The sequence below is a fragment of the Globicephala melas genome, chromosome 9 (genome assembly GCF_963455315.2).
Source record: "Globicephala melas chromosome 9, mGloMel1.2, whole genome shotgun sequence".
NCBI lineage: Eukaryota > Metazoa > Chordata > Mammalia > Artiodactyla > Delphinidae > Globicephala > Globicephala melas.
The window spans coordinates 49,040,748-49,184,926 of NC_083322.1; the positions used below are offsets into that span (position 1 = coordinate 49,040,748).

General features: G+C 41.4%; 1 protein-coding gene across 4 annotated transcripts; it reads right to left on the minus strand.

Moving 5' to 3' along the window:
- Positions 1 to 39,817: 39,817 nt before the first annotated feature.
- SNX10 (sorting nexin 10) lies at positions 39,818 to 113,936 on the minus strand. Of its 4 annotated transcripts, none has more exons than XM_030857387.2 (7): positions 113,722 to 113,936; positions 65,590 to 65,636; positions 53,671 to 53,757; positions 49,770 to 49,870; positions 49,099 to 49,197; positions 42,107 to 42,319; positions 39,818 to 41,651 (listed from the first exon to the last, which is right to left on the minus strand). In XM_030857387.2, the coding sequence occupies exons 2-7, from the start codon at positions 65,611 to 65,613 to the stop codon at positions 41,570 to 41,572; spliced, it is 606 nt and encodes a 201-aa protein (XP_030713247.1). In that variant the 5' UTR covers positions 65,614 to 65,636; positions 113,722 to 113,936; the 3' UTR covers positions 39,818 to 41,569. The 4 variants fall into 4 exon arrangements, with proteins under 4 accessions (XP_030713247.1, XP_030713248.1, XP_060161465.1 ...); XM_030857388.3 differs by lacking the exon at positions 113,722 to 113,936 and adding an exon at positions 113,595 to 113,713; XM_060305482.2 differs by lacking the exon at positions 113,722 to 113,936 and adding an exon at positions 112,712 to 112,963.
- Between the last annotated feature and the right edge of the window lie 30,243 nt (positions 113,937 to 144,179).

Below are 144,179 nucleotides of genomic sequence, written 5' to 3' on the forward strand. Positions count from 1 at the left end.
TTGCTTCTAGATAGCCTCCAATACAACTTGGAAAACCCTGAGCCTAAAAATTGGGGGAATTACGCAAAGTTCATCTGGAAGTCAGCACAGACTTTAAGCAAGTCCCTCGTTCTTTGGGGCAAGATGGGCTGGGTAATAATTCTCAAGGTGTCAGCTCGGAGGAAGGTCTCTAATCAATAGGCCACAGCGTTCTTTCTGTCCTTAGACATTGTCTCAATCAAAATGCTTCCCTCTGCCACAGACAAGGACATGGATGGCATGCTTATCAAATCCGATGAAATTCATGCAGCATACGAATCCCAAGAAACAGGACACTTGACATCCAATTCTGCAATACACTTCAGAGAAACATTTTAAGCAGTGTCTGTTCAATTTTCAGTGAAGATAGGATTTAGTGGCATATAAAGAGTAATTATCAAAAGACTTATACTGCCTTTCTTCTTCATTCTCATTAGTAACCCTTTTTTGGGGTGGGGGCAAAACTGTATGCAGACTTTGAGATCATGGTACATGTCCATGGTAGTTAGTTCCAGCAAATTACAGCCAGCCATTTACTACCATCTTAAAGGAACACCCCAAGATATCACACACAGAAGATAAAGTCTTTGCAGGCAAGTTCAAGTCCTATAGCTCAAAGGCCACTGGATTTTAGAGCTGATAAAAATATTAGAAATTATCTAGGCTCATATTACAAATGAGGCACTTTAAAGCTACAGGATTCTCAGGACTTCCAAATGCCCCACTACAATTCAGAGATAAAGCCTGAATGAGAAGCCCACTCCCTCTCTATATGTCATTCCCTTGATGCTCCAGGATGCCTGACTCAATGCTTCCTTGTAAGTAGGTGGTGCCTCCCCTTCAGATCCCCTTCTTCCCAACACACTCCCTGTGAGCCATTCACACCAGCATTCCTACAAAGCTCCATCCCTTTATTGTGGCTGCCTCTGTCTACAAGTCCATCCTTGTTGGTCTCTTCCAGGATCCAGCTCAAATATCACATTTCGGGGAAACTATTTACTCCACCACAGTTAGTGGCTCATGTTCACTTTGTCCATACTATGTGAATTTTCAGACTGGTTTACATCCCGCTGTCTCTTCCACTGTGAGCTGCTGGGAGCAAGGATAAAATGTCAGCCATCTTGACAATCCAACTTCAGGTAGAACCAGGTATATGGGGACAATAAATGGCCAAATTAAAACAAGCAAGTCGACAACAACAGCGATTTAAAAAAAATTTAGGCCCGGCCCCATTCCATAATTTTGTTGAAGCCATAGAGATTAAAAAGACAACAGTTTTGCTCTCAAGGGGCTTACAATCCAATGGAGAATTCACTTATAACTTCTCACCAAATATCTGCTGAATGATGAATTAACGTGATCTAATTCCAATTCTCCCATGTTGATAAGCTATTACCAAAATTCAATCGATCTCAGTGTGTTTTGTGGAGCCATCGTTTTTTATCTTGATTAACGAGACTTCCTACCTGTGGTCCTGATTTCCTCACTTCATTGCATTTATCACAGCCCCCAGTGCTGGGCTCTCACCATAAAGCTGTACAGAGAACACCATGGGAAAATTCATTCACACACATTAGAAGTGTCTCCCATGAAAAAACTATGCGTTGACCTGGAGTGGGGAAATAGGCACACATACTGCTAGTTGCAGTATAAAGCAGTACAATCATTCTGGTTATCGACTTGGCGATATTTATCACCATTTTAAATGTACATCTCTTAGTCCCAGCATTTCCGCTGCTAAAAATTTATCCCGTGAACATGTATGCACAAATCTGCAAATGTATAAGGATATTCACTGCAGTGATGGTTGAAGTAGCATAAATTTTTTAATTGTTACATCCATATCCTGGAATTCCATGCAATCATTACAAAGGATGCAACAGATCTAAATGCACTGAGAAGGAGAGATGTTCAATATATTATTAGTTCAAAACAAGGCACTGGAGAGTTAAGGTTTGGTAATACCCCACTTGTGTAAACAAAGAATAGATACACTTATTCATATATGTATAAAAATTACTAAAAATATACAAAAAATATTAACAGAGATTGTAACAGTGGATGGTATAGAAGAAAGAAAGGGACAGGAGGACAATTTTTTTACTTGATACACTTCTGCAGTGTTTGAATTATTTTTCTATTGAATATATTTTATGATTTCTTCCATCATCTTATCACCTCCTTGTTTTATCTATTTCAGTTTAAGCAACTAGGTTTTCTCAAGACTAGGTTATTTATTCCATATTAACCCTCTCAAACTCATACACATCTCCCAAACTTATTCTCTCTAAACCACTTTTTCTACTTTAAATAAGATCTTTAGCTTATGATTAACCAGATGAAACCATCAGTACATGGACCCCCAATCCAGGTACCGAATTACAGAAAGTACTTTTGGAAAAAAAAATGCTAACTCAACTGAGTCAGTTAAAACATTAGCAATGCCACAGTGTCATGACGCAGGAGGTCAAAGGTCCATGCATCCCACACAGGGAGTCACAGCAGGGCTTAACTGGGGCAGTTCTGGTTCTGCCATTAGGACCACGCACACTCCAATCTCAGTGAAAGTACATAACACACCGCAATTATCCCCGGATCATCGGCATGGTAGACCCAAACAACTCCAGTCTACCATGTCAATGTATATTCCAGGAGTCTTTAATGCACGGATCATTGGCAAGCTGCGCCATAATAGCCCTGTAGGAGCCGTGGCCGTGTGTGGAGTCGATGCACACTGAGGGACTCCCCCAGGCCCGCATCACTGGCAGCGCATCGTGTCAATGCATACTTCGGGAGCCCTGTGTGTGCTGAGGAACAATGTACACCAAAAATACTTATGAAATAGTTGTTACAGTGCATACACAGTATTCACTCTTCTAAATGGAATGTCAGCAAATTTAGTGTGCAACAAATAACTCCTAAAAGGCACAAAGCACTCCTAGAGGCCCAACTTTGCACACAGATGGTTAGTCCAGGGAATCACGGTTAGTCCAGGGAATCATGGTTAGTCCAGGGAATCGCGGCAAGACCGTGGCGAGAGCGTGGGTCTCTCTTTACAGTGAACAAAGGGAAAGGAACAGCCAGTTCATGCAATCTAAGCCACTGCTTCTACTCTTGTGTTGTCAAGGTTTTCAATAATCTGATTACTTCCTAATTATCTGCCTGGGCATTTGATGCTTAAGATCTAAGAACCTTCTCTCTCTCCATGCCCTGTTCCAGAGTAAGGTGAGAGGGTTAGAGGGAAGGGTCTTGGGTCTTAATTAAGCCTCTAGACCAGCACTGTCCAATAGAAATATAATGTGAGCCACGTATGTCATTTTAAATGTTCTTTGTGGCCACATTTTTAAAAGGTATAAAGAAACAGACAATAGATTTTTAATAATATATCTTATTTCACCCAATATATCCAAAACATTATCATTTCAATAACCCATCAATATTTTAAAATGGTTAATGAGACAGTTTACATTCTTTTTTCCAGTCTTCGCAATCCAGCCTGTATTTCACACTTACAGCACATCTCCATTTGGATCAGCCAAATTTCAAGTGCTCGAGAGCCACGTGTCCAGTGGCTGCCCCAGGGGACCGCACAGCTGCAGAGGCCTAGGGAAACGAATCCCAGCACCTTAAACATTCACTGTGCCCCGTCAACTACCTGTCTCAAAGCAGGTGTGTGTCTAGCTTGCCGTCTCATCTCCTGACAGCGCTGCACCTGCCGAACCGCCTTTTCTCAGCCGCCTCAGCGGGTAGGTCTGTTTGGGGCCTTTGTAATCCTAAAAAGGACCACAAATAAGCCTTCAGAAAGGGAAGAGAACTTTAGGCCAAAGTGATACTGTCAGTGTCAAGTCCTCTTTCTTGGAGATGGAGCTGAAGAGGACAGCGAGGGGCTGCTGGGGGGAGGGAAAAGGAGCGGGGACGGCGCCCAGTGTGAGGGTGACGGCCTCCCTGCCACTAACCCCCCCAAACGTGCCTTCAGCCGGGCTTGCGGGGTCACGGGGGTCAGCCCAGGTGGGGTGGCTGGGGTCTGAGGCTGAGTCTTCCCAGGGGCACAAAGGGGGCGGGGGTGCAAGGAGAGGGAGAAGACAGGGAGAGCGGGAGCGGGCGCGGGTGCTTGCCGAGCCACAGACAAAGCCGGCGGCTGGCAGGGGAGACGCGGCGCCGCGCTCATCCGGGTACTCGCGGGACGCAGGGGGCGGGGGAAGGGCGAAGGCCGGGGCTCGGCAGGCCTATTTGAATATAAGGCTCTGCCACGCTCGGGGCGCTGCTGACAACTTCATTACCTCCGCGGATAAAAATGACTGCGGGCGAATGCAAACGGCGCATCCGTCTCGCCGCCTGCCTCAGCTGCAGCCGGCTTCAGGCAGGGCCCCGCGCAGCACCGCCTCCTCCGCACACCCCGTGCAGCGCCTCCCCTTCCCCCAGGGCGCTGCGCAATGCCGCCCCCTCTCCGCGCCGCCGCCGCGCCGCCGCCGCCCCGCCGGCCAGCCCGGCTAGGGACGCCACGGGGTGTGGGCGACTGGGAATTCCTAATCTACTAAGATTTGCTCGTGAATGTTAAGAAAATGCCCTGCCTCTTAACTGTCATCGAATTAACGTATGGAAATGCCAGAAAAAGAGAGTACTCTGTGCGTAGGATTCCTAATCTTGAACCCTGATAGAAGAGGTTGGACCCCACTGGTTCCCGACCACCACTCCCCTGGTGATTAAGTTGGACGAAAGCATCCCCAGCACCCCATCTTCACCCACTGAGCAAGCAGGTGAGGGGGTGTGCTACTCCCTGTTCTTCAGACCTTAGGGTCCTGCCGCCACCAGGACGTTGCTGCGTCACCGTACAGAACCCCTTCCCAAACCCCCAGCCTAGTTGAGCAGTCCATATGGGAATGGGGGCAAGTCGTGTGCAGAAGGAAAAGCTGTTTCCAGAGCCTCTCTCCTTCCTTTGGCATAGAGAAAAAGGGGAGGACCGACTCCTGGCAAGAAGTCACCTCCTGCCTTGCGAGAGACAGCTGCGGTTATTCCGTGTGGACTTCTTGTGAACTTCTGGGAAGCAGGAGCGAGGTCATTTTTATTAATAATAAAAATAGCAGCAATAACAATAATAATAAACATCTACTGAAGGTTTATTATGCACAAAACATTATGCCCACTGCTTTACCGAGATTATTTTATTTTTGCCACAATGACCCTAGTGCTCTCCTGGAAACTGGGGTTTAGCCAAGCCTTGCAAGGAGCCCAGGGTAACCCAGCTAGGAAGGCGTGAAGCACAGGTGAGAAAGCAGGCCTCCCTCCTTCCAGAGCCTGTGCTCTCAACCACTCCGCAATTTTCTAGGCTTTTCTTACAGCTCAGGCTGCTGTCCCATGCCCTCTTCCTTCTCCCCTACGTCCTCCAGCCCCCCAAGCCATTCATCCCTTGCGACTGAAGGGTGAATCCTAAATAGTATAAATCAATCAGATCAACCCCTTCTTTTGTCCAGGGCTTGGTACAGAAAAGAGCACGTGACCAGTCCTGGCCAACGCCAGGTAGGGGGGACATCTGTGGGGGGGTTCTGGGAAATGCTTCCTTGCCACATGGTATCTTAGCCCTGTGCCTATTTGGGCGGTGTTCACTACCTGGTAACCAGCAGCAAAGGTACTCTACGGAGACAGATTTGCAAGATTTAGTACGATTCATGCGAGGGCTAAAGTTTAGGAAAGTGGCTTTCTAGTCCCATCTCTACCAGCAGTGAAATCATGCTGCTTCATGATTATTCAGGACTATATTTAAGGTTGATTCCTTTTTGGAACAAGAGAAAATGTAAAGAAGTTAAATGAAAACTTGAGAACTTTCGTCATGTCTGTTCCCCACTCTGTTTCCGTTTCTTCATCAGTAAAATGACTGACGAGCTTCTGCTCCTGGGCAAAGGGAACCTCACAATTCCAACTTCTTTTACTGGGCACCAACCTCATTCAGTCTCAAGGCTCTAAGCAGCTTTTCCTCGACTCCCTTTTCCGTCAAGACATCTCTTTGCCTACACAGGCAAGGCATCCCTTCCCTCCCAGGGCATCAGACCCTCTAACTGTCCTGCATGCGCACATCCAGTTGTCTGAACTTAACTGCCTTTGAAATGTTGTTTACTGGCCTTCAAGTAGTCTCTCTGGAGAACTTGCGTCTGGTTTTGAACGTTTGGAAAACAATGGCTACTTAACCAGTCACTTACTTGTTTCCCTTGGCAATTGCTTTAAAACATAGAATCCAAATTAGAATGGAAAATTGATTTTTATTGTTTCATTAAAGTCATGCACACTTATTAAAATATGCCAAAAAACCTATGTAAAATATTAATATATACTATATGCTTTAACAATTCATCCAGAATCAATAAGTGATGACCAGCTCAAACACCTTAATGTTTCCCACCACCGAGGAAAGGAAACCCAAACTCCTTAGCAAGACATTCAGGACAACCCACAATCTGTACCTAACCAGCTCCAGCCTTATCTGTCTACCGTTATATACCCCCAAATCATACTGTTGCACTTCCTCTCCCATGACATACAGTTCAGCAGGTTGGGGGCCCACATTGTCTAGAATGCCCTTGAAGCTCACCTCCAACTTTTCCAAGTCCAGATTAAATACCACCTTTTGCAAGAAGCCTTTCCCATTCCTCACATTTAGCGACACAAAATATTGAGTTGTCTAGGATTTGTTCTCAGTAATATTTGGCATATGTTTTGTGTTTATTGACACCCAGTATTCTAGAAATAATGCACATGTCCAAATAGCAGAGGACTTAAATATTATTATGCAAACAAGTAAAATGGGTTATAAATATTATCAGCAGAATGTATATACAGCTCACTCCCAGCTTAAGGATGAGCTGTTCTCTTAAAGGCGATAAAATAAAGCTTCTTTCACCTCTCGTTTTTGACGAAATAACTTTGACATAAATAAAATAGGAAACCTGTCTCTACTAGCTTAAACAACAAGGAAAACGTAACATCTCCTGTAGGAAGTCTCAGGTAGCAGGTGCTGAGGTTGATTAATTCATGTTTAATGTTGTCAAGGACCCAGGTTCTTCTCATCTTTCCACTCCTCCATCCTCAGCTTATTGACCTTGTCCTTAGCTAGTTCTCCTCAGGGTCTCAAAATGGCTGCCATAGTTCCAGGCATCACTTGAAGAAATAGTAAAGTCCGGCCAAAAAAGTGGGCCTAGTCTTACTTTAAATTTCTCTTAAGAGTGGGGAAGTTGGGAGCAGGGCGGTGGCAGGAGTGGGAGCAGCCAGGAGCCTAGGTCGGGCAGAGGATGAGGGCAAGTGCAGGGCTCAGTGCTGCCCCAGCTCCCACACCACACTCCTGCCCACCCTGCGGCACGCAGCAGGCAGAGTCCACGAGAGTTTGCCCCTGAGCTCAGGGAAGTTTCCCACAGAAGCTCCACTCCCACGAAAGCAGTACCTGCCGGTGCCCTCCACTCCCCTGGCCACTGGCGAGAAGGTATTGTGGAGAGGGACCTTAAAGATGGTGAAAGAGTAAGACGTGGAGGTCACCTTCCTTCCCACAAATACATCAAAAATACATCTACGTGTGGAACAACTCCTACAGAACACCTACTGAAGGCTGGCAGAAGACCTCAGACTTCCCAAAAGACACTCTCAGGCGACCTACACACAGTGGGGGGGGGGGTTTAGCAAATCCTAAGCTGAACCCCAGGAGCTGTGCGAACAAAGAAGAGAAAGGGAAATCTCTCCCAGCAGCCTCAGGAGCAGCGGATTAAATCTCCACAATCAACTTGATGTACCCTGCATCTCTGGAATACCTGAATAGACAACGAATCATCCCATAATTGAGGTGGTGGACTTTGGGAGCAACTGTAGACTTGGGGTTTGCTTTCTGCATCTAATTTGTTTCTGGTTGTATGTTTATCTTAGTTTAGTATTTAGAGGTTATTATCATTGGTAGATTTGTTTATTGATTTGGTTGCTCTCGTCCTCTCTCTCTCTCCCCCTCTCTCTCTCTCTCTCTCTATATATATATATATGTTTTCTCCTTTTTCTCGTTTTGTGAGTGTGTATGAATATGCTTCATTGTGTGATTTTGTCTGTATAGCTTCGCTTTTACCATTTGTCCTAGGATTTTCTCTGTCTGGTTTTTTTTTTTTGATAGTTTTTAGTGCTTGTTTTCATTGGTGGATTTGTATTTTGGTTTGGTTGTTCTTTCTTTCCGTTTTTTAATTACTTTTTACTTTTAATAATATTTTTATTTTTTATTTTAATAGCTTTTTATTTTATTTATTTATTTATTTATTTATTTTCTCCCTTTTCTTCTGAGCTGAGTGACTGACAGGGTCTTGGTGCTCTGCCGGTGTCTGGCCTGGCCTCTGAGGTGGGAGAGCCGAGTTCAGGACATTAGTCCACCAGAGACCTCCCGGCACCACATAATATCAAATGGCGAAAGCTCTCCCAGAGATCTCCATCTCAACGCTAAGACCCAGCTCCACTGAACGACCAGCAAGCTACAGTGCTGGACACCCTATACCAAACAAGTAGCAAGACCGTAACACAAACCCACCCATTAGCAGCGAGGCTGCCTAAAATCATAAGCTCACAGACACCCCAAAACACACCACTGGACGCAGTCCTGCCCACCAGAAAGACAAGATCCAGTCTCATCCACCAGAACACAGGAACCAGTCCCCTCCACCAGGAAGGCTACACAACCCACTGAACCAACTTTCCCCACTGGAGCAGACACCAAAAACAATGGGAACCTGCAGCCTGCAAAAAGGAGCCCCCAAACACAGTTAAACAAACTGAGAAGACAGAGAAATACACAGCAAATGAGGAGCAAGGTAAAAACCCACCAGACCAAACAAATAAAGAGGAAATAGGAAGGCTACCTGAAAAAGAATTCAGAGTAATGATAGTAAGGATGATCCAAAATCTTGGAAACAGAATGGAGAAAATACAAGAAAGGTTTAACAAGGACCTAGAAGAACTAAAGAGCAAACAAATAATGATGAACAACCCAATAAATGAAATTAAAAATTCTCTGGAAGGAATCAATAGCAGAATAACTGAGGCAGAAGAACAGAAAAGTGACCTGGAAGATAAAATAGTGGAAATAACTACCACAGAGCAGAATAAAGAAAAAAGAATGAAAACAATTGAGGGCAGTCTCAGAGACCTCTGGGACAACATTAAGCACACCAACATTCAAATTATAGGGGTCCCAGAAGAACAAGAGAAAAAAAAGGGACTGAGAAAATAATTTGTAGAGATTATAGTTGAACACTTCCCTAATATGGGAAAGGAAATAGTCAATCAAGTCCAGAAAGCACAGAGAGTCCCATACAGGGTAAATCCAAGGAGAAACACACCAAGACACATATTAATCAAACTATCAAAAATTAAATACAAAGGGAAAATATTAAAAACAACAAGGGAAGAGCAACAAATAACATACAAGGGAATCCCCATAAGGTTAACAGCTGATCTTTCAGTAGAAACTCTGAAAGCCAGAAGGGAGTGGCAGGACATATTTAAAGTGATGAAAGGGAAAAACCTACAACCAAGATTACTCTACCCAGGAAGGATCTCATTCAGATTCAATGGAGAAATTAAAACCTTTACAGACAAGCAAAAGCTAAGAGAATTCAGCACCACCAAACCAGCTTTACAACAAATGGTAAAGGAACTTCTTTAGTCAGGAAACACAAGAGAAGGAGCAGACCTACAATAACAAACCCAAAACAATTAAGAAAATGGTATTAGGAACATGCATATCTATAACTACCTTAAACGTAAATGCATTAAATGCTCCAACCAAAAGACATCAACTGGCTGAATGGATACAAAAACAAGACCCGTATATATGCTGTCTAAAAGAGACCCAAGTCAGACCTAGGGACACATACAGACTGAAAGTGAGGGTATGGAAAAAGATACTCCATGCAAATGGAAATCAAAAGAAAGCTGGTATAGCAATTCTCATATCAGACAAAATGGACTTTAAAATAAAGAACATTACAAGAGACAAAGAAGGACACTATATAATGATCAAGGGATCAATCCAAGAAGAAGATATAACAATTGTAAATATTTATGCACCCAACATAGGAGCACCTCAACATATAAGGCAAATGCTAACAATCATAAAAGGTGAAATCGACAGTAACACAATAATAGTAGAGGACTTTAACACCCCACTTTCACCAATGGACAGATCATCCAAAATGAAAGTAAATAAGTAAACACAAACTTTAAATGATACATTAAGCAAGATGGACTTAAATGATATTTATAGGACACTCCAGCCAAACACAACAGAATACACTTTCTTCTCAAGTGCTCATGGAACGTTCTCCAGTATAGATCATATCTTGGGTCACAAATCAAGCCTTGGTAAATTTAAGAAAATTGAAATCGTATCAAGTATCTTTTCTGACCACAATGCAATGGGACTAGATATCAATTACAGGAAAAAATCTGTAAAAAATATGAATACATGGAGGCTAAACAATACACTACTAAATAACCAAGAGATCACTGAAGAAACCAAAGAGAAAATCAAAACATACCTAGAAACAAATGACAATGAAAACACGATGACCCAAACCTATGGGATGCAGCAAGAGCAGTTCTAAGAGGGAAGTTTATAGCAATACAATCCTACCGCAAGAACAAGAAACATCTCAGACAAACAACCTAACCTTACACCTAAAGCAATTAGAGAAAGAATAACAAAAAATCCCCAAAGTTAGCCGAAGGAAAGAAATCATAAAGATCAGATCAGAAATAAATGAAAAACAAATGAAGGAAACAATAGCAAAGATCAATAAAACGAAAAGCTGGTTCTTTGAAAAGATAAACAAAATTGACAAACCATTAGCCAGACTCATCAAGAAAAAACGGGAGACGACTCAAATCAATAGAATTAGAAATGAAAAAGGAGACGGAACAACCGACACTGCAGAAATACAAAGGATCATGAGAGATTACTATAAGCAACTATATGCCAATAAAATGGACAACCTGGAAGAAATGAACAAATTCTTAGAAAAGCACAACCTTCCGAGACTGAGCCAGGAAGAAATAGAAAATATAAACAGACCAATCACAAACACTGAATTTGAGACTGTGATTAAAAATCTTCCAACAAACAAAAGCCCAGGACCAGATGACTTCACAGGCGAATTCTATCAAACATTTAGAGAAGAGCTAACACCTATCCTTCTCAAACTCTTCCAAAATATAGCAGAGGGAGGAACACTCCCCAACTCATTCTATGAGGCCACCATCACCCTGATAACAAAACCAGACAATGATGTCACAAAAAAAGAAAACTACAGGCCAATATCACTGATGAACAGAGATGCAAAAATCCTCAACAAAATACAAGCAAACAGAATCCAAAAGCACATTAAAGGGATCATACACCATGATCAAGTGGGGTTTATCCCAGGAATGCAAGGATTCTTCAATGTATGCAAATCAAGCAATGTGATACAGCATATTAACAAAGTGAAGGATAAAAACCATATGATCATCTCAATAGATGCAGAAAAAGCTTTCAACAAAATTCAACACTGATTTATGATAAAAATTCTCCAGAAAGTAGGCATGGAGGGAACTTACCTCAACATAATAAAGACCATATATGACAAATCCACAGTCAACATCATTCTCAATGGTGAAAAACTGAAAGCATTTCCATGAAGATCAGGAACAAGACAAGGTTGCCCACTCTCACCACTATTATTCAACATAGTTTTAGAAGTTTTAGCCATAGCAATCAGAGAAGAAAAAGTAATAAAAGGAATCCAAATTGGAAAAGAAAAAGTAAAACTGTCACTGTTTGCAGATGATATGATACTATACACAGAGAATCCTAAAGATGCTACCAGAAAACTACTAGAGCTAATCAATGAATTTGGTAAAGTAACAGGATACAAAATTAATGCACAGAAATCACTTGCATTCCTATAAACTAATGATGAAAAATCTGAAATAGAAATTAAGGAAACACTCCCATTTACCACTGCAACAAAAGAATAAAATACCTAGGAATAAACCTACCTAGGGAGACAAAAGACCTGTATGCAGAAAACTATAAGACACTGATGAAAGAAATTAAAGATGATACAAACAGATGGAGAGATATACCATGTTCTTGGATTGGAAGAATCAATATTGTGAAAATGACTCTACTACCCAAAGCAATCTACAGATGCAGTGCAATCCCTATCAAACTACCAATGGCATTTTTCACAGAACTAGAGCAAAAAATTTCACAGTTTGTATGGAAACACAAAAGACCCCAAATAGCCAAAGCAATCTTGAGAAAGAAAAATGGAGCTGGAGGAATCAGGCTCCCTGACTTCAGACTATACTACAAAGCTACAGTAATCAAGACAGTATGGTACTGGCACAAAAACAGAAATATAGATCAATGGAACAGGATAGAAAGCCCAGAGGTAAACCCATGCACATATGGTCACTTTATCTTTGATAAAGTAGGCAAGAATATACACTGGAGAAAAGACAGCCTCTTCAATAAGTGGTGCTGGGAAAACTGGACAGGTACATGTAAAAGAATGAAATTAGAACATTCCCTAACACCATACACAAAAATAAACTCAAAATGGATTAAAGACCTAAATGTAAGGCCAGACACTATCAAAGTCTTAGAGGACAACATAGGCAGAACACTCTGTGACATAAATCACAGCAAGATCCTTTTGGACCCACCACCTAGAGAAATGGAAATAAAAACAAAAATAAACAAATGGAACCTAATGAAACTTAAAAGCTTTTGCACAGCAAAGGAAAATATAAACAAGACGAAAAGACAACCCTCAGAATGGGAGAAAATATTTGCAAATGAAGCTACTGACAAAGGATTAATCTCCAAAATATACAAGCAGCTCATGCAGCTCAATATCAAAAAAACAAAAAACCCAATCCAAAAATGGGCAGAAGACCTAAATAGACATTTCTCCAGAGAAGACATACAGATGGCCAAAAAACACATGAAAGGATTCTCAACATCACTAATCATTAGAGAAATGCAAATCAAAACTACAATGAGGTATCACCTCACACCAGTCAGAATGGCCATCATCAAAAAATCTACAAACAATAAATGCTGGAGAGGGTATGGAGAAAAGGGAGCCCTCTTGCACTGTTGGTGGGCATGTAAATTGATACAGCCACGACGCAGAACCATACTGAGCTTCCTTTAAAAACTAAAAATAGAACTACCATATGACTCAGCAATCCCACTACTGGGCATATACCCTGAGAAAACCATAATTCAAAAAGAGTCATGTACCACAATGTTCATTGCAGCACTATTTACAGTAGCCAGGACATGGGAGCAACCTAAGTGTCCATCAACAGATGAATGGATAAAGAAGATGTGGCACATATATACAATGGAATATATTACACAGCCATAAAAAGAAACGAAACTGAGTTATTTGCAGTGAGGTGGATGGACCTAGAGACTGTCATACAGAGTGAAGTAAGTCAGAAAGAGAAAAGCAAGTACCATATGCTAACACATATATATGGAATCAAAAAAAATGGTTCTGAAGAACCTAGGGGTAGGACAGGAATAAAGACGCAGACATAGAAAATTGACTTGGGGACACGGGAAGGGGGAAGAGTATGCTGGGACGAAGTGAGAGAGTAGCATTGACATATATACACTACCAAATATAAAATAGCTAGTGGGAATCAGCCGCATAGCACAGGGAGACCAGCTCGGTGCTTTTTGACCACCTAGTGGGGTGAGATAGGGAGGGTGGGAGGGAGATGCAAGAGGGAGGGGATATGGGGATATATGTATACATATAGCTGATTCACTTTATTATACAGCAGAAACTAACACACCATTGTAAAGCAATTATACTCCAATAAAGATGTTATAATAATAAAAAAAAAAAAGAGTGGGGAAGTTATACCAAAAGCCCCCTCGGAAGATCTTTGCTCATATTTCTTTGGCCAACTGGGTCACATGCCTATCTCTAAACTTTCACTTGCAAGGGTGATGAGATTATCATCATTGATAATTAATCAAATAAGACAGGCAATAATAAAACGAAAGCTGAATTTTAGTGTGTCTCCCAGCCACCTATTCCTGCATACAGACTATTGCAAAGCTTGTTGGCTTAAAAAAATTATCTATCTTTCTCAAGAATCTGTGCTGGGGAGACGGAAGTGATTACCAAGGAAGAAAGGAAGATTATTGGGTTGGTAACTAAAAGTGTCTCTCTGCAACTTATGATGGTTTATCATCTGAAAGTCAAAGATAGTCATATTTAGATTATTCTTGTATTGGTGTTTTCCACAAAATGTGTTCTAAAAATGGTGTATATTGATTTAGCCAATAGTAAATTGGCTGAATTCAGCTGGTAATTTTCTTAGAGGGTGGTAAAATCATTTTTACTCTTTTGCTTTGCTTTTTTCCCAAAATAACTAGCCATATAATGGACTCCACATAGGAGTTTTCCTTTTCAATAATAATGCTTGACTGAACTAAGTCATTTTTGCCCTAAATTCTCTAGTTTGCAGACATCTAAGAATTTAGATCAGGAGGATAGCAAATAATTCCTTTGACTTAGCAAATAATTTGATAACTGAATTGCTCACCATCAGAATATTACTCTTTTGAAAATCAGTAAATCACAGAAGCTTTTGAAGATTAAATTATTAAATAACCATCTCCCGCTTTCATCAGGGCAGGTAGGAAAATTGCAACATACATTCTTTGTTTTGTAGTGTCACTTCCTTATCCTAAATAGGCCTTCTAGTTCTCTTTTTTTATAAACTTATTTATTTATTTTTGACTGCCTTGGGTCTTCGTTGCCGCGCACCGGCTTTCTCTAGTTGCTGCGAGCGGGGGCTACTCTTCGTTGCATTGCGCGGGCTTCTTATTGCAATGGCTTCTCTTGTTGCAGAGCACGGGCTCTAGGCGCGCGGGCTTCAGTAGTTGTGGCAGGCAGGCTTCAGTAGTTGTGGCTCATGGGCTCTAGAGCGCAGGCTCAGTAGTTGTGGCGCACGGGCTTAGCTGCTTCGCGGCATGTGAGATCTTCCCGGACCAGGGCTCAAACCCGTGTCCCCTGCATTGGCAGACGGATTCTTAACCACTGCACCACCAGGGAAGCCCCTAGTTCTCTTTTAACTTTTATATACCTGAGGTTAAAAAAAAGTTTAAGTGGTGGCTATAGTTAGATTCGTATCATTTACTAAAATAATACATGGACTTCCTCTTGTGATTATATCTTCCATCTTCTTATAAATGTATAGCTGCCTCTATAACAATACGTAGTCAGATGATGAATGTTCATATATATATTTTTTTTTTTTTTTTTTTTTTTTTGCGGTACGCGGGCCTCTCACTGCTGTGGCCTCTCCCGTTGTGGAGCACAGGCTCCGGACGTGCAGGCCCAGCGGCCATGGCTCACGGGCCCAGCCTCTCCACGGCATGTGGGATCCTCCCGGACCGGGGCACGAACCTGCGTCCCCTGCATCGGCAGGCGGACTCTCAACCACTGCGCCACCAGGGAAGCCCGAATGTTCATATATTAATGCTACCTCTCACCCCTTTTTTCCCAAGAAGCTCATGGCACTGCTTGCACAAAATTGGATGTATTTCAACATCACCTCTGTGAATCGTAGACCATTAAAGACAGAATTACAGCCCTCTCATTTGATGAATGAAGAAAGAGTCTAAAGAATTTTCTGGAAGTTTCCAGGCTAGTTAGTGGTAGTGTGAGATCTCATTATCTTCTTTCCTGGTTGACTGCCCTTTACACCACATAATACTATTCATGATTAACCTTTAGTACAGAACTAAGTTTAACCAGGTTATCAAGTCAAATTCCTTATTATGGAGTTGGTGGCACCCACTCAGCCTAGTCCCTGCAGGGTCAGGGTTCCCATTATATCCTCAGGGGCAGAGAGCTTATCGTCTACCTCCAGCCCATCATATCCAGAGACCCCACCTAGCACTACGTACCATCAAGCACCACTCACCGGTAAGATCTCCTCAAGGTCTCCTCAAATCCCTGTTTTATTACATGTCCCAGCAGCCCAGGCAAAACCAGGGTACAAGAAGCGTACTTGATAAGGTGCTTCTCTCTTCCACGCCTGTTCAGCTAGTGAGGAAAGGGGAAAATGGAAGAATGCAGTTGATGATGCATTGCTCTCTATCTTCTCACCATCGCAGTGAATTTTAAGATTAGAATCTGACAGCTCAATCATATAAGTAGGTTTTTCGTTCTCAAATGTTAGTTGAATTTTCCCCCTTAAATAATTATCTGGATTTAGAAACCCTGGGGCCCGTATTTTTCCAATATGGAATTATTCCATTTGCATCATTTATTTAAGCCCACAACTCATTTGTTCAAATCGTATACTTCTAAACAGGAGAAAGGAAAACGCGCTCTAACCGTCTAATATCTTTAACAATTAAAGCACAACTAGAGAATGAAGCCTCTTCCTCCGCCTCTTCTTCTTTGAGCAGCAATTGCTAAAATCCACAGTAATGAGGTAGACTGTGCTAAGAATTTTCTTCACTTAACATTTCTCATTATTAATAAATTTTACACTGACAACTATAAAGTGAACACTTAGGATTTATGCACCTAACCTCATTACATATGCTACATGTACGCATTTCATTATTTACTTGACAGATTCATTCCTTGATATCATAAATAATTGAACAAGAATCAAATATTAACAATCAGATACATGTTAATTCTCCTCAGATCTGTAGAAACAAACTATATTTTTATTTTCAGTTCAACAAGCACTGATTAAAATGTCTTCATTAGGCAAATTTCATAAGAAAAGTTCTTGATCTACTTTTCGTACTTTCACTGAAAATTAAACCTGGACCAAATTATTCCAGGATTACTTCATGAAAAAAAAGGAATACAACAGTATTTCTAACAAGCCATTGGATCCATAACCTTTCTCGAGCACTGCTGTATCTTGTATACGAAACATTAATCTGTGTGTTTTAAAAGAATTTGAAAAGGAATTTTCAAATATAGCTTTTATTATAAACTAGGAACCAGCACCATATTGGTTCTTAGTAGTATATTACCAGAGCTTCTTGTCTTATGGGATGATGGGTTTAATCACACAATAATTATATAACTTGTTTAAAGAAAAATTTCTAGGCATTCTGGATAATAGTAGAACTAAATTTATTGTGGCTGAACATTTACCCTGAGATCAAAGTATAGCTGTTACTTTTTCTGCTTTAATGAGCTAGGTTTAAATTTTTTAATTCATGTATATCAACATCTTCACTGATCAAACTATTCTCACATTTTATCAGATTTGCTTTGGTAGAGCATACCATACAATTTCATCATTTAAAAAATATTAAAGATTCATAGATAGCCACATTATTCATAATACAAGATTAATGTCAGGCTGACAGGTTTTTGTAAAGATCTGACTCTTTTTTTCGAAGTGCATATACCATATCTGTGTGCAATGTACCTCTGATGTTGCATATTGATTACTCCCTTCTCTTCTCTTCTAATGCTAAAGAGAGAATATTATAGAATGATTGTCAGGGTTAGTGTGTCTCTGACCTACACATGTACTATTAATAATTTATGAGCTGACTTGAAATACAGCACCAAGAAACCAACTGAGGACCACTGCCGCTGCCTGGAATGACATATACTCGGTTTTGACAGCACGTGCACCCGGATTTTGAGGTTCTGTTGTTAAAATACGTAGAGAGACACAAGTGCTCTAAGTGCCAGAGCTAAGTGAATGGAAGGAAGCCATGCTTCTTTGTTAGAAATCTCAAGCAGCTACATTTATCTCTTTTCATCCTATCCTTTACATGTCATGAAATTTCCTTTTTAAATTACTTAATCAGATTTCCAAGTGAACTCATGGTGTCTATAAACATTAGAGAATCTACATTCAAGCAATATGGAGGTGTAGAAAGCAAAAGGTCAGGTCTTCTTACTTCCCACATTCCTTCACACTCAGAGTTTGTCTGGTGTGGATCCTTTCAGACTGTGTTCTATGCTCACACAAAGATCGTGGAGGTAGGGATAGAGTTTCCCCTACCCTCAAAAATGGTATCACACTCTACATACTGCGCTGCAATTTGCTTTTTTCACTCAACAATATATCAAAGACATTCCCCATATCAGCACATACATTTGTGGTTCAGTTTTTAAACAACAATATAGTGTTCTATTTTATAGAGGTACCATGGCTCATTTATCCATCCCTTTATTAACAGATTGTTAAGCTGTCTCAGATTTTTCACAATTAAAGAACAACGCCACATACACTGAACATACTATGCACTTGCTTAACTATGTCACTAAGACAGCGTCCTGGAAGTGGAATTGCTAGGTCAGTAACTGATTGTTTAAATCCCCTTAACCGGTCAGTTAGGCGAGAATCAATAAATATTACCATTTAGGATTTAAATATTATAACATTTCATTAATAGATGTGCTCATAATATTTAAGTGTATTTTTAAAAAACATACTTTTAAAATTTTAAGAATAGGAAGAAATTTAGGAAAAAGATTATGTAAGGTTTTAGTTACATTAATTTCATATGTGAGTAGCTTTCTGCAAAAGCAGACTAACGCCGAAGTTGTTTCTAACGGTTTAGCAATATGTCATCAAGCCACCTGTCTGTATATACTATTTTTAACATCCATGTCCAAAGCAGCCAGTCTTCATTCTAGCAGTGCTACCCATAACTAAGGATGTTTATAGAGACTGACAACTGTTAAACCACTGAATGTCTTTCAAAATATATTCAAAGAACTTTATGTTTGAAAACATTTCATCTAGGAAATCTAATTAAAAACAAGGTTATATTTATTTGAAACCACAGGTAAGTATAATTTATACAATTTTCTGCTTTTCACCTAAATTGTTTGAAGCCTTCTACAAACTTCAGTGTAATGGTTACCTAGTGTGTCTGTCAAGTTCTATTATGTGAACTAGAATATGCTTTCAGAAAGATGCCTTGCATCCGATGACAGGCACTTCCTATCTGCTAGGATTCATAAAAATTGGAACATTGATCATTCCATGTAGAGATTTTCCTTAGCAAGAAGATAAAGGGAAACCTTATTATGCTAAATGACTTACTAGTCAAAAGTAGCCAGGACACTGAAACCTAGAAACTAGTTAATGGTTTGTAACAAGTCAGAAATATAAAGATGTTCAACCAAGAAAATGACATCAAGCAGCACCGGCTACAAGACAAAAGAGCAGCCTGTCAGAATCACGCGAGAAGACTGTGGTGACAGGTAGACAATAAGATGGGATGACACCGGTTCCTCTCACCGGGGGTGTTTTCAACAGCTTTCTCTTGGGAGTTTCCATGCACTTCCTTTGTAGGAAACCTTCCCTCTAAAAATGGCAGCAGACCCCTTGGAGGTCTTGTTAAAATTCTTGTTCTGTGTTATGAAGTGTGTTGTTTAAGGCAGATGGCAGTACGCGAACAGTTCATTCTTTGTTGTATAAAGGAAAGTGGGAACAACAGTCACACCAGTAAGGTAGCTCATGGCTGACATATCCCAGTAATACTGCACAGTAGGCATCGTGAAACAGGAAATGAGTCAAAGGGGAAAATCGGTCCACAATCCCACCCAAGATGGCAGACAGCATGAATCCTAACAGAAATAATATGGTACATAATGAATATTTCATATTCAGATTGGTATCCATTATATCTGCAAACAAATTTCATGCACCAGCTGAAACCTCCACATCACCATTAGGATGAACACTCTTTTTAGTTTTAAGAGAAATTTTCTTTCATTCACTCTCCGCTACAAAACTGCAGCTATAACAGTGTACCTCTACCTACCTCATTATGGACTATAAAGGCTATGCCACGAAAGAATTGAAAGAAAGCAAGGAGCCCAACTATTGCCCAATGACTTCTTTAATACCAGTAATTTTAAGGAATCCATCTATTTTATCTAAAATAATGCATCTCTGTTTTTTACTTAACCCTGTTCTAATGTAAAGTTATATCATTTCCTATATGTCTACTTAAAGGGTTATAATACCACTAAACTATTTCCAATAGGGTAATAGCTGTTAAAACAGTCTTCTAAACTATTTCTCTCTTTTTTTATTTTATTCCCAACATATTTTAAGCTGTATGACAAAATAAACATTTCATAACCTTTTTCAGCTAAATTTTTTTTCTATTAATGTCATTTCAACCAGTGGGAGATCTATATTTTCCACACTGCAGTTCTACATCTAAAATTATTTCTGATATAGATTAGCTGTCCCTTAGTGAACCATGAAAGACAAAATCTTAGTCTCTTTAAGCCCGTCTTGTTTGATAGCATGCAAGCATTTACATGAAATATAAAGCAAATATTTGTTCTTTTCATACAAGCTGTCAGCACAAACTTGGGTTGTTTAGAAACCTGTTCGGACAAACAGAATTGGCATTTACTACATGACATGTGGTAAAAGGTCAACAGTAGGTAAAATTAAAGATTACTGAAAAAGAAATAAAGAGTTGACCTGCATTCGTGGAACCAAAGTTGATCACATTATGCCATAACTTTTATAGTAAATTGACAATTAAAACTTCCTTGTTTATTCATTTGATTGTTTAAGAAAATGTGGGGCTTGATTTTAGTTGCTTACTTACCAGATGTTAACTTTTGGTTCACTGCAGGAATAGGTATAAGAAAATTCTTATTACCCTGAAAAGTTCCCAATTAAAGTTGCTTTTCAGCTTTTTTCTCCACGGAACTTTCTAATAGCTAATAGGAATGTATTCTGGAGATTTCTTGATATTACTGCCACCTAATCAGGGCCACTGGGCCACTACCTACAATTGCCCAGCAAATCAGGCTTCTGCTTTAAGGAACTTGTGATTCCTGAGTGTGCAGGAGCAGTGGTTTACCAAAAGATGCAAATTTGCTTTCCTCCGTGCCTCTAGGATTTGCACTATAATGGCTTCCCTGGGGAGTACCTCCATCGTGGAGGCGCATTTCATTTGCTCCTAGACCTGCTCTGTTCTGGAGCCATAAGCATGGAACTTGTCCTGCTTCCTGTGGACAGCGTCCCATCTGCTGAACACACATTTTAATAAGGAAACTCTATTTCCAGGGAAATACCTATTGGTATTAACAAGAAAATAGCATCTCTACAAGATTCTCTGAAAAGAAATTGTGTCAGTGCCACTCATTCTGCTTTCAAAGACAAGTCCCTGTAATTACTTTCTCCCCTTCGTTTCCTTGTCTGGATAAAGCAACAAGATCAAGAGAATCTATCCATTTTCCCCAGATACCTTCCAAAATGTGCATCCACTTTGCAAGCTGGGATCAGAAATTTCATCATCTGTATTTGTATTAGTAATTCACTGCACAAAGAGAACAGGGGGCAGAGGAAGAGAGCAAGCATGCAAGCAAACATCAGACAGACAATTGTATATATGCAAATGCTTGCAAATTTCTGCCAGCATCTCCCTATCTATAACCAAGCAACATGGAAGCCTATTCATCCCTCAGCTTCTTCACTGCCAAATATGGTTGTGGATTTGGAGGAAGATACTCAGGAAACATTGAACTTTCAGCCACTGGGACTAAATCTAACTCAAAACCTATTATATAAAAAGCCAATGCATAAATATAATCAATGATTTTCTAGAAAGACACAAGATATGCAACCTCCTGGCTACAGAGGGCAGAAGAACAAGATGCCCTGCGAGCAGGCAAGGGAAGGGAACGGTTGCAAGCGGCTCTCCAGCCCAACTGACAGAGGACTGAAGGGTTGCCTCCTGGCTTCAGGGCGGTGCATGTGCATAAACAGCCTGGGCAAGAAGCGGCATGGGAAACCAGAAAGAGGCAGGATGCAGAAAATGCCCCAAATTCAGATTCGTAAATACAAAGTGTTCACTTTCAAATGAATATATACATGGTGTTTGAAAATGACAGCAAAAATCATCCTGTATTTTGTTTTGTCTTGAAATCAATTATTCCCAAACAATATTGGTAGTAGAAAATGTCATGACTTTCTTTATTCTTATATATTTATTTTACTCACTGCAAATCAGAAATAATGGTAATAACTCATATATACATGCTTTTCACAGACAGTAATTCCATTCATCCTCAAAATTATGCTTCGAGGTAGGGTCAGTATACCCATTTTACAGGGTAAGGAAACCTGGACGTGGAGGTTGAATCAGCTCCACTGTGAACTGAGAGTGAAAGGGGTGGCCCAAAGAAAACCAAGCGACTTGTGAGAAGAGAAGGGACAGTGGGCAGGTGAAACAATGGATGTTTACTATGTCTACTAGTTGTCCCTCAGCTACCGCCTCTGATTCATTCTGTCTGGCATTATGGTTAGATGTTTTCATGTGTATCTGCCCTAGGATTGAGAGCCCCTGAGAACTATGTATCTGGACTATGTATTTGTTATCACTGTATCTCCTGGAGGACCCAGGACAATCCTCCGAATATAGTATATAGCCCAGTAAATAGTTCTAGACATTATTGTTTCATTAAACTAGTTTAAACCAGTTCATCTTTTGCTCATTTTAAGCTCTGTGGTGCCTTGTTCTTTTTACTACATGGATATACATAAAATCTCACACACACATACACCTTTTAACACCATCAGAGACAGGATTTCAACAGCAGAAGCAAATATCCTATGTTCATAATTTACACATATATTGACTGTCCTGTAAAATCATTCCCTCAGCTAACTTTACACAGGTGAGAAAAAGCAAGCTTCTGCGGTGTCTTTCTAAATCATTTCATTTTGCTGTTCTGTTTTTGTTCAGCAAATGCTGTATTTGCTGAAAATTCAAGTGTCTACAACTCTGTGTCCTTTCACAAGGTGTTAGTATGCAGTTGTCATCATTTGGATTTTACTGTGGTGTAGAAATGTCCTTACTCTTTCCTTGGGTCATTTAATTTCCATCTCTGGCCTTTCTCAAGGACTCCCCTCAAAGACTATAATCTCAAGTACGGCCTTCTTCCCTTCTTCCTGGGTTTGCAGCTGCCCAGCTAGAGACTCTGCCCAGCCTTGCTTGTAGCTAGACGTGGCCATGTGACTGAGTTCCTACCAAGTGATGTAGCGATGTGTACAACTTCCAGATCATCTGCTTAAAGATGTCTGGGATTTGATTTCAAATAATCCAGCAAAGGAGGACATATCTGGGGGATATAATGGTACAAGTCCGACCATGTGAAGATAACTTGAAGCTGAGTGATGGGCACATGGGGATGTATTATACTACATTATCCCTACCTTTATATGGATATGTTTGGAATTTTCTATTGAAAAATAAATTCAAAGGTGCTTGCGCCAGATGTGTTGTCCCCTTTCCTTCTTACTGGCTGGAAATAGAAATGACTGGAGTGACCTTGGAAAGCACCTGTGGAGGATGGCAGAGCCACTCCACCAGACTGGGTCCCTGACTGACTTCCTGGAGCAGGGCTTACCCACCTGCCTTGGAGACTTACTGAAAGAGAAATTGATTTCTCGCTCATTTGAGCCATTGCATTGTGGGGTCTCTTTGTTACAGCTACAGAGTTCTCTACATAATCCAGCTCCCTATTTACTTACATTCTGTTTCAAAAGTCTCCTTTACTCTAACAGAAAGTAGAATCTCACCTGCCTTCCCCATTCCTTTACTTTTCTCTGGCTCTCTTATAGGTTGGCAGAGTGTTAGAACTCAATCAACCTTTACTATGGTTACATTTTTTGTTCCTCTGGAGATCAGGCAGAACCACAAGCCCCACAAACACCTAGATTGCACTAACACCAACTTAAATTAAATTGCTCACAATCCAACTCACTGTCAAAACCCTTACAAAAGTGTCACTTTTGAGTTTGAAAGTCTACTATTTAATATAGCTATTGACAAAACTTTATTCAAAAAAAGAACCCTACGTTATTACAGCAAAACTTAGTATGAAATAGTAACGTTGAAAACATTTCAACTAGACAATAAAAGGTTAAGAAAAAATTTAATTTTCTCCACACAAAATATGGTTGTATTCTAAACCACCATTTAGGCTGCATCTGACCCATCAGTGTTTTGTCTCTCCCTCTCCAGGGCTGGCACAGCCCAGCACAGGGCTTTTAGGACTTCTAAATTTCAGTGTGTGTACAGGGAAGATGCTCTCCAGTCCAGAAGAGTTTCTGCCCTTCCCTGTGGCCTCACAGCAGCCTCTTCCACACTGACCCTGACCACAGATTGGGCTTAACATGTAGCATGAGGCGTGTGGGTTAAAATAATCTTCTAAAAGGAGTCGTTAATCCTTGTAATAAATTGCCTAAGAAGGTCACAGACTCTTTCTCCAATAGTCCTTAGAAATAAGGTAGATTTTCACACAATGGCTTTTAGGGGAGGTCCTGTAAAGGTCAGAGGGTGAACTTGGTAGGTAAACCAACAAAGAGGAAAGCAAAAATGAGATGCAAACTAATGTCTGTTATTCACTAAAACTAAACAAAATGAGGAGTTTCGGGAAGTTCTCTTTGCAGGGTTAGACTGCAGGTTTCACTTTGCCCACTTTCGCTCACAGGGAAAAAAAATAATCAGCTGTGAGTATAGCTGACCTGTTCCCACCCTCTGCCCCCCAGCACACTCCACACTCCACTCCCAGCCCTCCTGCCCCCACCCTTCAGGAGAATTCTGTCTTTGCCAGACTCGTTCCTGAGCTATGGCTGCACAGGTTGGAATTAGTGTGGGCAGAAATCGAGAGGATTGGCTTTACACCAAGAGCTACTGGGAGAAGTGCAAAGAAGGTTTTAGAAAAGGAGGAGAAAGACAAGAGCCAGTGCGGGCTGGGATCTGGAAGTTTGGAAAGAGGCTACAGTTGTCAGGAGTTTGAAAAAAGCTGACAAGGAATGTGAGGTGTACATAGATAGATAGACCTATATCTATCTAGAGATAGAGAGGGAAGAGGCACTGGGGCTTTTAAGAAAGTTTTGGATGTTAATATTAGAATCCTTCAGTGTTTTTTAAGGAGAACTTAGTAAAGCTTTAAATTATTTTTCAATTGCTTTTTGAAAGCCAGACTGGGTTTCAGCTTCATGGGGTTATATGACATAGCAGCGTACATTTGGAGAACATGCTAGTCTGTCCATATAGCCAAGTATTTCAACTTAATCAACCATTTTTTGAATGTCAATCTAGTATGTACACACTGCGCTAGGAACAATGCCTTAGAAACGAGGCGACCAAATGAAATATTTCACCAAAGTATTTCATCAAATGGTCTCTTTGATCAAAGAAAAGAGGAATCTTGAGCAAAGCATTGATTGACTGCCACGTAGACCTCACAAATGGACAACTACATCACCATTTCAAGGTCTACTGCTGGAGAGAAACGGGAAATGAGGCACTGTAACAGAGGGTTCTCCTACACCCTCAGGACGACCAACATTTTCAAGTTCAAGGAGGCAGACATCTCTGAATTACCTACGACCATTCCTGAAGTTCTTCTTCTACTACTTTTGCTGGTTCTGCCACAGGAAAGGGGCTTTAAGAAGGGTCCTACGTAGAGGAGACCTTCAAGATGGCGGAGGAGTAAGACGTGGAGATCACCTTCCTCCTGACAAATACATCAGAAATAAATGTGGAACAACTCCTACAGAACACCTACTGAACGCTGGCAGAAGACCTCAGACTTCCCAAAAGGCAAGAAACTCCCCACATACCTGCATAGGGCAAAAGAAAAAAGAAAAAACAGAGACAAAAGAATAGGGACGGGACCTGCACCAGTGGGAGGGAGCTGTGAAGGAGGAAAAGTTCCCACACACTAGGAAGCCCCTTCGCGGGCAGAGACTGCAGGGGGCGGAGGGGGGAGGCTTCGGAGCCGCGGAGGAGAGCGCAGCCACAGGGGTGCGGAGGGCAAAGCACAGAGATTCCCGCACAGAGGATCGGTGCTGACCGGCACTCACAAACACGAGAGGCTTGTCTGCTCACCCGCCGGGGCGGGCGGGGCTGCGAGCTGAGGCTCGGGCTTCAGAGGTCAGATCCCAGGGAGAGGACTGGGGTTGGCTGCATGAACACAGCCTGAAGGGGCTAGTGCGCCACAGCTAGCTGGGAGGGAGTCCGGGAAAAAGTCTGGAACTGCCTAAGAGGCAAGAGACCATTGTTTTGGGGTGCACGAGGAGAGGGGATTCAGAGCACTGCCTAAACAAGCTCCAGAGACGGGCGTGAGCCGTGGCTATCAGCACGGACCCCAGAGACGGGCATGAGATGCTAAGACTGCTGCTACCGCCACCAAGAAGCCTGGGTGCGAGCACAGGTCACCATCCACACCTACCGTCCTGGGAGCCTGTGCAGCCCGCCACTGCCAGGGTCCCGTGGTCCAGGGACAACTTCCCTGGAAGAACACACGGCACGCCTCAGGCTGGTGCAACGTCACGGTGGCCTCTGCCGCCGCAGGCTCGCCCTGCATTCCGTACCCTGCCCTCCACCCAGCCTGAGTGAGCCAGAGCCCCCTAATAAACCGCTCCTTTAACCCCGTGCTGTCTGAGCGAAGAACAGACACACCTAGGTGACCTACACGCAGAGGCGGGGCCAAATGCAAAGATGAACCCCGGGAGCTGTGCGAACAAAGAAGAGAAAGGGAAATCTCTCCCAGCAGCCTCAGGAGCAGCGGATTAAATCTCCACAATCAACTTGATGTACCCTGCATCTGTGGAATACATGAATAGACAACGAATCATCCCAAAATTGAGGTGGTGGACTTCGGGAGCAATTGTAGACTTGGGGTTTGCTTTCTGCATCTAATTTGTTTCTGGTCTTATGTTTATCTTAGTTTAGTATGTAGAGTTTATCATTAGATTTGTTTATTGATTTGGTTGCGCTCTTCCTTTTTTATTTTTATATGTATAGATGTATATATATTTTTCCTTTTTCTCTTTTTGTGAGTGTGTATGTGTATGCTTCTTTGTGTGATTTTGTCTGTATGGCTTTGCTTTTACCATTTGTTCTAGGGTTCTGTCTGTCCTTTTTTTTTTTTTTTAGTATAGTTTTTAGCACTTGTTATCATTGGTGCATTTGTTTTTCAGTTTGGTTGATATTTCTTTCTTTTTTCTTTTAGTATAGGTTTTAGCACTTGTTATCATTGGTGGATTTGTTTTTTGGTTTGGTTGCTCTCTATTTTTTTTAATTTTTTTATTTTTTATTTTAATAACTTAATTTTATTTCCTTCCTTCCTTTCTTTATTGCTTTTTTTCTCACTTTTCTTCTGAGATGGGTGGCTGACAGGGTCTTTGTGCTCCGACCAGGTGTCAGGCCTGCACCTCTGAGGTGGGAGACCCGAGTTCAGGACATTGGGCCACCAGAGACCTCATGGCTCCATGTAATATCAAATGGTAAAAATCTCCCAGAGATCTCCATCTCAATGCTAAGACCCAGCTCCACTCAGCGACCAGCAAACTATAGTGCTGGACACCCTATGCCAAACAACTAGCAAAACAAACCCACCCATTAGCAGAGAGGCTGCCTAAAATCATAAGGTCACAGACACCCCAAAACACACCACCGGACACAGTCCTGCCCACCAGAAAGACAAGATCCAGTCTCATCCACCAGAACACAGGCACCAGTCCCCTCCACCAGGAAGCCTACACAGTCCACTGAAACAACCTTAGCCACTGGGGGCAGACACCAAAAACAATGGGAACTACCAACCTGCAGCCTGTGAAAAGGAGAACTCAAACACAGTAAGATAAGCAAAATGAGAAGACAGAAAAACACACAGCAGATGAAGGAGCAAGGTAAAAACCCACCAGACCTAACAAATGAAGAGGAAATAGGCAGTCTACCTGAAAAAGAATTCAGAGTAATGATAGTAAAGGTGATCCAAAATCTTGGAAACAGAATGGAGAAAATACAAGAAACGTTTAACAAGGACCTAGAAGAACTAAAGAGCAAACAAATGATGAACAACCCAATAAATGAAATTAAAAATTCTCTAGAAAGAATCAATAGCAGAATAACTAAGGCAGAAAAATAAGTGACCTGGAAGATAAAATAGTGGAAATAACTACCACAGAGCAGAATAAAGAAAAAAGAATGAAAAGAACTGAGGGCAGTCTCAGAGACCTCTGGGACAACAATAAGCGCACCAACATTCGAATTATAGGGGTCCCAGAAGAAGAAGAGAAAAAAAAAAAGGACTGAGAAACTATTTGAAGAGATTATAGTTGAACACTTCCCTAATATGGGAAAGGAAATAGTCAATCAAGTCCAGGAAGCACAGAGAGTCCCATATAGGATAAATCCAAGGAGAAACATGCCAAGACACATATTAATCAAACTACCAAAAATTAAAAACAAAGAAAAAATATTAAAAGCAGCAAGGGAAAAACAACAAATAACATGTAAGGGAATCCCCATAAGGTTAACAGCTGATCTTTCAGTAGAAACTCTGAAAGCCAGAAGGGAGTGGCAGGACATATTTAAAGTGATGAAAGGGAAAAACCTACAACCAAGATTACTCTACCCAGCAAAGATCTCATTCAGATTCCACGGAGAAACTAAAACCTTTACAGACAAGCAAAAGATAAGAGAGTTCAGCACCACCAAACCAGCTTTACAACAATGCTAAAGGAACTTCTTTAGGCAGGAAACACAAGAGAAGGAAAAGACCTACAATAACAAACCCAAAACAATTAAGAAAATGGTAATAGGAACATACATATCAATTATGACCTTAAATGTAAATGGATTAAATACTCCAACCAAAAGACATCGACTGGCTGAATGGATGCAAAAACAAGATCTGTATATATGTTGTCTACAAGAGACCCACTTCAGACATAGGGACACATACAGACTGAAAGTGAGGGGATGGAAAAAGATACTCCATGCAAATGGAAATCAAAAGAAAGCTGGAATAGCAATTCTCATATCAGACAAAATAGACTTTAAAATAAAGACTATTACCAGAGACAAAGAAGGACACTACATAATGATCAAGGGATCAATCCAAGAAGAAGACATAACAATTGTAAATATTTATGAACCCACCGAAGGAGCACCTCAATACAAGGCAAATGCTAACAATCATAAAAGGGGAAATTGACAGTAACACAATCATAGTAGAGGACTTTAACACCCCACTTTCACCAATGGACAGATCATCCAAAATGAAAATAAATAAGGAAACACAAGCTTTAAATGATACATTAAGCAGGATGGACTTAAATGATATTTATAGCACATTCCAGCCAAACAGAACAGAATACACTTTCTTCGCAAGTGCTCATGGAAAATTCTCCAGGATAGACCACATCTTGGGTCACAAATCAAGGCTTGGTAAATTTAAGAAAATTGAAATCGTATCAAGTATCTTTTCTGACCACAATGCTATGAGACTAAATATCAATTACAGGAAAAGATCTGTAAAAACTACATATACATGGAGGCTAAACAATACACTACTAAATAACCAAGAGATCACTGAAGAAATCAAAAGAGGAAATCAAACAATATGTAGAAACAAACGACAATGAAAACACAACGACCAAAAACCTATGGGATGCAGCAAGAGCAGTTCTAAGAGGGAAGTTTATAGCCATACAATCCTACCTCAAGAAACAAGAAACATCTCAAATAAACAACCTAAACTTACACCTAAAGCAGAGAAAGAAGAATTTAATAAAACCCCAAAGTTAGCACAAGGAAAGGAATCATAAAGATTACATCAGATATAAATGAAAGAGAAATGAAGGAAACAATAGCAAAGATCAATAAAACTAAAAGCTAGTTCTTTGAGAAGATAAACAAAATTGATAAACCATTAGCCAGACTCATCAAGAAAAAAAGGGAGAAGACTCAAATCAATAGAATTAAAATGAAAAAGGAGAAGTAACAACTGACACTGCAGAAATACAAAGGATCATGAGAGATTACCACAAGCAACTATATGCCAATAAAATGGACAACCTGGAAGAAATGGACAAATTCTTACAAAAGCACCACCTTCCGAGACGGAACCAGGAAGAAATAGAAAATATAAACAGACCAATCACAAGCACTGAAATTGAAACTGTGACTAAAAATCTTCCAACAAACAAAAGCCCAGGACCAGATGGCTTCACAGGCGAATTCTATCAAACATTTAGAGAAGAGCTAACACCCGTCCTTCTCAAACTCTTCCAAAATATAGCAGAGGGAGGAACACTGCCCAACTCATTCTATGAGGCCACCATCACCCTGATACCAAACCAGACAAAGATGTCACAAAGAAAGAAAACTACAGGCCAATATCACTGATGAACATAGATGCAAAAATCCTCAACAAAATACTAGCAAACAGAATCCAACAGCACATTAAACAGATCATACACCATGATCAAGTGGGGTTTACTCCAGGAATGCAAGGATTCTTCAATATACGCAAATCAATCAACATGATACACCATATTAACAAATTGAAGGAGAAAAACCATACGATCATCTCAATAGCCGCAGAGAAAGCTTTCGACAAAATTCAACACCCATTTATGATGAAAACCTTCCAGAAAGTAGGCATGGAGGGAACTTACCTCAACATAATAAAGGCCATATATGACAAACCCACAGCCAACATTGTTCTCAATGGTGAAAAACTGAAACCATTTCCTCTAAGGTCAGGAACAAGACAAGGCTGTCCACTCTCACCTCTATTATTCAACATAGTTTTGGAAGTTTTAGCCACAGCAATCAGAGAAGAAAAAGGAATCCAAATCAGAAAAGAGAAAGTAAAACTGTCACTGTTTGCAGATGACATGATACCATATATAGAGAATCCTAAAGATGCTACCAGAAAACTACTAGAGCTAATCAATGAATTTGATAGAGTAGCAGGATACAAAATTAATGCACAGAAGTCTCTTGCATTCCTATACACTAATGATGAAAACTCTGCAAGAGAAATTAAGGAAACACTCCCATTTACCACTGCAACAAAAAAGAATAAAATACCTAGGAATAAACCTACCTTAGGAGACAAAAGACCTGTATGCAGAAAACTATAAAACACTGATGAAAGAAATTAAAGACAATACTAACAGATGGAGAGATATACCATGTTCTTGGATTGGAAGAATCAACATTGTGAAAATGACTCTACTACCCAAAGCAATCTACAGATTCAGTGCAATCCCTATCAAACTACCGATGGCATTTTTCACAGATTTAGAAAAAATTTTCAATTTGTATGGAAACACAAAAGACCCCGAATAGCCAAAGCAATATTGAGAAAGAAAAACGGAGCTGGAGGAATCAGGCTCCGGACTTCAGACTATACTACAAAGCTACAGTAATCAAGACACTATGGTACTGGCACAAAAACAGAAATACAGATCAATGGAACAGGATAGAAAGCCCAGAGATAAACCCACGCACATACAGTCATCTTATTTTTGATAAAGGAAGCAAGAATATATGGTGGAGAAAAGACAGCCTCTTCAACAAGTGGTGCTGGGCAAACTGGACAGCTACATGTAAAAGAATGAAATTAGAACACTCCCTAACGCCATACACAAAAATAAGCTCAAAATGGATTAAACACCTAAATGTAAGGCCAGACACTATAAAACTCTTAGAGGAAAACACAGGCAGCACACTCTATGACATAAATCACAGCAAGATCCTTTTTACCCACCTGCTAAAGAAATGGAAATAAAAACAAAAATAAACAAATGGGACCTAATGAAACTTCAAAGCCTTTGCGCAGCAAAGGAAAACATAAACAAGATGAAAAGACAACCCTCAGAATGGGAGAAAATATTTGCAAATGAAGCAACTGACAAAGGATTAATCTCTAAAATTTACAAGCAGCTCATGAAGCTCAATATCAAAAAAAACCAAACAACCCAATCCAAAAATGGGCAGAAGACCTAAATACACATTTCTCCAATGAAGATATACAGATTGCCAACAAACACATGAAAGGATGCTCAACATCACTAATCATTAGAGAAATGCAAATCAAAACTACAATGAGGTATCACCTCACACCAGTCAGAATGGCCATCATCAAAAAATCTAGAAACAATAAATGCTGGAGAGGGTGTGGAGAAAAGGGAACCCTCTTGCACTGTTGGTGGGAATGTAAACTGATACAGCCACTATGGAGAACAGTATGGAGGTTCCTTAAAAAACTAGAAACAGAACTACCATATGACCCAGCAATCCCACTATTGGGCATATACCCTGAGAAAACCATAATTCAAAAAGAGTCATGTACCACAATGTTCATTACAGCTCTATTTACAATAGCCAGGACATGGAAGCAACCTAAGTGTCCGTCATCGGATGAATGGATAAAGAAGATGTGGCACATATATACAATGGAATATTGCTCAGCCAGAAAAAGAAACAGAATTGAGTTACTGTAGTGAGGTGGATGGTGGACCTAGAAACTGTCATACAGAGTGAAGTAAGTCATAAAGAGAAAAACAAATACTGTATGCAAAAAAAAATGATTCTGAAGAACCTAGGGGCAGGACAGGTATAAAGACGCAGAAGCAGAGAATGGACCTGAGGACATGGGGAGGGGGAAGGGTAAGCTGGGACGAAGTAAGAGAGTGGCATGGACATATATACACTACCTAATGTAAAATAGACAGCTAGTGGGAAGCAGCTGCATGGCACAGGGAGATCAGCTCCGTCCTTTGTAACCACCTAGAGGGGTGGGATAGGGAGGATGGGAGGGAGACACAAGAGGGAGGAGATATGGGGATATATGTATATGTATAGCTGATTCACTTTGTTATAAAGCAGAAACTAACACACCATTGTAAAGGCATTATACTCCAATAAAGGTGTAACAAACAAATAAATAAATAAAATTAATTAAAAAGAAAAAGGGGGGCCTACGTAGGACAGTAATTCATCCCTGACTCTAGAACGTGCTCCTTATTAAACTGTGGCTGGCGCTGGGAGGGCGGGGCGGGTCAGAGATAAAATGCAGTCCTTGCCCTCCGGGGACTACTGCCTGAAGAGAAGATGGGTGGACAACGATGCAGCACAGGGGGATGGGTGCTTCCAGAAAGGCATGTGCGAATATGAGGCAGGTCCTGCCCAGAAAACACTGCAAGTGTCCCTGCCCTGTAGAGGGTGTTGTCAGAGTGGACATCTGCACCGGGAGGCATTTCATCAGAGTCCTGAAAAGGAGAAATTAGCCAAGCAAGAAGGCATAGGAGGGGAAATGAAAAGACCCTTCCAAGTACCGGGAACACGCAGTGATTTCATCAGCACCTCACACCTGCCCTCAGGTTGTATTATTATCTTCATGTGGTAAATGAAGAAACAAACTCCAAAAGTTAAGGGACCTGCCCCAAGTCACTCATCTTTAGGCAGTGAGCCTAAGATTTAAACTTAGCACCATACTCCCTGACTCTTTACAGAACCTAGTCTAAGAAGGGGATTCCTTCTCATTTGGTGATGTCCACACATCCCTCACACCTTGGCCTCAGGAACACTTAGGATGAACACAAGTGTCCCTTAACCATTCTGGGAAGGAATCCAAAGTATTATAGATTCAAAAGATCATAAAATTTGTATTGTCTTCTTGGATACGGTTTTAAAAAACAGTATCTCACACACACACACACACACTCTCTCTCTCTCTCTCTCTCTCTCTCACTCACTCACTGTATATCAACATATGAAAGGCACTGAGAAGTCCTGCAGAAATAATGTAATAGACCATGAGAAACTCCGCCCTCTCTTTCTTCCTTCCTTCCTTCTTCCTTTCTTCCTTTCTTTCTTTCTTTTTCTTTCTTTCTTTCCTTTCTTTCTTTCCTTTCTTTCTTTCTATAACCCTTATTAATACCTTTAAAGACATTCTGTATTGTCTTCTTATTGTAGTGATGAGGAAACTGCAGTCTACAGAGGGTGGGAGCTGCCTTTGGGTATATGTTAGTGACATAGCCAGAACCCTGTTCACTAGACTTCCTTCCTGTCAACACCCTCTAAATCACACTTCAAAGTGTCCATTCCATACCTCCAATATATAAACAGTACATACAGCACATAAGCTGATAACCTTGTAATTGTCAACTTACAAATTACCCTTTTAAAAAAATACAAAGAAATCCCTAGGTGAGAGCTGAGATAGTGTATACAAATTTGAAGTGTGTTTATATACACTATTAATCGCCCTTGTCAAGGTTTATACTAGTTATCCAAGTCTTGCTGATATCAATTGTTTATCTTCACAGATTTCCCACTGAAATAATAATACCAATAACAACTACTAGCTCTTTTTTTGCTCTCAACGTGAAGGAAAACATTAATATAATGATGCAAATTTCCAGTGTTTATGCATGCGCTTAAATGGAACCAAAGCTGAAGAAATCACACCTTAACAAGATAATCACAAAACAAACCTTTGTACCAAGCACTTCATTGCTAGATCATATTCCATTATCACTAAAAAAAAAATTCTTTACTTTGGAATTTGGTTGGAATCAAGACAGCAAAAAAAGTGGGAGAGGAGATTGGAAATCCTTTCGTTTTTGCAAAGATTCACATTGTAACAATATTTCTTATATTAAAATTAAAGTTGTTTGGAAAATTTTTAAAGTAATATACAAATTTAAAAACACATTTCAAGAGCAGTCAGTATCCAACTTTGAATAGTATTTATGAATATTCTAGTATGAATAACATACTAGAAAAAGTCAACTGGGCTTTATGTCTAAAAGTTAAATATGCAGTGCTTGTATTCTGCATTAGCAGAAGGAGGCAAATGATACCCTGAAAATGTTTTAAACGTGCAACTTTGCTTATCTTCCTGTATTAATGATCCTTATGGCAGTTGTTATATTAACCTTATCACGTTGCACAGTAATTGGGGAAACCTATTGTGAAAGAAAGGAAAAGAAAAAGCATTTAGTTTAATCTTCGAACTTTTTTCCAACCTAGCATTTTTCTGATTATCAAAGAGGGTGAAAATGAAAGTTAGATTTTTAATGGATTTTCTTAAAATCTCAAAGAAGAAACTAGAGAGTTCCAAATGGGTGATTCATTAAACATCGTATTCTGTGAAAAGGACACAAATTAGATTATCGACGAACTGCTCATTATGTGAATTCTGGGTTTCATGAGGTCCACGAAGGAGCTCTGACTAGGAGACAGTCAGTGGCTCCTGAGAAAGCCAGTTTCTCCTTCAGGGCTCTGAATCACTCATTTGTGGATATGATATTCAGAAAATGCCATTTGCCCCTCATAAGACTTCTATGTCCTTCTGCATCCATTTCTGTGTGCACACAGAGGAAATTCAACGGCTCCATCTTTTAATCCCTTCTAATTTTGACAACTATACTAAACCTGACCCTGAGACCCTTCTACCTTCACCTGCTCTCAAGGTGCTTGAGAAACCAGCTAACTTTATGATTGAAATTAATGTTTTCATTCAGCTGCAGATGCTTGTGCTCAGTACACATGCCAGCAGTGTGAGCACCAGCCCCTTCCGCTCCTTCAGCCAGGTAATATGCTTTTGCCTTTTTTTTCTTACTTTTTTTTTTTTTTCCCATTATCCTTTTAATACAGAGCAGGGCTACTGATTACAAAGAGGCAGTTTGACTCCAGCAATAGGTCTTCTTCACTAATCCTCACTGTCATGGAAATTCCAGCTGCTACAAGAATAAGAGGCTCAATCCATATTTGCCAGCTCTAATATGAAATCTGTCAGAACCCAAATTAATGAGTTCCAAATTCCTTACATCACGATAACAGGTTAAGACTGGTCAATTAATTACATAAATCCTTCCCGATTCATTGTGCATTTGCAGCCCAGATTGTGTCTTACATTACTCCATGACACAAGGCCTTTTGGCTCCTGTTGTTCTGCAGAAAGGCCCCATTTAAGTGGAGGCTGCCTGCCACAGCAAAATGTTAAATGTCACACGTTAAATTTGCACTTTTCTGTAATTGCTTTTGTTAAAAAAAAAAAAATTAAACTACAGCACAGGGCTCCCAGTACACCACTATGCAGAGGGCTGGGATTGTACTGAATGGATCCCAGGGCAGGCAAGCTATCTTTTACAGTTTACACAGGTCTGAGAGTTTACAGTCTCCTTTGTACCTGGTGCCCAGTAGGCAGCGGAGCCCAGAACGTGCACGTTTGTGCAAATAAACCAAAGCTTCCCTAAGATCTGCGGCAACAAAAGCATATATTCAGAAGATTCTTCTCCTTATGAAAGGATTACAATAGGATTCTTTAGCCAGTTTCCCTTTTGTTTACCAGTAAAAGTATTAGATATATAAAACACTGTTGATCTACTCACCTTTTCAGGACCATATATTGTACAAATATATACTTGTGCAGGTCTTTGTGTAGGTTTTGCTATTTGTATTTGTAACTGGCACACACCTACAGAGGGAGAATAATTGAGGATTAAGATCTCAAAGGACTTCAAAAATTATCCGGGCCTTATCCTTCTTAAAACATCAAAATGCACCTGGAATCACAACTAGTTAGATTTAGACCTAGAACTATAGGCGTCCAGTGCCATCTCTCTTCACCACACTACATTTCCTGATGGAGTGGACTTTTTAAGTACCTAGGTACTCTGTATCCAATGGAACCTGTTCTGGTTGTGTTTCCTGCATCATCCTTTTGAGGGCTGGGTGTTCGGCGAATACACAAGCGAGCAGATGATGCTCCCAAGCACCGACGGAAAGCTGTGTGAAGCGTGGGTTCTTTCCACTTGGGAGCCCTAACACCACGCCACCACACAGACAGCTAGCCAGACCCCAGGCGGCGCGTTCTGCCGCGGACCGCCGGGCCACCGTGCTGGCCCAGCAGCGCCCCCCTCTGTCCTCCCGCAGCCTTGCATCGGGTCGCCACTGGCCGCGCGCTTTTTTCCTGGGTAAAGGAAGCTCGGCCTCTGGGCTCCAGGCCTGATGGGGTGAGGGACTTCTCCCTCCCTATACGTCCCCCACCCTCCCACATACACACATTAAACCCTGACCCAGGGCCGTTTCTGGACCCAGAGGCACGCGCTTCTTCCCCGGCGAGCAAGTCCCGACACCAAGCAGCGTCGGTCCCCTCCCTTCCCAGACAGATTAACGGGTTAACGCGACGGCGCGCCCATCCGCAGGTTTTATTTAGGGTTCTGGGGAGACTAGAGAAGAAAGGGGTCGACTAATGTGTGCGGTGCGTGCGCAGATAAAACCTTCGCAACGCGTGGGCTTGGCCCCAGCCCCGCCGCGACCCCGGGACGCTCCGGGGCCGCTCTAGGCCTGAACCACACCCGCGCCGGCGGCGCGTCGTCGCCCCTTCTCGGGCCGGGCGGCGGGGCGGAGGCCGCAGTGCCGCGCGAGCATCTGCAGAACAAAGACTCGGGTCCAGCCCTAGACTGAGAACGGCCGCCGCCGTCTCCCCGGCCCGGCCGCCCTGACCCAGCCAAGCCCGAAACCCACCCGAGCGGCGGGGGCCGGCTCCACGCGCGCTGCCAAACCAGCGGGGACCCGGAGACGACTGAACCCGGAGGCCCCAGGGGGTCATCGGTATTCAAAGCTCCCTCCTGCACCAAACCCACCACCCCAGGCCCCGCTGCATTATTTTATTTATTTTTTTCAAGCCGCCAAGCTGTCACTCTAACCCTGGGAAGGGGGCCTCGCGGTGCCCACGTTCGAGGCAGGTGGGCAGGGGAGGGAGCGCTGCAGGTCGGTGCTGTAAATCCTGTCTCTTTGCGGTTGTTGTTCCCACTCACCACCCGCTGCCCCCCTCCACCCGGGTTCCCCCCCCGTTTCTTTCCGCCGCGCAGTTGCTATGGGTTACCAGGGCGGTTGCCATGGGTTACCGGACCGAGGCCGACTGGCTCGCTACCTGCCACGCAGTCGCCGCCGCCGCCGGAGGCTGAGCGGCCAGGGCGGGAGGCAGCGGGAGCGCGCGTGTGCGGGCCGCATCGCGGGGAGTGTGCGCGAGCCGGCCGGGCGCTGCAGCCAACAGGCGGCCCGGGTGCAGCCGCGGGAGCGCCGCCGCCGGTGGGGTGGGGGGCAGAGCTATAAAGAAGGCCCAGAGGTAAGAAACAAGCAAAAACAACCGCAAGTTATGCCCGTGCTGTGCCTCTAGCGGCAAAGACAAGCGGTGTGGGGCTTTGGATGCGTCTACACTTCTCGTCGGGGGAGAAAGGGTATTTTCCTCTTTGGCATAAACCATTTGCATAGTCTCTTTAGACCAGAGTTTAAATTCCTTAGAAAACTGTAGCTTAATTTTTTTTCTCGTTTCCTATCTTTGAAAACCAGTCTTTGGAATTTTGAAGAAAGAGAAAAGGGTCACTACCAGAGTTTGCGCAGCTAAAATAGTGTCCAATGCACTGTTCATAACAATGATCTAGAAAAGTTTCCAGCAAGAGTGAAGAGCAATTGTGCCTGACTTAAAGGAACAATGGTGACTCGTTTGTGAGCTGCATATGGCAAAGAATAGAGCCAAAATCCTTTGTAAATACTTCAAACTTAAAGAAATTGTTGCTTATTTACGTCCTAAACTTTTTGAACTCCATTCTACTAAAATGTATTAATTTCTTATGACCTTTATGTGCAAAGGAAATTGTATCTATGCTTTGACTGTCAAACTGCAATAACTAATTTCAGACAGCTTTGTGTATTTGAAAATATGTGTATATATTATATATACAATAAAGGTCTATATTCCAAACAAAAGCAGAAAATTGTATTGAAATAAATTGTTCCTACACTGAAAAGATGCTGCATTGTATTCATAGGATACCAACTAAGTGATTTAAATATTAAGAGGAAAACTATTTAGAAATAGAATAAACTTTTGTTATTTTTATCTTAAAATTTTAGAGGCCTTTCATGGAAAAGGGTCTTCAATTATAGCTGAAATACTGAAAACCTTATTTGTACCACAGTAGCTCAATAATGATGACTCCTTAAGGCACCAAAAAACATAAACTGAGTTCAAAACAACATTCAGTTTACTGTTGGGATATAATGGTAATTGTGGCTAGGATAAATGAATTTGTTTAAATTCTTAAGAGCCATGAAAGAAATTTTATTTTTTTTACCAGACTATAGTAAGGTTATTGCGTATCACTTGTTTGTATTTAATTACTTAGTAAAATGTGAACTAGGCTTAAAAAGCTCCTGCAAGATATTTTATATCTTAAGGGACATACTAAAGATTAACATTTCTGTTTTTCCTTAGTAATTTTTAAAACTTGAAATTTTAACTAGAATTTAAATCACTTTCTTCCAAGTGAGACTTTAAAAGAAGCCCTAAGTAACAGGTATTGACTTTCATTGTTGACACCTTTGGGTTATATATAAAACCAGTTCTCAAACAGAACACATAAACCATCTTTATAGGTGAATAAGTGTGCCCTTTAAGAATTAGCCAGGGAAATACAGTTTTTTGTATGTAAATCATAAAGCAACCAGGATTAGAATTCTTTAAGTTTGTCACATTTAAAATAGTTTTAAATAAACATCTATGCTATTTAGTTATTTAAGTAATTGTTTTCTTTTTCTAAAGAAAGCTTTATAAAAATATGGCGGAGAAAAATAAGAGACTTGAACAAAACAAGAAAGCCATTGGGGGCTGAAGTTCATTTAAATATTTCAGCAGCAGGAAATCAGTTTAAAGAAGCCAGTGCTTAGATATCAAAACAACCAAACCAAGGCTAAACCTTAAATGTACACAACTACAGTGAATATGAAACCAAATTTTACCAAAATTATTCATTAAAAATTACTAATCATTCAAAACACACTGAATTTAGATCTAAGACAGAAGAAATATATTCTCTTGTATAAAATAAGCGATCCAACAAACTGAAGTTGATTTTTTCATGTTTAATGTGAAAATGAAGATCTCATGAAGTTTACATATCACAGTATTAGGCATTACTTAATATCAATTTTGATAGCTATAGTTACATCATCTGAAAATCACATGACGATTGGTGGCACGTTATATGCTTTTCAAAACTGCAGTAAAACAGAAATAACGTGAATGCAAATACGTATTGCCAAGGACCTAGGGATCACACTCAAATGACTGGATGGCTAACTTTACATGTTAGCGAGATAAAAAGAAACTGCTAAATCTTTTTTTCCCCCGTATTAAAATAATGAGTCTTAGATGACAAAGTAACAAGATCCAAGATACCTTAAATCAAAATATTTACGAAAAGTTCAATAATGTTTTAGAGCAAACAAAAAGGCGAAATTAAGGAGATCATTCGTATTCTAAATTTAATTTTTTCTGTTGGTTCTTAGTTACAAGCATTTCAAAGACTCTTTAAATAATACTTTTAAACTCCTAGTTAAAATAAAATGAGGTGAGGTAATATTTAATTAAAGCAACAAGTTATACCAGTTATGTAAAAATATCTTCCTGTTAATTTCAGAGATATTTTGTACCATTCAACCAGGAAGAAACTTGAACAATTATCTCAAGAAAATGCTGCTTTATCTGAAATTTGAAGTTCAATGTACTTTATCTAAGACATTTAATCTTTGGGCCACTAAAAAAAGAAAAAAAAGAAATTTAATTACTGCTTCATAAAATAAGCATTTATAGATGCTCAGGCAAATGCCTTTAAAGAAAGGACTTTTTAAAAATGAATAATTAATTCTGAAATTAGCAAGTTCATATCCTTTTCTAAATTATGGGAATATTTGTTGGCAAAATTTATTAATTTTTATAAGATCCTACTTTTAACTTAAAAAAGTAACAAGCAACTGTCACTGACACTGAAAGGTATCTAGTGATAAGAAATTGCACATTAAGTCAGAAAATAAATCATGAACCTATAATTCTAATTACACACAGATAAGGAAAACAAATGGTTTGTTTCCAGAAACCATGTGTTAAAGCTGATTTTGGACAATGAAAATGTATTTCTGAATCTATATATTGCAAATATAAGCAAAATGACTAGTGCTATTTCTGGGCTTTTTCTCTAAGATGTAAACATAATTTTAACGTCTCTCTATTCATAAGATACATTTTCCATTTACGTGTGAAATAGAATACTGGAAAGGTTAAACACTCTTAAAACATTTCAATCAACCACCCCCAAAAGTAAGTGTTTTCCCAGTGCAGGGGAGGTACCCACAGAATTCCAGCCGCCTGTCTGAGAGAGGCATTCTGGTCTGTGCCGAAAGTCTTCCTAGCGGCTAAGACCATACCTGCTGGGTTTATGCTAACACTGCCCCAGTGGTACAAGAAGGAATGCTCTATCTGGATTTCAAATGCTACCTATTTACCTATCTTTTAAAATACAATAAAGCCAACTAGGTTTTTTTAAACATATAAATCATTTCATTTGAGGGCAGGATCTTGTTTTACCAATAGCGTGCGCCTATCAAGGAGAATACTGCATTCACTGGCTTTTAGCTTTTTACAGAAGCTTAGCCAAAATAGGACAATATAAAAATACCACTAATAAACAACACAACATCTTTACGAATTTAAATACTTAATATGACAGTGAGCTTTAGTTAAGGATATATTATTAGCAAGCTTTCTGCTCTACGACTAGACACAGTTTGCTATTCCTAAAATGGTAACATTAGAATTATTTTTCAGGATTCCTGCAGAGCTGTGCTCATTTTACATCCGTGTGAACTGCTGTCATCACTACTATGTCCAACCCCGGAGGATGAACTGGAAAAGAAGAGAGGGGGAAAATAATAAAAAGAGGAAATTGGTTTTCACAACACACTCAAAGCCTGAGTAACAGAGGAGAACTTTAATTATCTCCAGTCACAGAGAGAGACAGGAAATTTGGACTTTTAATTAGCCATTTGGAGTGCAGTTGGATATTTTTTTAGCTAGATAATTTAAACGCGAATAATTCAAGTCTGACTAAATGAAAGTCACATAATCAGAATGCAGATAATTGAATTTCTACTGCATTCATTAATTCAGTGTGGAGGTGTGTGTGAAGACTACTATGATGAGCTGTCACAGCTCAATAAAATCTCAGTCAATTAATTTTTTCATTATCTTAGTATTACATCAACAAAAAAGTGGAGTGTGTGTATATATCTATACACACGCATATGTGCACAAGGTGTTATATAAATACGTATACATTAAATCAAAATGCAAGGAAATACCTTTCTGAATCATAATCTATATCATTTTCTTTTTTTCCTTCTTCTTCTTCTTCAGGGAAACGTCTGTTCATCAAGGCAAACTTGTGAATTGCTTCTTCTACGGAGTACTTAGTCTGCCCGGAAACACATGCCTCGATGTCTTCTGAATTCAGATGGCTTTGCAGGAAGAGGTGAAGGCTGCTATCTGAAAGCAGAAGTGCATTCTGTAGGACCCTACGTAAAAGAAAAAAGGAGACATGACCAGTGGACGGGGATGGACAATTATAGGGTGGGAAAGAGAAAAACATTAGAAATATGCCACTGAAGTAATTTCTCTACTATGGCAAACTTGGCATCAATTACGACTCTGCCTATTAAAGGGATGAAAGCATATGTTAACTTTTATTCGATGATTTGGAAATTTAGGTGAGTAAAAACATGAAGCTAATAGTTAAGAACATCTGTTAAAAGAATAACTTCAAGGACATTTCTTCAATTTAACCATCTGTTATGACCATGTGGATTAATTATGGAAATATTTTGCTTAGATAGTCACAGGAATTTATTCTGCTTTTAAAAAATTTACTGCCAACCAGCATGTCAATTCTGTGATCTTTATTGGCTAGGCTGTCATAAAACATCAAAACTTTCAACAACTATTAAAAACTATATTGAAAAGTCAATAGATTTCTCAGCATGTCTTACATTTTCAGACTTTACAAGGATGCTTATATACACGTTCACAAGGGCTCAGTTGAGAGGTGGCTTTTTTGAATACTTAAGATTGACTAGAAATTTCTACAAAATCTTCAGCAGCACTACGTATCTATTTTAAAATGAGTCCCTAAATAAAATTGCTCCCAGCCAATTTTACCATATATGTAATTAAAGTATGATAATTTTGTAATAAGTACATACTAGCCTTCCCACACGCAAGATCAAAGTTTACAAAGAGAATACAAATTTCAGCAGGTGCATCAGAACTGCATGGAGAATGAAAAACTGCCCTGTAGCAGAATCTGCACGTGCTCAAATTCATATTAGCGGTGAATGTGTCTTTTTCTGAAATGCACGTCAAAGAATACCCTTATATTTAAATAAAAACTGGTTTTCTCTTTTTAGCAAAGATTTTGATGTAGGATAATTTAGTCTCTATTAATAGCTCGATAATGATATAACACAGACACTAAGACCAGATATAGGGGACAAAACTGAAACACTGAAACCCAAGTATAATTCTGTCCAACATGGGATTTTTTTCATATAGAGATCTACGAAAAACAGAGTATGTATTTCATACCAAACGAAACTTACTTTATATTCTGCATTTTTTAAACAAGTAATTAGATAAGTAAATCTCTTTTGGCCATTCATATTAATTTACTTAAAATCCAAGGTCACTGGAGTATTTCCTTCTCTTCCATATAAAACAGAATTATTTCTTCAAGAAGGCAAGCGTCTAAAAATGCACAGGATCAAAACCAAAATCTAGCTGTCCTCTTTGCTTCAAATAGGCTTACAAATGTAGTTTGAGAAATACTCTTTACTGACCTACTAAAAGGAAAAGGAAAACCTTCGTGCCTTTTTAAAAGGCAAAGTCTCAAGCAAAGCAGTTAAATATTTACACTCCCTCCATGTCCTCTGCCCTGGGTGCCCTCAGAAGATGACCATATCACATGATAAAGATTAATTTACCAAGTATAAGGAGTAAAGTAATAAATCCCTTTTATTACTCTTTGAGATTTATTTTCTACCTTTATAAATGTTTACGACTCTTGTTTTGAATGCTTCAAATCAAGAGAAGATTTATATAGCAACGAGCCATTAATATTACCTTGCATTTGCTGTGAAGTTTGAACGGAGTGTTTCCTGTGTCCTTTGTCAGTGGTTTCCTGCCAGCGATGTTACAAGTAACTGTTCATAGGATTATACTTACTGCTTTGTTTCTGCTGGAAATGTATTTTCTTTATAAAATAATGGGTAATCTTTAAAACTGATTTTAGATGGTTTGAGGCATTACACCACAAAAGTAATGAGCGCTAATGCCAATGATATTGGACACAAATTCATTTTAGCTTTATTTCATGTCTAAAGCAATTCTACTGAGCCTTGAACTGGTCACACACTGTTATTAACTTGCTAGTAACCTAACACATGGGTACAGCAAACAAAAGTGATCAGAGTCGAGGTTGATCTGCACCTCAAGGCTACTGTCCTTTTTCTTGAGCTATAATTCAATTTCCAATTTTACTGTGCATTAAACTCATTTCCCAGTGTTTTCTTTTCTGCTTAATACTGCCATCTGGAGGACACACAGGTGAACAGCCAGAGGGAGCCCGGCACACCCAGCTCACAATTCTGAACTGGGAGAAGGATGTTCAGGGAACATCTGAACACCCACACAGGCCCTGAGTTCAAAAACATGTGCCAGGCACAGTTTAGGTTTTTTGAATGGCTTCTGTCTGATTGGCTAAATTTATGTCACCATACTCCATGGGTATGAGTTTTAAATAAGCAAAAATACTTTTTTATTGTATTTAGGATTTTTATTTGCAGTCCAGTATTTCATTCCAAAATTAAAAATACAAAATTTTTAGAGTGTTTTCCCATCTGGTTCAGTGAGCATAATTAGTTCATTAGTAATTAGTTCATAAGTAATATCTGGTTTAGTATATATCAGAGAGTGTTGTGACTGCCATCATAATATTAAACCTTATTTTACCTTAGTCATACTTGTGCCGCATTTTCCACCAACAAATCTAACAGCAGAAAATCAACTTCAAACTTAATATAAAGAGTATTTAGTAAAACAGTCAATAAAATGTCATCTTTATAAGCCTCCATAAAAATAAATGTATACAATTTTCAGGTCTTTATAAAAGGAACAATAAATAGCCTCTAGAATTTTAAAGGAATTTCTGAAAGGATATTTACAACACAAGTCAAAAGTTATTCCTTTCTCCATACCAACTTTTAAAACAGGTTTTTAAAGCAAAACCTGTTTTTCCTTGAGCTGAAAATCTGGTTTTCCTCAACGTGATTTTATTAGGTGTATTATATATTGGTTCAGCTGAGAATATATATAGCTATGCAAAACCTAACTAAGGATGCCCTGAGTCTACTGAACCCAATATAATGATATGTATACACATCTGTATAGCGTGTGGAAGGTTAGCAGTTTGATGTAGGAAAAAAAAATTAATTCAGCCTGTTTACCTCTTACCATGAGAAAAAAATAAAACCTACAAATCTTCATTGAAGACACTCATGATCTGTGCTGTGGTGCCCTCTATTGAACACAAAGACTTATAAAAATTGTGTGTGTGTGTGTGTGTGTGTGTGTGTGTGTGTGTGTGTGTATAAAACTAGCTGTAGTGTTTCCATGGTATCCTTTTGCAAAAAAAATTTTTTATTCAATTCCTTAATTTTTTAAGAAATACAAAACTGTAATACAAAAGTCTACATTGTAAGGTACATGTAGTTATATTAATGGGGTGGATTCAGTAAAGAAGGAAAGCTGGCTCCCATCTGTGATAGCAATCAAATGTAAAAAGTTAGTAGGAATGCCAATTTCATAGTTAGAAACTTACCAACAGAATTTATCATTTAGTCTATAACTTCTTTTTTCACAACTATTAGTAAAAGTGATTTACAATTTAAAAGTAACCGGGGGGCGGGGGGAGACCCAAAAGGGAGAGTATAGCCAAGATTGAGGAAAAATGAATATATTTGAAAAATCTCACAATCAATACTGACCAAATTTAGCTAGCATTTAAGAGTTCTAATTATAAACCTGCCAGTTCCTGGGATTAATATAGTGCCTCTACCTTTCTTATAATTTCCTTGTCTATAAAACTGAGATGAAACCTGACTCCTAACATGGTAAGTATTGAGATAAAATATGTAAAAAGCTAAACATAGCCAGTGTTCAATAAAATAGTATAAATTACTCTTATTTGATATCCTGGCAAAGAAACAACTTTCTAATTCCTCTATGAAGAGTGGCCTGGATATGTACTTTGCTATTAATTATGCATTACTTCACAAATGACCTTAAAATGGAAAAATATATATTTGTATTACAGACATACATGTATGCACAGTGACAGCAGCATTTTGGTTTCAAAGGGTTTGAACATATATAGCGCTCTTAGTTCATAACTTCAAAACTTACCTAAAAACCAAGTTTTAAAAGTACCTGCTAAAAATCTACAACACAGGCATGTTTCACATTTTAATGCTGTGGTGTTTCCCTCTCAAGTTCCGAAAGCGCTCTACAAGCAAGGTACAGGCTACTAACGGTGGCCCTACTTAATGGGTAACCATCAGGGCCTCAGAGGACAGCAAGGTGGAGTCAGGACACAGATGGCTGGCTGAGTTGCACGTCACATCCAGTTTGCCAAAGCGGGCTTAGGCTGGGGTGACAGAGGGGGTGTACCCGGGGCAAAGACATGCGAGGTTGCTATTTCTACACAAACTAGACAAAGAACATGAAGACTATGCATCAGAATCTGAGGGGCACAAAAAGGAAGGTGGCGAGGATTGGAAGGGTCACAGTAGTCAGGGCATTTAGGTCAGGACTGAATCCAACCGTGTGGTATTAGACTCCTTACTTCCTTCAGGTTCAAACCACGTGGAAGCACCAGCTTTCATTTTTAACGTGAAACTCATCACTTGGAGACTAATGTTCACAGACCATAATGGAACAAATAACATCACAAGAGAACTTGGTGTCCGTTTCATGATTTGACTTCTGCATGGTAATCCAGATCCAATTTTAATGAATCTAGCCATCCCTGGTACATAGATAGTTGCTTCCCACTAGAATGGAAGCTTCAAGAGGTCAAGGATATGTGTCCATCTTGTGCAGTCCTATATCCCCAGTACCCAGCCTGGTCCAAAGCAGTCACTTAATAAATAGGTTTGCAGAGTCCTTTCCAAGCCATCCTCTGAATGACTTAACTACCCACGAGGTCGGCAATACATATGTTACATTATTGCATTCTTTCTAGCAAACCAAAGCTCACAGGAATGAGGTGACTTTTCCAAGGTCGAAGAGTCAGAAAACACTCAGGAGCCAAGATTCACAGGAGACCTGGAACCCAGTTCCTCAAGCCCCTGACCCACGACACTTTCCATTATGACCTCTGCATCAGATTCAACCAGCTAACTGCGAAACGACACAGCACGCCCAAACAACCTAGAGTAACTAAGCACAACCTCTCTGCAGCCCAGTGACTCTCACTCTGGCATGAATCTGGTTGACCAACTGTGCAAGGAAAGGTCATGTTTAAAACAATGAAGTGATTCCTGGTCGAAAAACACATGCCCTGCACTTAACCAGCAACATAAATATAGAGACACAGACTGTCCTTTGATCTCAAATAAGGAGATTTCTCTACCAAAAACATGTAGCTCCCCAACGCTTCTGGAAACTGCAGGATCTGACTAGCTCTGTCCAGGTCTCACTGGCGATGGCCAGTCTGCAGCTTCCCTGAGCAGCATCTGGAGTGACAAGTCACTCTGCAAACTTGGCTGCGGGGACCACGTCTTAAGGGAGAGGCCATTAGCCACCTGGGTCCCATACAGACAATTAAAATTGGAGCTATCCCCAAAGGGAAAGGGCAGAAGAAATTTGACTGGGTCTTTGTCATGCCTATGATACCCCAAAGAACACCAGTGTGAGGTTTTCTGAGAACTTGGCTCGGTTAATCCATTCTTCTGGTCTCTTGTCATTTTTATTCCTCTGCCTTCTTTTTCTCTTCCGACCCTCCCTCAATTTATAATCTTGGATGTTTCTGTATGTCTCCATGACCCCCTCAAAGGAAAAGCATGATATCAATCTAATAGAAATAAATGTTAATATTCATGTGGATACTTAATACCCAAACCCTTGATGAGTGAGCCATGTGGGGAGAGGGCAGTATATTATTTCAGGCTAGCTCAAAGTTACTGTGTAGGAAACTCAAAAGGAGACGGCTTCAGATCCTGAAGCTAGTAGAAAAAGACAGTTCAGGAGGCTGGGCCCCGCCACTAACTAGTGGTCATAGGACTCATCCTATTTCCTTATCTACAAAATAGCAAAATAGCAAAATTAGCTCAAAGCTATTTCATTTAAGTGCATTAAAATAATGGCCGATACTTGGCTACCACACATTATATGTCAGTCTGTTGTGAATGCTTTACATTCGTTAACTGATTTAATCCTCTCGACAACCTTATGAAGTAGATACTATTATTACCCCATTTTATAGATGGGCAAACACAGGCACAGAGGAGGTAAAAGACTTGCCCAAGTCCCCAGCTAATAAGTAGCAGAAGCAGGATTGGAACTCAGGCAGTCTGGCCATAGGGTCTGTGTGCAAACCACTGTGTTGTCCCGTGGGATAGGTAGGTATTCCAGCATTCCAAAAAGAGGGGAATTATAGCAGTGTGAATTCAAGTCACTTTCACTGCAGTACCAACCATCACCAAGTACCCCAGAGTTAATAACCCACTGAGACTATTCAAACACCAATTAATACTCCCTTATAAACATTCTCTCCAAAGAGTATCATTAAGCTATTCATTTAGAGGAGCTCAGAAGGGTATTAGCAGCCCATCGTACAGCTGACTTCGGTCTGTTGATCCTAAATGTTGTAAATAAAGAGAATTTCTAAGAAGTGCCTTTTTAATAAGGCACATTTGTTTCCTGGAAAATTTTACTCTTGTCAGCTAAACTCCCAAGCAATTTGGCTCTGCTTTATAGCTTAAGGGAGTATATATTTATTATCTGATTCAATTAGTTTATTGTTTTCTTTCTGGAAAGTTTGGTCCCGGATATGCACTGTGTGATGTGAGCCACAAGATGGTGCTCTAATATAGGAGATGAACTACTGAGCGTCCCTCCAGAGCAGATCACTAGCATTTTAGAAACAGAAACATTCTCCCCGACTTGATCACAGGACACTCAACTCTTGCAAAGCACTGTGCTCATATCTCCCGTCTGGCTGCAAACGTTTCTGCACACTTACTTTCGGAGGAAATCTTCCAAACCCTGACGGCGTTGATCTACATGCTGGCGATTGTTCATGTTGAAAAATAGGTTTTTAGATGGAAGTTCTGGCAGTTGTCTTATGAGAAAGAAAAAAAAATGCTTTTAATCATCCAATTAAGGTGGTTTCGTTACAGAAATCCCTCAAGATGAAAGCAAACTGTGCATGATAATTATCACACAACTATTATATACATGTTATATGGTTATATTATATAATAAGGGTGTGAGAAAATCAATTAACTTAAACAAAAAAAAACATTTTTGAGGACTTCCATGGTCAATACTCATACAAGTCGGTATAATTCAAGTGATAAATTTTGAATTCAGATGCAGTAGTCAAAAAAAACTAACTAAAGCTATATATTGCGATCAAGAAGAACGCCTACGCAATCCTTCGTATTTTATATATCTTAATACATGTCAAATTTTTAATTGAAGTATAGTTGATTTACAATACTGTGTTAGTTTCAGGTGTTTTCCATTGTTTTTCAGATTGTTTTCCATTATAGGTTATTACAAGATATTGAATATAGTTCCCTGTGCTATACAGTAAACCACTGTTGTTTATTTTATATATAGCGGCATGTCAAATTTTAAAATATTGAATATAATAATAAGGTCCCTCAATATACTCTTTAAATCACTTACACCAGTAATGCATTACTTTGGAGTCTCTGCCTCAGCCACACAAATTCTCTATATCTTCTTCGTACACAGGATGTTTTCATTGTAAAACACATGCTATTGGTCTGTTTAAAGAAAACAAAAAATATAAGCCTCACTTGAGGAAAAAATGCTTTTCTTATATCTATAACTCCCTATATGCCCCCCAATATTCATCTAAAGTAGGATTTTAAAAATCAAAAATACATTTGCATTTATGCAAGACTCAAATAGTGCACATAACCCACCAATATAGCATCCATGAAGACAGCTGGGGTGACATAAATGAGCAGTGTTGTCCTGGGGCAAGGCATGACCCTGCCCTTCCCTGAGTCCTGAAGTAGCTTCCTGCTCACCTATTAGCACTCCCTTCAGAGACAAATCATAAACATTAAACAAATCCTGAAGAATAAATGACCAATAAGAGCTCAGGGTCATCCACTGCATTCAACCCCATCCATCCATCCGTGGAGAAGCCTTTGGGGATTAGAAACACCTTCTCTTGGTCCTTCACATGACATCGCAGAAGCTGTTGTGTCCTTGATATGGCCATCGCCGCAGATCACACAAATCACCCAGAATCCTGAAATCACTTTTAAACAAGAGTTCAGCATTTCCCTTCTCTACTTAGATGTGCAAGGAAGCGTGATCAAGTAAAAAGAGACATGTGGTGCACAGGACGAGTATGTGCATGGAGGACCCAAATTCTAGTCCTGGCTCTGCTATAAGGCAAGTCACTTCAACTCCAGTTCCCTGAATGGTAAAATGGGGATGAAATAGTACATCCCAATTTCACAGGGTTGTTGTTATTAGGACCGATAATATGCACATGGCAAATGTTATCTCTTAATAGTATTATTAGTTACTGGACATTGGTTTCCTTCCAGCTACCTTAAGGCAAACTTAGAAAAAGCCACCCTCAGAGTCCCTACCCAAAGCAAAACAGCAATGCTTCTCCTTTGGGTAAACACAAGGCTGGTAAATATGTGTGTTTCTCCTTTCTGTAAAACCAGAGACTGGCTTATTTGTCTGTTGGTTTTGTAAGAAGATCTCTATTCTACCTATTAATTTCAAATTTCTATTTTATAATCTTTACACTGCCAAATGGGAAATTGTTTTGCCCCCAAGATTTATATCATTTCAAAAACTGTTATCAACCTACCACTTAATAAGCACCCAGCCGCTGTTTTCCTTGGAAAGTGTCAGGGATGGTGCACATTAGTTCCTAACCGTTCCCATGAAATGTATGGCACAGTTCCTGGTATTCCTGAACTTCCTAAAATTCAGAGAACCTCAGGATGCAGAGAGGTTAAGAGACTTGCCCCCAAAAAACTTATTGGTCTAAATCCTGTCATGGACGATATGGCAGAAAAAGCACTGGATGGAGTCTGTGGCACAATACTAACGTTGTGGGACTGGTGGCGCAGTGGTTGAGAATCCGCCTGCCAGTGCAGGGGACACAGGTTCGAGCCCTGGTCCGGGAAGATCCCACATGCCGCGGAGCAACTAAGCCCGTGTGCCACAACTACTGAGCCTGTGGTCTAGAGCCCACGAGCCACAACTACTGAGCCCGCGTGCCACAACTACCAAAGCCCGCGTGCCTAGAGCCTGTGCTCTGCAACAAGAGAAGCCACCGCAATGAGAAGCCTGCACACTGCAACGAAGAGTAGGCCCCGCTCCCCGCAACCAGAGAAAGCCTGCACACAGCAACAAAGACCCAACGCAGCCATAAATAAATAAGTAAAATAAATTTATTAAAAAAATAATAATAATGTTGTGTGTGTGGATTTCAAAGCACACCAGGGCCTCCCTCTAACGTGACCCTTAGGGACTCAGGCAGCAGGCCGTTTACTCCAGAATTCGTGCCCTAACAAGGCCTGGGTGAGTATCCTCTCAGTGCTCTCTCCCCAGAGAGGACCAGGCCACTGCAGGGCCTCTTGAACCTCAGGCAGAGGTGGAGTTCAGTTCAACTGCCTTTCATTTCTCTGCTCAGAATCACTGTGCATGCAATAACTGGAGATCCATCTGGTGCTTACACCAGACAAAGGTCTATCTATAAGTCCTTCATTTGCAGGACAAGCTCAGGAGAGGATATATGAAGGACCACCCACCTTGACAGTCCACTAGTTTAAAATTCCAAGTAAATGCTACAACTTCGGAGTTGCCTGGTATCATTTCCCTTGAGGTTAATTTAAGTGCGTTAAACACCAGCTTCTCTACCTGCAAAGCTCTATGGGTACAGCATCTAAATGAGGGTAACAAGAACTCTCCAGTCTCCCCACCCATTCCTAATCGTACAACAATACGATTAGAGGTAGAAGAGGTAGAAGCCTCTTCAGGATCGGGCTACACTGAGATCACTAATTTATCAAGTTCCTCTACTAGTTGCTTGCTTCTGCTATCTATCAAGCCAAGAACATTTATTCCTTGTCAATTTATAAGCATCTCAGAGAAACACCAGAGCCGCCACCAAATAACATGTGTGGAACCCATTATTTCTGGTTTTAGATGGACATTTCTGAATTCACGTCATATTATTTATGTAGAAGAGAAGGATCTATACTTTCATTAACTTCCTGAAGATAATTAAATTTCATACCTACTAAAGTGTGTCATAAGGACCCACAAATTTTTTAGAGGGAGTCAAAAGGCAACTAAAGAATTTCATTTCGTTTTCAAATGCTTAGTCTTACACACTTGTGTTATAATTTTCCACACAGAATGCATATCTGGTGTGACCTCATGAGTAAAACGAAAACAAAATCAAAATACAAGGCGTACCCTGGCCATGGGCTTCAACACAATCATCAAAGAAAACAGTTCTGAGTTTTTACTTTATTTTCCAAGTTGGGGAACTTTGAAAGAAAAAAGGGAAGAGAGGAGAAAAAAGAGAAGTTTTGTGGGTGGTATCTGGGTACCCAATATACCAATGTAGCTATTAACAATGTGAAGATCAAAGGATGGCTAAATTTTATCTCACCTGTTCTATACAGAGTCACAGATAAAATCTGAGCCCATTTCTATGCTCTCAAGAAAAGTCTGGACTAAATTACACAAAAGAAGTGACTATCTTCATGATCAAGGGCCAATAAACTATATACATCTGTGGGCCAAATCCAGCCGCCACCTGTCTTCACTAATAAATTTTTATTGGAACACAATTACACTCATTCATTTATGTATTGTTTATGGCTACTTTCACCCTACAACAACAGAGCTGAGTAATTTTGAGAGTCTGTATGGCCCACAAAGCCAAAGATATTTACTACCTGGCCTTTTACAGAAAAAGATTGCTGACCCTCATTCAAGATAATCAGAGGAGGCGACACACCACACAACACTGTTCAAGAGATTATGATACAGTACTATTTCCAAGTAAAGTAAATCATTTCTAGTTATTTACTTATCTTAATTACTCAGAATTGAGACTAAGGCAAAATAATTCCATATATTCATTTCCTACTTTCCTGTTCTACATATAAAACACTGCACATCTCTTTTCCAGAGAACACTACGTCCTCTCAAAACCTAAGATTTATCAGGCAATATAGTCTCCAGAAATATGCTATAACAGATCATAAAGAAATACCATTAATGAGCTATAGAAACTCTTTCTGAATTTTAGATGTATTCACATCTTCATACATGAAGGCAATAAATATTAAAATATTAACAAAGGTACAATAAGGAATTAAAATAAACAACTTTAGGAACCATCGTACTACTTCATTTAAGAGACAAGCACTGATTGTAATCATTCAAATTCAGTTCTTTGAATTAGAAAATTTTTTATAAATTTCAATTATAAGTATATCATAGTATCCCATCAAATGTATGCTACCTAAAAATTACTGTGATTTCTATGGACTACTGACGGCATACTTACATGAATACATATCTCATAGTCAATATAAGAATGCCAGAAGTCCTCCTTCTGAATCCTAGGATCTCGAACCCAAACACTTACAAATTCCTGTAAAGGCATCACAAGCAAAGAAATAGGTTTCAGAATGGCAAGTAGGGCTAAGAAGGGCTGAGAGAAATGACTGTACAAGAACAAAACTGAAATAAACTTTAACCGATGTGGTTGTAATCCTTTAAAAAACAAGAAGTTAATGAATCAAGCACCACAGGAAGTCTAAAAAAACGCTGTTGCCACAAATGGAATTTTTACAATAACGCAAAACTGAGCTGGGTGCACTTTTGGATAGTTTTACAGGTTATGTGAAGACAATAAGAACAGATACTCTAAAACTGATTTTTAATTTTGCATCATGAAAAATAGGTTCACATTTTTATCCAGTTGTAAAAGTGGTCATTTCTTACTTTCTTCATTTCTCTGAATTAAAACTATAGGCCCTGCCTACTAAATCACTTGCTAGAACACAAGAAAGAGTGACAAAGGCCATGTGAAAAGCAAGCAAGGAGAGCTGAAAATGACGTTGTGTGTGCACCCCAACTTCCTGAGAATAAGCACTACTAACTTAGTAACAGAAAGATGAGCGCCTTTGACACCCTCTTCTATTTTTAAAATATACCTTCCCGTGTAGTTAATCATTTCATCTTCATAACAACCTCATGTTATAGATAAGAGTTAGAAAAGTTAAAAAAAAATACAAAGTAGATCATTTTGTTCCTCTTTAAAGATAGTAAGAACAGGAAATGGGGGTAAAATTTCAAATACAATATTTTTTTAAAGTGCCCTTCATTAAATCAGCTCAATTTTAAAATATGAAAACGTACCACAAAAAAAGTGTTATGTTTGGCACAACAATTCATTGCTAACTGAATTTCATTTTAAATATTTTAACTTTTTGTTTTGAAAAAAGACTTCAGGGCTGAAATTTTAGGCATTCCTCACTGCTTTGCTTTGGCACATCTGAAAAGCAGGCCGTCAGCACTCTACAGCAGAAGAAGAAAAAAGATCATGAGGTTTTCTGGACAGAGCACCTCCATTCTGTTATGCAGATAATAAAATGAGAATTTTTCAGGACAGAGGATTAAGAGAGAAGGAGAAAAATAGTCCACATTCCCTTAAATCGCTTTTGCCACCTATCAAGTTCGCCTTCTAAAGTAATGCTTTGCTCTTGCATTGGACACTTCTGCCCCACTGCTTGCCCTCAGTATATATACAGGGATGATGAGTTAATGTTCCAGAAAGTCTTATTTTAAAATCTTTTCATTATGTATTCTTAAAGTCATTTAGAAGACAGACAATAAAAACAAGACAACAATATAACAATACTCTAAACGTTTTGGCCATTTTTTCTTAAAAGCATATTCTAAATTATAAGAGGGACTGTAAAGACAATTGTTAGTAAGAAGCCCTCTTACATATAGCGTGATTGGGTCAGGGTAAAGTAGATCCTGCCCAGAGGTGGAAATGAAACAGAACCCAGGCACCCTGCCCTTAGTGCGTGTGTGTGCGTGTGTGTGTGTGTCTGTGTGTAACTCATTTTCCCAGAGTGCTTTTCACACATCCATAGTTCTTAGAAAGAGTGAATCAATCACCAATGAATCAATGAACAGAAGGACAAATAGGTCAGGAATAGGAGAGAAGACCAGAATCCAGGGTAGACCACATCTAACCCTCCAAATGCCCCCAGCACACTCAGGGCAAGGGAGAATGTTGACAAGGGCTGACAAGGTTATCCTACCCCCGTTAAGCCAGCCTAAGGGAGAAGGCTGCTAGTCATCAGGTCACATGTAAGCCACACTCCCTCACAGGGTGCTGGCAGTTCCACTTTTCCACTGGAGAGGCAGAAGTTCTTGAATATCCCACAGGGGAAATTAAATATTTCCAACAGCTCAATGTTCCATATTAACAGTAGAAGATATGCACCTGTTACTGAAATAGTGGGCCTCCACTCAGGCAAAACAAAAATGAAAAGACAAAGAAATGCATTTGTCAATTTTCTACAAACCTGTCATTTAAAAAAAGGTTTCTGAACTAAAATTATAAAGTCCACAATTACCACAGCATCACAGACCCCTTGAACACTCAACATATTATTAATTGAAGATGGTAGTAATGACAAATAGTTCTCAAAAAAATCAGGACTTTTTCCCCTGTATCTGTTCGCTACTGTCTAACTACTGACATCTACACTTTGAGTAACATGTCCCTTTTCATGGAAAGAGCACTGAAATTGTGGTCACAAGACCAGGGGTAAATTCTGATTCACTTACTTCCTAAATTATGAACTTATCCACTGAGCCTCCGCTTCTACATCAGGAAAATAGGAATGATGCCTGTCCGGCCCATCTCAACTGCTGGTTAGGAGGATCAAATTAAAAAATACCTGTGAGAGCACTGGGAAAATTTTCATTAAGTGCTACATGAAAGTCAACGATTATTACGTAGAAAGGAAAATGCTTATAAACCCAGAGCACAGAGGTCTTCCCATAGACCTTGGCAATAAGCAATTCAGAAAAGCTAATCCAGATGTCTACCTTTTTTTAAGTAAAAATTGATTAATTTAAGAACCTAGTTGCAAACACTTTAATACTGTCATTTCTCAGTGAAAGGCAGAGTGACCTAAAGATTTCACAGAAATTGCTTGGAGCAGGCCCCTCATGATATGTGTAAAAGGAATGAACATCCTAATGAACACTGTAGATTCTACAGTAAAGAATCTACTTTCCTCATCTTAGTGGATTGTAATTCTTGGATTGTACCATTCTTATTACTCATTATGACTAATCTTTATGTAGGAAAGATATGTTGAAAACATATTCTAAAGCCATGCTGGAAAAAGAATCCCCTAAGAACACAGCAATGCACTTTAAATGAACGCTCAACATTAACTGTGGAGCTAAGGCTGCAAACGCTTTTTCAATCCTGAAAATCTTTAACTTGGTTGAAGTGCGAAATGGCGAACTTTCTTCCTTCTCGTTCCCTTCAACGTTGCTGTTGCCCTGAGAGCCATCCCAGGCTGCTGTTCTTCACACCCTGTTAGGATTCCAGGATGACCTCATCCGAACATATGGTTTCAAGTGCTCAGCGTGAGCTGATGATTCTCTCTCCATCCCAGTCCAGGCATCTCCCCACGTATCCAGGCTTCTGCCTAGACAGCTCACTGGGAAATCCCACAAGCACAAAGAATCCACGCCCTTCCCACATCCTCCTCTTCATCTCATCCCCAGCAACCCCAGCCAGAAACCCAGAGTCCCCAGACTTCTCTATCTGACTCACTGACCACGTCCTCCAGATTCACCCTTCTTTGACCCACCCACAACTCTATTCCCTCTGTGAGTGCTTTGACCCAAGGACTGCTTGCCCAACATTAATGCATGGGCTGCTAATTGATCCCTGGGCCCGTAATTCAGCCCCCACACTAAAACAAGAATGGCTCCAAAGCACACATCTGATGGTGTCGTTTTCCTGCTGAAAATCCTACAAAACCTGCCCCATAACCTTCAAGACCAAGTTCAAACTCTGTAGTTAGCACAATATATAGCCTTTCATGATTTTTCACTCTCCTAATCTCCAAAGGCGAAGCTTACATCCCCATACACAGCATGCAATTTCACACCTGCACGCCTTTGAACATGCTGTTCTCTCTGCCTGCACTGCTGTCCTCACCCCAGTTTCTGCTTTTTCCTTCATCGCCATCATCTGGTTCTTTCTTTTATTTTCTGCTAACTCCAATCCATTTTCAAAAGGCAACTCAGTCTCTAGAAATCCTTCTGGAATTCCTCTGGAAATCCTCAGATTCACCCAGTCTGATTAATTTGACTCTACTCCAAGCCCCTACTGTCTCTGGGCAGACCTTGGGCATCCTCCCTCTTCACCGTGCCTTACTGCACTGTAATGACCTGCAGGCCTCCTCCACTAGATGCTAAGCTCCTTTAGGGTAGCTTAGGCTGTCCAGCATGACTTGAGCGCCTGGCACACCCAATGCAGTCCATTAATATCATTTAATGAATAAATGCATGTCTGCAGGAATAAATGAACTGGCTTCAGGAAAAAAAAAAAGATGAGATCAAACTTCAACTGAAATAAAAACCTCATCCACTTGGGTTCTTGGACTCCATGAATTAATGATGTTATTTAGCAGCTGGTCTAAAGTTTATCTTAATTTAACAAACCCCTTCCTCTAAGGGTGTGCCAATTAACAGCACGTGGCTACAAGAGCAATGTTTAAGGTCTATGAGAATCAACTGTTTTCAAGCACCCTAAAGAACTCCAGAAGCACCTATTTCCATAGAAATAATTGAAAATCATTCTGAGAGCACCAGTAACTTGAGTCTCCTAAGACTTGTACCAGACAACGATTTGTTTGCATAGTTGGAGTTAAAATATGTACTTGAAAGTAATAAAAGTACATTTATTTTAAAATATTCTATAATTCAGATGGGCCCCCCTCCCCCAATCTGCAATTAGTAGGAATTAGTGAAGTTTCAGGATACTTCCAGCTACGAATAGCACACCCAGGAAGCCAAGGTTCACCTGTAATCTCTTAATTAGACGCATCCCTCATGATGCTGCCCACCATCCTTCAAAGGAATGTTGACAGCCTGTCAGCCACAAAGGACAGCTCCAAGTTCCATAACTAGAATCGTATGGATTTCCTATGAAAATTGCTTCAGTAGCAGCAGTTAGTCAATTTAATAACCTTATTAAACACTTTAATGACTTCTTGGGCCTAATGATTATATCTAGTATGAAGGAAGAAATCAGGCAGAGTAGAATTAAAAATTTAAGCTAACTGATCCCTACTGTTCTCCATGTGAAAACAAACTTCTGAAGAAAGAGAACTGTACTCTTTGAAAGTCTAGTTCCTGTGTTGTCTTATAATAATCACTCTTCAATTTCAGTGTACCCCCTTCCCTCCCCAACTTCCACCCCAGTTCAACCTTTATCCATCTACCTCATCTTTTTTTCCTTAGCCCTGATATATGAGAATAAATCAACAATAAAATTAACCATACTGAACAAGGCATGTGCATGTGCCAGGCACTGTGGTAAGTGTTTTATACATGTTTTCCTTTAATCTTTACGACAATCCTAAGAGGTCAGTAATATTATCACCCCCCTTTTTACAGATAAGAAAAATAAGGCTTCTTAAGCTTAAGCAACTGGCCCAAAGTCAAATGGCCAACAGACTGAGCTAGGTTTCAAACTCTGGTCTGCCTTGCTCCAAAACCTGTGCTCTCAAACATGTTCTACTGGGTGCTTCTTTAACAATAAATAATAAATCTCCGATTTCACTATATTTCCAATTTCACCAAAGTGCATTATTTTGGAGGGGAAAAAATTATTTTCTTGCTATTAGCTAAAACATCAATTCAAACAACATGTTCTTCTGAAACTCTGTCCCACTAGCTTCTCAAAGGCCTTGTATTTCATTTTTATATCTGTAGCACCAAGCACAGTATTGGCACTCATTAGTAAGTGCTCATGAAATGTCTGAGAATTAACCAACTGATTGTAAGAAGATTCAAAACCAAAGGATGTACAGGTTCTGTATGCTGAAAACTATAAGATGCTATTGAAAGAAATCGAAGAAGTATACACTTCTTTGTATATATCTGTGTAAGTATATTCTATACTGTGTTCATGTATTGGAAGAGTCAACATAGTAAAGAGATAAATTCTCCCCAAATTGATCTATAAGTTTAATGCAATTCCTGTAAAAATCCCAGCCAGATTTTTGAAGACACAGCTGACCTTATTCTAAAATTTACATGGAAAGGAAAAGACCCTAGAATAGTCAAAATAATTCTGAAAGAGAATAAAGTGGGAGGAATCCTTCTTCCTTATGTTAAGGCTTACTATACAGCTATAGTAATCAGGATAGTGTGGTATGGGTAGAGGGGCACAGGTCAATGGAACAGAACAGAAAACCCAGAAATAGACTTATGCAAATATGCCCAACTGATTTTAGACAAGGGTGTAAAAACAAGTCAATGGAGGAGAGATAGCCTTTTCAACAAGTGGTTCTGGACCAACTGGACATCCCAGGCCAAAAGAGGAATCCTGACCTGAACTTTGCCCCTTACGTAAAAATTAACTCAAAATGGACCGTAGATTTAAATGGAAACATAAAACCATAAAACCTTTAGAAAAAAACATAGGAGAAAATCTTTGCGACCTATGATTAGAGAGAGTTCTTAGACTTGACACCGAAATGATAATCCACGTAAGGAAAGAGAGCGAAATTAGACCTCGCCAAACCTAAAAAGCTTTGCTCTGCACCTCCTGTGAAGAGGTTGAAAAGAAAAATTACAGGCTGGAAAATATCTGCAAATCACTCATCCCTCAAAGGACTTGTAGCTAGAACACATAAAGAACTCAAAACTCAACATGTAAAAAAAACAAAGAATTCAATTAGAAAATAGGCAAAACACATGAAAAGGCATTTCACCAAGGAAGACATACAGATAGCAAACAAGCACATGAAAAGATGTTCAAGATCATTACCCATTAGGGGAAATGCAAATTAACACCACAGTGATATGTCACTACATACCTATCACAGTTTCTTCTATTTTTATAGTACAGTAAACATAACTGTGTGCTGACTGTAAAAATATTTATTCTTATTACAAAAAGATGAGTACAGACAAAAGCTAACAAACAAAGAATCTCTAGGTGTTAGTATTAGTTTTTCATAGCCTTGATGAGAATCTTCTACCACAAAAATGAAAACTTGTTTCATTGTATGCTCACTTTCTCAGGCCGTTTTTATCCTATTCCAAAGTATATACCCATTTTATATGTTTATGTATTTGAACTGGAGACTCATTCATTCAATTAAAATGCATTGAGTCCTGGTTCTGAGCGAGGCACTGACATTTAACCAATGTCTTATTCACCAGGGTTCTATCCAGGGCTCCCACATAACAATCTCAAAACTAAAATTTAGCCCCTTTCACACACACTACGTTCTCTACAAATAACATGCTTGAAAGGCAGAAGGAATGTATCAAGCAACCTTCCTTTATTTCCTAATAATATTTATGACAAATAACCTAAAAGACATCCTCCAAAGAATGTTTCTTGTCACTTTATAGCTTGGAGTGTGTTTAAATGCCGTTCCCTGGCAGTTTTGAACGATGACTTTTAAGAAAGCTTTTATTACGTCGGGATATATAGCTGTGAGTGAAATTCAACTAGGCCTGCCTTTTACATGACTTATAATAATTCATGATGTTATGAGTTCTTTACACAAGCAGTGTCCAGAATTAAGGAGAGTTACCTTTTTGTATTTCATAATACATTAGTGGAAAAAACTCATCTTTTACAACAAGAAATAATTACCAACCTGTGCTAAACTACACCACAAGGACACGATCAGCAAAATCCAGAATGTGAAAACATCTATAGGTCAAAAGATGCAGCTTCTTCAACAAATAAATTGCACAAGGGGGAAAATGGGCAGAATGAGAGGTTTTAAGCAATATATTAACCAAATGCAATGGGTAGTTCCTATTTGGATCAAGATTAGAACAACCAAATATACAATTTTTTTTTCAACGTAATCAGGGAGACTTGAACACTGACTATTTGATGATATGAAGGAATTAATGTTAATTATTTAAGGTATGATAATGTGGTTTGTTTCTAAGAAGGGTCATTTGTTATAAATGCATACTAAAATATTGACAGATGAAATTACACTATGCCTAAAATTCGTTTCAGATAATTCACTGTGTGGTAGCAGGAGGGAATGGGTGGCGGTGGGGCGATAGCTTGGTCATGAATTAATAATGTGTTAACTCTTGAACCCCCAGGTACATAAGGGCTCATTATATTAGTCTCTCTACTTTGTGTATGTTTAAAATTTATAATGAAAAGTTAAAACCAGTAAAGGAAGAGAAGGAAGGGAGGAAGGGAAGAAGGGAAGAGGTCATCTCAAGGGGACTGCTTTATGAAAAGAGACACATGTGGCACTTGAAAACGAAAGTAAGTCAGAAATATGAATCTGAAAGCGTTAACCATGAGTTCAACAGGTACTGACACCGTTAACATAATGACATCCCAATACTTATCTACCTTTGAAAAATAAGATTTTTTCATTATTATAAAAATAAAATATGTATGTGGTTAAAGAAAGAGAGAGAGATCATTTCAAGTACAGATGAGAACACCCTGAAAATGAAGTCCCCCTCCTACTGGACTTCCAGTTTCTTTTCAGCCTATCTAGGACTTTTACATACTTCTTCTATTATACACATAATTGGCACATATATGTATATATATGTGTGTGTATATACATGTATATATAATTTTTAATGCAAATGGGAGCACACTGTAAATACTGTTTTGTATTGATTTATTGATTTATTCATTGCACAGTCTTTTAGAAATCTTTATGTGTGAGCACGTATAATTCAATGTTATCTGTTTTAAAACTAACTGTTTTAGAGCAGTTTTAAATATACAGAAAAATTGTTCCAAGACAGTAGAGAATTCCCATGTATCCCATACCCAGTTTTCCCTATTATTACATCACGTCACATAGGCAGGGAGGAAAGGAGGAAGGAAGAACAAATTGAGTTTTGGGGATTGGGAAAGGGTCTTGTCTTGTCACTTCCCTTCAAAGTCCCCAGCATCGCAGGACACCAGGTGGAGGTGTTGCTTATGGGATATCCTTTGATGTTACTCACTGGTCCCAGCTCAGTCAGTTTCCAATCAGAAATCAATATTAAAACCATGCTTTCCTAGAGCAAGCCCAAAATGTTACCATCAATCAGTGTAAGTGTATCTTGAACACTTAAATGTTAAGCTTAGAGCCAACACGGCCAAAACAGCAGCACATCCTTCCCATCTCTCCCTGTAGGGCCCTGTGTGGCAGGGTCCTCACGGTGCCTGGAACCGTCCTGGGCCCACTTGGTTCTGCTCCACTCAAGGTATCTCCTGCCACGGAGTTGTAGATTTACTGTCACTCAAGTGTCAATAAATGCTAATTGCCATTATATCCAATACCAAGTATGTACATTTTGAAGGAGAAAAAACTCTTATACAAAAGGTATGAATCTCTAAAGGTAGAATTCAGCCATCATGATCCAGGAGAGTTGGGGAGACACACACACACACACACACACAGAGAAAAGAGGTTTCAGCCCACCCTTCCAGTCACATCACATATGTAGGACTATCCAACTTACACCAAGCAAGCCCTGGGCAGAGACACAAACACAGTTCCTTGGAGGGGCCAGAATGTCAGACTCCATGAAAGAGTGTAAACTGCTTATTTACATATCACATAAGATGAGCTCAATGTGGCTGAAGCCAAGGGTCCTTAGCGACGCAGGAAGATCAACCTGTTCATTCCGGGTGTTAGAATATAAAGAGAACGAAAACGGCTGGCTCCACACAAGACGCCGTCTGAAACGCGTTTCCTGTCACAGCCACCTGCCTTTTCATTAGGGTTCCGGGTTCTGTCTCATTAAACAGAAGAGTTGATTCAGTTGGGTCCACCTAATTATTCTTATTAAAATATGTAACCATAATATTTTAATTGTAAATTAAAGCGGCATGCATGAATGAATCTGAATTCATTTTAATTTTACAATGGCCTGATGCCAAGGCCTTTTTACGGGGAAGATCCATCAGCACAGATACTGCTCTCGTGGGAATTCAAACCAATGTGCAAATGGAACATGTTTAGCTAACAAGGGAGCCTCTCCCTCCCTGTTCTCCTCTCTCTAGATTTATTGCGGTAATAAAGCTATTTTAACAAGAGAGACTGCAATCGACTCCCCACTCTACCCACCCCCATCTTAAAAAAAAATATTTTTACCAAACTTCTAAACTGGCACTACCAGCTTAGGTAGAACCAAGATGTCAGTCCTGGGCCATTTGCATCTTGAACAAGGATGGTAACTGGGTATCAATTCACATGTCAACCTTACGATTAATTAGCAATGTCTCCTGTGGGCACCAAGTGCAAAGGGCTTACACACACACTGCCCCCCTGGTCTAGATTCTAGAACAATCAGGGATATTGCATTCAGCCTTGATATATGCAGTTAGGTGGGACTTGAATTATTTTCCACTAAACCACCACCAGCCACTAGGATATTTAAAGGCTCAGCCAAAACCTCCTCCACTTCTAACTGGCATTAACTACAGGGTGCTGATGGGGTAGCTGCTGAGATAAAAATATCTTGATAATGGAGGCTTTAGGAAAGCTTCCCCTTGACTTCTAAGCTGAGGCCTGAAAGATAAGGAGTCGTCAGCCTGTCAAGGTGGTGTGAAGGCTGGGGACAGAGATTATTCCAGGCAGTGGGAAAAACATCTGTGAAAGCCCAGGGGCCCAGGGCACACAGAGCAATCAAGTTTCCAGAATAAGGCGTGAGAAGGGTACTGGGTGGAGGGAGAAGCGGGAGACGAGCCTGGGGAAAGAAGCAGGGTCAGATCACACAGGGCCTTGGAAATCACACTGAGGAGTGTGGACTTTGTTCTAAGAGCAACGTAAGAGAAACCAAGAAATTCTGGCCACACATAGAAAATGAATTGATATGTGATGGACAGTAGTATGTTACGGTACATCCAGAATCTGGTCTTGCTGTGCTTATTTCTTGCTGACGGAGACTCAAGTATATTTCTGGGCATTATACCCCTTTCTCAACTTAACGGTATTTTCCTTTTCAATTGAAGGACTTTCCAGTTTAAAACTGCTTAATGTTATATTATTATTATATAATTAGTTATAATAAAGGACTTGTAAGGTCAATATAATGCTTTCTTTATGCAGTTGGTTAAAGTCTGTGTCTAGTTTTTATTAACTGAAATGAACTTTAAAAATCGTGATTAAATCAGCCAAAAAAAAAAAGCTTCTCATTGGAAAAACGTCTTTGTTGCTTTCATGGGGCGCTTTCTCCCCCCAAGAACAATTTTTAAAATGTGCCTCTGGAATAGTGCCGGCTGTCAGCACAGCTCCGCTCTCAGGCCAATACAGGTGTGTAGTGAAGCATTCAGCTTACCTGAAAGGAGGTCTGTCCTCTGCCCTTGGCTTCTGGGAGGTGATCTCTAGGCCCCTGGAATGTCTTGCCTGACAAGAGTATCTTTGTTTGCCTGGGTTTGGCCACTGGACAGTCTAACAATGTGAATATGACGGAGGCTTAGGGCCACGCTGTATCAGCTGTGACCTCTGGAGGAACTAGAGACTAAAGGTATTAGCCTGATCCCAGGAGGAGCAGACAAAAAGGTCGGCCATGCAGGCAAGATGAGCCCCAATAAAAACTCTGGACACCAAAGGCACAGGGGAGCTTCCCTGTGGAAATTATCACACACCGACTCCTTGTGGAGAGAATAAGCAGTAGCTCTGCATTTGGGCCCCTTCCCAACCTGGCCCTCTGCATCTCTCCCTTCAGCTGGTTCTAACTGGTATCCTTTCCCTGTAATAAACCATAACAGTGAGTATAACTGCTCTCAGTGAGTTCTGTGAGTCTTTCTTGTGAATTATCAAAACTGAAGATGGTCTGGGGAACCTCCAAATCTGAAATTGGTATCAGAAGTGAGGGCAGTGTGGAGGCTTGCAGTTTGGCCACCTTCACAGAGGAGGTATTTCCTGAAGCAAGCACCTTGGTCCCAGTACTGTTTAACACAGGGACAAGGAAGAAGCATGCCTGGTCTTCGTACTGGGTAGGGCCAAGAAGACTGCACGGATGCTGGGGAGTGGGGGTCAGGAGGTTCAGGAGGGCAGCTGCTTTGTTCTTTCATTAGCCCCCGTCTATGACGTCCTGTGGTATCTTGACTCTCCTCTACAGATTTATGGTCAGAGAATGAAGAACTAACCTGTAGTGAGTTAAAGGACGTGGATTATCTATTTGGGGATTTCTGATGACATACCTCTTTCTGCTGTTCTGGAAACATCTTCAACACAGGACACGATCGATCTGAAAAATAAGATACCAACACTCAGTGATTTGGAACCTCCATACAGGAGCAGATATGCCTCTCAGGACCTCCCACCCAGATCCCCCCTGAGAGCCCGCCCTCCCACAGTCTCTGAAAAGTATACCTGTGCTTCTCCCCTAACCCTGTCTCCTGCTGACCCAACCAAGGGGAACATCGGTCCACCTGGGAATTGGGAGTTTAGGCTACGGCAAGGCCAAGACAGCCAGATGATGACCGGCCCTCAAACTGAAGGCCAGGCAGGGTCAGGCTGGAGTTGGAGCCTTGGGGAAATCAGAGGAGGCTGGAGATGTTGGGGAGCAGAGGGCCATGAGGGGCAGCAGGGGATGCTGGTTGGCAGTGAGGTGAAGAGAATGGAAAAGGTTCCCAGCGATCCACCACTGAGAACAGCCCTGACGGTTTCACCAGCACCCAAGCTTTCAAGGAACAAGTCACTCCTGTGACATTTAAACTACTCCAGAGTTCAGATAAGAGATGGTGTGGCCCCAAGAGGGATGAAGATGGGAAACTTGATTCTGAGCCTCCAGTCAGTGCAGTCAGTCACTCGGCTGATTCCAGGCCCTGCATGTTCCTAAGACTGTCTATTGTTCCTTAAAACCCCACTTAGCTAGTTGGACTTAACACCTACTCCCTGCCAAAAAAAAAAAAAAAAAAAATGAATCCCCTCACTATATGCACATGTACTTTACAACAGAAAGGTGGCTATGGCTGCATGGTCACGATTTGCCTTTATTTTGATAATGTAAGTCTGACCCCACTTTCCAGATGATTATTATCATCCACAAGTATTTCCTGAGTCTCTACGAACATCCCTGGCACTGTAGGGAATACGAGGAAGTACGTGGGTGCTTCCCACGTGGTGGGTGTTGGGGAGGAGAACCCAGAGCAGGCAGAGGAAAGAACTCCCGAAGGAGGTGAGCGAGCTGTGCTGCCAAGGGGAAGGAAGGTCCTTTCAGCCAGAGTGAGTGAGCGAGCAAGAGGACCCACAGGGGAATTTCAAGGTTCACGGAAAGAGGAGGAAGAGGTGTGACAGTGGCATACACAGAGGATGGGGGAAAAGCGTGATGGACAATCCAGAGATGGGGACCAGGCCGGTTCAGCTGAGGGAAAGGCTTCATGGGAGGTGGGAAGCTGCCAAAAAGGTAGGTCTGCATCCTAACCTCCGGAACCTGTGAAGGTGATCTTATTTGGAAAAGGTGTCTTTGCAGGTGGGTGGGCCCCAAATCCAATGACAAGTGTCCTTCTTATAAGAGACAGAAGAGAAGAAATCATCCACACACAGAGGAGAAGGCCATGTGAAGATGGAGGCAGAGACTGGAGTGATGCAGCCACAAGCCAAGGACACCTGGGGTCACCAGAAGCTGGAAGAACAAGAAAGCCTTCTCTCCTAGAGCCAACGGAGGCAGCACAGTCCTGCCGACACCTTGATTTCAAATTTCTGGCCTCAGGAATGGTGAAGAGAATAAATTTCTGTTGTTTTAAGCCACAAAGTTTGTGGTAATTTCTTATGGCAGCCACAGGAAACTAATACAGAGAGGCTCTCTGGGGATTAGACTAGAAAGGTAGGCTGGGGACGTAGCTGGGGAAGGGGGAATTCATTCATTCACTCACTCACTCACTCGGTATTTATGTGCCACGTGCTGGAGTAGGAGTGGGACACACAGTGGAGGGCAGAGAAGACTCAGAGCTTACGAGATGACTTCATAAATATAGTATAGAAATGACAGAAAGGAAAGGAAAGGACAGCCTCTTGAAAGAACGGAAAGACTAAATGGGGAAGTGGGGGAGTGTCGCCTGGGAAGGCTGTACTGAGAAAGTGGCACTTAAGCTGAGGCCTGAAGGGCGGTGTCATTTAGCCAGGAAGGCTACAGGAGAAAGGCATTTTAAGCAGAGGGACTGGCGTGTGCAAAGGGGCGGAGGCTGGAAGGAGGAGCAGCTCGAGAGTTCAGGTTATTGAAGGAATCCCTGCATCGGCTGAAGGCTAGGCCATGGGTGACATCCATCCTGGGATTCTGCCGAAACACTGATCGGGTGGGTCCTTGACCCCAAGCCTCCACCCTTTCCAGATCGTCCTGCCAACTCCCACCCCTCTTCCCCGCTCCTGCCCCAGCTCTTCACCCCCATTACACAGCGTGTTGTGCAAGTCCCTGTTGGCATGAACCTCACTTGCATTATAATATTTGTATCTTCTCCTTCTCCCAGTTGACTGAATGTCTCCAACAAAGCACATCTGCATTTTCTTGTGTAAACTTCACAACCATTCTGTGAGGGAGATTTGAGTGTCCTCACTTTACAGGTAAGAAAACAGAAGGCTGGAGGGAGCAGGTTGCCCCAGGTCACACAGGGAGGGAGAGAGCTCAATTAGTCCAGTGTGAACTCAAGTCAGTCTGCTTCCCAGCCCAGGTCTTCCCATTGCCTGAGGCTGCCTCCATGACTGTGTGGCTGGACAAATGGTTCACATTTGGGGTCTTTAATTTAATTCTCCCCAAGGGACTTGAGCTTTTCACCCACCCCCACCCGAGGCAGGAGGATTCAACAGTTCTCACAGGGCATTGGCCACCTGAGATGCTAGAGACCAAGTCAAACTGTACAAATAGGAAGCTGAAAGTTTAAACTGGCTCCAAAACATCACAGAGAACACACAGTCAAGCTTTAATATTTTAAAGCTGAATAGAGGGATGGGGGTGTGGTTAGAGGGGAGAAGACTTTCATTTTCCACTCCATCCACTTCCACATTGTTTGAATTTTTCCAGTGAACACAAATTAATTTTACACTTTTTCAGGTAACAATCATTTAAAAATAAACACAATAATTCTATCAGAAGTATTAAAAAAGAAATGACAGGCCCAAAATGGAGACACCTGTGCCAAAACCAAGACTTAATACCTAACCAAACTGCCATTACAACCTTCCCCAGGAATGTAATCCCAACTAGAAAATGTGAAATTTTCAAGTCAGCACCGATTAGGTCACTCTTTTGATCCCCCCAAAGGAAGATGAGGTAACTCCTTCTGTCCCCCATAGGGAGGTTACCTAAGCCAGAAATAATCTTTTTTTTGTTTATGCTTGCCTTGCCTTTGAAAACCTCTCCCTCTCTGCAGCCCTCTGGAGCTCCCCTCTACTTGCTAGATGGGATGCTGCCCAATTCATGAATCGTTCAATAATGTTAATTAGATCTTTAAATCTACTTGGTTGAATTTTTGTTATTCAACAGGAGAAATAATGACTCAAACATAAATTATGGAAGATTTTTACTTGGTTGAATTTTTGTTATTCAACAGAAGAAATAATGACTCAAACATAAATTATGGAAGATTTTTACTTCATTATGGAAGATTTTCCTATGCAGATTCAAACATAGGAAAAGATGCTAGCTTTATAACTCAATAGAAAATGTCATCAGGTACTGGACCTTGCCATGGCATTTACTGATGAGGGGAAGGAGATTAAATGATAGCACCATAGAACGGTTTGAGAGAAAAGGTTAGATGTCTATAATTTAGCAAACAGAAGCCGCTAGTCAGAAACTGCCCCCTGATAAACTATGCCCTCCTGGTGGGTTGTAAAATTTTTCATTTGTTTAGATTTCCAAATTCCCCAGGCTAGCCCCTATGCCTGTCAAAATAATGGATATGGAGAATTCTTGCCTCACTGAAAGACTTACAGGAACCAGTGTGGAGATCTGATCCAAGCTAACCTTGAAACAGAAAGTAGAACGGTAGTTGCCAGGGCTGGGAGGAAGGGGAAATGGCGAGTTCTTGTTTAATGAGCATAGGGTTTCAGTTTTGCCAGATGAAAAAGGTCTGGAGACTTGTTACACAACAATGTGAATATACTCAACACTATTGAACTGTATGCTTAAAACAGGCAAAATGGTAAATTTTATGTTTCTTACCACAATTAAAAGTAACATTTTTTTAATAAAAAGGTCAATAATCTATTTTGAATGTTTAACCTTGCTGTAAGTGCAAATAAAAATGAGATGCCATATTTCTGTCTATCAAATTAGAATGTTTCTTCAATGAAATCCATTGCTGGCAAGCATCACAGGAAATGAGACTGAATGCTGCTGGTAGGAATGTGAGCTATTTCAATATTTCTCAAAGACAATTTGGCCATATGTTTCAAAAGCATTTTTTGTTTATTTATTTATTTTGCAGTACGCGGGCCTCTCACTGTTGTGGCCTCTCCCGTTGCGGAGCACAGGCTCCGGATGCGCAGGCTCAGCGGCCATGGCTCACGGGCCCAGCCACTCCGTGGCATGTGGGATCTTCCCGGACCGGGGCACGAACCCGTGTGCCCTGCATCGGCAGGCAGACTCTCAGCCACTGCGCCACCAGGGAAGCCCCGAAAGCATTTTTAAATTACTTATGTTCTTTGACTCAATTATTCCACATCTGGAATCTCAATGTAAAAAAACTGGTCAGACATGTGCAAATAATTTTTATATGAATGTTCACAATGCAGTATTTTTCATTTAAAAAATCAAATAAAATAGAAACCTAAATGTCCATAAGTAGTACACTAGGAAAAGTGAATTATGGTAGGGCTGCATAAGAGACCACCTCATAGCCATTCCAAATTATGTTACAGAAGAATACTAAATGATAGGGACTGTTCAAGAAGTATTAAGTGATCTTTTTACATATGTTTTTATTTCTTTACTTATTTATTTAAGAACCGAAGCCTACATGTGACAAGTCAACAGTGGTCATTTCTGTTTTATTTCCTTCTTTTCTGTATTTTTCCAGAAGTTTACAATGCGTTTGTTAAAGTAATAAAACCATGATGATATCACTTATATTCAGAATCTTAAAAGATGATACAAACGAACTTATTTACAAAACAGAAATAGACTCACAGACATAGAAAGCAAACTTACAGTTACCAAAGCGGGGGGAGGGATAAATTGGGAATTTGGTATTAACAGATACACACTACTATATATGAAATAGGTAGACAACAAGGATACTGTATAGCACAGGAAACTATATCAATATCTTGTAATAACCTATAATGGAAAAGAATCTGAAAATGTGTGTGTGTGTGTGTGTGTGTATGTGTGTGTGTGTGTGTGTGTATATATATGACTGAATCACTTTGTACACCTGAAACATTGTAAATCAACTACATCCCAATAAGAAAGTGGGAAAAGAAAAAGGAAACTATATATATATGGTTTTTTGCCATATGGCTCGGCATGCAGGATCTTAGTTCCCCAACCAGGCCTACAGCAGTGGAAGCACCAAGTCCTAACCACTGGACCACCAGGGAACTCCCAGAAAACCATATATTTTTAAAAAGATAGTAAACAATGTATTCAATTACTTTTATTATTCCCCCCTCCAAAAAAAACAAACAATAGTTAATTTCACTTTCAGTGTTTGTTTCATTTCCTCCTAAATGTTCAGCAATTTTTCTACTTAAATTTAAAAAATCACGGGCTTCTTACTTTCATCTGTACAAGGATATGACATCAGTGGGGTTATTTAAAATTCAAAGTTTAATTTAGTGCCAGTTTTCCCCAGACCTGCTCTCGGTCCTACCTATGTCCTTTGCAGGTCTGTAGTGGGGATAGGGGCGGGGCAGGGGGGGCTGGTATAGCCCTCCCAAATCTCCCCTAGGGGGAAGTTCTTGGCCAGGGTCTTGCTGGAGGGGTAGTTCTACAGGTAGCCCTGTTTTCTAGCACCTGGGGGCCCACCTCGGACACAGGAACCAGCATCAGTGATGGGCATCAGACTCCAGGGAGGCCCATGCACAGGTTAGCCAGGTGCCTGAGGCATGGCCTGGCATGGAAAGCAGGGATGGCTGGGCACCAGCTCCCTCCCAGCATTTAGACTAGGAAGCACCAAGACTAGGCAGTTCTCTGGGTCCTGAAGCTAGGAAATGATGATGAGAAAAGGGAGAGATAACGACGTCTTAACTGGAGTTCTAAGGGACCAGAGCTTATACTTAAACAGAAGCCATGACGTAAATAAAAGATCTCTTGAGATACTAAAGAAACTGGCCACCAGAAAAGTTGAATTACAGAAGCCCGCTTCAGCTGCTGATGTCCGCAGGGCTGCCTGGTGCCAGCGCCGTAACCCAGAGTTCTTACTTCCCCAGTGGCTTAAGTGCCCAGAGTCTCCTGGGTCCCCATGCACAGTGTCCTTACAATAAGCAACCCCGTACTCGAGGTAGCTTGAGGGAGATCCCAATTTGTGCAATCAAAAGAGCTCAACCAAAAAGAAAAAGAAAAAAGAGCTACACCAAAACATGAGAATGGATTGAAGTGGGGCAGCCATGCACTTTTGAGGAGGGCCGGCAAGGTGTGCAGAACCACGTGTAAATCAGGCCCAAGCTGTTCTTCCTCAGTCTGATCTTAGAACTTTAAAAAGGCAAAACCAAAATGGAAAAAAAAAAGCAGAAATCTGAAATTCAGTTAATGTTGGAAAGACAAATAAAATTACCATTAAAATTTTCCAGCATTTATCACACATACACAAAAATATATTAAAGAGGGTTAGCAGTCTAAAACAATACTGGTTCATAACACATAAAATAATGAAACCACTAACTTGCTAATCTCTATGATATAATCTCTACAATGGGTTCCATTTATGGTCATGAATATGATGCTAGGACAAATTTAGGGTTTGAAATCCAGAGACAAGAAAAAGAAAAAAAAAAGTGTACGTGTGTGTGTGTGTATATATATATATATATATATATATATATATATATATATATATAATTTTAGCATCACAACCATTTTGGTGGCATTTAGGAAAAATGCTACCTTAGATTTACAGATGCTCCGGACACAGGCAAGTGCATGTTGGGCCTGACTTCCACCTCCCTTCATACACACGCTAAGGAGAGCCACTGAGGGGAGAGCAAAACACAACTAGGATAAACAGAGGAAGGAAAAAAACCATAAACAGCAGATGTAAGAGAGAGGAGCAGACCGCTAGAGCAGACAGGCAGGTAACAACGGACTTTCTAACTTGTGCTGTGACATCCTCTTTCCTCACAAGAACCTTAACCTCCCAGATCAAATCCAAAAATATTTTTCACACTTCCCAAACGGTCTCCTTCCTTTTTTTATGCTACTAAGTTTCTCCTATTACTGATGCGTCTGGGCTACTCATTTTCCCCTTTTAGAAAAGCAGACAAGTCTCAGAAGTTGGGGGAGGGGTATTAGTAACTTAAATATTAATGTGAATTAGTCCAATCGGATTGCATTCCTATTAACCAAGAGTGATCAATCTTCAGCTACTCACTCTCCTCCCCCACCACACAAAACCATCGGCTTTTGGGGTTATGGAGTTCTTTGCAGTCTGATGTATCCCTCAGTGCCCTGCCACAGGACCATGAAAGACCTAAACACACAGCCTCCTAAAGAATGACAGAAAATGCCCTGCTCCTCTCTCCAGCCAACAGTTGGAGAGACATTTTTTTTAACTCTCCACTCACCCTACCCCTTCACGTGATAAGAAGACTTTGCAAAAGTATTACCACAAAAGTTCCCATCAAAACACTACCTGAAGAATAGCATCAAAAGAATAAAATACCTAGGATTAAATTTACCAAAAGTGCAAAACGTATACTCTGAAAACTACAAAACACTGTTGAAAGAAATTAAAGAAGATCTAAATAAATGGAAATACATCCCGTGTTCATGGATTGGAAAACTCAACATTATTAAGATGGCAAGTCTCCCCAAAATGATCTATAGATTCAGTGCAATTGATCAGAATCCCAGCTGAATTCTTTGTACAAATTGATAAACCGATTCTAAAATTCACATCTAATTGCAAGGGACCCAAAACAGCCAAAACAACCCTGAAAAAGAAGAACAAAGTAGGAGGACTCTCACTTCCTGATTTTAAAACTCGCTACAAAGCAATAGTACTCAAGACAGCGTGGGACCAGCACAAGGATAAACAAATAGACCAACAGAATAGAAATGACAGACCAGAAATAAACCCATATTTCTATGATCAACTGTTTTCATCAAGGGTACCAAAACCATTCAATGGGGAAAGAACAGTCTTTTTAATAAATGGTGCTGGATTTGATAAAGGAGGCTGGAATGTACAGTGGAGAAAGGACAGCCCCTTCAATAAGTGGTGCTGGGAAAACTGGACAGCTACATGTAAAAGAATGAAATTAAAACACTCCCTAACACCATACACAAAAATAAGCTCAAAATGGATTAAAGATCTAAATGTAAGGCCAGAAACTATCAAACTCTTAGAGGAAAACAGAGGCAGAACACTCTATGACATAAATCACAGCAAGATCCTTTCTGACCCACCTCCTAGAGAAATGGAAATAAAAACAAAAATAAACAAATGGGACCTAGAAACTTCAAAGCCTTTGCACAGCAAAGGAAACCATAAAGAAGACCAAAAGACAACCCTCAGAATGGGAGAAAATATTTGCAAATGAAACAACTGACAAAGGATTAATCTCCAAAATTTATAAGCAGTTCATGCAGCTCAATAACAAGAAAACAAACAACCCAATCCAAAAATGGGCAGAAGACCTAAATAGACATTTCTCCAAAGAAGATATACAGACTGCCAACAAACACATGAAAGATGCTCAACATCATTAATCATTAGAGAAATGCAAATCAAAACTACAATGAGATATCATCTCACACCAGCCAGAATGGGCATCATCAAAAAATCTAGAAACAATAAATGCTGGAGAGGGTGTGGAGAAAAGGGAACACTCTTGCACTGTTGGTGGGAATGTGAATTGGTACAGCCACTATGGAGAACAGTATGGAGGTTCCTTAAAAAACTACAAATAGAACTACCATATGACCCAGCAATCCCATTACTGGGCATATACCCTGAGAAAACCATAATTCAAAAAGAGTCATGTACCAAAATGTTCATTGCAGCTCTATTTACAATAGCCCGGAGATGGAAACAACCTAAGTGTCCGTCATCGGATGAATGGATAAAGAAGATGTGGCACATATATACAATGGAATATTACTCAGCCATAAAAAGAAACGAAATTGAGCTATTTGTAATGAGGTGGATGGACCTAGAGTCTGTCATACAGAGTGAAGTAAGTCAGAAAGAGAAAGACAGATACTGTATGCTAACACATATATATGGAATTTGAGGGAAAAAAATGTCATGAAGAACCTAGGGGTAAGACAGGAATAAAGACACAGACCTACTAGAGAATGGACTTGAGGATATGGGGAGGGGGAAGGGTAAGCTGTGACAAAGCAAGAGAGTGGCATGGACATATATACACTGCCAAACGTAAAATAGATAGCTAGTGGGAAGCAGCTGCATAGCACAGGGAGATCAGCTCGGTGCTTTGTGACCGAGGGAGCACCTCGGAGGGAGACGCAAGAGGGAAGAGATATGGGAACATATGTATATGTATAACTGATACACTTTGTTATAAAGCAGAAACTAACACACCATTGTAAAGCAATTATACTCCAATAAAGATGTAAAAAAAATAAAAAATAAATGGTGCTGGGACAAGAGGATAGCCAAGAACTAAGCTGGACCCCTACATTATGCCATATATAAAAATTAACTCAAAATGGATCAAAGACCTAAATGTTAAGAGCAAAAACTATTAAGACTTAGGAGAAAACAGGTAAATCTTCATGGCCTTGGATTTAGCAAAGGATTCTTAGATATAATAAAAGCATGAGCAATAAAAGAAAAAATAGATAAATTCGACTACACAAAAATTAAAAACTTTTGAGCTTCAAAGGATACCATCAAGAAAGTGAAAAGTCAACGCACAGAATGGGAGAAAATATCTGCAAATCATTTATCTAATAAGGAACTTGTACTATCCAAAATATATAAAGAACTCTTACAACTCAGTAATAAAAAGACTTAAGGATCTAATGTATAACATGGTGACTACAGTTGATAACACTGTATTGTATAACTGAAATTTTCTAAGAGAGTAGAATTTAAATGTTCTTACCAAAAAAAAAAAAAAGGTAAATAAGTGAGGTGGTGGATGTGTTAATCAACTCAGTGGGGGAATCCTTTCACAACGTATACACATATTATCATGTTGTACACTTTAAATATCTCACATATTTGTCAACTGTACCTCAATAAAGCTGGAAAAAGTAATAAAAAGACTAACAACTCAATTCAAAAATGGGCAAAGGATCCTGAATAGACATTCTTACAAGGAAGATATACAAACGGACAATAGGCACATAAAAAGATGCTTGATGTCATTAGCTATTGGGGAAAGCAAATCAAAACCACAATGAGATACCACTTCACTTCCACTAGGCTGGCTAGAATCAAAAAGTCAGATAATAACAAATGTTGGCAAGAATGTAGAGAAATTGGAACTGTCACGTATTGCTGGTGGATATATAAAATGGTGCGGCCACTTTGGAAAACACTCACATTTTCTCAACCAATTAAACATAGTTTACCATTTGACCCGGCAATTCTATCTTAGGTATATACACATATGTCCACAGAGGAACTGGTATATAAATAGCAGCATTATTCATAATAGTCAAAAAGTGGAAACAACCCAAATGTCCAGTAATGGGCGAATGGATAGACAAAGTGTGGTATATCTATACAATGGAGTATTATCCGACAATAAAAAAGAATGAAATACTGACACATCCTACAAGAGATAAACCTTGAAAACACCATGGTAAGTGAGAGAAGCCAGTCACAAAAGTCCACATATTATATGACTTCCATTCACGTGAAAAGTGCAGAATAGGGAACTCTATAGACAGAAAAGAGATTTGGGTTGCTTGGGGCTTGGGTGGAGTGGGTGGAAGGGTGGAGATTGGGGGTACAGAGGGTGATAGCGAAAGGACAGTGAAATGAGGTAGTGAAATATTCTAAAATTGGCTGTGATGACGGTTGCACGTATCTGTGAATATGCTAAAAACCACTGAATTGTACACTGCAATTGGGAAATTGTATAGTAAGCAGATATCACAACAAAGCCACTTAAAAAAAAAAGTAAAGTACTATCTGAAACCCTTCATTCGTGGCCCTAGTGTCACTCCTCCTGCAACCACAATGTCTGCCAAGCTGAAGGCCCTCCAGGCATCATCCCTCCCCTGGGGTTCTCTCATCCCGACCTGGCTCCTGTCCCTCTGCCATCTCTCCTAACCCTGCCTTCCAATATGCCCCTGGAGCCCTCAGTCTAGAGCCAGCAAATGTCCCACATTTGCACTTATCTCAGCAGCTTTATCTTAGCTGGGTCCTGGTTCTTCCACCTTCCCCTTCCATGGTAACCCTCCAAGTCAAAGCTGCTCATTTCCTCAGCACTCCTGTTTTTCAGGACCAGGAGAAACCAAATTTCCCTGGTCACTGTTATCTCCAGACAATAACCTACCAAGAAGTACCCAGAACCTAGGCATGGGACCAACGAACTCCCTTCTCCTCACTTCCTAGCATCAATTCCTTCTCTCCAGGCTCCTGCTCTTCATTTCTACATTTTTAGGGACCTCCTCTGTGTGTTCCTCCCCACTTTTTCGTGATCCCTCCAAGGAGGACCTCATTCACAGAATGACCTAACATTCCCTGGTCTCACCTTAGCCTGTTCTCCTTCACTCCTGTGACCTAACACTTTGTTTACCAACAATGTATTTACCATGTGGCTACATCCCAACTAGGAACTGTTCTTTGAAATGGAAAACTAAAAAGTCCCCTCTGACCACCGCCTGCCCACCCTTCGTTTTCTCACTTCCTCATTCTCACCCAATCTGCTCTTCCATTTGAATGAAAAGCCACCAGAACTTTTGATCCTACCCTTCTTATTCTCCCTCTGGACTTCACTTCCTTCTACCATTCAATTATCCTCCCCCCTCCAGCATCCTTTTTTTCCTGCTCCATTGACACATAGCTCCTTCTACCTGCCAGTCCCCCAAACATGGATCAACATAGCCTCTGCCTCCTCCACTTTCTCTCTTGTCCTGTCCAATACTGAAGAAAAATCCAGTCGTTCTGTGACAGGCTCCATCACCAGGTTCTGAGTTCCAGCCTAAGGGCGGCCCTCCAGGGTTCAGGGGTCTTTCCACTCATCCAGCAGCTTCAGACCATTATCTCTCATACCCAGCCTCCTTCCTCCTCCCAGTCTACTCCTCTATCATCTGATAACTGTATCTCCCACTTCATCAGATAGTAAGACCATCAGGTTTACAATCTTCATCTTGATCCTCTGCCGCCTTGAAATCTACCCATATATTCACCCACTTCCCTTAGTCTCAAAGAAAAGCATCAAGCTCTCTCCTGTCTTCATGATCTTATCTCCCTGACCTCCTCCAAGACCTCAGCCCATCAATTATTCCACCCCCTTAATAACTACAGCTTCTTTCTTTTCATTAGTCCCTTCTCCTTCCCCAACAAGCAAGCTCAGGTTCTTCTCAACCCGGTGTAGATGGGCAGCCCTGCCTAATTCATCAACCTATGAAAGACCAGGCACTGTTGCAGACATTGGAGATGGGGCAACAAACAAGACAACCCCGGGTTTCACTTACATCAGAGTGGGAGGAGAAGGAAAGTTCTCCAATAAATGTACAACTCAGCCATAAAAAAAGAATGAAATTTTGCCATTTGTAATAACATGGATGGACTCAGAAGGTATTATGCTTAGTGAAATAAGTCAGACGGAGAGACAAATACTATATGATATCACTTATATGTGGAATCGAAAAACTACAACAAAACTAGTGAATATAACAAAAAAGAAACAGAATCACAGATATAAAGAACAAATTAGTGGTTACCATTGGGGAGAGGGAAGGGAGAGGGGCAATATAGGGGTAGGGGATTAAGAGGTACAAAGTATTAGGTATAAAATAAATAAGGTACAAGGATATATTGTATAACACGGGCAATATAATCAATGTTTTATAATAACTAAAAATGGAGCATGACCTTTAAAAATTGTGAATCACTATATTGTACACCTGTAACATATAATATTGTACATCAACAGTACTTCAATTTTTAAAAAGATAATAAACAAGCTTAATGACAAAAATGGAATAGGATGATGTGATCAAGAGTCATTATGGGGACTTGGTGGGGACGACTTCACATTCGGGTCATCAGGGAAGGCTTCTCTGAGGAGGTGACATTTGAGCCAAAACCTGAAAGGCAGGAGGGAGCCAGTGCAAGGCAGTCTGGGGAAAGAGCACTCCAGGAGGAGCAATCACCTCGTGCCAAAACCCCAAGGCGGAACAAGCTTGGCCTACCTGGGGAGCCAAGGAAGCCATGTGGTCAGACGGAGTGTGGTGGATGAGACAGAGGAGCTCAGAGAGGGAGGCAGGTGACCTGTGGACCACAGTGAAGAATCTGGAAGCCACGGGAGCATCTCCAGCAGGTGAGTGACATAGTCTGACTTATGCGTTAGCAGGATTCCTCTGGCTGCTGGGTGGGGAATAGATTATCAGGGGCCAGAGTCGAAGCAGGGAGGCCCGTTGGGAGGCTACTGACATGGTGCAGACCAGAGGTGATGGTGGCTCAGACACAGGAATAGCAGCAGAGGTGTGTATGAGGGGAAGTAGCTATTGGTGTGCTTCCTCATCTGTGCATATCCAATTGGACAAGAGAGAAAGTGATGTGTGCCACAGTTGCTAAGAGAGAGGGACCACAGCATCTATTCAAGAAGGGTCCTATGAGACATGCTGCAGAGGAAGGAGACAGACACTCGCTGCAGCTTAGGGCCTGCAGGTGATGCAGTGAGGCCCCCGTGGGGAAGAGGGCATTCTCCCCACCTCTGCACTGACACCACAAAGGCTGGTCTCGACCTGCAGACTGTGAGCGGTGTGTGGTTGGAGGAGGACATGAGCAGTTTCTGTGGTGAGGAACCACACATGGCTTCCCAGGAGAAGCCACAGACTCACTGTCACCTTCCACTTTAATCAGGGCAATGCCCCAAAGGGCCACTGGCAGCCCTCTTCTCTTCCACTCTACACTCGTTCTCCGTCTTGGCCACCACCCCCATCTCACATGCAGAGGGGTCAACAATCAGAACCTCCTAGTGGACATCCTTCAGGCACCTCAAACTGACTGTGTCTAATCCAGGCTGGTTGTCACATGACACCTCTTCCTGGCCCTTCCAAAATGCAGCCAGTTTACCACCTCCTATGCCGTCCATTTTAGTTAGTGGTGTCAGTATCCACACGTTGACTCAAGTGAGATCCCAGAGGCTGTCTTTGATTGCTTCCTTTCCCTTACTTTCCAAATCCAGCTGGTCAGCAAGCCCTGACCATCCTCTCTCTAATTGCCTGCTAAGTCCATTCCCTTCTCACAGCCCCCAATGTCACTGGCCTAATTCAGCCTCTTGTCATTTTTCTCCTGGACCCGAGCTGGAACCATGGTAGATTCCTGGGCCCAACACACTTAGCAACTGCTCATAAATGATTTTTGAACAAATGAGAGAGAATGCATGAATAAAGAAAATGACTGAGCGGACAGATGAATGAGGAAATCAAACAAAAGAATCAATGGATGCTGTGTAGAAACAAAGAAAACTAAGGAATATATAGTCTAATGGAGGAGAGGCAACCAAGCAGGTACAAGGCATCAGGTGACAAACAGAGTGTTATGGGGGGAGGGGAACGGAAAAGAACACATATAGATTGTCTTCCAGTTGTCAAGTACTAAGCCAGACACTTCACACATGGTTCACACATGACTCACCCAGAAACCATGTGATATATTGTGCTCCAGATGGGGAAACCGACATTCAAAGAAGTTAAGTAACCATCCAAGGCCACCCAACACATAAGGGGCAGTGTTCAGACTCGAACTTAGGTCCGCAGTCCCTAAATCCCACGTTGGTTAGTGGACACAGGCTTATAGGACAGGCCAGACTTCAAAAGATAATAATAATAACCAACACCCAGAGAGTCCTTCTGACCAACAGGCACTGTGCTAAGCACTTTACATATATCCTCATAAAAATCCTATGAAGCAGATACGAATATTATCCCCCTTTTAGAGTTAAGAAAACAGAAGTACCAAGAAGGTAACAAGTCATTTGTCAAAGGTCATACAGCTACTAAGCGACAGAACTGAGATTTGAGCCCAGGCAGTCTTGCTGCAGTGCCCATGCTGGTCATCCCTTTAAGCTTCTGTTGTGTTGCCCTAAGGATGGAGGTAAGATGGCAGAGGTGGGTTCGAGGTGAAGGGGACAGTCTGCTTACCCCCAGGGAGGCAAGAAGTTGCAAGCTACTTTGGGGAACAGGAAGTGGCTCGCTGTGGCTGGGCTCCAGGGAGTGGTGGAAAGTGAGACTCCAGGCAAAGGTGGGATGGGACATGCGGCTTCCTGTCACCTGGCCCAGGTCCTTGGCCTGTCTTGTTTGATATATAAAGTTCCTCCCTCTTTCACAAGGTAGTGAACAGTTGGAGGAGCACGTTTGCTCTGTTTTCTTAACAAAGTATTTCATTCTCTTGCATCTGAAGGTGGAAAAGCTAAAAGGCAAAGGAATCACTGATTTGTTGGTCTTACCGTTAACTAGACGGTATGACCTTCTCCCCCACAGTCCATGCAGATAAATATCAGTGCCATGATCCCTTGGCACTGATCCTTTTTTTTTTGGCTGCATTGGGTCTTCATTGCTGCATGCGGGCTTCTCATTGTGGTGGCTTCTCTTGTGGCAGAGCATGGGCTCTAGGCACGCGGGCTTCAGTAGCTGTGGCACGCGGGCTCAGTAGTTGTGGCTCGCAGACTCTAGAGCACAGGCTCAGTAGTTGTGGCTCACGGGCTTACTTGCTCCGCAGCATGTGGGAACTTCCCGGACCAGGGCTTGAACCCGTGTCCCCTGCATTGGCGGGCGGACTCCTATCCACTACGCCACCAGGGAAGTCCCGGCACTGATTCTTGATACAGATTTAGTTTGAAAAGGTTACACATACTTTAAAAATCTGTCTCTGATTTTATTTCCTGGTACTATAAGTGTGAGCCAATACACTGCCATCTTTACAGCTCACTACTACAAGGTTATATAAAAGTCAGTCAAATATAAATTTATATTAGGAACACTTTAGGAGAAGCAATTAAAAGGCAGATCCCCAAAACTAACATTTAATTTGAAAACTGCTTTGGGAAATTAAAAAAAAAGAAAAGAAAAGAAGACCAGGTCTGCCAAGTAATCTAAGCAAGCCCTTGGGTCATTTTGAACATACTGGGGTCGTAATCTCATCAGTCACAGGAAAAGGTCATCTTGGAATCTGCAAGTGCTATTCCAGTTCCTTCCTGCATGAAAATCTAGGGGGAAAAAATGATCACAACTGGGAAGCCTCCCAGCTTGAAGGAGACCAACGTAGTCATTCCACATGGTCAGGAGGACGGACTAAGTAAAAGAGGCCAAAGAAATAGTCTCTGACCTCCGAGAGTAAATATTCCAAAGCAAAATAATTATTTTTACATATTACAGTTCAAATTAAATTTAAAGTAGTATAATTCAGGAAGTTTGAAAAACAGAGGAGTAAAATTACCACCCATAATTAGGGTGACCACATACCCTGGGTTAGTCAGGACAGTCCTGGTTTATACTCAACACACTGTAATTATTAATAGCACACACACACATACACACACATTTTAAGAGTGCTCAAAAGTACTGTGGTTTAAATGGTAAGTTATTTCTGGTCACCCTAGCATAATCCACTGCTATAAACAATCGTCACCACGGTTTTGGTATATTTCTTTGCTGTCTTTTTCTCACATGCATATTTTTTACCATCATAATCAAGTGTTTTCACAAACCTATATATTCTTTTCTTCAATTTTCATTACAACAAAAATAGCATTCTATGTTCCTAGATAATAAGTCATAGCATTCCACTGGGTAGATGCTACCTTTCCTCTATTGTTGAACATTTAGGTGGCTTCAAGATAGTTTTAAAGGAAATGAATTTGTGGGGTACTTACAGGACCAGTGTATAGGTGAGGAAGAGTCAAAAAAATAGTAATTAGGAGGAAATTTCACAAATTCTATTTTTTATGAACAAGGGAGTCCCCTGTTCCCTTCTAGACCAACGAATTTCTTCATTCTTCCCTGATCAAGGGTTCCCAGACCCATTCCAGTATGCGTGTGGCCTTTGCATTCTTGCCCATACAATCCATGTGCCACACATGCAGTGATCCTCTCAATACAAAATTCAGATCAAACGCCTCTCCTGCCTGAAGTGCCCCCACGGCTGCCCACTGCAATAAGAATAAACTCCAAAGTCCTTGCCGTGTCTTATACGCCCCATGTGGTCTGATCCCAGCCTACATTCCTGCTTCACCTGCTTCCCCTCTCTTCTTTACTCTCTGCCCCTCTGGCCTTCTCTCCATCTCTCATATATACCAACTTCATTCCATCCCAGGGCCTCTGCACTTACTAGTCCCTCTTTCTAGAATGTTATTCTCTGTACCTTCTCTGACTATGTCCTCAACTCAGATGTCACCAGAGTCATCTTTGCTGCAATACCTTAACTAAAATTTCCTCCCAAAGTCATTCTCTTTCCAGTTACACTATTTTATTTTCCTTATGGCACTCAACGCAATCTGAATCTATATTATTTGTTTATATGTACTTTTTTTCCCCTGTGATGTGGACTCCAAGAGGGCAGAGACTCTGCCCAGTTCACTGCTGCACCCCAGTGCCCAGCCCGTAATAGCAGATGGAAAGCAAGTAACTAGAATGAGTGAACGACTCTGGACAGGAGAGTTGCCGTGAGAACAGATCCTTATTCAATCAGCAAAGTACTACAAACCCCTTTTTGTTATTCTGCAAAATGATCAACCAGTACTATTATGTGGAAATAATGAAATTAATGAAACAAAATATTCATCCAAGAACACATCATCAACACCAATAAACAATATCACCTGGATTAAAGGAATTAAATTTTTGCTTTGTAGGACCCCCCCACCAAAATATAAAGAAAAAACTTCTAGCAGTCTGAAATATATAACAGGGGTCCCTATATGGCATTTAGGTCCATGACCAAGTTTTTAACGGTCCACAGTAAAATGGGGAAAAGAAGACAATGCATTGAATTTTTAGAAAGCTAAAATCTTTCAATTTAAAGGACTCTCCATTATTCTTAGATTATGCCTTTCCTACTTTTGGGGTATCAAAATATTCTTTTATACAACAACAGGGATTGTATCCAACAGGTGTGAGGAGGTTTTTATGCCCTTTATATGGAAAGCAAAAGGTGAGCAATCCTGGGGCTTCCCTGATGGCTCAGTGGTTAAGAATCTGCCTGCCAATGCAGGGGACACGGGTTCGAGCCCTTGTCTGGGAAGATCCCACATGCCGTGGAGCAACTAAGCCCGTGAGCCACAGCTACTGAGCCTGTGCTCTAGAGCCCACGAGCCACAACTACTGAGCCTGCGTGTCGCAACTACTGAAGCCCACGTGCCTAGAGCCCATGCTCCGCAACAAAAGAAGCCACTGCAACGAGAAGCCCGTGCACCGCAACGGAGTAGCTCCCACTTACCGCAACTAGAGAAAGCCCTCGTGCAGCTATGAAGACCCGAAGTAGTCAAAAATAAAATAAATTAATTAATTTTTTTTAAAAAAAAGGTTAGTGATCCTGTGCTAGGTCTCAACCTTCTTTTATCATTTTAAAAATCCAAGAATTCCACAGATCTGGGTACCATTCATCTCTGCATTCCCCTCACTCCTTCTTCTCAGCTGTGGCCCTTGGAAGTTTTACTAAGCCCACAGTTGTACCAACTCTAATCCTAGAGTGCCAGGCCCTCTGGCTCTATGGGAAAGAGGCAGGATCAATCAATGATTCAATCAATTAGTGATGCCTGCCATGATGAGGAGGAGGGTGGGCAGGAGATGGGAGATGCAGTGGAGGGAGAGTGGCATGAGCAATGCGTCTAGAAAAATAACCCCTCCCCTAAGACATGTCAGAGCCCAATATTAAAACCACTTGGAGGGGCTTCCCTGGTGGCGCAGTGGTTGAGAGTCCGCCTGCCGATGCAGGGGACACGGGTTCGTGCCCCGGTCCGGGAAGATCCCACATGCCGCGGAGCGGCTGGGCCCGTGAGCCGTGGCTGCTGAGCCTGCGCGTCCGGAGCCTGTGCTCCGCAACGGGAGAGGCCACAGCAATGGGAGGCCCGCGTACCGCAAAAAAAAAAAAAAAAAAAAAAAAAAAAAAAGTAAAGATAAAACCACTTGGAAAATTATAAGTGAGAAATCTAAGTGACTTGTTCAGCCCCTTAACATAAGTCGTTGCTGAACACAGAGAAGTGAGGACAATGAAGTCACGAGGGTGCCCAGCGGTCAGCCAGCCTCCCTCGCTACCTCCTGGTGCGTGACTCATTGCCTGCCTCACCAAAACCGTGGGAAGCTGTCGGTGCGGAACCCATGAGCTCACCGGGCTGCGGTGCACCTGGGAAGGAGCCTTGGCCAAGGCAGTCTGGCCAGGAAAGGGCTCAGGGGGAAAGGGGTCACAAAACTGACCAAATTAAACTAAGCCAGTGGGAGTCATCTTCAAAGAAGGCTAATCTTGTGATCTTGTCAGCAATTTTAAAGTCCAACGGTTAACAAAATACCAAGAAGGAAAACAAATGCAGGTGGCTGGGGAGTGGGAAAGAAAACCAAGACCAGCCTTGTTCTAGGAGCAGACCTGGCATACTGGAGTTCTCTGTGAATTCATCTGGAGTGAAGTCAAGATTTGAAACTTGTCACCTTCGTAAATTGGAAAAGGGTGAAACAGCTGGGACAAGCATCACGCCCATTAACTAGCTCTGTCCAGGCCCAGGGCTCCGGGTGCCGCTGCTTTGTCCACCTCATGGAAACCAAGACAGGATTCCATCCAAGTCAGGCCAGAGCTCGCACCTTCACCCTGACCGGAACACAGGGTCACTGGCTCCGAAGTCTAGAGCTCACACACCCTTCGACCTGGCAGCCCCACCTCTGGGAAGGGACCCTCAAGAAAGACCAGCACCCAGGCGCCAAGCCACACATGTGAGGCTGCTCCCTGTGGCCGTGTTTATAACTAAAAAGGTTGAGACAACCGAATGCCCGTTCCTAAGGGAGTGATTAAAGTGAGCCGCATTCACGGAATACCTTGCCGTCGTTCAAAAAAGAGGGAAATCTGGAAGTGCTGAGGTGGGGGGATGCCCATGCTGCATTAAGCGGAAACAACAAATTGCAGAAAAACATGCAGTGTGATCCCATTGTTTCAGTGTGTACGTACACTTGTGTACACTGATATGCTTGGAGATGCACAGAAAAAGATTCCAGAAGAATTAAAAAAGACACATGCACCCCAATGTTCATTGTAGCACTATTTACAATAGCCAGGACATGGAAGCAACCTAAATGTCCATCAACAGAGGAATGGATAAAGAAGATGTGGTACACGGTCAGAATGGGCATCATCAGAAAATCTACAAACAACAAATGCTGGAAAGGGTGTGGAGAAAAGGGAACCCTCTTGCACTGTTGGTGGGAATGTAAATTGATACAGCCACTATGGAGAACAGTATGGAGGTCCCTTAAAAACTAAAAATAGAATTATCATATGACCCAGCAAGCCCACTACTGGGCACACACCCTGAGAAAACCATAATTCAAAAAGATACATGCACCCCAATGTTCACTGCAGCACTTTTTACAATAGCCAGGTCATGGAAGCAACCTAAATGCCCATTGACAGCCGAATGGATAAAGAAGATGTGGTACATATATACAACGGAATATTACTCAGCCATAAAAAGGAATGAAATTGGGTCATTTGTAGAGACGTGGGTGAATCTAGAGACTGTCATACAGAGTGAAGTAAGTCAGAAAGAGAAAAACAAATATCGTATATTAACGCATATATGTGAAACCTAGAAAAATGGTACAGATGAACTGGTTTGCAGGACAGAAACTGAGACACAGATGTAGAGAACAAACATATGGACACTAAGGGGGGAAAGTGGCAGGGGGTGTGTGATGAATTGGGTGACTGGGATTGACATGTATACACTGATGTGTATAAAATTGATGACTAGTAAGAACCTGCTGTATAAAAAAATAAAAATTAAATTCAAAAAATAAAGTATTTTAGAATTTAAATTCAAAAACATAAAAGATGTGGTACATATATACAATGGAATATTACTCAGTCATAAAAAGGAACGAAATTGGATCATTTGTAGAGACATGGATGGACCTAGAGACTGTCATACAGAGTGAAGTAAGTCAGAAAGAGAAAAATGAATATTGTATATTAACGCATATATGTGGAACCCAGAAAAATGGTACAGATGATCCGGTTTGCAGGGCAGAAATAGAGACACAGATGTAGAGAACAAACATATGGACACCAAGGGGGTAAAGTGGCAGGGGGTGGGTGGTGGTGTGATGAATTGGGAGACTGGGATTGACATATATACACTAATATGTATAAAATGGATAACTGGACTTCCCTGGCGGCGCAGTGGTTAAGAATCCACCTGCCAATGCAGGAGACATGGGTTTGAGCCCTGGTCCCGGAAGATCTCACATGCCATGGAGCAACTAAGCCCGTGTGCCACAACTACTGAGCCTGTGCTCTAGAGCCCTTGAGCCACAACTACTGAGCCCGTGTGCCGCAACTACTGAAGCCCACGCGCCTAGAGCCCATGCTCCACAACAAGAGAAGCCACCGCAATGAGAAGGCTGTGCACCACAACAAAGAGTAGCCCCCGCTCACCGCAACTAGAGAAAGCCCACACTCAGCAACAAAGACCCAACACAGCCAAAAATAAATGAATAAAATTTAAAAAATAAAAAAATTTTTAAATTAAAAAAAATAAAATGGATAACTAATAAGAACCTGCTGTATAAAAAATGAATAAAATAAAATTCAAAAACATAAAAGATGTGGTACATATATACAATGGAATATTACTCAGCCATAAAAAGGAACGAAGTTGGGTCATTTGTAAAGACATAGATGGACCTAGAGACTGCCATACAGAGTGAAGTAAGTCAGAAAGAGAAAAACAAATATCATATAATAACACATATATGTGGAATCTGAAAACACTGGTATAGACGACCTTATTTATAAAGCAGAAATAGAGACACAGACATAGAGGACAAATGTGTGGATACCAAGGGGGAAAGGGGGGGTGGGATGAATTGGGAGATTGGGATTGACATATATACGCTACTGATACTATGTATAAAATAGATAACTAATGAGAACCTACTGTATGGCACAGGGAACTCTACTCAATGCTCTGTGGTGACCTAAATGGGAAAGAAATCCAAAAAGGAGGGGATATATGTATACATATGTATACATATAGCTGATTCACTTTGTTGTACAGTATAAATTAACACAATATTGTAAAGCAACTATACTCCAATAAAAAAAAAATCTTTAACTTAAAAAAAAATGAATGCAATTGGAGCAGGGGAGGGGAACTTCCTTTTTTTTTTTTTTACTTTATACACTCCTGGATTGTTAACTTCTTTTTCTTTTAATATATTACCTTTGTGATTTGAAAATACAGATCAAATAAATATGTAAGTACATATAACATATATAAAATAAACAAGAGCCCCCCCCCAAGTCATCTTTATTCCTCTTGCTGAATCAGGAAAAACCAATTACTAGGACAGAAAGCAAGGCTGGAGAAGGGACCACTCAAGCCCTCTCTCCAGCAGCTGTTTGATATTTCTCCCTCCCTTAGCTGACATGTCAGGTTGGATTTTTATTTAGTTCTGATCAAGAACACTTACTTTTTGAAGCAGGATTTGAATTAGCAGAAAAGAAAACAAGAAGTGCAGAGCACATCGGTTTAGAAGTGAGCTCTGCCAGTCTGCCGCAGTATCAGGCACTGACAGCCAACAGCTCTTTTGGCCGAAGGTCTCATTGATATACCTTTCCAACTCCACCCACAGAGCCTGCACCCATCTCTGAATATACTATTTATTTATAATGCATCCTCCCCTTGCTTCCAAATGAATGTGAAGTAGTTCCCCAATAGATTCAAGGCAGCGAACAATGGTTGACCTGAAGATGGTAAAGCTATTAATATAGGAATTGAGGTAAGAATAAGGAAAAAACTAAAATGTTATTTTAAGTTTAAACCCTTAACACACATAAGCATATTTAATTTTTGCTTGATATACACTAATGCTCCTTAAGGTCTGTATTGCAAAACCAAGGTTTATAACAATCAGGAAAATCATCTAGAAGACATTGCTACAGTGTCCACTTCTGATTCACTGAATAAATCTAAATTCCATAAGCTTTCTCATGCTCTTCAGAGGCACCAACATTTTTCATAAGCCTTTCTCATGACCATATAAAAAGTATAATAAATCTTTGGACACATACCTACCTTGCTGACACAGGGGTTTGATAATCTTCAAAAACTAGCTTGAAAGGCAGCATCAGAGTGTTTGGAGCTCAGGTTTGGAGCCACTCACATCTGGGTTCAATCCCAACTATGCCACTCATGGCTGTGTGACCTTGAACAAGTTATTTAACCTCTCTGAGCTTCCATTTTCTTGTAGGGGGAGAAAGCATCCTTAATAGTGCCTATTTCATAAGGTTACTGTGAGAACTAAATCAGGTAAGTAATTAAAGCACTTAGCAAGCATGCAATAAAAATTAAGTTTGACCACTGGTACCTTTCTTTTCAAAATGTAAGGACAATGGAAAATGCATAAAATTACATATCCAATCCAGTAAAAAGCTGGACTGGATATATGCATATACATGTATATCTCCATAGATCAAAGAGAGAAAAGCAAGACTTGCCTTTCCCAAAGGATGCACAGGGACCCCTGCACATTTAGCTATAAGAAATATCCATACATAACTACAAACACTGCAGCAAAAATCACTAGGCAAATAGAATATGGTGTTAGAACAGAAAATACACATTAGCCTAGCTACGTATGATTGACTGCCATGAGAAATGTAGGAGATGTGATCTAATAATACTCGTGTCTTAAAATCCTAGTATATTCCAATTGCTTCCAAGGCAGCCCCATCACGAATGTGACTTCACACCAAAGGCTCTATAAGAACCTTTCCCACATCTTAGATGCTGAGGACACTTGGCCTATTTGAAGCCCATCATTAAATCTCCCTTTAGCTTCCATTTTCCAAGTAAACTATTCTCAGTTATTTAGTGACTCCTGCTACTGTTCTGCTACTCCAGAACAAGGAAAGATTTAAGTAAGTATCTTTTCAAAGTTTCCAGCAAAATAAACAGAAAGCACAGACAGTAATAAAAACAGCTACCATTTACAAGCGTCAACTGTACGTTGGCACCATGCCGAGTATATGCTGTGCACTGTGTCATTTAATTCTCACAACCATCCAGTTCACGGGTGAAGACACTAAGGCTTAGAGAGGGGAAGTAACTTGCTCAAGGTCACCACCACAAGGTCACCAACTTGCTCAAGGGCAATGCTGGAATTCAGACCCATCTGTCACTAGATAACTGCTACTCACTTTTCAGATCTCGGTTCCATTCTCACTAACTCAGGGGGGCTTGCCCTAACTTCCTCCAGCACAGGCAAATCCCCTTCGTTACACTTCCGCTGTACCATGGGTCTAACTCTAGTTCTGATCTCAGCGATAGTCTTACCCTTATTCATTTAAGTATTGAATTAATGTCTGTCTCCCCACCAAACTGTAGGCTTGGGGACAACACAACTCTCACTGTTCTTCATCTAGGGCCTCTGGCCTCTATCACAGTACCAGGCACTTAATGGGTCCTCTGTACACATTTACACTGATTGGACAAATAAATGGGAAAAAACAGTGCTCAGAAATCACCCAGCCACTTGGGCAACGCACTAAGGAAGCACAGGCAGCCCAGTGTTCGTCAGTGTGCAGGCCCCACACGCCAGCTGCTCACTCGGAGGGTCAAGATGGCGCTGAGGCAGAGGTCTTTTTCGGAACGGGAAAAGGATCTCAGGTACAAAGCGCTGCAGTGGTGAGACGGACACAGCAGCATCTTCGCATTTGAAGGAGGGCAGTGCGAGGTATGGACTCTTCATCAATCCAATTAATACACTGTTAACAATAAATCGCTTTTCTGATTCATTTTGGTTGATTCTTTTCACTACGTATGGCTCATTTCTGTTTTGATTACTTTTCCCGCTATTGTAATCTGCTTTCTAGTCCCTTCCTTGAATATCTTTTTTCTTAAAATATTTTAAGCAGAATCACATGCCATTCACAGGCTAGGTTCTTAACACGCAACTAGAAAACTGAAATCAACTGAAATAAAGGAAGCTATATACACAACAAAAAACAGTTATCAAGGGGACTTCCCTCGTGGTGCAGTGGTTAGGAATAAGCCTGCCAATGTAGGGGACACAGGTTCGATCCCTGGTCCAGGAAGATCCCACGTGCTGTGGAGCAACTAAGCCCATGTGCCACAACTACTGAGCCAACCTGCGCAACTACTGAAGCCCGCGCGCCTAGAGCCCATGCTCCACAAGAGAAGCCACTGCAATGAGATGCCCGTGCACCGCAAGGAAGAGCCAATGCAGCAAAAACAAAAACAAAAACCATTATCAAATCTCAGCACTTCTTCACAAGTCACTATCATAAGGAAAAGCCCAAGGGTTTCAGAACACTATATTTTAAGCAAGTCACATAGCACCATCCCACATTATACTCGCTCCTAGTATAAAAATATTAAACCAGAAGAAGGATTAAGTCCTTTACGAGAATAGACTACCCTTTGAAAACACATCCACAGGCAACTTATTTTAGTCTAAAAAGATTTTTTTAATAAAAGGAAAAAGGGGACTTCCCTGGTGGCGCAGTGGTTGAGAGTCCGCCTGCCGATGCAGGGGACACGTGTTCGTGCCCCGGTCTGGGAAGATCCCACATGCCGCGGAGCGGCTGGGCCCGTGAGCCATGGCCGCTGAGCCTGCGCGTCCGGAGCCTGTGCTCCGCAATGGGAGAGGCCACAACAGTGAGAGGCCCACGTACCGCAAAAAAAAAAAAAAAAGAAAGAAAAAGAAAATTATATGTGTTGCCTGTCAAAAAGTGAGGTTCTTAGGGTCTCAGGATTTGATTATCACGATGACAGGCTCGATTTCATAATGTTTTTATTTTTATGCCACAAGTGAACAGCGAACTTTAAGAGGAGAGAGAAAGTAGAGACAAGCAGGAGGTGGAGCTTTGCTACATGAATGTTCAGGAAAAACAGGGAAATAACAAACTTAGCTGCACTCGTTTGGCAGAGCCTCAAACTCACGTAAGGCCTAAACTATTTGTCCCTTTTTAATAGGTAGATAATTCCTCTGCATAGTCTTTTCAGAGAGTTATGGATAAAGCAGGTCCTACCAGACAAGCAAAACCACCTTGAAAAGCCCAGTTAAGCAACTTCCTGACCAAGAAAAGTGCCTCAGGTGAGTGAAACCTTGGGGAGGCCTTGGGGAGGAAAGAATTCCATTTATGAGTTCTAACAAGATCAAGTATCTGCTAGATGAATACATTCTAGAGATCTGCTATACAACCTTGTACCTATCGTTAATGATACTGTATTGTTCACTTAAAATTTTACTAAGAGGGTAGATCTCGTGCTAAATGTTCTTACCACGATAAAATTATTATTATTTTTTAATAATCAGGTATCTGCTAAGTGGTTTTCTAGTGAGCCCTTCAGGAAGGACTAAGGGAGAGAAACACCAATATCCCTAAAATGCCGCTGACACAAACACCCCTTCATGCCTCTTTGACACACACACACACACACCCTAGCTTCTCTCTCCTTTTCCTTGCTAACTTCACATTTTTGTTTCATGTGACCCCTCGGTTCTTTCCTGAGAGGCAGCACGGTGCAGGATGTGCCTGCGGTGCAGGATGTACCATGTGATACCTTGTGCTCCAGGTGGGGAAACCGGCTGAGGGAAAGGAAAAGCACAGCGCTCTCAGCCGTCTCCCCACCACCGCCCAGGACCAAGGAGACCACCAGCCAGGCCGCTGCTTCACAGGGAGGCCTCGGTCCTGGTCAACCAAAGGCCACCATTTCAAATCACAACTCGGCCCTGTCATAGACATTACCGTGTACCTGTAAGCCGACATCACATAACGCTTTTATTTGCTGTTTGTTATCTGTCCCCATAAGAGCAGGGCCGGCGCTGTGTCTGTCTCATCACTAGCTGTAACCAGCTGCTTGGCACAGAACCAGCCACTAGGTAGGTGCCCTATTTCGGGACGGATCCCTGACCTCTGGGCCCTGGGCAGCCCAGAGTCAGCAAGAGGAATCTGAGCAGCTGTGGCAGAAGAGGAATTTCCACAAGGCAGAGGGAGAACACACAGGGAAGAGGCCCTGGATCTGGGAAATCCAGATTCCCATTTCTGCTTAAAGTGCCCCTCCCCCAGGGCCATTCTCTCCAAGAAAACCCTGAAGAGCCTGGTGGCTCAGCAGCTCTACGTGCTGAGAGGCAAAGCCCAGAATGGCCGAGGCCGGAAGGAAGCCAGCTTCTGAAAGACAACACGGCAGGCCCAGCCGTCAGCCCCTGGGGACCTGCCAAAGCCACAGGGCTGGGGTTTCTGCTCCTCTCTCTGCGGGGACACAGCAGAGGCAGAAAACTGGCTTTGAAGTAGCAGGTAACCATGAGTGTCCGTGCAGGAGAGCCATTATAGACCCCAGAGTGTTCTCTCTCTAGAAACACTGAGCCCTGGGGTCTAGTACCAGGTACTAGGTGGTGGCCCCTGATCCGGACATACCTCCAGGGTGGCTCGGGGAGCAGAGAGGGAGGATGAGATGTGATCATCTTGGTTAGAGGTCAGGCCACTCAGGGTAAGGAGACAGAGAAGACAAGGGGAGGGGGAAGCAGATTCTGGAGTCAGGGCTCAGAAACTAAGCCTGCCTCCCCACTTAAAGAAACCTGATCAGCACCCTAACTGCACTCATTGTCATCCTACCTGCTGAACCCCCTCAGGCACTAAGTGGACGTGCCTCAGCCCAGTTTCCAAGGCCACCATCGTCTGGCTCCATGTTCCTCACCAGTGCTCCCACCACTGAGGTGAGCTCCCCCCTCCTCCTCTCCCCGGCAGGAGGCCTGGCATCCCTGGATGCCCCCTTTCCCCTCTCTGCCTGCCCCTGCCTTACCCACCCCAGTTGAGGGCAAAACATCAACTGTAAACACTCCCACATCCCTTAGGGAGGCCAGGAACTACTCCAAGCACTTTACACACATCCACTCCTTTCCTCTGCACAACAGCCCCTTCAGGAGGCATCATTAGTATCCCCACTTTACAGATTAGAAAACTGAGGCACAGAGAGATTACGTGACTGTCTCAAGGCCCCATAGCTAGCAGGAGGCAGAGCCAGCAGGCAGCACCAGAGTCCCTGCCCCCAAGCAGGGAGCTGCGGTGCCTCTCACAGCACAACTCAACTGCCACCTTCTCCCCAGCCCTCCCCTGACCCCTTGCAAATCTCCATGCCACTTTCCACACTGGCTGGGCGTGAGGACTGGCTAGGTTCTTGTCTTCTCTCCCCTTCTAGATTAGAAAGCTCACGAGTAAAGCTTCGGGGTATTTCTACATCATCTTCGTATTAGTTTCCTGTTGCTGCTGTTACAAATTGCCATTGACTTAGTGGCTTAAAAACCACACAAATTTATGATCTTACAGTTTCGTGGGTCAGAAATCCAACACAGATCTCTTTTGGTTAAAATCAAGGCGTCTGCAGCGTTGTGTTCTTTCTGGCAACTTTAAGGGAGAACCTGTTTCCTGGCTTTTTCTAGGTTCCAGAGGCTTGGCTCATGGCCCCTTCCTCCATCTTCAAAGCCAGCAACACATCATCTCTTTGACCCTCCTGTGGTCACATCTCCCTGAGCACAGCCAGGAAAGCTTCTCTGCTTTTAAGGACTCTCGTGATCAGATTGGGCTCACCTGCATAACCCAGAATAATCTCCCCATCAATCGAGGTCCTTAACTTAATTACACCTACAAAGTTTCTTTTGCCATGCAAGGAAAAATATTCACAGGTTCCAGGGGTTAGGACGTGAACATCTTCGGAGGCCGTTATTCTACCTACCACAATTGTTGTACATAAACCTTGAACACCATGGTCCCCACCATACTTCAGCTGCACCAGCCCCTGAAGGCTTGATTATATGGTCCTCTCACTGGCCTCTGATTGAGGTGGACATTAGTTCTGTGCCCCCAAGTCAACTGAGAATTCTTTGAAGGAGTATCCCCAAACAGTGATAGTGATAGTACATGGTGGACACATAAAGATGTTTGATAATCTGAGGATCAAATACAATGCTAGGGCTTCCCTGGTGACGTAGTGGTTGAGAGTCCGCCTGCCGATGCAGGGGACACGGGTTCGTGCCCTGGTCCGGGAAGATCCCACATGCCGCGGAGCGGCTGGGCCCGTGAGCCGTGGCCGCTGAGCCTGCGCGTCCGGAGCCTGTGCTCCGCAATGGGAGAGGCCACAACAGTGAGAGGCCCGCGTACCGCAAAAAAAAAAAAAAAAAATGCTAATGAATCTACTGAATTCGGTTCAATTCCTACCTCATCACTACTTTCTGCTTTTTGCTTTGTATTTTTTTTTTTTTTTTTTGCGCTACGCGGGCCTCTCACCGCCGTGGCCTCTCCCATTGCGGAGCACAGGCTCCGGACGCGCAGGCTCAGCGGCCATGGCTCACGGGCCCAGCCGCTCCGCGGCATGTGGGATCCTTCCGGCGGGGAGCACGAACCCGTGTCCCCTGCATCGGCAGGCAAACTCTCAACCACTGCGCCACCAGGGAAGCCCCTACTTTTATTATTTTTGAAAACAACATTTGTTTCAAAATGTAAAAAAAAATGCAAAAGGGTCAAGAATAAACGTTCTCACTCTCTCTCTTCTGCCTCTTAGTCATCTTTGGTATCCTTCCAGGGAAATTTTATGCATCTGCAAGTAGAATATACTCCTGTTTATTACCTCCCCCGCCTTCTTTTCTGTAAATGGTAGCATCACATACAGTCCTTCCCATGCCTCCCTCTTTACTTAACAGCATAGACTGCTCCACAGCTATCCACAGAGCATACTGGTTCTCTTTTTGTGTACTATTCCACTGTGCAGCCACAGCATAATTCATTTCACCAGCCCCCACGGATAGATACTCTTTTGCTATTAGAAACAGTGCTCAGCGAATACCTGTGAATTTGTCTGAGGGATACATTTCTATAAGTGGAATGTCTGAGTCAAGCAAGGCCATGTGAATTATTAACTCTGATACTGGCAACATGCCCTCTGTGGGGAACTAATACACATTCGCCAAGTGTGTATATATGAGTTCTGTTTTCCCACATCTTCCCTAACACGGATGGTTATCAAGATCCTTTATTTTTGCCAACCCCAGATAGGTGAAATGTAGTATATTTCAATGCACTTCAGTTGGTATTTTTTAAATTGTGTGTGAGGTCAAGCATTCTTCATGTGTTTAAGAGCCACTAATTTATTTTATATGGATTATTTGTTCATATCCTTTGACCATTTTCCTACAGAGTTCTGTTCTTTTCCTTATTGATTTGTAATTCTTTACGTATTAGGGAAATTAATCCCTAAATGCATAACATGAAGCGCAAATATATTCTTCCATTTGTAATCTGTCTTTTGTTTTGCTTACAGGGCTTTTGCTATGCCAACTGTTTTGAAGCAATGAATTTTATCAATCTTTTCCTTATGTCTTCTAAGTTTTGTACCATACTTAGAAAGCCCATTCCTACTGCAAAGTTATAAAAATATGCTCCTGTAGATTATTCTAGAGACCAGTCAACTATGAGCAGTGAAAAGTTATTTTCTATGGTCTTGGATTACATCCTGGTTATAATGTGCTACTGGCCATAACATATGCAAACAAATTTTAATTTTTATACAGAAACTTTTATTTTCTGATACTTCGCAGTTTATAAAACATTGTCCCATGACAATCAGTGAGACAGGCAGCACAGGACTTATCTGTCTAATTTTACAGAAGAGAACTTCCCAAGCCAATACCCAGAGAGGGTAAACGACCACCCAAAGCTGCACTGTGTGGTCCAGACTCACACTGAGGACTCCTGAAGCTGTTCTCTCCTCTCTGCTCCACTGCCTCTCTCCACAAAAGGACAACATCCACATGCGTTAAAATCTTAAAGGACATCTCCAAAGGCATTTCTGAATAATGGCCAAAGAACGTGAATAACTTTTCTTTTCAAAAAACAGTATTTATTTATTTAAATGGGCTACACAGTGATCCAATTAAACAGTGACTCATCCTCAAACGTCCGTGCCAATGTTCTCAGCAACAGACAGAATTCCGTGTTTCTACAGTGTGCCTATATAACCCTGCAAAATTTAATTGAAAAGTAAGAGATGTAAATGTCCCCAGATCCCAAGGCTTCTGAGTGGGTCATCAAGAGCAGTACTTCTCAATTTATGGAGGGGGAGAAGGTGAGTTATATTTAAATTATGGAGGGCTCTTTTCAAATCACACATACCCCAGCATTCCCCATCACCCACCCCCCAACAGTGCCACCCCAGGAGTGCATAGCATGCCCCTTCAAGTGTATTGATGGTAGAAAATTTTTGAAAATCACTGTCCAGAGGACAGGGTCTGTGTCTGCACAATCCCTATACACCACACCCTTTGGTTCTCCAACCAACCCCAGCTCTTCCGCACCATCACACTTTGAATTCACCCTAACCAGGTAATTTCTGAAACTCCCCCCTCAGGCCCTTTGCACCTCTTGTTCCCTCTGACATCCCCCCACCTCCCCGGCCCAACCCACCAAGGTGGCTACTTGGTTTAAATGACACCTCCTCAGAGGAGCCTTGCCTGACCACCCACTAAAGCAAATTTCCCCAGTAATGCCCTATCCTTTTATTTTTTTTTCCCTAGAATGTATCATAGTCTGTATTATTTTTATCTATTAATTTACCTTCTTGTTTATTGCCTGTCCTCTCAGAAGTGCCATGAGGTCAGGGACTTGTCTAAATCATTCACACTTTATAACCTTAGCACTAAGCAGAATGATTGGCATATAGTAAATGCCCAATAAAAAATGGGTCAATTGAGAATCACAACTAGCTGCTGGACAATCATCGACAGGAAGACACTGGAACTCACCAAAAAAGATACCCCACATCCAAAGACAAAGGAGAAACCACAATGAGATGGTAGGAGGGGCGCAATCACAGTAAAATCAAATCCCATAACCACTGGGTGGGTGAATCACAATCTGGAGAACACTTATACCACAGAAGTCCACCTGCTGGAGTGAAGGTTCTGAGCCCCATGTCAGGCTTCCCAAGCTGGGGGTCCAGCAACGGGAGGAGGAATTCCTAGAGAATCAGACTTTAAAGCCTACTGGGATTTGATTGCAGGACTTCGAAAGAACTGGGAGAAACAGAGACTCCACTCTTGGAGGGCACACACAAAGTAGGGTGCATACCAGGACCCAGGGGGAAGGAGCAGTGATACCATAAGAGACTGAACCAGACCTACCTGCTAGTGTTGGAGGGTCTCCTGCAGAGGCGGGGGGTGACTGTGTCTCACCGTGGGGACAAGGACACTGGCAGCAGAATTTCTGGGAAGTACTCCTTGGCATGAGCCCTCCCAGAGTCCGCCATTAGCCCCACCAAAGAGCCCAGGTAGGTTCCACTGTTGTGTTGCCTCAGGCCAAACAACCAGCAGGGAGGGAACCCAGCCCCACCCATCAGCAGTCAAGTGGATTAAAGTTTTACTGAGCTCTGCCCACCAGAGCAACAGTCACCTCTACCCACCACCAGTCCCTCCCATCAGGAAACTTGCACAAGCCTCTTAGGTAGCCTCAACCACCAGAGGGCACAGAGCAGAAGCAAGAAGAACTACAATCCTGCAGCCTGTGGAACAAAAACCACATTCACAGAAAGATAGACAAGATGAAAAGGCAGAGGGCTATGTACCAGATAAAGGAACAAGATAAAACCCCAGAAAAACAACTAAATGAAGTGGAGATAGGCAACCTTCCAGAAAAAGAATTCAGAATGATGATGGTGAAGATGATCCAGGACCTCGGAAAAAGAATGGAGGCGAAGATCGAGAAGATGCAAGAAATCTTTAACAAGACCTACAAGAATTAAAGAACAAACAAACAGAGATGAACAATACAATAACTGAAATGAAAACTCCACTAGAAGGAATCAATAGCAAAATAACTGAGGCAGAAGACCAGATAAGTGACCTGGAAGGCAGAATGGTGAAATTCACTGCTGCAGAAAAGAATAAAGAAAAAAGAATGCAAAGAAACAAAGACAGCCCTAAGAGACCTCTGGGACAACATTAAACACAACAACATTCACATTATAGGGGTCCCAGAAGGAGAAGAGAGAGAGAAAGGACCCAAGAAAATATTTGAAGAAATTATAGTCAAAAACTTCCCTAACATGGGAAAGGAAATAGCCACCCAAGTCCAGGAAGCGCAGAGAGTCCCATACAGGATAAACCCAAGAAGAAACATGCCAAGACAGGTAGTAATCAAATTGGCAAAAATTAACAACAAAGAAAAATTATTAAAAGCAGCAAGGGAAAAACGACAAATACAAGGGAACTCCCATAAGGTTAACAGCTGATTTCTCAGCAGAAACTCTACAAGCCAGAAGGGAGTGGTATAATATACTTAAGGTGATGAAAGGGAAGTACCTACAACCAACATTACTCTACCCAGCAAGGATCTCATTCAGATTCGATGGAGGAATCAAAAGCTTTACAGACAAGCAAAAGCTAAGAGAATTCAGCACCATGAAACCAGCTCTACAACAAATGCTAAAGGAACTTCTCTAAGTGGGAAACACAAGAGAAGAAAAGGACCTACAAAAACAAACCCAAAACAATTAAGAAAATAGTCATAGGAACATACATATCGATAATTAACTTAAACGTGAATGGATTAAATGCTCCACCAAAAGACACAGGCTTGCTGAATGGACACAAAAACAAGACCCATATATATGCTGTCTGCAAGAAACCCACTTCAGACCTAGGGACACACTCAGATTGAAAGTGAGAGGATGAAAAAAGATATTCCATGCAAATGGAATTCGAAAGAAAGCTGGAGCAGAAATACTCATAGCAGATAAAATAGACTTTAAAATAAAGAATGTTACAAGAGACAAGGAAGGACACTGCATAATGATCAAGGGATCAATCCAAGAAGAAGATATAACAATTATAAATATATATGCATCCAACACAGGAGCACCTCAATACATAAGGCAACTGCTAACAGCTGTAAAAGAGGAAATCGACAGTAACACAATAATAGTAAACAGCTGTAAAAGAGGAAATCGACAGTAACACAATAACACCTCACTTATACCAATGGACAGATCATCCAAAATGAAAATAAATAAGGAAACAGAAGCTATAAATGACACAATAAACCAGATAGATTTACTTGATATTTATAGGACATTCCATCCAAAAACAGCAGATTACACTTTCTTCTCAAGTGTGCATGGAACATTCTCCAGGATAGATCACATCTTGGGTCATAAATCAAGCCTCAGTAAATTTTAAAAAGTTTAAATCATATCAAGCATCTTTTCTGACCACAATGCTATGAGATTAGAAATGAATTACAGGGGAAAAAATGTAAAAAACACAAACACTTGGAGGCTAAACACTACATTACTAAATAACCAAGAGATCACTGAAGAAATCAAAGAGGAAATTAAAAAATACCTAGAGACAAATGACAAAACACGACAATCCAAAACGTGTGGGATGCAGCAAAAGCCGTTCTAAGAGGGAAACAAGAAAAATCTCAAATAAACAATCTAACCTTACACCTAAAGGAACTAAAGAAAGAAGAACAAACAAAACCCGAAGTTAGCAGAAGGAAAGAAATCATAAAGATCAGAGCAGAAATAAATGAAATAGAAACAAAGAAAACAATAGCAAAGATCAATAAAACTAAAAGCTGGTTCTTTGAGAAGATAAACAAAATTGATAAAGCATTAGCCAGACTCATCAAGAAAAAGAGGGACAGGACTCAAATCAATAAAATTAGAAATGAAAAAGGAGAAGTTACAACAGACGCTGCAGAAATACAAAGCATCCTAAGAGACCACTACAAGCAACTCTATGCCAATAAAATCGACAACCTGGAAGAAATAGACAAATTCTTAGAAAGGTATAATCTTCCAAGACTGAACCAGGAAGAAACAGAAAATATGAACACTAATCACAAGTAATGAATTTGAAATCGTGATTAAAAATCTTTCAAGAGGGCTTCCCTGGTGGCGCAGTGGTTGAGAGTCCACCTGCCGATGCAGGGGACACTGGTTCGTGCCCCAGTCCGGGAAGATCCCACATGCTGCGGAGCGGCTGGGCCCGTGAGCCATGGCCGCTGGGCCTGCACATCCGGAGCCTGTGTTCCGCAACAGTAGAGGCCACAACAGTGAGAGGGCCACGTACCGCAAAATAACAAACAAACAAACAAACAAAATCTTCCAAGAAACAAAAGTCCAGGACCAGATGGCTTCACAGGTGAATTCTATCAAACTTTTAGAAAACAGCTAACACGCATCGTTCTCAAACTCTTCCAAAAAATTGCAGAGGAAGGAACACTCCCAAACTCATTCTATAAGGCCACCATCACCTGATACCAAAACCAGACAAATATACTACAAAAAAAGAAAATTACAGACCAATATCACTGATGAATATAGATGCAAAAATCCTCAACAAAATACTAGCAAACAGAATCCAACAACACATTAAAAGCATCATACACCATGATCAAGTGGGATTTATCCCAGGGATGCAAGGATTCTTCAATATATGCAAATCAATCAATGTGATAAACCATATTAACAAATTGAAGAATAAAAACCATATGATCATCTCAATAGATGAAGAAAAAGCTTTCAACAAAATTCAACACCCATTTATGATAAAAACTCTCCAGAAAGTGGGCATGGGGGAACCTACCTCAACATAATAAAGTCCATATACGACAAACCATAGCAAACATCATTCTCAATGGTGAAAAACTAAAAGCATTTCCTCTAAGATCAGGAACAAGATAAGGATGTCCACTCTCGCCACTATTATTCAACAGTTTTGGAAGTCCTAGCCACGGCAATCAGAGAAGAAAAAGAAATTAAAGGAGTACAAATTGGAAAAGAAGAAGTAAAACTGTCACTGTTTGCAGATGACATGATACTATATATCGAGAATCCTAAAGGTGCCACCAGAAAACTACTAGAGCTAATCAATGAATTTGGTAAAGCTGCAGGATACAAAATTAATGCACAGAAATCTCTTGCATTCCTATACACTAATGATGAAAAATCTGCAAGAGAAATTAAGGAAACACTCCCATTTACCACTGCAACAAAAAGAATAAAATACCTAGGAATAAACCTACCTAGGGAGACAAAAGACCTGTATGCAGAAAACTATAAGACACTGATGAAAGAAATTAAAGATGATACCAATAGATGGAGAGATATACCATGTTCTTGGATAGGAAGAATCAATATTGTGAAAATGACTGTACTACCCAAAGCAATCTACAGATTCAATGCAATCCCTATCAAATTACCAGTGGCATTTTTTACGGAACTAGAACAAAAAATCTTAAAATTTGAAGGGAGACACAAAAGACCCCGAATAGGCAAAGCAGTCTTGAGGGAAAAAAACGGAGCTGGAGGAATCAGACTCTCTGACTTCAGACTATACTATAAAGCTACAGTAATCAAGACAATATGGTACTGGCACAAAAACAGAAACATAGATCAATGGAACAAGATAGAAAACCCAGAGAGAAACCCACACACCTATGGTCAACTAATCTATGACTAAGGAGGCAAGGATATAAAATGGAGAAAAGACAGTCTCTTCGATAAGTGGTGCTGGGAAAACTAGACAGCTACATGTAAAAGAATGAAATTAGGGGCTTCCTTGGTGATGCAGTAGTTGAGAGTCCGCCTGCTGATGCAGGGGACACAGGTTCATGCCCCGGTCCAGGAAGACCCCACATGCCGTGGAGCAGCTAGGCCCGTGGCCATGGCTGCTGAGCCTGTGCATCTGGAGCCTGTGCTCTGCAACGGGAGAGGCCACAACAGTGAGAGGCCCGCGTACCACAAAAAAAAAAAAAAAAAAAAAAAAGAATGAAATTAGAACACTCCCTAACACCATACACAAAAATAAACTCAAAATGGATTAGAGATCTAAATGTAAGACTGGACACTATAAAACCCTTAGAGGAAAACATAGGAAGAACACTCTTTGACATAAATCACAGCAAGATCTTTTTTGATCCACCTCCTAGAGTAATGGAAATAAAAAGAAAAATAAACAAATGGGACCTAATGAAACTTCAAAGCTTTTGCACAGCAAAGGAGACTATAAACAAGACAAAAAGACAACTCTCAGAATGGGAAAAAATATTTGCAAACAAATCAGCGGACAAAGGATTAATCTCCAAAATATATAAACAGTTCATACAGCTCAATATTAAAAAAACAAACAACCCAATCCAAAAATGGGCAGAAGACCTAAATAGACATTTCTCCAAAGAAGACATACAGATGGCCAAGAAGCACATGAAAAGCTGCTCAACATCACTAATTATTAGAGAAATGCAAATTAAAACTACAATGAGGTATCACCTCACACCAGTTAGAATGGGCATCATTGGAAAATCTACAACCAACAAATGCTGGAAAGGGTGTGGAGAAAAGGGAACCCTCTTGCACTGTTGGTGGGAATGTAAACTGATACAGCCACTATGGAGAACAGTATGGAGGGTCCTTAAAAAACTAAAAATAGAATTACCATATGATCCAGCAATCCCACTACTGGGCATATACCCAGAGAAAACCATAATTCAAAAAGACAATTGCACCCCAATGTTCATTGCAGCACTATTTACAATAGCCAGGTCATGGAAGCAACCTAAATGCCCATCGACAGACGAATGGATTAAGAAGATGTTGTATATATATATACAATGGAATATTACTCAGTCATAAAAAGGAACGAAATTGGGTCATTTGCTGAGACATGGATGGATCTAGAGACTGTCATACAGAGTGAAGTAAGTCAGAAAGAGAAAAACAAATATCGTATATTAACGCATATATGTGGAATCTAGAAAAATGGTACAGATGAACCAGTTTGCAGGGCAGAAACAGAGACACAGATGTAGAGAACAAACGTATGGACACTAAGGGGGAAAGCGGCGGAGTGGTGGGGGTCATGGTGGGATGAATTGGGAGATTGGGATTGACATGTATACACTGATGTGTATTAAATTGATAACTAATAAGAACCTGCTGTATAAAAAAATTAAATTAAAAAAATTTTTTAAAATAGGGTCAATTAAGTTGATTGAATTAGTCCCAGCTAATTCTCTCCCTTTCTGCATCACCATCAAGTTTCTCAGCAGTTCAACCACATGGGCTGGGAGGATGGACAGAGAACACGTTCCCAGCCCCTCCTGCAGCCCACCTCTGCTCATGGTTACTCATTCACCTTGGGAGAAAAGAAAGGATTTATCCAGCAACACTCCAGGATGGAATGTCTTGAAGGCCATGTGCTGTCCTCTATTGTTTTCTGTCTTTCCTCCTGACCTAACTCCACTAGACTGTGGAGGATGAGACTGGAGAATGATGTTAAAGATACACCATTCATAATCAAAAACAGCAACCCAAGAAAAAATAACTGATTGTTAACTATGGCACCAGACACTGTACAAAGACTATAACATGAAAGATCTCATCTCATCCTCAAGATAGCCCCAATATGGAAATAGCGTCCAAGGTCACGCAGCTAGTAAGTGAAGGAGCCAGGGTCCAAACCCAGCTAGGTACCACACGGTACCTGCGTACATCTAACACGGTATCCAAGCTACATGCTTAGAGATAAATGCTTAAAAGATAGCAATGAGTGGAGAATATCAACCAACACATTGAGTTATTAATGTCTCAAATGCTTTAGGGATGTCAGGTTGGGGGCAGGGTTCTGTCTATACATGAACTGGGAAAGCCAACAACCAAACATCTGGAAATGACTTTTTCATCCTCAGAAAGGAGGTAATGTTGAGAGAAGTGTAGTGCCTTCATATGACCTCTTTAGGGTCATTAGCTATAAAGGAGGACCCCCAAGAATAACTAGAGGACAACAAAAATCCAATTCAATGAGCAATCACTGAGAGCCCACTGTGTGATGGTTCTAGGATTGGTCCTGGCGAGGGTTAAGTCACACTCCCTGAGTTCTAAGACCTAAAGATGTCCAGACACAGATATGAAACAGTTTGCTTCTAATGCAAAGTTCACTGTATGTGCCCAAAAAAATAGCACCGGTAACAGGATTACAGGAAGGAGGACAGTGGAGAGAGAGAAGCTTCACAAAGAACGTAGCACTTGATGAGGCCTCGATGAATGCATGAGGACAAGAAGAGAAAACAGGACCAGCCTGGGGTGATTAAGAAGCAGCACCACATGGGACTTCCCTGGCGGTCCGGTGGTTAGGACGCCGAGCTTCCATTGCAGGGGCCACGGGCTCGATCCCCGGTTGGGGAACTAAGATCCCGCAAGCCACATGGCATGTGCAAAAATTAAAAAAAGCAGCAGCAGCACCTCCACTTTCAGTATACCTAGGGGTCCAGTCAACCAAGAGTGAAGGGACTGTGTTGGCAGAATATCACAAGGAGGTAATTCTGGAAGAGCTTCAGTGGGCATCCTAGGATGGGGAAGTCCTGAATGATGAGAGGAGGAATGCTGACCTCTGTTAGAAGGCAGGGGTGTAGTACACAGAAGCCTGCCATGATGGTGATGACTCATCTGGGGATGGGGTGGAAGATGGATTGATAGGCCGTGAGCTTCATCACAGGGCTGCTGGAATGCACCGGCCAGCAGAAGAGATCATGAACTCAAGGTGGGAGGGGGGATGGCCAAGCACATTTGAAAATAACAAGAAGCAGAGCCCAGAGGATTTGGAGGGCAGTGAAATCATTCCGTGTGATACTATAATGGTGGACACATCATATACTTGTCAAAATCCAGAGTGTACAACACTATGAGTTAAATGAACCTCAATGTAAAGTGTGGACTTTGGGTGACAATGATGTGTCAGTACAGGTTCATTGACTGTAATGACATATGTACACTCCGATGCTGAAGTTGATAATGGGAGAGGGGAGGTAGGCAGGACATAGGATGTCTCTGTATTTTCCCTCAGTTTTGCTGTGAACCTAAAACTGCGCTCAAAAATCAAGTCTAGGGACTTCCCTGGTGGCGCAGTGGTTAAGAATCCGCCTGCCAATGCAACAGACTTGGGTTTGAGCCCTGGTCCAGGAAGATCCCACATGCCGCGTAACAGCTAAGCCCGTGCGCCACAACTACTAACCCTGTGCTCTAGAGCTCACGGGCCGCAACTACTGAGCCCACATGCCACAACTACTGAAGCCCGTGCGCCTAGAGCCCACGCTCCGTAACAAGAGAAGCCACCGCAATGAGAAGCCCGTGCACTGCAACGAAGAGTAGCCCCCTCTCGCAGCAACTAGAGGAAGCCCGCGCGCAGCAACGAAGACCCAACGCAGCCAAAAATAAATAAATAAATAAATACGAAATGGTAATTTAAAAATAAATAAATAAATAACAACCAAAACAAAAATCAAGTCTATTAGGGACTTCCCTGGTGGTCCAGTGGTTAGGACTCTGTGCTTCCACTGCAGGGGGCCCCAGTTCAATCCCTGGTCGGGGAACTAAGATCCCACAAGCTGTGCAGCCAAAAAAAAAAAAATCAAGTTTATTGAAAAAGATGTACGTAGCAAGAATAACTTGAAGACAGAGCATGATGGAAGAAAGGGAGTCAAGGATGACTCACCAGCCAGGTGACTGGAAGAAGGCTGGGGTCGTAGGCAATGGGGAAGTTGCAAAGGAGGTCTGTTTTTAGAGGTAAGAGAGAAAGAAGCTGAGTTCAGTTGGGAACAAGCTAGGATGATGATGGATATCCACATGGAACAGTCTTCAGGCACCTGGAGAACAGTTTGGGGCTGAGATAAGAAAAGGGTACAGGCATGCAAATTGGAGACAAAAGTCAGCATTAAATGTTCCCCTTTTAAACTGAGTGATAAATTCTCTTTCAAAAAGGAAATCACTGCAACACACTGGAAATAGTCTTCCCACCAAGCTCGCCACCTCTGTCACAAAGAACTGCCACTGGGGAGGCAAGTTCAATTACATGGGAAGACAGCAGCACCAGGGGTAGTGATCTACTGGTCAAATCAACTCTGCCCAACGTGACATCAGTCCAGATAGGAAGAACTGGCAAGTCATCTGAGGGGCCAGCAAGAAGGGAGATTTCACTTTTGAGCAAGAGTGTCCCCCTAACAGGAGTAGGAAGGGCACAGTGAATGCCAAAAAGCCTGGCTGCGAATTCTTATTCTGCCTCTTGCCCAGGGAAATTCTTTCATGTCTCTGTGCCTTAGCTTCCTCATCTGTAAAATGAGGATAAGAGCCTGCTTCATGGATCCACTGTAAAGATAGATCACATGAGCGAATGTGGAGGTACGCACCTGGAGCTCACTGTGTCAGCGACTGTCACTGCTCATTATTGTCTAGATTCTTCCAAGACCCTTGAAGGGGGAAATGCTGAGGTCTCTTCCTGATGATCACAGAGCACTGTGACTTTTTAAAAATGTCCCCTTCAAGTATCTGATTTGTCAGGTGGGACAGTAATATTTACAGGAGCAGAATATTTTAAATCTATATGCTATGAAACAGCCCACGCAGTGAAGCACACACCTTGGCCATTCCCCGCGGCACACACTTACCCAGGGGTGTCCAGTGCCTGGCCTTGACCCAAGAAGGCTGAGATAAGACATAGAGAAAGTCCTTTTAAAAGTGAGTAAAATGCCAAACTTATTATTCCTTAAACTATCTGCCCGAAGCACTGACTGCAATCCTAGGCATCTGACTCATATCTGTCCACAGACTCAGTTCGGCAAAGTTCTCAAAACAGAGGTCACATTTTTTCAAGGTTTCCCAACCGTCAGGGAAATGAGCTGGCTACAAAAAGCCAGCGACCAGTCTGTGCCTCCCTGTAAAAGGTTAAGTTGATTTCCTGGTGTAGGAATTTTCACGTGCAACTGGGCAGAAGGAGTCCCGATTTCTCGGGGTCTGATCACCCAGGGATAGCCCACAGAAAGGCTCCACGTCTCCTGCTCTGAGACACCAGAACCCAGGGCTGTGGGAACACCTGCATTCTCCTCAGCTGTCCCAAATGCCTCTCTACAGCAAACAGAGCCACTGTGTCAGTGAGAAAGGGGAGGATAATTATCAGTAATAGAAACCTCCTTCCTGTGTATTGTGTTTATAATTTCTAAGCAGCATAGTTTCCCTACGTACGATGCCCCCTGCTCTGTTCCGCACTTGGAACCATTTGGGTTTGTAAGTCTGAGAGGAACTGGGGAGCATCCACAGTCATCAAAATAAAGAGAAAAACCCTGGAGCTCATGGGAAAGGGAGGAGGGGGAGGGGCAGGGCTGAGAGACCGAGAAAGGGACCCAGGAGAAAGTGGAAGGTCAGGAGCCCCACAAGGTGATTGCTCCACTAGCTTAGCAAAGTCCTCTGAACCAGCAAAGCACGTGGTGGGGTGGATTTCTCCATCAACATGTCAGGGCTGTCACCAAGGTAAACCAGGAAGAACACGTGAGCCCTCCCCCAACACACAGCCCAGGGAATTAGCAGCAAACCTGGGAGGCCTTTGGAATTCCCTGGGCCATGGGCTCGTGGGTTCTCACCAAGGTTAATTGGTTCTCTAAGGAACAAGGACTGGCAGGCCCTCAGATGATACCTAGGTTAGAAGAGAATGTGTCTTTCTTCTCCAAAACTAAAGATAGTCTAATTTTACTATTTAACATCTAAGCACCAGAGGAATGCATTGAAAAGACTGAAGGGACATCCACCCCAGCTTGCTTGGTTCAGCAGGGACAGGCGCCCTACACTGATGACAGCCCTTTAAGGTTCTGGGCCCCCGAGGCTTGAGTTGCGTGAGTCCTTCCATGTTTTCTCTGATGCCCAGGGAACTTTGGCCAAATGCTGCAGGAGCCTCAGTGGAATCAGGGAAGCATAAAAAGGCCAAAAAAAAAAAAAAAAAAGATTTATTACCTTTGGTCATTGTTCTGTAAGGTTAAAATCATTTCAAAATTAGAAGTTTTTTTTTTTTGGCGGTACAAGGGCCTCTCACTGTTGTGGCCTCTCCTGTTGCGGAGCACAGGCTCCGGACGCGCAGGCTCAGCGGCCATGGCTCACGGGCCCAGCCGCTCTGCGGCATGTGGGATCTTCCTGGACCGGGGCGCGAACCCGTGTCCCCTGCATCGGCAGGCAGACTCTCAACCACTGCGCCACCAGGGAAGCCCCAAAATTTACAAGATTTTTAAAAATAGGAATTTACTGATGAAATCCTCCATACTACCAACCCCTTTCAATTCCACTGCCCAAACATAATCACTGTCTAAAGATTAGGGGCATATCCTTATAGACTATTTTTTCCCCCAAAAAATGAGATCATAATATACCTACGGCTCTGTACTTTGCTTTCATTACTTAATATATAATAGACATTCTCCATATCAGCTCATTTATAGCAATTTCCTCCTTTGTTCAAGGAGGCAAGTATTTCTGAGGGATAAAGTCCTAGAAGGGGAACTGATACATCAGAAAGTATGCAAAGTTTTAAGTGTTATAAATACTGCCAAAGTGCCTTTCCAAAAAGTTGTACCAATTTACACTCCCCAGAGAAGTATATGGTGACAATCTATTTTCCCATGCCCTCACTATGGTTGCTTTTTTCTTTCTTTTTTTTAAAAATTTTTAAAATTTATTTGGCTGAGCCAGATCTTAGTTGCAGCACACGGGATCTTCATTGCCACGTGCGGGATCTTTAGTTGTGGCATGCAGGATCTAGTTCCCTAACCAGGGATCGAACCCAGGCCCCTGCACTGGAAGCGCGGAGTCTTAACTTCTGCGCCACCAGGGAAGTCCCACCATGGCTGCTTTTAATCCACACTTACCTGATATTAATGAGGTTTAGGACTAAACCTTTGTAATAAGACTAAATATTAGTCCTATTTAGTCACTGGGGCATCAAGCTTTGACTAAGAGGTGGCCTGGCTTCCCAGTGATTCACACCCTACCCTTAATCTCAGACTTACTGGAATTTTGCTTGAATTTACAAATCTCTCAGCAAAAACTTTCCAACACTACAATTCTACCAAGAGGCCTAAACGGCCTCCTTGTGCCTCAACCAATGCATGTTCTGACTCTTTCCAAGTCTTTTCCCCAAATTTTATCCTCTTGGCTTGTATTCTTCAGCATTGTAGATTCCCATCCTAAATCACTGTAGAGTGGTTCAGCTAACAAGATGGCATGCCAAGGATGATATATTTTGATAGCACTTCCAGGAAGCTTTGCTGGTCTCTCCCACAGTGGGGAAGCCTAGTGGGAGAGTTGGGCGTCTTTTGGCATTTCGTAATTTATTCACCTGGCACCACTCATTCCAAAAGGAGGTATTGGGGTGTGATGGAAAGAATATGAGACTGGAAGTCAGGAGACCTGAGTTTTAGTCCCCTTCCTACTTCTAATTAGCTGCATAGTTCAGATTAAACTATGCTGCCTCTCCACTGGGCCTCGGCTGCCTCATTTCTAAAACGAGATTATTGGACTAGAATAGTCATTACTAACCTTGCCTTCTACCATGGGTGACCCTTTAAGAATCTAAAGTAAGTTGTGCATTCTCACCCCCAGAATAATATACTCTTGCACAAGAGTATGAAATCATACATTTTCAGGGAGTTCACAGACTCCCTAAAGCCTATCTCTGTATTCCCAGGGTCAAGATCACTGAGACCTAAGCTTTTTAAAAATAACAGAGAATACAACAGAAATGTATGCAGAATCACAAAACCTTAAGTGAAGTTGAATCATTTCCAGAACTAAAAGCATCTCCTCCGCAGAGACTGGGAGGAGGAAGTGGTTACTTAGGGAAAAATAAATGAAAATGCCAATTAAGAGCTGCCCTTGATTGAGGTCTGGCTAAGCCCTTTACCTACATTCACAGAGGAGTGGCTGAGGGAGAGTACCCATTCCAGAGCCAGGCTGCCTCATTCAAATCATGGCTCCATCATTTACTAATTGACTTAGGCTCTGTGCCTGTTCCTTCTTCTGTTATTAAAAAAAAAAAAAAAAAGAAAAAAGGAAAGAAAGAAAAGAAAAAAGGAGGCGAGGATTAAAACAATACCTATCTGAAGGATTGTTAATATACATATGGTATTTTAAACCAGGCCTGGCACACACTAAGCCCTAAATAACTATTCCATATTATAGAAATCTGGGACACATTTGCTGGGTGGTTAAGATTGTGAGCTGAAGAGTTTAGGAAAGCCATAGATATCTTGATAACTCATTTTCTCCCAGATGTAAACAGAATCTGCTTCAGAAGTTTGTTGTAAGGATTCAAATGTATAGACACCAAGGGGGGAGAGTGGTGGGGGTGGGGGGGATGAATTGGGAGATTGGGATTGACATGTATACACTAATATGTATAAAATAGATAACTAATAAGAACCTGCTGTATAAAAAAATAAATAAATTTCAAACATTTACAAAAAAAAAAAAAGAAGTTTGTTGTAAGGATTAATGAGCCTGCCACATAAAAACTCTTTTCACAATGCCTAGCACATAATCAGTGCTCATTAAATGTCAACTAATGTTATGAACAATTCTGGGAGGCAAGGATTATCAGTTCTTTTTTTTTTTTATCTCTGAATAAAGGATAAATCAGACTTTGAGAGTTAAGTGCCCTGCTGACAGTACCTCAGTTAGCAAATGATTATCCCAGATTTCAACACTAATGAGTCTGAAACCAGAAGCTGTAACCACTACCACATATAACCTCTTAGTTTGAACAGGGCTTAGAGAACATAAAAGCTGATTCATACCTACTAGATTCTAAGAGAAAAAAAAAAAGATGTTGGTGATAACAGTTCAAAATGCGGGGTATTCTCCGTGGAGGTCAACCATGACTTTGGCCAAAAGCCCTCCTTTGCCACTCTTAGAAATGGAAGACTGCAAAGGCTGGACCCTGGTCTCAGTCAATTCTAAACCCCTCGCAAGTGGTTCTTAAACCACAGCCCTGACACCAAGAGGAAAAAGAAGCCATTTCCCATAAGAGCTGAACTAACAAACTGAGCTCTCTAAAATGAAAGTAGAGACCCTAAGGCTGAGACTAGCTATTATTAAGAATGTTCCAAGGCAGGGTGGGAGGGAGACGCAAGAGGGAGGAGATATGGGGATATATGTATACGTATAGCTGATTCACTTTGTTATAAAGCAGAAACTAACACACCATTGTAAAGCAATTATACTCCAATAAAGATGTTTAAAAAAAAAGAAAAAAGAATGCTCCAAAAATCAAGTAGAAATGCTGCAGTAGAACACAACATTAGTCTTTAAACAACAAACTTCTATGTGGGAAAGAATGAAGGTGTTTATTTCTATGTTTGGATACCAAGATCCGGGAGGCCTTCCCTTAAGTAAAACAAGAGGAAGTTACCACAGTCCAGTATGGTGGGGGGAGAAGCAGAATGCCAGTCAGTCAAGAGACATCTGGTGAGAAGCAGTGTCACCTGAGCAAGAAGTCCCCACTCTCAACACCAATTTCCTCCCTAGTGCAATAGTCACCTTGGAAATGAGAATAAAATAGACCGACAGGCGAAACAGGGTGATCCAGTGAAATACAGGTCAGTGCTAATCACCTTACTTCACATCTTATATATATTTACTTCTGGATGTATTTTATTATGTATCTTTATTCAAAACAGTCCCATTAGGCAACCTTAAATCTCCCATGCCTTAAAAAAAAAAAAAAGCCTTAGGACTAGGCATCACTGGAAGGGATGGTAGAAGCAGGAGAAGCACCTCACTCACCTCCATTCTCAGACTGAGGCACCCCAGCTGAGTTTGGTCCAAGGATGCAGCAGCCAGTTCTCCCCAGTGGCTTCACTCACCCAGCCCACTCCCAGGGGAGAAAAGGTTGTTTATGTATTCCAAGCCTACACCCACCTCAGGTCCCCGGGGTGGGGAGAACGCTGGAGTCAGAAGTCCGCCAGAATCTAGGCCTGTTTCTTCTCCCACCCGGCTGAACAGCTGAACGACTCTCCTCCCTGAGGCCTTAGTTTCCCATCCCTCAAATGAAAGGTTTGAAGATCACATGAAAGCCTCCTTCCTGCTTTCTAATTCCAATATTCTTACACGTAAACGTGCCTTGCAGAAATAGAAGCTCTTCCTTTCAAGCAGGACGTGTGGCTCTACGTCCCCGTGACCATTCCCCTCAATCACCCGCAGACCGTCTTACAGAAGTATAATGCATCAGAGAACAAACGTATGGACACCAAGGGGGGAAAGCGGCGGGGTGGGGGGGTGGGATGAACTGGGAGATTTTGATTGACGTATATACAGTAATATGTATAAAATAGATAATGAACAAGAATCTGCTGTATAAAAATTAATTAAATTAAATTTTTTAAAAAAAGAAGTATGATGCATCAGAACTGAAAAACAGGCTGTTGCTTTCCCGTGGCACCAGACCTAGTAATCAGTCAACGTGGATTTTCTCTCGGGCCTTTTCCCGCAATCCCACAATCCCACGAAAACCCTCTGCGTACCCCTCCCAATTTCTAAACTCAAAGCTACCCTTTCGTGAATTAAAAAATAACCCACCCACAACCCGGCCTGGTGTAAGGTGCCTCAGCACTTTTCCTAGCATCCAGGATTCCACCTCTGCCCCACCCTCTCCCCGGGGTGTCTTTTTAGCCGGATCGATCCGATCCTTGCCCTCCCCTGGCAAACAGGCAGACCAATTTCTCCTCCCCGGCAGGAAAGAAGGCAGCGCCCGGCTCCAATCCCAGGAGACCCAAACCTCTTCCCAGCCCCCAGGGAGTGGCACCTGGTCGCAGCAGGAAGGGCCCCACGCCTCGGGAAAGGAAAGGAAAGGGCGGCCGGCTCGCTCCCAGCAGCGATCCTCCCCCCGGCGGCGCAGGGGAGGCCTCCTTAGCAGGTCTCCTGTCACTTACGGGCTGCACCTCCGGGCAGAGCCTGGCACAGCAGGACCGGCGGGCGGGCGGACGGCGGAGTTTGCTGACTCAAAGGCGCGTCGGAGGCGGCGGCGAGCGCACAAGAGCGCAGCCCCGCGCTCCCAGCGAACGTAGCGGCCCCGCGCCCGCGCCCGCGCTCCGCGCCCGCCTCCCGCTTCCCTGGCCACCGCACCGCCCAGCCCAGGTGCTGCCGGGCGCCGGCCCGCCCCGCCCCCTGCCGCGGACCTGGAGGCGGCCCCTCGGCCCCAGGGGCTAGGGAGAGCCGAGCGGCCGCCGGGGGGCGCAGCGCGCTCGGAGCCCGCTTCCCCTTCCCGCGTCCGCGAAACGGGGCTGCGGAGGAGGCACCAGTGTTTGGCCTCAAGCTGAGGCTGAAGGGGTGCGAGTCGCGCCCTTGGAATCGCCACTGGAAAGCCACCTTCAGCTTGCTAACCCCGCCCCGCCCCCTTAGATAAGGGGAGGATTGATGAATGAGGAAGAGGGATGGTAGATAACGGTAGACTGTCAATGATAGAATGTAGGTGGTGGGCGTATGGATGTTTACTGAAAAATTCTTTCAACTTTTCAGTATGTTTGAAATTTTTCACAAGGAAACTTTGGGGGGAAAGAAAAGAGGTCTGGCAAGGAACCTGAATCAGTAAACCATTTTCCAGGTGGCACCTTGGGCTGCATCTGACCCACCTGTTTGCATGGAAAACCGCAATAATCACTTAAACCGCTAATGGGTGACTACATGGCAGAATAATGTAGTGTTTTAAAAAAAAAATTCCACTGAGTACATTTTAAAGATTTTATTGGCTTTATTCAGTGATTCGTGATAGGGCAGCATCCAATCCAGCAGATAGGAGGGAGCTCTAAGGAGCTGTACAAAATGAAAGACTTTTACAGACATAAGGAGGCAAGACAAGGAAGTTATCACAGCAAAAAGCAGACTGGTCATGGCAAGGTCATGTCGTTTCTCTAGGAAAAGACAGGGGTCTATCAAGGAGATTCACCTTGCCAGTGCTGACCAGGGAATTGCAGATTGACTGCATTCCCTTACTGGGAGAGGCTGAAACTACTATTAAGTTAGGTACTAAGTTCCGATTCGGTGATGTCTCCGCATAAGTGCTTAGCATAAGTGACTCAATTTGGGGCCTACTGTCTCTTTTTTTAACAGGAGCCTAACATTTCATTATTTAAGCATGAATTTTCCCATTAGACACAGCCAGCTCTGATGACCATTCAGGGCCATTACAGGCCCACCTGAAAATGTACACGTCTATCCTCCATACCCCAACTGGCTTAACAACAAAACTTCTAAATCTACAACGTTGTGTCTTAATATCTTGGATCCTGACATTGCATCGCTGAATCTTGAATCACCTGTGTTTAATTTCCTAAAATTGCACCCCAGTTATAACACACAAGTGACTGTAAACATGATCACTTCTGAAAATCGAATTAAAGTGTATTTTTCAAATTCTTTTCCCTATGCTCCACAAAGAAAAGCATTGACTGGAAAACAAAATGCAATATGTGTCTAAGATCCTAAGAGCTTCTGCAAAATTAAAATCTTTCTGGATTACTATCATCAAGAGCACACCCTTACAAATGTGGGCAGAGCAGCAAAAAAAAAACCTTTAGAGAGCCTATAGGAGGTCGTTTAAGTATCTGTTAGAATTATGGCCCTAAAAGAAAGGAAGAATATGAAAAGAATTCAGAATAGAATGACGCAATGGATTTTAATCCACTCCATCAGGGTAGCTGCTAGATGGTGTTTCTAGTTTAAGAATTGTACTGTGCAACCTGAATCCAGGAGACTGAGCTAAGTGACCACCAATTTTTTTAGATTGTGACTTTTTGTTATACCATCAGTGGGCAGGTAAAAAACTGGGACTCTCTTGTGCTTAAGAAATCCTAGCATGCTAATAAAACCACCATAAAATTGCTTTTAAGAAGAAATTCCCTTACCTGCCCCAATCCTGCCTCTGCAGTAGCTCCTAGGGTCAGGTTAACTGATTCAAACCCCAGCTTTACTACCTCTCACTATGTGATCCTGGGGAAATAACTCTATGGGCCTCATTTTATCATCTGAAAAGGGGAGATAATAATAATAATAATAGATTATAATAAAGGGGAGATGATAATAATGATGATAATAGAACCACCCTCATAGGGCTGTTGTGAGGGTTGAGTGAAATAATCCGGTAAAGCTCCTGAACTGTGCTAGATACATTGTAAGTGCTCGATAAATTTTATTTATTATTATTGAAACCAAGCGGGGCCCTATGGGGCTCCCAGGCATGGAGGCCTTTTTGTCCCCCATTTCTTGTAGGCAAGACTCCAGCCTCCTTGATCTTCCCTGAGGTCCAAAGGGCAGATTCAACAGTTGCAAATCAAGGGAGGAGCAGCCAGGAAACCACCTGAGACAAGATTAAAGGGACCAGAGAAGCTCATCAAGATTAGGAGACTGGGGGCTTCCCTGGTGGCACAGTGCTTAAGAATCCACCTGTCAATGCAGGAGACATGGGTTCGAGCCCTAGTCCCCTGGTTCGGGAAGATCCCACATACCGTGGCGCAACTAAGCCTGTGTGCCACAACTACTGAAGCCCGCACCCCTAGAGCCCGTGCTCCACAACAAGAGAAGCCACCACAATGAGAAGTCCACACACTGCATGGAAGAGTAGCCACCGCTCGCTGCAACTAGAGAAAGCCCGCACACAGCAACAAAGACCCAATGCAGCCAAAAATAATTAATTAATTAATTTTAAAAAAAGATTAGGAGACCACCTGAGACCCTGCACACCCCCTAATCTTGTTAGCAACCTCACCCTTTTGAAACTCTGCAGAAGAAAGAAGAATGCAGGACTGTTACTGCCTTGATCCTTATCCCATACCCCTGACCACAAGCCCTGACTATAAAACCTCTCCCTATTCCCCAGGGAGGAGAGCACAGTTCTTGACATGCCAGCCTGCTGGGTTCCCCTCTTTGCCTGGCAAAGAATGAAGCCACCCTTTCTTTCTCCTCCAAAACTCTGTCTCCATATCTCATTTCTGCATCTGTGTACAGGGAGCCAAGATTCTGACAGCATTATAATGCTGTTATTATAACATGATCCTCTTCTTGAATCTCTTCCATCTTCAGGTAAAGTGCCCTTAGTTAGACCTATTAGGGAAAGCCAGCTTTGTGCCCTGCCTCTAACTCAGGAGTCAATAAAAAGACACTGAGTTCTTCGTCCATCTCCTGGGAAGACTGCAAAATCCACAGACAATAAAAATGGAAGCTGCCTGAATTTGGTGTTCAGAAGTTATAATTAACTGATACTATACTATCTAAAACTCTATCTTTAAATTTACATAAATTGTCCCGCCTTCTTGAGAAACACTGTCATGGTACATACGCATACTGTACAAAAGATGGTTTTATCGTCAAACAACTAATGATGGGATGGGAGCAAAAATTTTAAACAAATAATTTGGATTTTGATTTCTCATTTTACATCATAATCTTTTTCCAATAGTATGAAGGCATATAGATTAATGTGAATAAAAATAATCACTAGACTATTGTTGATGAAAAATTAATCAGTCAATGTAAGAAAGAAATGGAAAATTTTATTCATGCCAAATTGAGGATTATAACCCAGGAACAGCCTCTCAGAAAGCTCAGAGAACTGTTCTGCCCGTTAGAGGTCAAAGCACTGTTATATAGGTTTTTGAGACAGAGGGCTGTATATTAAATGACATAGTTTTCACCATCTGGATCTGCAGGTACACAGTGGTGGGTCACTGTGACTCCTTACGAAATCAAGAAGGAATGTTATCTTTAAGGAGTTGTCTTGTTGGTACTAGGAGAATGTTGTTCTTTATGGTTGAGCAGGCATTTCTGCTGGTGGGTAGGTCTGGTAGATGCATAATGCAGATACACAATGCACAGTAGAGCAGGGAGAGGAGGCCAAGGGGCAGACAAAGATTTTTATGTTTAAATTTTCCTTGACTTACCTTAGAATATGAATGTTATGCATGTCGTCATATGCTTCCTCTCCTGCTCCAACAATCCCATATTACTGTCCACTGCCCATAAATCTACTTCAAGGAATTTCCTCTTGGTTGCTGTGATGGAGGCAAACTGGGAGAAAAACTTTGTCTCTTTCCTCTCGTGTGAACTTCAGCCCTGACCTTGCCCAGATGTTCTCCCACATTGCTCTCCAGTGCGTGAGACACACCACCCCAATCAAGTCTGCCTATTGCTATGTCACTGCGCAGGAGAAGACATTTAGCTCTTTCCTCAAGGCAAGGCAGCTTTGAGGAGCGTTTCAGGGACTCAGACAACCTGACAACTTCAGAATGGTTTCCTGCCAGCTATGGTTTCCCTTCCTACTCTGGCTGGCACTGGCTCTACTCTACCAGCCTCCCAGCAGCAGCTGGTCTCTGTCTCCATGGCAACAGACAGGCCTGAAGGAGCACACTCTCCAGCTTCCCTCCACAGGACAAAATTAGGGTGCCCACAAGTAGTTCATTAACGAAACAAACACAGTGGATTAAGAGAAAATGGGAGAAAGAAAGGAGCAACTGAACAATGATCTGAACAATGAACAAAATAAAAGAATAAAAAGAATAAAATGAACATATGGACCTAGAGATTACCATACTAAGTGAAGTAAGTCAGAGAAAGACAAATACCATATGATATCAGTATATGTGAAATCTAAACAAATGGTACAAATAAGCTTTTTTACAAAACAGAAACAGATTCACAGACATAGGAAACAAATTTATGGTTGCCAAAGGGGAAAGTCGGGGGAGGGGTAAATTAGGAGTTTGGGATTAGCAGATACAAACTACTATATATAAAATAGATAAACATCAAGGACCTACTGTATAACACAAAGAACTATATTCAATATCTTGTAATAACCTATAATGGAAAAGAATCTGAAAAAGAATATATATATCTGAGTTGCTTTGCTATACACCAGAAACTAACACAACATTGTAAGTCAACTATATTTCAATTTTAAAAAGTTAACAAAAGCAAGAGAAAATATGTAAGGATGGAAAGAAGCAGTGGAAAATGGCAGGTTATAAAAGGTGACATACCATATGTCACCTTTATATGTTAACCTTTCATTTTTGTTTTCTTAGAGAAGGCACATATAGTAAGTACAAAGTGGTAACCATAATCTCATTTTTTCAGCATATGACCCATTTCTCTATTTTGTTTATGAAAATAAATCAGACTCTAAACCCTACTGCACTGGATTAGTGGGAAAGTCAATCTTAGGCGTTACTAAAGGCCTCTTAATGCCTTCCCCACAATCCAATTCCTGCTTCCGTGCCCTGCTAAAAAAGGAGCCAGAGATTTTACTCAGAGCTAAATATATGAGGAAGTTTCAGATCTCTAGTCTCCACTGGTTCTCACTGAGATACCCATTGTCCAAAGTCTCATGGTCCTTTTATGTTATTTTTGTGCCATGGAATTTGATGAAGCTGCACGGAAAAAAAAACACTGAATGTTCTAAGGATGTTAAAAGAGACAAACAAATGAGCAATTCCATTAAAGAAAAAAGAAATTATAAATCCATAATAGGCAGAAGAAAAACAAGAATAATTGGATATAAAAAATTGCCAGCTGAAACTCTGAGGAAAACTGTAGTTAATGAAATTTAGAAGCCAATGCATGAGATAAACTCTAGGCTGGACACAGGTGAAGAAAGAATTATTAAACTGGAAAACATAACTGCAGCATTTGCCCAGAATGTATCACAGAGACAGTTAAGAGATGTGGATAATAACACTGAGAGAATCCAAAATAAATACAAGTAGTGCTCAAAAAGAAGACATTGGATTAAATGGTAGTGAAGTGATGTTTAAGGTGATGACAGTTGAGAATTATCCAGAATTGTTAAAAGGCATGATTCTTCAGATAGAAAATTCACTCTAAAATCCAAGAAGGAAAAATAAGAATAAAACTACACTTAGAGCAGTAAAAGTGCTATTCTAGAACATCAGGGATAAACGGGTATCCATGAAGCTACCAGAGAGAAAAAGCAGATTATAAAAATTATTTAGGGCTTCCCTGGTGGCGCAGTGGTTGAGAGTCCGCCTGCCAGTTCAGGGGACGCGGGTTCGTGCCCCGGTCTGGGAGGATCCCACATGCCGCGGAGCGGCTGGGCCCGTGAGCCATGGCCGCTGAGTCTGCGCGTCCGGAGCCTGTGCTCCACAACGCGAGAGGCCACAACAGTGAGAAGCCTGCGTACTGCAAAAAAAAAAAAAAAAAAAAAAATTATTTACACTGGCCATAGAATTCTCAGCGGTAGCAAGATATCAGAAATGCTTAGCAAAAACAACTGACAACCTAGAACGTTTTATCCAGCTAAGTGATCATGCAAGAGTGAAATCGAAATTTGAGATACACATAGATGAAGGGAATTTCCTACCAACAAACAAACAAAATCAGGGCTCTTGAAGCAGCCACAGCTCTGGCCCACAGTGAGATCAGGTGTTGCCAAGAAAATGCACTGGCTCTGAAAACAGTTGCCATGAATTGGTGTCCCATGTGCCAGGCATTCTTATGCACCATCTTACTTTATCCTTCAATGCCCCTGCCACGGGAGCGGTCAAAGTACCTAAATGTCAAATGGGGGAAATACAGGTATTCCCTGCTATGCGTTACTCTGTCTCTGCCATAACTCATTTGTTTGACATCCTTGGGGAATAGTGTTACACATTTTCCAGATGAGATGAAACACTCACTAGAGAATTCTGGCCAGAACAATTGCTTGCAACAAAACTCCACAATTATTGCAAAGAAGGTACAAGCCCCATTCCTAAGGCCCAACATCTCACAGGTAGGAGACCCTTAAAACTCAGCCAGACCTCTTTTCCTTTTACTTACTGCAATTCTTCACTATCAGGTAGCCCAGAAGGCAGAAGTGGACAGGAAATGTTAGAGGTAGATATGACAACACCAGCAAAGAGGGAGAAAAACTTTTTGAAAGCAAGTCTGAAAAGATTCTTGAAGTTCCAACCCTACCACAAGGCTGATGTCCACCCTCCCCACAAGACTATGAGCTTCCCGAGGGCAAGAACTGTGCCTGCAAACATCTGTAGCTCCAGACACAGTGCCTGACACACAGATAGTAGAGCCTCAATAAATAGTCACTAGGATGGAACGGGGAGGAGATGAGGGAAGGAAAGGAAAGGAAAAAGGAAGCGAGCTAAAAGGAATGCTCTGAAAAAAAAAACCCAAACAAATCCGCTAAGAAAGCCTCAGTCAGCTTATCCTAAGGTGTATTGATTTGTTTTCTCTATATTTGATGCTCTGGTATTTGGGGTCTTGATCCTGGAGAGACTGTTCCCCACCCCATCCCCAGGGCCAGCCAATTCCTAGAAAAAACAAACGACTCCCCTGCAAGTACGCTTTTGATATACAAACAAGCCAACCAATCCAGACAATGCAGCGGTCTGACCCCAGCCCTCTCCTTATCAAACTGTCACACATCAAGCCAGTATTCTCCCTGCCCTAAAATGCCCCAGGGCCAGGTGCTGGCAAGTAGGGACCACCCAAATAGCCCAGAACCTGCTGAAATTATTCAAACCATCCAGTCCTAAATCTCTTCAGTGTACCTACTCTGCCTGGCCATTCCTTTCCAAAAGAATCTCGATAAGGCTCTGGGCCATGCTCTGCCCCCTCCCACTCTTGTGCCTCCTGACTGTCACTGGTCCTTCCCCATGTGGCCCTGTGTGGACGGCGTGGGATGCCTCCTGTATCTAGGGTTTAGGGAGGATAAACATCTTCCTTCATGACAATCATGTCCACCTCTGTGGTCTTACCACATTTGATTAAAACAAATTCTAGGTGCATTTCTAACACATAAAGGTAACCTTTCTTTCCTTAGAAATACATTTCCTACTAAATAACAGAATTGTGTGGAGAATAGAGAAAGCATTTGTGAATTTTTCCTGTAATATCTATTTCATAAAGCAAGGGGAACCTTGAAAAAAAACCCACAAATTTTCTGAGAAGAAAACAAACAGCCCATATCTTTTCATCAAGCCAAAGATATGAGTTATTGAAAGAGAAGGTCTCTTCTAACTCAGGTTACACCTTGGTCAAGCCCTAAAAAGATTATAGCTTGGTTCTGGAATTTTTCTAAGTGTTACTATCTAGAAAGCCTATTTCAATTTCCAGCTGAGAGAAAATGAAATTAACAATAGAAATGTTCAGTTCCTTTTGTAATCAATACAAGTAGCATTGAATTGAGTGAGGCAGCATTGAGACAAAGTTAATCACAGTCTGTCCTTTTCCAGTGCCTTATTTGGAATATTTCTCTTTCTTCGGTTTCACTGTGATTCACTTTTCCTGGAAATTAGTGTGGACCAGATGAAGCCAGTCACACGCTGTTCTGGAGTGTTTTTCCTGTACAGAAATTAATATACTTCAGCTGTATATCAATGCCCTAGTTAGAAAACATCACCTCCATACCTACTTATTTTTTAAAAAATATTGAAATCTCTGTTCTCCACAATTCCCTCTGTGTAAGAAAGACCATCAAAGTAAACTCAGAACCATAGATGATTCCCATCCTTTCCTTTGCCCCTGCTTTGGTTTATATTTATCTTCTTAAAGTTTATTCATTCATTCAGTATGTATTTACTGAGCACCCACTAGGTGTCAGTCCACAAGCTAGCTGGCTCACTAGATATTGTCCCTCTCCTCATGGAGCTAACAGTCTAATAAGAGAGACAGATGTTAATCTAATCACCAAAAAGTTAATAATTAAGTATCATCTGTATTAAGTGCTGTGAAGAAAAAGTATTGAATGTTATGAAGGTAAAAACCAAAAGACCTGACCTGGGGGAATCAAGTGGAGTTTCACTGAGAAAATGGGATTTGACACAAGATCTGGAAAGGTAGGGAAAGAACACAGGAGAGTGTTTGAGGCATTTGGAACAGCATGTGCAAAGGTCCTGTGGCTGAAGCACAGAGCTGGGGCATGACAGCAGGAGATGAAGCTGCTAAGGTGGTTATAGGATAGATAATCACCAGGTTAGAGATTTGGGGCTAAATTCTAAAGCATCAGGAAGCTGGTGAAGCAATTTACATAGGACAGGAATATGATCAGCTTTCTTTTGGAGGAAGATCACTCCAGATTGTGTGGAAATGCGGAAGGGAGTGGGATGGAGAAGAGTGAATACAAGGAGACTAGTTAGGAAGCTATTACAAATGTGTAGGCAGGAGATGGTGGCCTAGGGTGTTGGCAATGAATGTGGAGAACATGCAAAGTTTTGAGAAACATTCAGAAAGCAAAATTGACAGTCTCGATTAACTACAAGTGGTCTGGTTGGCAGTAATTTCAGAAAAGAGTGCCATTCTCATAATGCCTGAGAGGTAGCAAGTTAGAATGGGAAAAGCCTGGATTGTGGAAGGAAAAGTACATTCCATTTTTAACTCTGCTGCTTATTAGCTGTGTAGTCTGGGATGTGTTATTTAAACTCTCTGAGCTTTAATTTCTTTGTTTATAAGTAACCCATATTAATGTCACTCTATAAATTCAGGTGTGCAAGAAACACCTTGACTTTCTTTGTATCAACCACCTGGCTCTGGTTCCCCATTTCACTTGACCTGTTAGAAATTCAATCTTAGTTATTCTTGGTGCTACCTCTGCTGTGGTTGGGCAAATGTCTTGGGGTCTTACACAGTGCCAAGGGACCAAGGAGCCCTTGGGTCATCAGATAACAACCTATGCTAGTTACCATCAAGTCACCCACAGGTTTAGAGCCCAGGCTCTGCCTCTTTCATGCCTGGCAGGAGGAAAGGATCTGGGGTAAAACCCAGAGGTCATTTGTCAGAGGTCAGACTTCTAAAGGTACCACCAAGCCCATAGGCCTCCCAGGGCCCTGGACCTGCCAGAAAATGAAATGCAGCTACCCAGTCCTTCCAGGCAGGGTTCAGAAAGAGGCATTGTGTGTAGTTAAGACAAACTACCCAGCCTGAAGTCTGGAAGAGGGTCTAGGACCCAAATATAAACTCATGTAAAGATTTTAGGCTGGGGCACCCTTGCAGGAGGGCCTCCAGTTTTTTCTACCAGGCAGAGCAAACTTTTGGTTATCCTTCTTGGAGGACTCACATACCTTCCATCCAGGGAATCTTTCCATCACATGACATCTCAAAGGCACCCCCTTCTTTCAATCCCTCTGGGACACCTTGAAAAATGATCTCCATCAATGATCTATTCACAACGGGTAGAACGACACCTTGTCAAGGTGGCAGGGAGAGTAACATATGAATAAATCTAGCTAAGGTTCTGACATGTTGTCATTCCCCTTCCCTTAAGATTCTGGAAAGGTGATAAGTTTGGGGGAAAAAAACATGAAAAAAAAAAGTTCAGGACAGAACAATACACTGAAGATAGTATCTAGAAGGGTAGCAGGCAGGTATAAATCTGCCAGCCTCAGCTGAACACGGTAGCCATATGGACACAGTACTGTGGGACAGAACCACAAGAAGCAAGGGAATAGGATCCTGTTAAGGCTGAGGTTAACTTCTACCAGTCACTGAAGGAGCAGCTTTTAAAAGAGGAAGTTCAGCCACCGAATGCAGGCAACCATAAAGTTAATCCTGACAGAGAAACACAAGAGGCCAAGATAGCCTAAGGAAGAAGAGTAGGCTGTGTAATTTCTCCCCAGAAAGTATCACTCTTTCCTTGTGACTCTAAGTAGTCTCTTTCCACACTCCAATATCCGGTCAGATTTTTCTCCACGTCAGTTTAAATCCAACATGTATGGTCAGGGAAACAAATTACATACTTAGGTTGTTCTCAGACTTTTTCAGAATTGTTTTGAATTCTTGATGTTCTAGTCAGTTCTCAGGTCTCTACCTGAGAGTGGGACAAAGAACTGCAAGGGACAACAGGACTACACACTGAGGTGAGAGCTGGGCTTGGGGTGTTAACCTAGATGCAGGTCTGGCCTCCACATGCTAAGCTCTAGCCATCATGAACCACTGTGGCAGGATAATATTTTAAAGATATTATCTCATATTCTTCCTTCTCCTCTCCCCACCTCTTGCTCATCCACAGTGCTTTCCTTTTTTTTTTTCTCTCTCCATTCAAGCAAAAACCAGAAATATCATTAAGTCTTCTGGCTGGTTTCCAAAATCCTATCCCCACTGAGATTAACCTAAGTGTCCCTGAGTGACACATCAAGAAAAATCAATATGACTATTAAGAATGCATTTAATCCAACAAACAGTGGTTTAATAAAGAGGAGTTTCTTTTTTCCTTATACAACAGATAGTCCTGAGGTAGGACTTTGCTCTTTGGGTTCAGACACTCTTCCATACCCAGAATTCTGGGTTCACATCTCTTGAGTTCTATCTACCTTCCCATCATGGCTGCAAGATGGCTGCAGTAGCTCTCACAACCATTTCAACAGGGCAAGCAAGGTGTGTGTAGCAGATGTGATCACCCCATATTCCTATGGCCTGTTCCATTTTCAGGGGTGCTGGCCCAGCTTCCAACTGCCAGCATCCCTCACCCTGCTGAGGTCTCTCTCTGGCCACCAAAACCTCCTTGAGCAGCACTCAAGCAAGAGTTGATGAGAGTTGGTGAGTAAATCCTTCTCCTTCGCCCCTGGAAGGGGGATCACATTAAAGTTATGTTCTACATTGCTCCCCCCAGGGGGAATATGTCTCAGCCACACTGGGTGACTTGCCTTGATAATTCATCTTTTATTGGCTTCATGACCTTCCTGGTCTCTCTTCCCCACTTCCCTACCAATGTTTCCTGGGAACACCTTCCAAATAAACCCCTGATGCTCAAATCATTGCTTCAGAGTTTGCTTATAAGGGGACAGGAAGTGAGTGACAGCAGCACCAGAAGCCCTATTGCCCTGGTGCTCTCCCCTTTGGGGGGAGGGGGAATTTCCCAGAAGCCCTCGGGGGACTCCTCTTACAGCCTATTGGTCAAACTGGGTCACGTGGGCTCCCTCAGCTGTTGAGAAGCTGGGAGAACAGCTCTGGTGGAAGATGGAGGAGAGAGCAGGGCTTGGTCATGGCGCTTGAGTTGGCCAGTATATTAGTTAGGATAAAGCTCAGGGGTAAGGGACGGAAAACCCCAAACAAGAGAGACTTAAGATAGAAGTGTATTTCTAACATAAGAACTGAGAGGCCAGTACACATTGGTTAGGGAATACGCCTGGCTTCGACCCCGAGTTCACCATGTGTTCTGGAAGTTTTCCTACGTGACAGGTACTGTTCTAAACCTCTCATACGCATTACCACATGTAATCCTCTTAACCTTATGACGTAAGTGCTATTATTACGGAGATACTGGAGGGCTTAAGTAACTTGCCTGCTGCAAAGTGTCAAAGCCAAATGCAATCTGCATCTTGAGCCGCGTTTTAAAGATAATATCTTCCTGTCCAGGGACATGGATATATCTGCGTTTAAGTGTTCTTTAATGTCTTGTATACTTTTACTAAATTTATTACCAAGTCCAAGACCTGGGTTCTTGGACTCTTTAATCAAAAGCAATTGATAGGGCTTCCCTGGTGGCGCAGTGGTTGAGAGTCCGCCTGCCGATGCAGGGGACGCGGGTTCGTGCCCCGGTCTGGGAGGATCCCACATGCCGCGGAGCGGCTGGGCCCGTGAGCCATGGCCGCTGAGCCTGCGCGTCCGGAGCCTGCGCGTCCGGAGCCTGTGCTGTGCAACCGGAGAGGCCACAGCAGTGAGAGGCCCGCGTGCCGCAAAAAAAAAAAAAGCAATTGTTAAGAGGCCGGATGAGGAATTCAGGCAAGGCTTTATTGGGACTGGTGGAGCAGGAGTGAGTGGGAGAGAGAACAAGTAACAGGCGCCCTTGCTTGTTCCCTGAGGCGGAGGCGGGGGTGGGGAGCTGGTCCTTTAAATGCAACAAGGGTTGAGGGCGGACCTGTGGGTTGGGCGAGAGGGGCGGCTTAGGTGGTCTGCCCACCCCCTTGGTGGTGCTGTGTGTAGGGATCATGTGGTAGTACCTTGCTTTTGCTCCCTGCACCTCAAAAGTGGCAGTTGGGTTTTGGCTTTTGTGTATCTCTTTCATAATGTGCCCCAACTGTGCATGCCTGCAGTTATTTTTATTAATTAATTAATTAATTTTTGCTGTGTTGGGTCTTCGTTTCTGTGCGAGGGCTTTCTCTAGTTGCGGCAAGCGGGGGCCACTCTTCATCGCGGTGCGTGGGCCTCTCACTATCGCGGCCTCTCTTGTTTTAGAGCACAGGCTCCAGACGCGCAGGCTCAGTAGTTGTGGCTCACGGGCCTAGTTGCTCCGCGGCATGTGAGATCCTCCCAGACCAGGGCTCGAACCCGTGTCCCCTACATTAGCAGGCAGATTCTCAACCACTGCGCCACCAGGGAAGCCCTGCATTTATTTTTAGTCTCTTATAATTTCTTTGTATTCTGCTGCTGGAGGAGCCGTGTGTCCAGGTGCAAGCATGACACTAAAAGGCCCCAGGTCCCAGCCTGTCTCATTACTAGGGTCTTTATTTTGCTATTGTTAATGGTATTTTGGAAATTAAGTTATCTTTGTGGCTGGTGAATCTAAATATAATGGATTTTTTGAATATTGGCTTTATATCCAGCCATCTTACTAAATGTATTCATTTGTCTGAATAATCTTGGGTTTTCTGTGTAGGTATTTATCATCTGTGAATAAAATCAATTTTGTTTCTTCATTTCTGACCCTAATGTTTGCCTGCCTTTCTTCCCTCCTTCCTTCCTACCTTCGCTTCTTCCCTCCTTCTTCCCTCTTTCCCTTCCTTAATGCACTGGCTAAAACTCTAGTACAGTGTAGAATAGAAGTGCTAATAGTGAGCATCTTTTTCTTGTTCCTGGGTTTTAAAGAGAAAGTTTCTAATGTTTTATTACTAAGAATTATTTTGATTGTAGGTTTTTTGTAGATACTCTTTATCTGGCTAAAGAAATTTCACTCTATTTCCTGGTTTGCCAAGGTTTTTTCCACAAATGCTTTCTCAACAACTATTGAGAATATAGGGTTTTTCTTCTTTAACCTATTAATGCAATGAATTGCATTTATAAAACGTATAATGCTAGATTAGACTTGTATTCCAGGAATACAGTGAATTTGGTATAGGTGTATTATCTTTTCTGCACATTGCTGGGTTCAGTTTACCGATATTTTGTTTAGGGTTTCTCAGCTATGTTCGTGCATGAGATAGGTCTGTAATTTCCCCTTCTTCCAGAATGAATTGAGGAGTGTTTCTTCCTTTTGTTTTTTTGGTTTGGTTTGGTTTGGTTTGGTTTCTGGCCACACCTCTCGGCTTGTGGTATCTTAGTTCCCTGACCAGGTACCGAACCCGTGCCCCTTGCAGTGGAAGTGCATATTCTTAACCACCGGGGACCGCCAGGAAAGTCCCCCTTTTGTATTCTTTGGAAGGCTTTTATTAAATTGGAAATGGTCTATTCCTTGAAAGCTCAGCAGAATTTTCTTGTAGGCGTGGTGATTTGTTTTATTTTTTGAACATTGTCTTAACGTTTTGTTTTTGAGTAATTTCAGCTTACTGGAAAGTTGCAAGTACACTACAAAGAATTCCCGTATATCCTTTATCCAGATTCCCCCAATTGTTAACATTTGATCGTATTTGCCTTATTTTTATCTTTATGTTGCAAATGTATTTTTCTGAGAGATTTAAGAATAAGTTGCAGACATGAAGTTTTATTACCTCTTAATTCCTCAGGGTGTATTTCCTAAAAACAAAAATGCTCTTCTACATAACCACATACAACCAACAAAATTAACATAGATATTGTATGTCCATCTATCCACAGACCCCATTCAGATTTCACTGTTAGTTCCAATAATGTCCTTTAAGGTCTGAGATCCAGGCCAAGGTCAAAATTGCACTTATTGTTATGCTTCTGTAGTCTTTTCATTCTGGAACAGTTTGTCTTTCATGTCTTCCATGACCTTCACATATTTTAAAAGAACAGTTTGGTTACTTTGTAGATCGCACTGAAATTTGGGTTTGCCCGATGATTCCTCATGATTATGTTCAAGCTATGCACTGTTGGCAAAAAAAACCACACAAGTGATGCTGTGTTCTTCTCAGTGTAACATATCAGAAGGCACATCATGTCTATTCGTTCCACTACTGGAGATGTTAACTCTTATCACTTGGTTAAGTTAATGTCTCCCATGTTTTCCCACTGTAAAGTTAATTAGCAAGTATTTTGTACTATTAATAAGTAATCAATGACTATTTTTGTGAAGAGATACTTTATATAAATATCCTGTTTCTCATCTACCTTTCAACCATAAACTTTAGGATTTATTGATGATTCATTTATTACTATTACAGTGGTTGCCAATTGGTGTTTTTCTAATTTTGTCATTCCTTCTACATTTATTTGTTGGCATATTACTAAAAGGTAGAAATTACTTTCTCCATTTGTTTATCTATTCATTTATTTTTGTGACAACCGACTCAAGGATTCCTATTTTATTCAATAGGTTATAATCTGATGCAATGGCTTATATAAATCAAAATTATTTTTATAGCACAAATTATTACATATTGTACAGTGGGAGCCCCTCAGTACTGGTTTTATGTCCTTTTGACATGCCCCCATAATTCTTTGAGCACTTCCTTACATTTCAGCGCAATAAGACGTTCCAGGCCCATTTGTAGTTTCTCTGCCCTGGCCCTGAATCAGTCATTTCTCAAGGAGCATTGATTCCTTTTCAGGGAGAATGATGTTTAGTTAACGTAGAAATGAAGACCTGGGTGCTAGGTGTGCTCATTGCTTCTGATATGTCTTGCTTCTAGTCCCTCTCAATGGACAGAGCTGGGAAATGTAAGTATGTATACACATATATACACTTATATCTATCTCAACTTCTAATATATGTATATGTATTCAAAATCATGAGATACATCAATGCCTCCAATTCGATACCACAAGGTTTATTCTTGTCTGCCTGCGTTTCCCCAAGGGAAATCAGAGAGGTTTAAAATAACTCACAAGGTATTGGGGAGATTCCCAAGAGACTTCCCAAGTGCTCAATAGCATATATTCTACGACATATATAATACCTGCTCAAGCAGTGGTCATGGATATTAATATACGCAGGGTTGAGGATGGGATAGTAGGAATTTTTCTTCCATGTTATTAGTCCCAGTAGCATAGTCTAACTGCCTTATGCATTTCTTGTAGATGAAATAGGCAATTCTGGCCCTAGTTCCAAACAGCTGGCTGATAAATGAACTATTAGAAAATAGCCTCTTCATAAGTTAAAGGCTGCTGCTGCTTTTTTACTTGTTATTGTCAATTTTGATTACCAGATACCTCAAATTTCAAGTGTATATATAGTCCAGATTGGTGAGAAATGGGAATTTTCTCTTCATTTTATAGCCAGAAACAGAATATAATTGTTCCTTTGTTAGCTCACCAGCACATAAGAATGACTGGAAGAGGACTTTGCTTCTCAATGACTGCCTGCTCTTCAGAGCCGTGCTCCATAAGGTGCATCCCAGAACCAAAAGAAGCCAACAGTAATTAAGCAAAATTTCAAAGAGATTGTGCCTTTGCATGACCAAGATATCTTTCCCTTTTCCCTCTAAGGCAGGTGCAAATAAGACTTGTTACTGTAGATTGAGTTAAGCTGCCTTTAAATTCTCTGTACTGGATTTTAAATGACCTGAAGCCAGACCGGAGCTACCAACCTAAGCAGTGCTGTTTCTTCATAACAACAACAACAACGATAATAAGTAATATGTAATATGTAATATGTGATAAATCGCAACAATAGTGATATAATATGTACATTGTAAATGTAAAATAGTAGTAAAATGTCATCTGTCAAGCCTTTTCACAGGTGCCCTAATACTCTTAAAATACAAACTAATTCTTCTGGACAGATTTTTAAAAAGACATCTCTCTGAGTTTCAGATGTCTCTTCTTTAAAATGGGAATCGAGGCTTCCCTGGTGGCGCAGTGGTTAAGAATCTGCCTGCCAATGCAGGGGACACGGGTTTGAGCCCTGGTCCGGGAAGATCCCCCATGCCGTGGAGCAACTAAGCCCATGTGCCATGACTACTGACCCTGTGCTCTAGAGCCCACGGGCCGCAACTACTGAGCCCACATGCCACAACTACTGAAGCCTGTGCGCCTAGAGCCCATGCTCCACAACAAGAGAAGCCACAGCAATGAGAAGCCCGTGCACTGAAACGAAGAGTAGCCCCCTCTCGCAGCAACTAGAGAAAGCCCGTGCACGGCAACGAAGACCAATGCAGCCAAAAATAAATAAATAAATTTATAAAAAATAATAATAAATAAAATGGGAATCAGAAGTCCTTATCTGCCCATTGCAAAGGTTTGTTTAAAGAACCAAATGAAATCATGCATGCATAAGAAGTTTGTGAATAGTAACAGTTGTACAGATATAAAGCTTTGGTTTTGACTTGAGAAATATTTCCAGATCCATCAGCATTCATCTCTATAGCCATGATGAGCTCCCACCAGCTAGTTGTGTCAAGCCAAAAATTAATGTTTTGGTTATAATAAGAATTATAATGACTTAAATAGAGAATAATAATAGCAACAAACACTACATACAGACATTATTTTGAGTGCTTTGTATATATGAACTTATTTAATTTTTATAAAACTTTATAAGGTAGTACCATTATTTTCCCCATTTTATTAATGAGAATTTTGAATCATAGAGTGTTTAAGTAACTTGCTCAAGGTGACACAGCTAGACCCTTGTGTAAACAGAATTAAAATAAGGGGATCTTCTGATGTGATGCAATCAGAAATACACAATATCACCTATGCAGTGTTCTTTCTAAACGATTATGAACAAAGTATTGCCTTTCTTTATTTTCTCTAAATCAATCTAATTATTATCGAGTCTTCATCCCACCACACTGGTGAGAAATTCAATCTCAGTCATTATTGGGGCTCCCTTACCTTCCACACAAGAGACTGGAGGGCTCCAGGGCATCTAGAAAACAGAGGACCTCAGATTTCTAGGTCATACCCATTCCATCAGTCACCACTCATATAATCATTTCCAAGCCACATGGTCCCTGTTAAGTCTGGCCACCCTGCGAAGTGCGAGTGGGGGACCAGGAATCCCTGCAGAGGCTAGGATCCCTTTGTCTGGGTCTAGCTTGCCTGCCCCCTGCTGGGGACACTACCAAGTTTGTGGCCTGTTGCCCACCTCTGCCGGGATCTATTCCCGATCCACTGTCCTCCATGCCCACTCCTGGATTCCTAGCATAATCTCTTCACAAAAGGCAGGAATAGCCATTTTCAAGAAGTTTCTTTCTTCAAGTCCTGTAAAAAAGACATAAGGCAAGGACATTTAAAGAGCCTAACTACCTCCTTGGAGCGCAGAAATCAAGGAGAACAAAGCATAGAAAGTATCCAACCGCAAATCTAAGTTGTCCTGCTGATACCTGAAGACCAGATCCTTGCTGGTCCTAACAGAACAGTGGTGAAATTCCCTATAAGATGATGCATCGTCCCTATCTGCTTATGTGGAGCAGATCCAGCCACAGCCACGCCATATAACGTAAGCACCAAATCTAAAAGATGATACTGCATATAAAACCTTGATTGATTTATTTTCTGACTTGAAAGAACACCTAAGTAGAGGGCTTCTAAATGCGACACCAACTAACCAAGTTCTCACAAAACCCATTTGGAGGACCAGTGAGAAAAGGATAATTCTACTGCATTTTTCCCCCTTAATGATCCTCCTCTGATGGCAATCCTTCAATAGTTTCCCACTACAGAGTAAAAGCCAAAGTCCTTTCAGTGATCTACAAGGTTCTACATGTTCTACCACTTCTACCCCCAGTAATGTTAACTTTAAAACTTATTATCAAGGGACTTCCTTGGTGTCACAGTGGTTAAGACTTCGCGCTCCCAATGTAGGGGGTCTGGATTCAGTCCCTGGTCCGGGAACTAGATCCTGTATGCATGCTGCAACTAAGAGTTTGCATGCTACAACTAAGGAGCTGGTGAGCCGCAACTAAGGAGCCTGCTTACTGCAACTAAGACCCAATGCAACCAAATAAATAAATAAATATTTTTTTAAAAAAGACAACTGGAGTCATATCTGACTTAAGAAAAACAAACAAACAAACTCATCATCAAAAGCATAAGGCCCCACCTGTGATGACCAGTGCCTTGATGTTGTCAGAGCATTTTGGGGTCTCATGCATAGATTTGTGGCTCTAGAAATTTGCTTTTGTCCATAAGCCACAGTTAAGCAGACAGACTTAGGTTAACCATACCATGTCTATTTGTTAATTTTACAATGAAGAGCACATAAGTATCCAGTGAAGGGAATAGGCATGTCCTCTATCAACTGTATTCCTCTTCTGCCCAGGGGGCAGAATTACTGACCAAAAGGTTTCCTGGAAGCATGGAATCAGCGTATGGATTTATGGAGGTGAGGGTGGGGACGGTCTGACAGAGGTATATTTACCTTGAACCACAAGGGTTTGAACTGTGCTGTCTACTTATACCAGATTTTGTTTTCCACTAAATACCTACTGTAGTTCTACATGATCCACATTTCTTTGAATCCCAGGATGCAGAACCACTTATATGGGGGGCCGACTGTAAAGTTATATGTGGATTTTGACTTCGTGGAAGTTGGCGCCCTAACCTCCGAGTTGTTCAAGAGTCAACTGTATTTAATCCACGAAGTGGGTGCTCTCATACACTTTGATGGCAATGCAGATTGGTATACCTTGGGGGGCAATTAAGTACAATCTATTAAACTTTAAAATGCATATACCTTTTGGTATAATGATTTCACAACTAGGAATATAGTGTGGCTTTCACTTACGGAAAGGACTTCTACCCAAAGATATTCATTGCGGCATTGTTTAGAAACAATCTAAATATCTATTACCAGAGGATTGGTTAAATAAGGAAATGGAATATCAGTTGATAAAAAAGAATAAGTTAGGGGGCTTCCCTGGTGGCGCAGTGGTTGAGAGTCCGCCTGCCGATGCAGGGGCCACGGGTTCGTGCCCCGGTCTGGGAAGATCCCACATGCCACAGAGCGGCTAGGCCCGTGAGCCATGGCCGCTGAGCCTGCGCATCCGGAGCCTGTGCTCCGCGACGGGAGAGGCCCCAACAGTGAGAGGCCCGAGTACCGGAAAAAAAAAAAAGAATGTTAGTTATGGATTGAAAAATAATGTCCAAGATGAATTTGTAACCACTTTGTTAAAAGTTATGTAGAGACACTATCCCTATACTTATATAACCCAGGAAGGACAGATGAGAAATGGTAATAATGTGCAGCTATGGACAAACCACTTGGGTCCACCCCTACCAGTCAGGGGGCCACACCAGCTTTGAAGTCAGGTAGATGAAATCTGCTTAGCATCCCTGTGATAGGAAATAATGTAAAGCCCTTTTAGTGGCCCTTGTCTCTTTGTGTCCAGAAATGTCCATCCCTCTATCTTGAAAATAACTTTTGGGCAGTGTGATTAGATTATAAGCAAAAGGGCTGTGAAGCCAGACCATCTGGGTTTGAATTCCAGCTCCACGGCTCATAAATCCTGCGACCTTGCTCAAGTTACTGAACTTTCTGTGATACAGTGTTCTCAGCTGAAAAATGAGATCATAAACTTAACATATTCTGAGAGTTGGGGAGGAGTTGAATGAGTTAATATTTGTAGGAAGTTTAGTTTCTGGCACGTAGTAACCACTAAAAAAAATGTGAGCTATTATCATTACTATACCTAGAGAGGGAAGGAAAGCAATGTCTAACTGGCAATCTTAAGACAAGGACACTTGCTTTTTGCTGTATAAATATTAGTAATCTTTGATTTTTTTTTCCTTTGTGAGCATGATTTCCTTCAGGAGAAAAAAATTATTCTGCTAAATTGAAAAAAAAATCCAGGTCATGGTAGGTTTGAATGAACTATCTAGCTCTCCCCCCAGGGTACCCTGGGGCAGGTCATTTATTCATTTATGAGTATTAGGGTCAGGTTCCCTCTCCCCTCCATACAACTGGCTAAATGCACCCAAATTTGTCATGCATATCGTCCTCTTTTTGTTAATTCTTTCTTAAACCACAATATAAATGATTCAGTTTGATCTTCCTTAGTCATAACCACATCAGTCCACACTGTCCTGATATTTCATCCAGATGATTTTAATTGGATTTTGACTACCCTGAAGTGCCAATCCCACCTTCACAGCCTGCTTCACACCTCAGTGCTTCACACCTCAGTATTTCACATCAGGTCTCCCTGCCTCTAGGCCTCCTCCTGAAACTCCAGCCCTCACATTGATGAGCAAAGTCCTTCCTTCCCTGCTCAGAAGTTTCACTGGCTCTCTCAACTGCATATAGAAATAAGTACTAATTAAAACCAAGATAGAATAGCAAGCTGAGGTTTTTATTTTGTTTGTTTGACTATCTGGTTGGCAAAAATTAGGAAGACAAGGAGTGCCCATTTTGGTAAAGATGTCGAGAAACAAGAATTCTCATACCCTACTGGTGAGGTTAACCATCTCTTGGGATAAATCTGGGAATATGTATTAACGTTTTTAATGTGCATGTCCATTGCCTCAGCATTTCCCCTTCTGGAAATTTAATTTAAGAAAATAATCCAAAAATACAAAGGTGGTTGTACAAGAATTAAATGTAGCTTTAAATGATAATAGTAGAGAATTTGTTAATTACTTATGGTGTATTATAGCATGGAATACTATGCTCCCATTGAAATGATTATACAGATTTATATTTATTGACATGGAAAAATAGTATATAAAACAATGTTTTATATACTATTGTAGATATTCAGTAATATTTATTACATGAATTCATTTATATTAGGTTTAAAAAGTTATAAAACAATATGTATGTTTCCATTTTTTGTTTTTTAAAAACATACATATCTCTGTGTTACATTATATTATATATATTATATATGTCTCTGTCTCTCTGACCCCCCACTTTCTCTATCTATCATCTATCTGTCTCTACCTTACTATCTGAAAAAATCCTGGAAAGATATTGATAAAACAATGGAGAGTAGAGTTGGGAGAAGCAGGGTTTTCACTTTCTGCTGATTGGTCTTTGGTACTGCTTAATTTTTTAAATTAACATATATCAATTTTATGATTTATTTCAATTCTGAAAGATCAAAACCATATTGTGTGGAATGTACAAATAAATAGAAATTCATAGTATGATGGAAGGGTAAATTCCTACAATCAAAGATAATTTGACATTTTGTTTCAAAATCCTTAAACATTAGCATATCACATGATGCAGCAATCTCAGTTGAAGGAATTTGTGCTAAGGAAGCAAATAAAATTCCCACTAAAATATCTAATAATAGAAGGTAGTTAAATAAATTATAATATCCATATGAGGGAATAAGTTGCAGTTGAACAAAATGTAATTATGTTTTGGGGAGATTAAGAAAGGATCCCCCACATTTCCTAGAACCATTTGCTCTCTCCCCATTCAATATGTGGTAGTCATCTCAGTGGAAGAGATGAAGATTTTTAAGATTCAAAAGTTGAGGAAGCCAGTGTAGATAGATGAAAATGAGCTCAGACCTGACATTAGCCTTCTCTTCCCTCCCCCCAGCCTTGGGCAGAGAAAGGGGAAGGATATGAACTCTACTGAGAGTCAATTTCTACTCCTAGATGGAAGGGGGCTTGAAAAAAATATTAAGTTCATTTATATAGAAGAGTTTCAAAAGTTACAGTCCTTGCACAGCTGAGTTTATATCTAATATGATTCTAAGATTTTTTAAAGTATGCATGAAAAAGATTGAAGAATATATATCAAAATACATAGTGAATTTTTCTCAATTTTAGCATTTCTTTTTTAGAATGAATAAGAATTACCTTTGGAATTGAAAAATAAAACAATGCTATTAGAAATGCTTCTAAGCACAACTTCTCCTGCTTTGCCTTTAATAATATACTGTAAATACTCAGTTTCCACTTTGCTCTTACCATCAAGGTGTTTCACTAATAGTTCTTGCTTTGCCAAGCTTGCCTTTTTTACTTTGTATTAAATCCAGTTTTCTGGGGATTTTTCTCTCAATTATGCTTGTGTTTTTCCATGTTCCCATGGTGAAGGCAGAAGTAGGCACTGGAAGCTGTTGTCATGGATATAGATGACACCATGTTAGCTCAGAAGTATGTGATGATATGGAAGCAACGTAAATGCCCATCGACAGATGAATGGATAAAGAAGATGTGGTACATATATACAATGGATTATTAGTCAACCATAAAAAGGAACGAAATTGGGTCATTTGTTGAGACATCGATGGATCTAGAGACTGTCATACAGAGTTAAGTTAGTCAGAAATAGAAAAACAAGGATCGTATATTAACGCATATATGTGGAACCTAGAAAAATGGTACAGATGAACCAGTTTGCTGGGCAGAAATAGAGACACAGATGTAGAAGACAAACGTATGGTCACCAAAGGGGGAAAGCCGTGGGGGGGTGGTGGTGTGATGAACTGGGAGATTGGGATTGACATGTATTCACTGTTGTGTATAAAATGGATAACTAATAAAAAACCTGCTGTATAAAAAAATAAATAAAATAAAATTCAAAAAAAAAAACGCAAGAAAAGATGGTGAGCATAGAAAGTGATTGACTTTTAGGTAAATCCAAACAAATATTTCCTTATAAAAAGAATACTGTTTAGGGACAAGGGTACTACTTCTTCGTAGCCTTTTCAGTTTCATCACTGGAGATAAGAGATCATGGAGCTGTACATATTTTCTGTCAACCACCACCTCCCACACCAGCATGTATGCTCCCTGAGAATAGGGTCTCTGTCTGGTTTGTTCACTGCTTGTGTCCAGTGCCCAGAACAGTGCCTGGCACATAGAAGGACTCAATAAGCGTATGTGATGACAAGATAACAAAAAGTAATTATGTAGTCCCTGAGACAAAATAGATCCTGTTTTAAAAAAAATTGTCAGTGAAAAATTTGACTGGTTTCCCTAGAGTATTTTATGCTTTCATTGTTCTTTTTAAATTATATGGCTATGAAGAAAGATGTCTGGTGGTGTGAAGGTCAAACCTGGACATGACACAAAGCTGATCTTACTTCCGTCACTAATCCACTGTGTTCAAGGTCCTCTGAGCCCATATCCAAAAGGGTTTAAAAAAATAACCTGGGAAAGCCTCGCAGTGTTCAGAATAGTGCCCTAGCTCCAGTTTTCAAAATCCTTTTGCGTGCAGATTTTTGTGCCTTTCTCTGTACGTTATATATTCTGAAAACAATAAGGTATTTAATTTACAGATGATGAAATTGCGAAAGAGATAGATTAAAAGTTGACCGAGGTCGCTCAGCTGGGTTGGGAGACAACAGAGATCCAAACCCAGGACTTCAGCCCCTGGAACACTAATCACTACAGGAAAAATACACAAGCAACAAACGTTTGTGAAGTGCATCCCGTGAGCAGGCATCGCAACAGGACTCACTCATGGTGCTCTAAATTTCCCCACAGCCACGAAGGCCATGGGAGAGTTATCATTCCCATTAAACAGATGAGGAGGCACAAAAAGCATTTGTGACTTCCCCATAGGAAAGGGCAGATCTCAGGCATGAACCCAGGACTTCAGGTTCCATGTCAAATGACCTTGAATGGATTTTTGAATAACCTTTTCCCCGCGGCTTGTGGGATCTTAGTTCCCTGACCAGGGACTGAACCTGGACCCTCAGCAGTGAGAGCACAGAGTCCCTGGACTGCCAGGAAATTCCTGACCAACCTTTAAATATTAACATTATGGTTAAAATGAAGGTCAGATGACCTCTGGGGTGGGGGTGAGGATTGGCTGGAGATGACCGTGAATGAACTCTGTGGGAAGAAGGAAACGTTCTCTACCTCGATCTGGGTGAGTGTCCAATAGTTGTAACCCTATGAAAAAGTCATTGAGCTGTAAACTTAAGATTTAGGCATTTTATTGTATGTAAATTATGTCTCAATAAAATACTGTAAAAATATTACTCACTGTTCTACCACAACACCTGTTTTATATCAGTGTCATCAGTGTGTATGTGCACGGATGTGATATTTTCTTTTTCACTTATTTTGAAAACATTTTCCCACGTTGTTTCATAATGTCCATATTTGTCATTTTGAAATGATGATGTTGACATGTTTAGAAATATTTTCCTATTCTTTCACTTGATTCTTAAAGCCCCTCTGCAAGATAGGAGAGACTGGCGTTATTTTCTCATTTGGTAAACAGAGAAATAAGACTCGGAATTTATTTTTAATCTGCTTTCAAAAAATATTAGAAGTGGCAGTTAAGGGACTTGTCCAAAGCGCTGAAGAAGTAGGGGTAGAACTAAGACTAACTCTGGGATTGCTACTCATTCCCCTGGACCACAGGTTCCCATAGCTGCTTCCATCTGTGCATCTGACAGGGGTGTGTACTAGGGCTCAACACCACTGTCCACATGCCACCTGGACACCAAACTAGCCTCTGATTGTTTCAGGCAAGAAGATAAGAAAGAATATGCAGCACAGTTGTATGCCTAAGTTTCTCCCCCTTTTTAAAATTACATAAGATGTACATTTTAATTGTAGAAGAATTGGAAATCCAGATTAGGCAAAAATTCAAATAATCACTGAAACAGCAATGCTCAGACATAACCACTATTAATATTTCGGACTGCATCCTTTCAAACTTTGTGTTGGTATATGCATAGCTGTATTCTCTTTAGGTTAGCATCATATCAGCAACATTTACCCATATTTATAAACATAAATCTGCATCATCTCAATAACTATACAGGTCTCAGGATGTCACCACACAGTTCTCTTGATGTAACTGACCCTATTTTTAGCAGCATAGGTTACTTCTAATATTTCTCTATGATAAATAATGCTTATTTTGAATAATCTTAAATGTATATTTTTTCTATTTTATTTTTTTAGACTACATTTCTAGAAATAGAATTGCTGAGTCAAATTTCTAGGTTTAAATATTAATATATTTTAAAATTACTTACACAAGCATATTTTATCAATAAAGGCAATTCATGAAATAAAGTCATTTTAATTCTACCACCTGAACAAACTTTTCTGATCTTTTTGTTTTTATTTATTTATTTTTAACTTAAAAAAATATTTATTTATTTATTTATTTTTGACGGCATTGGGTCTTCGTTGCTGTGCGCGGGCTTTCTCTAGTTGCGGCGAGCAGGGGCTACTCTTTGTTGTGGTGCGCAGGCTTCTCATTGTGGTGGCTTCTCTTGTTGTGGAGCATGAGCCTTAGGCGTGCGGGCTTCAGTAGTTGTGGCATGCGGGCTCAGTAGTTGTGGCTCGTGGGCTCTAGAGTGCAGGCTCAGTAGTTGTGGCATACGGGCTTAGTTGCTCTGCGGCATGTGGGATCTTCCTGGACCGGGGCTCAAAACCGTGTCCCCTGCATTGGCAGATGGATTCTTAACCACTGAGCCACCAGGGAAACCATGTTTTTCTTTTTAAACCTTGTCCATAAACATAAATGATTTGTATAGTTACAGTTTACTTACTTTTCTCTCTTTTTTTTATTATAACTTTACTATAAACTTATTAGCACCTACTCTTTCTAATTTTCGTTTTTAACGACTGTATACTAGTTTATCAGCTTGAAACACTATTTTTATTTAACAGTCCCTTATTGTTGGACATTCAGATTGTTTTCAAACTTTCAATTTTATGCTATTTTCGTTGCTGTGGATGCAGGCCTAATAACATTTTGGCTAGTTTTTGAAGTCCAGGATTAGCCTAAAAGGCACGTTCTTGGGTTAGTCCGGTGACCAACCACAGCTTCATGATGACATGGGACATACCAGATGACCTTGCAAAGCAGGGCCTTTAACACCTGGAGCTGTAGCTGGTCCCAGTATCAGCACAATTAGGAGAGGCTAGCAAGGGCCTAGGTTGGGCTCACGTAGTCCCTGCATCTCTTGATTTACCTCTGCCACAAGAAATGGTCTTAAAACCCACTGCCTCTAAGACCCTCTCTAAAGACTCCCCATCATGTAGAGTTACCCATTAATACCACCAACCCCAGCCCTACCCCACCATGCTTGGTTGTACAGATTTTGCTCTGCACAACCCTAGGGGGTGCAATACAATGGGATACTCCCATTTTTACCACAAATCCAATCCCAAACTAAAATATATAGTTATGAACTCAACTGTTAAATTATCTGTGTGGCCCCTACCTTGCAAGGAAATTAAAATCACTTAGAAATTTTTTAAAAAGCAGTCATGAGTAGGGGTTATGTAATAGGTGTTATCTATTTACTAATACAGACGGTCCCCGACTTAACGGTGGTTTGACTTATAATTCTTCAACTTTAAGATGGTGCAAAAGTGATACGATTCAGTAGAAACCATACTTTGAATTTTTTTATTGAAGTATCGTTGATTTACAATGTTGTGTTAATTACTGCTGTACAGCAAAGTGATTCAGTTATACACGTACATACATATTATACATTCTATTTTTTTTAAGTTACTGAATTTTTTAAAAAATTAATTTATTTTTGGCTGTGTTAGGTCTTCATTGCTGTGTGCGGGCTTTCTCTAGTTGTGGCGAGCAGGGGCTACTCTTCATTGCGGTGCGTGGGCTTCTCATTGCAGTGGCTTCTCTTGTTGCAGAGCACGGGCTCTAGGCACGCGGGCTTCAGTAGTTGTGGCACGTCGGGCTCTAGAGTGCAGGCTCAGTAGTTGTGGCGTGTGGACTTAGTTGCTTCGCGGCATGTGGGATCTTCCTGGACCAGGGCTCGAACCCGTGTCCCCTGCATTGGCAGGCGGATTCTTAACCACTGCACCACCAGGGAAGCCCTAAATGCATTTTTGACTTAAGATATGTTCAATTTATGATAGATTTATTAGGACATAACCCCGTAAGTTGAAGATCGGTACTTTATATCTTTGGTGTGTCACAGACATCTTTCTGTCAGTTATCTGTGATTTGCCATGGTGATAGTTTAGTGGGCAAGGAAAGGTGTCTTATTTTGTTTCTTTTTATTATGAAAATGATATGTGTCATGCAGAAAACACAGTGAAGAGAATATGGTTGTTAACTCGTTGCTTGTTTAATATATAACATGCCCTTGTGCTAAATACATTACCTGTATTTTTTCATTTAATCTTCACATCAATCTTATGAAGTAGGCACTGACATTATTAACATTATCCCCATTTCATAGATTAGGAAACTACAGCATAGAGAGGTAAAGATTAACTAGCAGGCCAAAAGTTATATAGTTGTTAAGTGGCACAGCTAGAATTTTTAACTCCAGACCTACTGGTTATATTATCCTATGAGGAAACACCTCCTGCTCTACCTGCCCTACCAAAAAATTCTCCTATAATCACACTCCCAGTGACAATCACAATTAAAACTTCATGCATACCCCTTTTCTTCTTTAATGTATATTACTTAGTATTACATTACGTATTCTATATATATATAGTGTAATACTCTATAGGTATAGTTCTATATTAGCAGTAGATCCATAACGTTTCTCAATTTCAATGTTCTTCATCGAAATTCTTTCAAATGGTTCCATTAAAAGTCCATAATATATCTGTGTCATAATTTACCATTCCTCTGGTGTTTGACATTTTGCTCTTCATGTGCCACTTGAATTTTATTTTTATACCTCATTTAATAGTTTTATAGAAGTAGAAGTTCAATGTACAATTATTGAGTGAGTCGCCAACCCCCTGAAGACAAATGAGGGGAAGTACATAAGTGTTTTCTCCTTTATCTCAGCAGACATGCTCAACCTAGCATAGTTTCATGGGTGTAATGAAAAATTTTTGAAGATTATACAGATGTTAATACTTCATTAATAAAGAATAAACACTATAGGAGCCATCTAATGAGGTAGTATTCCTCCTTAAAGGATTATTCACTTGCTTGATTTTTTTGTCCTAGGTTTATTTATTTTTTCCCATGCTGGTGTTCTGCTAGATTAGCAAAACTAACTTCATCCAGTTTTCTTAGAGTTCTCTCTGTGAAAGACAAGGAAGTCATCTGTATTAGTTATCTATTGCTGCATAACAAATTATTCCAAAACTTAGCAGTGTAAAACAGCAATCATTTATTATCTCATACTAGTTTCTGAGAGTCAAGGATCTGGGAATGGCTTAGCACAGTGGTTCTGAGAGTACCTCCAGAAGGTTGCAGTAAAGGTGTTGGCTGGAGCTGCATTTATCTCCAGGCTCATCAGTCCAGTCAGAGAATCTGCTTCCAAGCTCACTCACGAGGTTGTTGGCAGCCCTCAATTCCTCACTGGCTGTCGGCTAGAAGCTTCAGCTCCTGGCCAGGAGGACCACTCCGTAGGACTGCTCACCACAGAGCAAGTGATCTGAGGGGGCAAGGGAGAGGGGTAATTTGAGAGCACCCAGACAGAAGCTTCAATCTTTTATAACCTAATCTTGGAGGTGGCATACCATCTTTTCTGCTCTATGCTCTTGGTCACACAGACCAAGGCTGGTACAATTTGAGAGAGAACTACCTAAGGGTGTGAATGCCAGGAGGCAGATTCCTTGGGGGCCATCTTGGAGGCTGGCTACCACAGCACCTAACCAACGCTTCCTGTCTCTGCAACCTGCCTATGCCTCATGAAGATCAGTAGAAACAGGGGAATATAATTTCACTTTTAAACAATGAGCTTCCTACTCAGTCACCCTGGGAATTGTAAGCTTACCCATGGTTCACCAGGCCCTATCTGGTTTGTAGAGGCGTATGTTGCTGGGAGTGGAAATTTCCTTGCTGTCTTGGTGGTATTTAATTGGCATTTTGTGCTTATCTGACACCCGGACGTTGTATACAATGTACTGTTGGTATTCGTTATTTTATCGTAGGTCTCTATTTCCTTACTGGAGAAACTAGCTTTATATAACATTTTACCAGTTCTTGACTTATAAGATTACTGGTGTTTTTTTTTTTTCCCCAGAAGCTTTCTACCTTTATTTTAATAATTATGACATCTTTTCATAGAGTCTTTGTTTTACTGTGAGCTCAAATTCACTATTCCAGCATGTTTTAGAAAAGAAACACACATACCATTGTGGACATTGTGGGCATGCAGCTATATAATTTACTCTTAAAGTTTCCTATACCTAAATAAAAGCTTCTATTAGTTAACCTACAATTTAACTTAAAAATCTGTGGATGAGGACTTCCCTGGTGGCGCAGTGGTTAAGAATCCGCCTGCCAATGCAGGGCACACGGGTTCAAGTCCTGGTCCTGGAAGATCCCACATGCCGCGGAGCAACTAAACCTGTGTGCCACAACTACTGAGCCTGCGCTCTAGAGCCTGAGCGCCACAACTACTGAGCCCACATGCCCCAACTACTGAAGCCTGCGTGCCTAGAGCCCGTGCTCCACAACAAAAGAAGCCATTGCAATGAGAAGCCTGCACACCGC

What these genes read in the sequence shown, in the direction of transcription:
- SNX10 (XM_030857387.2), bottom strand. Translation starts at nt 65,613, where the DNA reads ATGTTTCCAGAACAGCAGAAAGAG. An exon ending in TTCCAGAACAGCAGAAAGAG is followed by an intron (nt 53,758 to 65,589) that starts GTATGTCATCAG and finishes ATGCCTTTACAG; the next exon opens with GAATTTGTAAGTGTTTGGGT. An exon ending in CAAAGTAATGCATTACTGGT is followed by an intron (nt 49,198 to 49,769) that starts GTAAGTGATTTA and finishes CTTTCTCATAAG; the next exon opens with ACAACTGCCAGAACTTCCAT.